This window comes from Macaca fascicularis, chromosome 3 (genome assembly GCF_037993035.2).
Source record: "Macaca fascicularis isolate 582-1 chromosome 3, T2T-MFA8v1.1".
Lineage (NCBI taxonomy): Eukaryota > Metazoa > Chordata > Mammalia > Primates > Cercopithecidae > Macaca > Macaca fascicularis.
The window spans coordinates 190,721,560-190,850,379 of NC_088377.1; the positions used below are offsets into that span (position 1 = coordinate 190,721,560).

Sequence of the window (128,820 nt, forward strand, 5' to 3'; positions counted from 1 at the left end):
ATCATGTGATCAGTTAACTTTCCAATATACAGATCATACCCTTCTCATCTCTAAAGCCCCTGTGGCAGGCTTTAGGATGCAGGCCAAATCTAACGTAGTATTCAAGGCTGTCCATGAGCTCGCCTAACACAGGTTATTTCCTGCCATTTTCCCCCAAAGAATCCTATGATCTAGCCAGAAAAGATGACAGGCCAGCCTTGAATGCACTCCATTTTCACCACCCCTTGTCTTTTCTCAAACCCTCTTGAAATGCCCTCTCCCATCTCCTTAATTTTTTTCTTTCTCTTTTTAAATCATTTAAGGCCTAGAGCAACTGACTTTTCCTTAGCGAAACCTACACAGGAAGAATTAATTGCTCCGTCCTTTGTATAAGAAATTCACAGTACTTCCCAAATTCTGAATTCCACAGAATTCCAGTTCTAAAGGGTGTGGCTACCAAATATTTGTAAAAAGTGTTCTCGGCCAGGTGCAATGGCTCATGCCTGTGATCCCAGCACTTTGGGAGGCCAAGGTGGACAGATCACCTGAGGTCAGGAATTCGAGAACAGCCTGACCAACATGGTGAAACCCTGTCTCTACTAAAAATACAAAAATTAGGCCAGGAGCAGTAGCTCACGCCTGTAATCCCAGTACTTTGGGAGGCCGAGGGGGTCATATTGTCTGAGCTCAAGAGTTCGAGACCAGCCTGGGCAACATGGTGAAACTCCATCTCTACTTAAAAATACAAAGAATTAGCCAGGCATGGCGGTGTGCACCTGTAGTCCCAGCTACTTGGGACGCTGAAGCAGGAGAATTGCTTGAACCTAGGAGGCGGAGGTTGTAATGAGCCTAGATTGTGCCACTGCACTCCAGCCTGGGCGACAGACTGAGACTCAATCTGTCATACACACACACACACACACACACACACACAATATATATACATATATATACATATATATACATATATATACATATATACACATATATATACATATATATACATACACACACACACACACACATATATATATAAATAAAAATACAGGCCGGGCGCAATGGCTCATGCCTATAACCCCAGCACTTCGGGAGGCCAAGGTGGGTGGATCACCTGAGGTCAGGTGTTCGAAACGAGCCTGACCAACATGAAGAAACCCCATCTCTACTAAAAAAATACAAAATTAGAGAGGTGTGGTGGCACGTGCCTGTAATTCCAGCTTCTTAGGAGGCTGAGCAGGAGAATCACTTGAACCCGGCAGGCAGAGGTTGCAGTGAGCCGAGATCGTGCCATTGCACTCCAGCCTGGGCAACAAGAGTGAAACTGTCTCAAAAAACAAAACAAAACAAACAAACAAAACAAAAATTAGCCGGGCATGGTAGCAGGTGCCTGTAATCCCAGGTACTCAGAAGGCTGAGCACAAGAATCACTTGAATGTGGGAGGCCAGAGTTGCAGTGAGCCAAGATTGCCCCATTGCGCTCCCGCCTGGGCAACAAGAGCGAACCTCCGTCAAAAAAAAAAAAAAAAAAAAGGGGTCAGGGGCGGGGGGCGGTTCTCAGATGAAATAAACTTGGGAAATGACAGATTAAACAAAGCTTAACAGGTTTATTTATTGCAGGGCCTCTCTAAGCCTTTAAAAATGCTGACAGCATGGCCAGGCACAGTGGCTCAGGTACGTAATCCCAGCACTTTGGGAGGCCAAGGTAGGAGGATCATCGGAGGTCAGGAGTTTGAGACCATCCTGGTCAATATGGTGAAATCCCATCTCTACTAAAAATACAAAATTAGCTGGGCCTGGTGGCATGCACCTGTAATCCCAGCTACTCGAGAGGCTGAGGCAGGAGAATCACTTGAATCCAGGAGATGGAAGTTTCAGTGAGCCGAGATTGTGCCACTGCACTCCAGCCTGGGCAACAAGAGTGAAACTCTGCCTAAAAAAAAAAAAAATGCTAAGGGCAATTGTAAATCTGCCTTTTCTGGAGAACACCCTTGGGAACATGAAGTAAAATTGGGGCTACTGGCAGCTATCATCCTCAGCATATGAAAGAAACCTATGCAGTTGGAGAAAATAAGGTCAACACAGACGGAAGCAAAACTAAGAAGAAAGAACACTAAAGCACCCTGAACCGCAGTGTGAGCCCCTGCACCCAGCCAGCTGTAAAGATAATCCGACTACTGGGCTTCCTATTACATGAACCTATAAGCTACTTTTTATTTTTCCTTTAGGTACTTTGAGCTGAGTTTCTGTCATCTGCAAGCAAAAGTGCCCTCATCATAATACATATATATATATATTTTTTGAGATGGAGTCTCACTCTGTCACCTAGGCTGCAGTGTGGTGGCACGATCTCTGCTCCCTGCAACCTCTGCATCCTGGGTTCAACCAATTAATTCTCCTTCCTCAGCCTCCCCAGTAGCTGGGATTACAGGTGCCCACAACCATGCCTGGCTAGTTTTTGTAATTTTAGTAGAGACTGGGTTTCACTATTGGCCAGGCTGGTCTTGAACTCCTGACCTCAGGTGATCTGCCCGCCTCGGCCTCCCAAAGTCCTGGGATTACAAGTGTGAGCCACTGCACCCGGCCCATATGTCTCTCTTAGTGGGCTATTTGCTCCATGAAGGCAGGGACTACATTTTATTTATCTTTCTACTTACCCCAGAATCTGATACATAGGAAGTATGCAATAAGTGTTTATTGATTTCTCCTGAATTAAATAAAGGAATGAAAATTCTGGAAAGATGAGCATTGATTTAACTGGCACATACACTTCTGGATGTTTTGTGGGTTGGGTTCTAAGACAATAAAGCCAAAATGCAGAGACCCTAAGAAATTGGTGGAGACAAAGCATTTGATTAAGGTATTATAAGGCAAAGAGGATACTTTGAAGACATGAACTAGGCATAATATCATGGAAATAATTTTTCTCAGGAGATCCTACTGATAAGTAGGTTGCTGTCTCATTAAAGGCCAACCAAGCAGCAAACAGAAAGAACAGGTACCCTGCGGAGACTTGCTTAGTCTCTTATTTCATGAATTACTCTCAAATTTTCAACAAAAACCCATCCTGCCTAGAGAGATCAGAGTCTCACAGATACTTCTCATCCCCTGCTTGTAAAGTTCCTTCTGATATCCATCCAGATTCTCCTACTCCTGTATTGAAAAACAGGTGGCCATGTCGTCAAGGTCATTGCCACTTGGAACCACAAACACACTTCCTTTTGTCTCAGGGTGGCTTCACACCTGTCCTCATCAGTAATGTTTAAAAGCCCTTCTACCTTTGTTATATTGGGGAAGGAGTTAGGACACAAATCTTGAGAAGACAGAATATTCATCATGTGAAATGACTTAAGCTTTAGTTACATAATTCCAGGAATAGACTTGTGTGATGATTTTACTGTTCCTCTTTTCAAAAGTTAACCAGTGCTGCAAACAAAGCAGATTTATACCCTGACAGAGTGGAATATTGACTACATAGGCCCTTGTTTCACAGAAATAGTTTGGGGAGACTCATAGATAAGTAAATCTCTTGGAACTTCTACAGACACTTATTTCTTTTCTTTTTTTTTTTTTTTTTTTGAGACGGAGTCTCGCTCTGTCACCCAGGCTGGGGTGCAGTGGCCGGATCTCAGCTCACTGCAAGCTCTGCCTCCCGGGTTTACGCCATTCTCCTGCCTCAGCCTCCCGAGTAGCTGGGACTACAGGGGCCCGCCACCTCACCTGGCTAGTTTATTGTATTTTTTTAGTAGAGACGGGGTTTCATTATGTTCACCAGGATGATCTCGATCTCCTGACCTTGTGATCCGCCTGTCTCGGCCTCCCAAAGTGTTGGGATTACAGGCTTGAGCCACCGCGCCCGGCCACAGACACTTATTTCTAACTGGAGAAACACAATCTGAAATAAATAATTTGATTTAATTAAATGAACATTTGAGCAATTACCATAGGACATAGTTCTGTAAGCACCTAGCCTACTATACAGTCATGTAATGTGATAGTACTGTGTGATAGAGTACACATTGAACTGTCTTCAACATTTTGAGATGTTAAAAACATCTGTGTTTATAAGCAAAAAATAGCTACATCTGCAAAGACTTCCATACTTGGTACCATTTCACCAAAATAAATTTTTTTTTTTTTTTTTTTTTGAGACGGAGTCTTGCTCTGTCACCCAGGCTGGAGTGCAGTGGCCGGATCTCAGCTCACTGCAAGCTCCACCTCCCGGGTTTACGCCATTCTCCTGCCTCAGCCTCCCGAGTAGCTGGGACTACAAGCACCCGCCACTTCGCCCAGCTAGTTTTTTGTATTTTTTAGTAGAGAAGGGGTTTCACCGTGTTAGCCAGGATGGTCTCGATCTCCTGACCTCGTGATCCACCCGTCTCGGCCTCCCAAAGTGCTGGGATTACAGGCTTGAGCCACCGCGCCCAGCCACCAAAATAAAATTTAAACTGACAGTTTGCTCCAATACAACTATGATAAATTATCTTCTTCAAAACTTTTTGCATCAGAAAAGCAAAACATCACTTTCCCTAGAAGGTGACAAAGCAGAATAAGGAAAATGCCCTTTAACTAGGAATAATTGGAAAACAGAATAGAAGCTTGACTAGGCAGTCACTACCCCAGAGACGCAACACACCATTAACATTAATAATATCACACCTGTAATCCCAGCACTTTGGGAGGCCAAGGCAGGCGGGCACGAGGTTAGGAGTCTGAGACCAGTCTGGCCAATATGGTGAAACTCCATCTCTACTAAAAATACAAAACTTAGCCGGACATGGTGGTGCGCGCCTGTAGTCCCAGCTACTCAGGAGGCTGAGGCAGGAGAATCACTTGAACCTGAGAAGCGGAGGTTGCAGTGAGCCGAGATTGGGTCACTGCACTCCAGCGTGGGCAACTGAGTGATACTCCATCTCTGTCTCTCTCACACACACACGCTAGCAGGGCGTGGTAGCGCACGCCTGTAATCCCAGCTGTACACACACACACACACACACACACACACACACACACACAAACTAGCCGGGCGTGGTGGTGCACGCCTGTAATCCCAGCTGCTCCGGAAGCTGTGGCACCAGAATCCCTTGAACCCGGGAGGTGGAGCTTGCAGTGAGCCGAGATGGCACCACTGCACTCCAGCGTGGATGACAGAGCGAGACTCCGTCTTAAATAAATAAATAGATAGATAGAAAATGGAAGTGCCCAATATTACAATTTAGCATTGTACTTTCACATGTGTCCTTTATGGGAATCCTTTCCTTTTCACACCTGTAATTCTTCCCAATCTGCACTTCACCCAGCAGAGTCTCCGCCCACAAGCTGCGTTTAGGGAAGCAGGCACTCACCAAAAACTCTGGACTGAGTAAAATCAAGGGGTGCGGGCGGGACTCCTCCACTGATTAATTCATTTATTCCACAGCACCCACGGGGGCCCCACACTAGGCGGGAAACGAAGATGAAAAATCGCAGTCTCTGTTCCAAGGACCGCAGAGCCGAGGGCTGCGTTTTCTTCACCGCCCTTTGTTTCTTTCACTGCCCCAGGCCCCGCAGATTTTACTAGGTCAGGGCAGCCTCGGGGAGGCGCCTCCTCCCGGCCGGAACCGCCCGACTCTGCTTCGTCCTCTGGGGCCCACGGACCACTCCCCACTGCCCCGGCCCCAACACCTGCGGATCCTGCGAGCCCGAGCCCTCCCACGACCGCCCAGAGAGGGTCTGAGACCCGAGGAGGAACCCCAGGGACTAGTCCTGCCGTAGCCTGAGCTCTGGTCTCGCGGAGGAAAAGCAGGGGCGGCCCCCGTAGGCTGGCTCTTCGCCCTTCAGCCCCAGCCCCACCCCGCGTGACCCCGGGATCCCGCTGGACGGCGGCCGTTGCCCAGGGGACAGGCAGGGCATGCTGAGAACGCTGCCTTTCCTGTGCCTGGACACAGCTCCGACTGGGATCCCACAGCGCCGCCTTCTGGCAGGAGGCGTCCCCGCGGCGCTGTGCATTCTGGGCTCCTTGGATCTCTACGTGAACTGGAGCTGCTCCAGTCACTCCAGAGGTCTGACCCCTTTCTCCTTTAGGGTTACATGAGAATGCATCTGAAATTGATCGGTATGTATATTAGGGACTTGGGGATTTGGAGAATGTGTAACGTCGCCATTTTCTGTCTCAATTTTTGCTACTTCAAGCCGCCTGTCTTCAAAATGAAAGTGTGTTATCGGCCAGGCGCGGTGGCTCACGCCTATAATCCCAGCACTTTGAGAGGCCAAGGCGGGCAAATCACCTGAGGTCAGGAGTTCGAGACCAGCCTGGCCAACATAGTGAAATCCCGTCTCTACTAAAAGTACAAAAATTAGCCGGGCGTAGTGGCACGCCCCTGTAGTCCCAGCTACTCCGGAGGCTGAGGCGGGAGAATCGCCTGAACCCAGGAGGCGGAGGTTGTAGTGAGCCGAGATCATGCCACTGCACTCTAGCCTGAGCAACAGAGCAACATTCCGTCTCGAAAAGAAAAGAAAAGAAAGTGTTATTAAATAATAGGAGGCCATGGTTTGGACTCAGCTCCAGCACTAGGCTCCAACAGACCACACCAAAATGGAGTTACTCATGCAAAAGTACTACATCAGTAAGGCAGAGATGTTTATCTGACAAAACAGGCCAGCATGATAAGGAAGACCTCTCTGGTTTTTGTTTGTTTTTGTTTTTGTTTTTTTGAGACAGTCTCGTTCTGTCAGCCAGGCTGGAGTGCAGTGACAGGCTGGAGTGCAGTGACACGATCTCCGCTCACTGCAACCTCTGCCTCCCGGGCTCAAGCAATTCTCTTGCCTCAGCCTCCGGAATAGCTGGGATTACAGGGGTGTGCCACCACGCCTGGCTAATTTTTGTATTTTTAGTAGACACGGGGTTTCACCATGTTGGCCAGGCTGGTCTTGAACCCCTGATCTCAATCTACCCGCCTCGGCCTCCCAAAGTGCTGGGATTACAGACGTCAGCCACCATGCCTGGGCGGAAGACCCCCCGCCCCGGTTTAACCTTTAGAAGAAAAAAGTGCGTTTCAACCAACCAACCCACCTTTAGTTTTCTGTTTCTGCTTTCCACCAGCTTTTCCTGTCTATAAAACCAACTGCCGGCCTGGCGCAGTGGCTCACTCCTATAATCCCAGCACTTTGGGAGGCCAAGGCGGGCGGATCACGAGATCAGGAGATCGAGACCAGCCTGGCCAGCATGGTGAAACCCTGTCTCTACTAAAACTACAAAAAATTAGGCAGGCACGGTGGCGGGCACCTGTATTCCCAGCTACTCAGTAGGCTGAGGCAGGAGAATTGCTTGAATCCAGGAGGCGGAGGTTGCAGTGAGCCAAGATGGCGCAAAAATAAATGAATAAATAACCAAACCAAACAAACAAACACGCCTGGGCTGGCTCATTGAAACCCTTATTCTTTTTTTTTTTTTTTTTTGAGATGGGCTTTCGCTCATTGCCCAGGCTGGAGCGCAATGGCGCCATCTCGGCTCACTGCAACCTCCGCCTCCCGGGTTCAAGTGATTGTCCTGCCTCAGCCTCCAGAGTAGCTGGGATTACAGGCACGCACCACCACGCCCAGCTAATTTTTTGTATTTTTAGTAGAGACCGGGTTTCACCATGGCCAGGCTGGTCTTGAACTTCTGACCTCAAGTGATCCACCCGCCTCCGCCTCCCAGCGCTCTAGGATTACAGGCATGAGCCACCACGCCCGACCACTTATTCTGTTTTATGGGATGAAGTGTTGCCCAATTCTAGAATACCAAATAAGCCAATTAAGATTTTTAAACTGTAATTTTGTCTTGTGACAGTACCGTTGTACAGGTGATTCACTACTCCACCTCTCCACCACTCACCTACTCACAATGATGGTTTTCAACATTTCAGGAAAGGTTTCTACCTTGGGCTTAGAGCAATTCCTCCTTCTCCCTCATGAGGAATTGGAGGGGGTGGTGATAAAATTCTTCATCTGGTTGTGAAGTGGTATTTGACACAACTCCTTAATAAATGTTGGAGGTGATACTGGATACAGGAAAACTTACAATAATCAGATTGTTACAGGTAGTATAGGCATGAACAGGGCAGCAGAGGGCTCTCCCCTGACCCACTAGAAATGTTGGGTGGTGGTTCGGCAATTAACGAATTGCCTCTCTAAGAATGAGAATTCAGCAGCCGGAGAGAGACAAGCTCCTCACGGTCAACACCTGTTAACATTAAAAGTGTTACTTGAGTGCAGCTCCCTAAGAAGCAGCAGCTTCTTGGGCACCCGTGTTAAGAGACAAATGGCAAAGTATAGGCCGGGCAAGGTGGCTCACACCTGCAATCCCAGCACTTTGGGAGGCCGAGGTGGTTGGATCACCTGAGGTCAGGAGTTCAAGACCAGCCTGGCCAACATTTTGTATTTTTAGTCTCTACTAAAAATACAAAAATTAGTCAGGCGTGGTGGCATGTGATGGCACACACCTGTAGTCCCAGCTACTCGGGAGGTTGAGACAAAAGGATCACTTGAGCTTGGGAGGTGGAGGCTGCAGTGAGTTATGATCATGGCACTGTACTCCAGGCTGGGTGACAGAGACCCTGTCTCTTTCAAAAAAAAAAAAAAGGAATTTATAATTATAAATTATTCCATATCTTTATATATTAATTATATATTCTATATATTTTTTGAGATGGAGTCTTGCTCTGTCGCCCAAGTTGGAGTGCAGTGGTGCAATGCCAGCTCACTGCAACCTCCACCTCCAGGGTTCAAGCAATTCTCCTGCCTCAGCCTCCCCAGTAGCTGAGACTACAGGTGCATGCCACCATGCCTGGCTAATTTTTGTGCTTTTTGTTAGAGATGGTGTTTCACCATGTTGGCCAGACTGGTCTTGAACTTCTGACCTCAAGTGATCCTCCTTCCTTGACCTCCCAAAATAATGGGACTATAGGTGTGAGCCACCATGCCAGGCTATATTCTATAAATCCTAAAGAGAATGAAAAAGACTTACCGCTGGGCACGGTGGCTCAAGCCTATAATCCCAGCACTTTGGGAGGCCGAGACGGGCGGATCATGAGGTCAGGAGATCGAGACCATCCTGGCAAACACGGTGAAACCCCGTCTCTACTAAAAAAATACAAAAAACTAGCTGGGCAAGGTGGCGGGTGCCTGTAGTCCCAGCTACTCAGGAGGCTGAGGCAGGAGACTGGCATAAACCCGGGAGGCGGAGCTTGCAGTGAGCTGAGATCCGGCCACTGCACTCCAGCCTGGGTGACAGAGCAAGACTCCGTCTCAAAAAAAAAAAAGAAAAAAAAAAAAGAAAAAAAAAAAAAGAAAAAGACTTACCAAGCTTCCTCTGGGAGATACTAAATTTGTTTTTTTTTTTTTTTGAGATGGTGTCATGCTATGTCATCCATGCTGGAGTGCAGTGGCACCGTCATTGCTCACTGCAGCCTCAACCTCTCCGGGCTCAGGCGATCCTCCCACCTAAGCTTCCCGAGTAGCTGGGACTACAGGTGTGTACCACCATGCCTGGCTAATTTTTGTATTTTTAGTATTTTAGTAATTTTTGCCATTCTATAGAATATATCATTAAATGTTTGCCATGTTGCCCAAGCTGGTCTCAAACTCCTTGGCTCGTGATCCTCCTGCCTCGGCCTCCCAAAGTGCTGGGATTACAGGCATGAGCCACTGTGCCTGACCTAAATTTACTTTTATAACAATCACTTTTTAAAATGTCAGAACTTAGGCCGGGGACGGCGGCTCAAGCCTGTAATCCCAGCACTTTGGGAGGCCGAGACGGGCGGATCACAAGGTCAGGAGATCCAGACCATCCTGGCTAACACGGTGAAACCCTGTCTCCACTAAAAAACACAAAAAACTAGCCGGGCGAGGTGGCGGGAGCCTGTAGTCCCAGCTACTTGGGAGGCTGAGGCAGGAGAATGGCGTAAACCAGGGAGACGGAGCTTGCAGTGAGCTGAGATCTGGCCACTGCACTCCAGCCTGGGCGACAGAGCCAGACTCCGTCTCAAAAATAAATAAATAAAAATAAAAATAAAAAAATAAAATGTCAGAACTTCTTTGTAATTACACAGATATATTTTTATATAAATACAAAAAGGTAATCACATGCTATCTGGATTTCTGTGTGCACTTTTTCTTAAAAATTTTTTAGCAATCACATATAACCTCGTAGAAATTCTTTTTGTTTGCAGATGCCGTGCTTTTCATATTATTATGTCCTTGTTTTATAATGCTGTCTTTTCCAATATAGCCGAGATCACGCCACTGCACTCCAGTCTGGGTGACAGAGCAAGACTCCGTCTTGGAAAAAAAAAAGAAATATAATTGGTAATGTTTCCGAAGAGAAAATCCTTTGTGGTTCCTCATATTCCTAACTTGTATGACACTCTTGCTCAAAGAAGGACACCTGCTCCTAAAACCCATCTACCAGCAGGTCTGGCTACTGTTGCGGTGGATTCCCGGGCAATACCACTCCTGCTCAACGCTTTGGATGTCCCACTCTGCCTCAACTCCAGTCGGCCTCTATCATTGCAAACAGTTGGCTGAGCCTTTTCTTAATGTCCAGTTCATTTGGAGCAGGACAGGATTTTGTGTGTACTCTGATGTGCTCTGCAAGCTTAGACTTGTAAATGAAGCCCTTCCCACAGTCGCCACAGGCAAAGGGCCTCTCGGGCCTGTGGATGCGCTGGTGCCTCAGCATGTGTCCCCTTTCCCGGAAGTTCTTGCCACAGTCAGGGCAGTGGAAAGGCCTCTCCCCTGTGTGCAGGCCCTGATGGCTGAGCAACTGCGCCTTCAGGCGGAAACTCTTGTCACACTTGGGACACTGAAAAGGCTTCTCTCCCGTGTGCGTCCTGATGTGCTCGATGAGCTTCGAGTGTTTCACAAAGCCCTTGCCGCACTCACAGGAGAAAGGCATCTCCCCGCTGTGCAGCAGCTGGTGGGCCTTCATGTCGGCCTTCACGCGATAGCGCTTGTCACACTCCGGACACTGGAAGGGCCTCTCTCCGGTGTGCAGGCGCTGGTGGCTGAGCAGCTGCCCCTTCAGGCGGAAGCTCCTGTTGCACTCTGGGCACTGGAAGGGTCTCTCCCCGCTGTGCACGCGCAAGTGCTCCGTGAGCTTGGACTGTCTGGTGAAGCCCTTACCACACTCCCCACACGAGAACGGCCTCTCCTTGCTGTGCGTGTGCTGGTGGGCCTTCAGGATGCCCTTCAGGCGGAAGCGCTTGTCGCACTCCAGGCACTGGAAAGGCCTCTCCCCGCTGTGCACCCTCAGGTGCTCACGGAGCTTGCACTGGTGGGTGAAGCCTCTGCCACACTCGCTACAGGAGAACGGCCTCTCCCCGCCGTGCCGGAGCCGGTGGGCTCTCAGCATGCTCTCCAGGCGGAAGCTCAGCCCACACTCTGGGCACTGAAAGGGCTTCTCGTCCGTGTGCAGCCGCTGGTGCCGCAGCAGCTGTCCCCTCTGACGGAAGTTCCTGCCACACTTGGCACACCAGAAAGGCTTCTCTCCGCTGTGGACTCGAATGTGCTCCGTGAGTTTACACTGCTTGGCGAAGCCCTTGCCACATTTCCTGCAGGAGAACGGTCTCTCCCCACCGTGCGCGTGCTGGTGGACCTGCAGCAGGCGGCGCAGGCAGAAACGCTTGTTGCAATGGGGACACTGGAAGGGCTTTTCTCCAGTATGCGCCCTACAGTGGCAGGCGAGGGTGCTCGTAGGGGAGCGCTCCCCACACTCCGAGCAAGAGCAGGGCGCCGGTGCGAGGTGCTGCTGAGCCTCTGTGTCCCCCTGTTGGTGGCCGCTCTCCTCTTGCGCCAGGCGCGAGCCTGCCTTCTCTCCCGAGTGCACACTGCTGGAGGCCCCGCGGCTTTCTCTCCAAGAGGCCGGCCCCTCCCGGCTCTGCTGGCACCGGCGAGCCTGCGTGCTGTCCACCGGGAGGGAGCGCATGCCGCACGGGGTACATTGGGCAGGCTTCTCCCCCTGATGCGGGAGGCGGTGGCTGGGATGGGCCTGCTCATGTCGGAAGCACATTTCACCGTCAGCGCTCTGGAAGGGAACCTTCGCAGCGTGGGCCGCCAGATGGCTCAGCAGACACAGCTTCCTGCGGAAGCTCTTGGCGCACACGCGACACCGGAAGTGCCTCTGTACCCGAGGGCTGCTCCGCGGCATCTGCGTGTCCGCCCTCTTGTTGAATTTCTCCCAGGCCCTATGTGGTCGGTCCTTTGACTGGCCCCTCTGGTGCATTACTAAATGGTTGTTCGCCCAACAGCTTTCCCCGGAGACAGGATAAGGGTGCTGGGTGCTCTCCCAGGCAGGGACGTCCCGCAAACCAGGAAGATCCAGATTTCTGGGACTTGGGAGTTCTTTTAGGGTAGATTCACTGGGGCCGCGGGCTAGTGGCGGAGGAGTCCTGGCCTTGTGCCTCTGTGGGCTCCTGAGGGTGATGCCTCGGTCAGACCTCAAGGAAACAAAGGATCCAAAGGAACACTGGCTCTCAAGAAGATCTAATTGGAAATGGCTTTTAGTTTTTCTTGAATTCACAGCCTGCTGGCTTCCTGCAATTGAAAACAAAAATTCAGTCGGTATTCCTGTCTGCAGCACTACTAACGATTCTCACAGTCAAGTGACCCATAAGAGTGCCTTGTGGAGGCCTGGGAACTCAGTTTCTTCCACTGAGCTACCCAACCATGCAGTGTGGTCTGTCTCATGGCCCCAAGTGAGTTTGTTGAGTCTGCTGAAACTAAACTGAAGAGACGTATCTTTGGATAACATTGAAGAAAGGAAAATATAGGTTGCAAATATAGAGTGTAAGCTCTGGAATCGGACTACCTGGTTTTGAATCCTATCTGTCCACTGTGTAACCTTTGTCAAGCTAATCTCTTTTGGCTCCAGCTCCTTTGTAAAAACATGGAAACAAAAGTACATAAGATTACTGTGAGAATTAAATGAGCTAGTGTGCATGAGGAGCTTAGCATGGTGCCTGGCACAGGGCATGTACTCTGTAAGTGTTGACTGCTCTCATGACTTCAGGAACGCCAGTGTATCCCATTCTGATGTACAGACACACCTGGAGTCCCGAGCTGGAGCCCTAATACCACAGTTGTATGTGATCCTTGAGCCATCCTGTCTCGGGCAGCAAGGCTTGGGCTTATTCCTCCGTCCCTGCTCCCATTTCTGCCAATGTTTCAAGAAGGTTTCTTGGAATAATTAATAGATGGTAGAAGTTAAGTAATTTGTGGGGGAAAACCTTCACTTTCAAAAGAAGCACCTAAAAACTAAAACTATTTGACAAGATTTCTTGAAATGATGCTCCTGTTTGACTTTTTCATTCTGTATTTTAAGAATCCAGAAGTTGGCCGGGCGCGGTGGCTCAAGCCTGTAATCCCAGCACTTTGGGAGGCCGAGACGGGCGGATCACGAAGTCAGGAGATCGAGACCATCCTGGCTAACCCAGTGAAACCCCCTCGCTACTAAAAAATACAAAAACCTAGCCGGGCGGGGTGGCGGTCGCCTGTAGTCCCAGCTACTCGGGAGGCTGAGGCAGGAGAATGGCGTAAACCCAGGAGGTGGAGCTTGCAGTGAGCTGAGATCCAGCCACTGCACTCCAGCCTGGACAACAGAGCCAGACTCCGTCTCAAAAAAAAAAAAAGAAAGAAAAAAAGAATCCAGAAGTCTCTGACTCTTTCATCATGACAAGAAATGAAAGAGAAGAGCTCAGATTGAAGTATTCAAGTAGATAACAGTCTCTAGTTGGGAAGGAAGCCATATTAGTCACGAAGATCTGGATAACCATGGGCCAGGCATGGTGGCTTATACCTATAATCCCAGCACTTTGGGAGGCTGAGGTGGGAGCACTGCTTGAGGCCAGGACTGCTTGAGGCCAGAAGTTCAAGACTGCAGTGAGCTATGGTCATGCCACTGTGCTCCAGCCTGGGTGACAGAGCAAGATCCTGTGTCTTTAAAAAAAAAAAAAAATCTGGATAACCAGTTTCTGCTGAGTTCTTACTATATAAACTCTCTCTCAATATATATGTATACATATATACGTACACACATATACATGTATATACACATATATACATATACATATATACACACATGTGTGTGTGTATATATACATTTTTTTTTTGAGACTGAGACGTGCTCTGTCGCCAAGGCTGGAGTGCAGTTGTGTAATCTCAGCTCACTCACTGCAAGCTCTGCCTCCCAGGTTCAAGCAATTTTTCTGCCTCAGCCTCCTGAGTAGCGGGATAACAGGCACCTGCCAGCATGCCCGGCTAATTTTTTTGTATTTTTAGTAGAGAAAGGGTTTCACCATGTTGGCCAGGCTGGTCTGGAACTTCTGACCTCAAGTGATCCGCCTGCCTCGGCCACCCAAAGTGCTGGGATTACAGGCCTGAACCACCACGCCTGGCCTAACACTATATGTATTAACCAATTCAATCCTGTAACATGGGTACTTTCATTTTATAGATCAGGCATTAAACTACCCAAAGGTACAATAATTTGCCCAAGGTCACCAAGAAAAAGCAAGATCCAGACATAGAGACTCCAGAACCCACATTCCTAACTGTTACGCTTTACTGCCTTTATCTAGCAGATAAGAGTCATCAAACTTCAGCTCGCCCAAACAGGATGACAAGATCAGAGAAGGGAAACAAATCTGAACACGATGTCTTAAGGTCGGGGCCCTGATTTCTTAATACTCACCCCAAAACAGCTGTTCCTGAAAACCTGGATCAAAATGCAAATCACCAGAGGAGCAAATTATGTTTCCTGATTTCTGTGATTCTCTCCAGTTCCTGAAGGGCTCTCCCCCGTGTTCAATCCAGGATATCAGTTCTGGTTTTGGAAGTCCATCATCTGCACAGAGAAGTCAGACAAGGTAGTTTGGCTTCCTGAATTGAAAGCACACTAAGTTTCTAAATTTCTCAACATTCACTCCTGGGACAAAGTATGAGAACAACATGTCCAAAAAAAAACAAAACAAAAACAGGTTTACACAAAGATGAAAAAACTGCCTACACATCCTACAAATGCTTCTGTCCAGGCATGTTAGATCAGGTATGTTGTTTTAATTTTGTCATGGTCCCCACACATTTAGCAATGCTGTATTTTGTCCAAAAACAAAATGGCTAATGCTATATGTATTTTTTTTAATTAATTAATTTTTTTTTTGAGATGGGGTCTCACACCAGTTGCCAAGGCTGGAGTGCAGTGGTGCAATCATGGCTCACTGTGGCCTCAGCTTCCTGGGCTCAGGTGATTCTTCACCCTCAGTCTGGGACTACAGGCACACACCACCAGGCCAAGCTAATGTTTGCATTTTTAGTGGAGAGGGGTTTCGCCGCGCTGGTTTCAAATTCCTGTGCTCAAGTAGTCTGCCTGCCTTGGCCTCCCAAAGTGCTGGGATTATAGGCGTGAGCCACTGCGCCCAGCCTTCAATATTCTTTTTTTTTTTTTTTTTTTTTTTTTTTGAGACAGAGTCTTGCTCTGTCGCCCAGGCTGGGGTGCAGTGGCCGGATCTCAGCTCACTGCAAGCTCCGCCTCCCGGGTTTAGACCATTCTCCTGCCTCAGCCTCCCGAGTAGCTGGGACTACAGGCGCCCGCCACCTCGCCCGGCTAGTTTTTTGTATTTTTTAGTAGAGACGGGGTTTCACCGTGTTAGCCAGGATGGTCTCGATCTCCTGACCTCGTGATCCGCCGGTCTCGGCCTCCCAAAATGCTGGGATTACAGGCTTGAGCCACCGCGCCCGGCCAATATTCTTTTTTTTTTTTTAGATGGAGTCTGGCTCAGTCGCTCGGGCTGGAGTGCAGTGGCGCGATCTCGGCTCACTGCAAGCTCCACCTCCCGAGTTCACGCCATTCTCCTGTCTCAGCCTGCCGAGTAGCTGGGACTAGAAGCGTCCGCTACCACGCCCAACTAATTTTTTAGATTTTTAGTACAGACGGGGTTTCACCATGTTAGCCAGTATGGTCTGGATCTCCTGACCTCGTGATCCGCTTACCTCGGCCTCCCAAAGTGCTGGGATTACAGGCGTGAGCCACCGTGCCCGGCCTCAATATTCTTAATAGTGATTTAATAAAAGCCAAATCATAGAGTCCAATTTTAAAGCAAGTTGGTTACGGCAAAAACGTGGTCAAAAGGCGTTAAAATAATGCTTTAAGCTATTATTACCATTATTTTAGATACGGTCTCACTCTGTCTCAGGCTGGAGTGCAGTGGCCATGACCACAGCTTACTGCAGCCTCAACCTCCTGGGCTCCAGTGATCTGCCCACCTCAGCCTCCTGAGTAGCTGGGACTACAGGCAAGAGCTACCACACTGGCTATTTTATTATTATTATTATTGTTAGTTTTTAAAATGCAGTCTCACTATGTTACCCAGGCTAACCTCAAACTCTTGGGCTCAAGTAGCCCTACCCGACCCTGGCATCTCAAAGTGCTGCAAGTATAGGCATGAGCCACCGCATCTGGCCAGTGGTTTAACTTATTAAAAATATTTCTGGCACATGGAGAAGGAGAAAAATATACAAAAACCTGGATGCCATCTAATTTTGTCAAATCCTAGCATGCTGACACACTTCAGGTTTTTTGTTTTTTTGTTTCTGATAGGGTCTCGCTATGTCTCCCAGGCTGAAGTGCAGTGGTGCAGTCACAGCCCACTGCAGCCTTAACCTCCTGGGCTCAAGCAATCCTCCCCCCTCAGCCTCCTGATAGATAGGACTACAGGCGAGAGCCACTGTGCTCAGCTAATTTTTAAATTTTTTGTAGAGACAGGGTCTCCCTAGGTTGTCCAGGCTGATCTCAAACTCCTAAGCCCAAGATATCCTCCTACCTTGGCCTCCCAAAGTGCTGGGATTGTAGGGATGAGCCACCATGCCCAGTTTACTTCAGGTTTTTTAAAGATATGAGACATTATACAGTTTAAGCCCCTGTATATCCCTCTCCAGAGGGAAGCACTACTCTGGATCTGAATCTGGTATATATTATTCCTATGTATGTTCTTATTTTAAAATATATATGTATAAATAAAATATTGCTGGGTTTTTGTTTTGTTGTGTTTTTTTGACAAAGTTTCGCTCTTGTTGCCCAACCTGGAGTGCAATGGTGCGATCTCAGCTCATCGCAATCTCTGCCTCCTGGGTTCAAGTGATTCTCCTGCCTGTCTCCTGAGTAGCTGGGATTACAGGCATGCGCCACCACGCCTGGCTAATTTTTGTATTTTTAGTAGAGATGGGGTTTCTCCATGTTGGTGAGGCTGGTCTCGAACTCCTGACCTCAGGTGATCCAGCTGCCTCAGCCTCCCAAAGTGCTGGGATTACAAGCATAAGCCACCGTGCCCAGCCTATATTGCTGGTTTTAAACTTTACACAGACCAGGCCGGACATGGTGGCTCATGCCTGTAATCCCAGCACTTTGGGAGGCCGAGGCAGGAGGAAGATGAGGTCAGGAGTTCGAGACCAGCCTGGCCAATATGGTGAAACCTTGTCTAATACAAAAGTTAGCCCGGCGTGTTGGTGCGTGCCTGTAGTCCCAGCTACTTGGGAGGCTGAGGCAGGAGACTCGCTAAACCTGGGAGGTGGAGGTTGCGGTGAGCCGAGATTGCGCCATTGCATTCCAGCCTGGGCAACAAAGCGAGACTCCATATTGAAAAAAAAAAAGAAAACTTTACATAGACCATACCACATCGTACTGCAACTTGCTCTTCTCTCCTCAAATTGTATTTTTAAAATTTCTCCATTTTGGAACACTTGGCTTCATTTGTTTGATAGTCTTTGATTATATGAATATATCACAGTCTGTCTTTTTCTTCTGCTCCCTGGCATGCCTCTATGAATACACACATAAGCACTGACAGTTCTTGAAGTGAATTGCTGTATCATAGGATAAGTATGTCTTCAACTTTACTGTATGTTACCAAATTGCTCTCCAAAGTGGCTGTGCTGACTGACAATCTCAAGAGAGTAGGAATGTTCACTTTGCTTCACATCTTGACAACACACGATGCTATCAGATGTTTTACTATCTCTGACATAGTACCACATAATAAGTCTTGCTATCTGATTAAGACGATCAGTCACCTTCCATCTTGTTCCATAAGACTGTCTTCATTATTCTTGTCTTGGTTCTCCCATGTTCTTTAGGATCAGCTTATCAAATTCCACAGAAAGCACTATTGGGATTCTGACTGGACTTGCTTTGAATCTACAGATTGATTTGGGGAGAGAATTGACAAAAGGCAGAAAGATCCATGTGACTGACTATTAGATTAAAAAATGGGTGTTCTCCTAGCCGGCCACAGTGGCTCACAACTGTAATCCCAGAACTTGGGGAGGCCAAGGCAGGTGGATCACTTGACCTCAGGAATTCGAGACCAGCCTGGGCAACATGATGATGATGATGATGGATAATCACAAGGATATGATGAAAGCATGAGAAACAGTCGTGGCCCAACAATGAAACAAATTAAAATGTAGCATAATTTTTTTTTTTTTTTTTTTTGAGATGGAATCTCACTGTTGCCCAGGTTGGAGTGCAGTGGCGCGATCTCGGCTCACTGTAGCTCCACCTCCTGGGTTCAAGCAATTCTCCTCCCTCAGCCTCCCAAGTAGCTGGGATTACAGGCATGCACAACCATGCCCAGCTATTTTTTGTATTTCATTTTTTTTGAGACGGAGTCTCGCTGTGTCACCCAGGCTGGAGTGCAGTGGCGCTATCTCGGCTCACTGCAAGCTCCGCCTCCCAGGTTCACGCCATTCTCCTGCCTCAGCCTCCCAAGTAGCTGGGACTACAGGCGCCTGCCGCCACGCCTGGCTAATTTTTTGCATTTTTAGTAGAGACAGGGTTTCATCATGTTAGCCAGGCTGGTGTCAAACTCCTGACCTCAAGTGATCCACCCACCTCAGTCTTCCAAAGTGCTGGGATTACAGGTGTGAGCCACCACACCCGGCCAAAATGTAGCATAATTTTGAACAACTGATAAGAATGAAAAAAAGAGAATCCATTTGATCTTAATGCTTGGAACATTCTTATTAGGCTGGCACAGGGTTAATGGCATAGAATTATATTTTTGTCACCATAGATTCATTTACTGTAACTGATTCTTGAGTAATAATGAAAATAATGTAATGTTTTCAGTTATATGTTTTAGAAACAATCCATACATACAGCCTGCAAAAGTTCACTATGGTAACAGAACAGAATATAAATACTAGACGCTTCACAGTATAAAGGGAGTGGTATGGCTGTCATCAACTGGCAGAAGAGATGAAGGGAAGTAATAGAGAACTAATTATCTTATCTTTATATAATGAAGGAGTCAAGAGATGAAACTGATGGAATACAATCTAGAATCTTAAACATATTATTTTAAATTATAAAGCTGACCAACAGAGGCTCAAAAACTGGGGAGAAGATAGAAGAGGGATTGTATAAGTGAACTAACACCTAATTTTTCATAGTAATTAATGAATGCTGTCTAAACTCGATAAATCGAGTGTTACTGTACGCATAGATTGGAGGAAGCCACTTTAAAAACTAAAACAAAAATGATTAAAAGTGGTTGCCTTCACGTGGTTAACTGAATGTGGAGATAAGAATGAAACAGGGACCAGGTGTGGTGACATTTTTTTTTGGGGGGGACGGAGTCTCACTCTTTGCCAGGCTGGAGTGCAGTGGCACAATCTCGGCTCACTGCAACCCCCGCCTCCCGGGTTCAAGTGATTCTCCTGCCTCAGCCTCTTAAGTAGCTGGGACTACAGGCACCCACCACTACGCCCAGCTAATTTTTGTATTTCTGGTAGAGACAGGGTTTCACTGTGTTGGCCAGGATGGTCTTGATCTCTTGACCTCGTGATCCACCCGCCTCGGCCTCCCAAAGTCCTGGGATTACAGGCATGAGCCACCACACCCAGCAGAGACAGCTACTCTTAAAACACTTCAGGCCCGGCGCTGTGGTTCACCCTTGTAATCCCAGCACTTTGGGAAGCCAAGGTGGGCAGATCGTGAGGTCAGGAGGTTAAGACCATCCTGGCCAACATGGTGAAACCCCGTCTCTACTAAAAATACAAAGATTAGCCAGGCGTGGCAGCACGCACCTGTAGTCCCAGTTACTCAGGAGGCTGAGGCAGGAGAATTGCTTGAACCCAGAAGGCAGAGGTTGCAGTCAGCCAAGATTGCATCATTGCACTCCAGCCTGGGTGACAGAGTGAGACTACATCTCAAAAAAACAAACACTTCATTGTATACCCTTCAAAAATAGCTTTTCTGAAGTATTCAGACCCCACTGTAAAAGTTGTGAGGTAGGGATATCTTAGGTTAAAGATATACAGAACACTTCATAAATGTGCGCTAGGTATGCTCCTATTTGGACAATCATGGCATCCTGACAGTAAGTCATGACTAAAGGCCCCTCATAAATAATATTTAGTCACCCGGACCATCTTACATTGCTCAAATATTCTCATGCAACAATGTCTACCCTTGAGTAAGGATTAACAATGTTGACCAAAGTATTAACAATAGATTGCAGGGTAAAAATACCTTTCTGAGTTAATTTCTGAGAAATCTTGCTACCTGAGAAACAGGAGCATCAGGTGACTGTGACCCCTTACACTGTCCAGTTCCATGACCTACCCACAAAGGTGAACAGGTCTTACCTAGAGAGACGAGAGTCTCATAATTGCTTCTCATCACATGCTTGTAAAGCTCCTTCTGCCATGCCTCTAGATCCTGCCATTCTTGCTCCGAGAAATAAATGGCAACATCCTCAAAAGTCAGAGGTAGCTGAAATTGTAGACATAAGACACATGCATTCATGATTGCTTCAAAATAACTCCAGCTCCTTCTCCTTGTTAATTTAAAAGACTTTTGCAGTGGACACGTTTCTGGTTGTTCAGCAACTTCTTCCTGGAGAACTACTCCTTCCCCTACTCCAATTACATCGTTCTGCTGTTAACCACTACATCCCCCGCTCCACATTTCATTATGCTTGTTCAAAGTATATATACATATGTAGAGTATGGAATTATTTTCTTTACAAAATGGGAACAAATCACTTTGTAACTTCATTCACTTAATATGTCACAGAGCTCTTTCCAGGTCAATAATATACATTGAGGCAAACTCATGTTTTTGGTAAACTCGCACTTACATTTCATGAGTAGATATACCCCACTGATGGGACATATATTGTTTCCATTTCCCTTATAAATTACAGTATTCAGCTGGGCACGGTGGGTCATGCCTGTAATCCCAGCACTTTGGGAGGCCGAGGCAGGCAGATCACGAGGTCAGGAGTTCGAGATCAGCCTGACCAACATGGTGAAACCCCGTCTCTACTAAGAATACAAAAATTAGCCAGGTGTGGTGGCGTGCGCCTGTAATCCCACCTACTCGGGAGGCTGAGGCAGGATAATTGCTTGAACCTGGGAGGCAGAGGTTGCAGTGAGCAGAGATCACGCCACTGCACTCCAGCCTGGGTGACAGAGCGAGACTCAGTCTCAAAAAAAAAAAAAAAAAAATTACAGTATTCTCATATGCTTCCTATGTATTAGTGCTTTTACTTCTGCAGGATAAAATCTAAAAAGGAGAACTATTAAATCAAAGAGGATACACATCTTCAGTTTTAATAGATAACATCAGATTGCCTTGCAAAAAGAATCCAGCACATTTACCCTTGCTATTAACATGAGACTTCTTGGTTCTTTACACCTTTGCCAGCACAAGATGTTCTCAAACCTTATTTTTTGCCAATGTGGGGTGGCAAATTGTATTTCAGTATTTTAATTTACATTAATTTGTAAGGCTGGAAGTCCTAGCCAGAGCAGTCAGGCAAGAGAAAGAAATCAAGGGCATCCAAATTGGAAAGCTATCTCTGTTTGCCAATGATATGATCCTCTACCTAGAAAACCCTAGACTCCTCCAAAAGACCCCTAGATTTGACAAATGAATTCAGCAAAGTCTCAGGTAACAAAATTAATGTATATAAATCAGTAGCACTGCTATACACCAACAGCGACCAAGCTGAGAAATCAAGAACTCAGTACCTTTTACAATGGCTGAAAAAAACAATAAAATGCCTAGGCATACACTTGATATGGTTTGGCTGTGTCCCCACCCAAATCTGTTGAATTGTAATCCCCAGGGTTGGAGGAGGGGCCTGGTGGGAAGTGACCTTATCATGGGGGCGGACTTCCCTTGCTGTTCTCATGATAGTGAGTTTTCACCAGATCTGGTTGTTTAAAAGTGTGTAGCACTTCCCCCTTCGCTGCCTCTCTCCTGTTCCAGCCATGAGAAGACCGTATGATTGTAAGTCTTCTGAGGCCTCCCCAGAAGCAGAAGACTAAGAGTTACCAGCAATTGGTTTTGAATTTTATTGCTTTTCTAAAAACTGCATTAGAAAAAATGCAATGTATGCAAATGTTTAGTATTGTTTAATATTTGTGTTTATTATGGTTGACGGGATAAATGGATACTTCCTGAGGCTCACAACTAGGAGTACGTAAATTATATATTTGTTAGTTTAAAACACTCTAATTACATAAGCATACATTCCACCTTTTATTGAACTACCATTGTTATTGCCATATATCCTTATTTTCTATGGGTATTAAAGTGTATCTTGTTTCAACTTTATTATTTTTTTTTATTTTTTGAGACGGCATCTCTCTTTGTTGCCAGGCTGGAGTGCAGTGGCGTGATCTTAGCTCATTGCATCCTCCACTTCCCAGATTCAAGCAATTCTCCTGCCTCAGCTTCCTGCGTAGCTGGGACTACGTGTGCACCACCACACCTGGCTAATTTTTTTGCATTTTTAGTAGAGACGGGGTTTCACCATGTTGGTCAGGCTGGTCTCCAACTCCTGACCTCAAGTGATCCACCGACCCTGGCCTCCCAAAGTGCTGGGATTACAGGCATGAGCCACCGTGCTCAGCCTATTCATCTTTTATTTTTATTTATTTTGAGATGGACTCTCACTGTGTTGCCTAGGCTGGAGTGCAGTGGTACGATCTCAGCTCACTGCAACCTCCACCACCCTGGTTCAAGCGATTCCCCTGCCTCAGCCTCCGGAGTAGCTGCGATTACAGGCACATGCCACCACACCGGGCTAATTTTTTTGTATTTTTAGTAGAGACGGGGTTTCACCATGTTGGCCAGGCTGGTCTCGAGCTCCTACCTCAGGCAATCTGCCCACCTCAGACTACCAAAGCACTGGGATTACAGGCGTCAGCCACAACGCCCAGCCAGTCTAGTCATATATATATTTTTTTTGAGACGGAGTTTTGCTGTTTTGCCCAGGCTGCAGTGAAGTGGCACGATCTCAGCTCACTGCAACCTCTGCTCCCCGGGGTTCACGCGGCTCTCCTGCCTCAGCCTCCTGAGTAGCTGGGATTATAGGTGCCAGCCACCAAGCCCAGCTAATTTTTTCATCTTTAGTAGAGACGGGGTTTCGCCACATTAGCCAGGCTGGTCTCGAAATTCTGACCTCAGGTGATCCACCCACCTTGGCCTCCCAGTGCTAGGATTTACAGGCATGATCCACTGCGCCTGGCCAAAGTTTTTTTTGTTTTGTTTTGTTTTTTTTAAATTTTAGTTTCAGGCCTATATGTGCAGGTTTGCTATATAGGTAAATTGCGTGTTGTGAGGGTTTGGTGTGCAGACTGTTTCATCACTCAGGTAATAAGCATAATACCCGGTAAGTAATTTTTCAGTCCTCATTCTCCTCCCACCCTCCACCTTCAAGTAGGCCCCAGTGTCTGTTATTCCCTGCTTTGTATCCATATATACTCAGTGTTCAGCTCACCCTTATAAGCGAGAACGGCACTTTGTTTTCTACTCCTGTGTTATCTCACTTAAGATAATGGCCTCCAGCTCCATCTATCTTTCTGCAAAAGATATGATTTTCTCTTATGGCTGCATAGTATTCCATGGTGCATATGTACATTTTCTTTATCCAGTCTGCCATTGATGGGCATTTAGGTTGATTCCACATCTTTGCTATTGTGAATAGTGCTGCAACGAACATATGCAAACATGTGTCTTTATGCAAAACAATTTATATTCCTTTGGGTATATATTCAATAATGGGATTGCAGGGTCAAATGGTAATTTTGGCTGGGCGCGGTGGCTCACGCCTGTAATACCAGCACTTTGGGAAGCCGTGGTGGGCAGATCACCTGAGGTCAGGAGTTCGAGACCAGCCTGGCCAACATGGAGAAACCCTGTCTCTACTAAAAGTACAAAAAATTAGCTGGGTGTGGTGGCACGTGCTTGTAATCCCAGCTACTCAGGAGGCTAAAGCAGGAGAATCGCTTGAACCCCGGAGGCAGAGGTTGCAGTGAGCCGAGATGGCACCAGCCTGGGCAACAGAGCAAAAGTCCATCTCAAAAAAAAACAAAAAAAGGTAATTCTGCTTTCAGTTCTTTGAGAAATCACCAAACTGCTTTCCACAATGGCTGAACTAATTTACATTACCATCAGCAGTGTATAAGTGTTCTCTTTTCTCTGTAACTTTATTTTTTTTACTTTTTTTTTTTTTTTTGAGACGGAGTCTCGCTCTGTCACCCAGGGTGGAGTGCAGTGGCCGGATCTCAGCTCACTGCAAGCTCCTCCTCCTGGGTTCACGCCATTCTCCTGCCTCAGCCTCCCAAGTAGCTGGGACTACAGGCGCCCGCCACCTCACCCGGCTAGTTTTTTTTGTATTTTTTTTTAGGAGAGACGGGGTTTCACTGTGTTAGCCAGGATGGTCTCGATCTCCTGACCTCGTGATCCGCCCATCTCGGCCTCCCAAAGTGCTGGGATTACAGGCTTGAGCCACCGCGCCCGGCTTTTTTTTACTTTTTAATAGCTACTCTGATACAGTTTTTTTTTTTTTTTTGGTTGTTTTTTGAGACGGAGTCTTGCTCTGTTGCCCAGGCTGGAGTGCAGTGGCACGATCTCGGCTCACCGCAACCTCCGCCTCCCGGGTTCACACCATTCTCCTGTCTCAGGCTCCCAAGTAGCTGGGACTACAGGCGCCACCACCACGCCGGGCTAGTTTTTTGTATTTTTAGTAGAGACAGGGTTTCACTGTGTTAGCCAGGATGGTCTCGATCTCCTGACCTCGTGATCCACCCGCCGCGGCCTCCCAAAGTGCTGGGATTACAGGTATGAGCCAACGTGCCCGGCCCTGATACAGTTTTGATTTGCATTTCTCAAATGATTAGTGATGCTGAGCATTTTTTCATGAGCTTGTTGGCCATGTGTATGTCTTCTTTTGAGAAGTGTCTGTTCATGTCCTTTGCCCATTTTTTAATGCAGTTGTTTTTTGCTTGTAAATTTAAGTTCCCCGTAGATTCTGGATATTAGGCCTTTATCAGCTGCATAGTTTGCAAATATCCCATTCTGTAGAGTGTCTGTTTACTCTGCTGATAGCTTCTTTTGCTGTGTAGAAGCTCTTTAGTTTAATTAGGTCCCATTTGTCAATTTTTGTTTTTGTTGCAGTTGCTTTTGGAGTCTTCATCACAAAATCTTTGCCAGGGCCTATGTCCAGAATGCTATTTCCTAGGTTATCTTCCAGGGTTTTTATAGTTTTAGGTTTTACATTTAAGTCTTTAATCCACATTGAGTTGAGTGTAAGGTGTAAGGAAGGGGTGCAGTGTCAGTCTTTTGCATATGGCTAACCAGTTATCCCAGCACCATTTATTAAATAGCGAGTCTTTTTCCCACTGCTTGTTTTTGTTGACTTTGTAGAAGATGAGACGATCGTAGGTGTGAGATGATCGTAGGTGTGTGGCATTATTTCTGGGCTCTCTATTCTGTTCCATTGGTCTATATGTCTGTTTTCTTACCAGTATCATGCTGTTTTGGTTACTGTAGCCTTGTATAGTTTGAAGTCAGGTAGTGTGGTGATGTCTCCAGCTTTGTTCATTTTGCCTAGGACTCCCTTGGCTGTCTGGGCTCTTTTTTGGTTACATATGAATTTTAAAATAGTTTTTTCAGCCAGACACTGGCTCATACCTGTAATCCCAATAATTTGGGAGGCCAAGGTGAATGAATTGCTTGAGCCCAGGAATTTGAGAACAGTCTGGGCCACATAGCTAAACCCCGTCTCTACCAAAACAGTAACAAAATCCACAAAAACTAGCAGGGCATGGCACATGCCTGTAGTCCTAGCTACCTGAGAGGCTGAGGTGGGAGAACTGCTTGAGTCCGGGGTTTCTATATTGGCCAGGCTGGTCTTGAACTCCTGACCTCATGATTTGCCCGTCTTGGCCTCCCGAAGCGGGATTACAGGCGTGAGCCACCACTCCCAGCAACGTAGTTTTTTTTCTAATTGTCATTAGTAGTTAGATAGGAATAGCAATGAATCTGGAAACTGCTTTGGGTAGTATGGTCATTTTAACAATATTGATTCTTCCTATCCATGAGCATTAAATGTTTTTCCCTCTGTGTTATCTCTGATCTCTTTGAGTAGTATTTTGTCATTCTTGTTGTAAAGATCTTTCACCTCCTTGGTTAGCTGTATTCCTAGGCATTTTTGACTAGATGTGAATGGGACTGTATTCTTGATTTGGCTTTTAGCTTGGATGTTGTTGGTGTATAGGAATGCTACTGATTTTTGTACACAGATGTTTGTATTCTCAGACTCTGCTGAAGTTGTTTATCAGATCAAGGAGCATTTGGGCACGCTATGGGGTTTTCTACTTATAGAATCATACAGTCTGCAAACAGGGATAGCCTGACTTCTTCTATTTCTGTTTTGGTGACTTTTATTTCTTTCTCTTGCTGGACTGCTCTGGGTAGGACCTCCCAACTTTTTGTTATATTCATTATGAAATTTAGAGTTGGCCGGGCGCGGTGGCTCACGCCTGTAATCCCAGCACTTTGGGAGGCCGAGACGGGCGGATCACAAGGTCAGGAGATCCAGACCATCCTGGCTGACATGGTGAAACCCCGTCTCTACTAAAAGTACAAAAAAACCAGCCGGGCGAGGTGGCGGGCGCCTGTAGTCCCAGCTACTTGGGAGGCTGAGGCAGGAGAATGGCGTGAACCCAGGAGGCGGAGCTTGTAGTGAGCCGAGTTGACGCCACTGCACTCCAGCCTGGGCGACAGACTCCGTCTCAAAAAAAAAAAAGAAATTTAGAGTTGAGTTTTAAAAATTCTAATGACTCCTTTAAATTTGTCTTAGTCTGTTTAGTATTGCTGTAAAGGAACACCAAGGTGGGGTAATTTTTTTTTTTTTTTTTGAGACAGAGTCTCACTCTGTTGCCCAGGCTGGAGTGCAGTGGCGCAATCTCGGTTCACTGCAAGCTCCACCTCCCAGATTCACGCCATTCTCCTGCCTCAGCCTCCAGAGTAGCTGGGACTACAGGCGCCCGCCACCTCGCCCGGCTAATTTTTTGTATTTTTAGTAGAGATGGGGTTTCACCTTGTTAGCCAGGATGGTCTTCATCTGCTGACCTCGTGATCCACCTGCCTCAGCCTCCCAAAGTGCTGGGATTACAGGTGTGAGCCACCGCGCCCGGCCAGGTGGGGTAATTTTTAAAGACAAGAGGTTTATTTGGTTCACAGTTCTGCAGGCTGTATAAGAAGCCCAGCACCAGCATCTGCTTCTGGTGAAGGCCTCAGACAGCTTATGTTCATAGTGGAAGGTGAAGGGGGCTGGGCACCGTGGTTCACACCTGTAATCCCAGCACTTTGGGAGGCCAAGGTAGGGCAGACCACCTGAGGTCAGAAGTTCAAGACCAGCTTTGCCAATATGGTTAAACCCTGTCTCTACCAAAAATACAAAAATTAGCTGGGCGTGGTGGCAGGGGCCTGTAATCCCGGCTACTTGGGAGGCTGAGGCAGGAGAATTGCTTGAACCCAGGAGGCAGAGGTTGCAGTGAGCCGACATCATACCATTGCACTCCAGCGTGGGTGACAGACCCAGACTCCATCTCACACAAAAAAAAGGTGAGCTGGCATGTGCAGAGATCACATGGCAAGGGCAAGAAGAAGCAAGACAGAAAGGGGGATGTGTTGGGCTCTTTTTAACCAGCTCCCTCAGGAACTAATAGAGGACAGCACCAAGACAATTCATGAGGGATCCACCCCCCATGACCTAAACACCTCCCATTAGAGCCCACTTCCAACACTGCAGATCCAATTTTTTTTTTTTTTTTCGAGATGCAGTCTTGCTCCATCACCCAGGCTGAAGTACAGTGGCGCAATCTCAGCTCACTGCAACCTCCACCTCCCAGGTCCAAGCAATTCTGTCTTGGCCTCCCGAGTAGATGGCGCCTGCTACCATGCTCGGCTAATTTTTGTATTTTTAGTAGAGACGGGGTTTCACCTTGTTGGTCAGGCTGATTTTGAACTCCTGACCTCAGGTGATCCACCTGTCTCAGCCTCCCAAAGTGCTGGGATTACAGGCGTGAGCCACTGTGCCCAGCTGCAAGTCCAATTTTGACATGAGGTTTAGGGACAAATATCCAAACTGCAGATGTAGCAACATTTAAATCAGAAATTCATTATTTTAAGTTTAAGGAAATATAGTCATTTCTGCTATAATGCTTGTTTTGAAACGTGAATTTATTCCAACATGATTGATATATGAGGAGACAATATATTACAAAATATTTGTAATATATATTTGCACATAAGCATTGCTTATTCTGTCTATAAGAAACACTAGATTAGTGGTTCTCAATCAGAACAATTTTGTCCCCTGGAGACATTTTTTATTGTTATAATATGGGGAAGCGGGGCGGCCTACTGGCATCTAGTGCGCAGCAGCCAAGAATAGTGATAAACAACCTACGATGTGCAGGACAGCCCGCAAAACAGAAAATTATCCAGCACAGGATGTTAGTAGAGGCAAGGGTGAGAAACTGTACTATGTGAACAAATAGAACTAAGCTGCATAGACATACACAAAATGCACACGTGCAACACACTTCAAACATCAGATTACCCTGTGTTATAACCCCTACCTATTCACCTCTGGGGTCACAACTTTCTTTTTTTTTTTTTTTTTTTGAGACGGAGTCTCGCTCTGTCGCCCAGGCTGAAGTGCAGTGGCCGGATCTCAGCTCACTGCAAGCTCCGCCTCCCGGGTTCACGCCATTCTCCTGCCTCAGCCTCCCGAGTAGCTGGGACTACAGGCGCCCGCCACTTCGCCCGGCTAGTTTTTTGTATTTTTTAGTAGAGATGGGGTTTCACCGTGTTAGCCAGGATGGTCTCGATCTCCTGACCTCGTGATTCGCCCGTCTCGGCCTCCCAAAGTGCTGGGATTACAGGCTTGAGCCACCGTGCCCGGCCAACAACTTTCCATCTCATTTCAGATAACCTTCCTTTCACCACTTCACAATAGCTCACAAACTGCAATCCTTGCTATGTCTACTTCCACTATCACATTTCAGGTAGTTCTTTTAGGGTTTTTTTTTTTTTTTTTTTTTTTTTTCCTGAAACAAGGTCTCACTCTGTTGCCCAGGCCAGAGTGCAGTGGTGCCAACACAGCTTACCATAGCTTTGATCTCCTGGGTTCAAGTGATTCTCTTGCCTTAGCCTCCCGAGTAGCTGGGACCACGGGGATATGCCACCACACCTGGCTAATTTTTTTTAGAGAGGGGTCTCACCATGTCGCCCAGGCTTTTTTTTGTCTTTCTTGCTTTTGCGACCGAGTCTCGCTCTGTCACCCAGGCTGGAGTGCAGTGGCGCCATCTCTGCCCACTGCAAGCTCTGCCTCCCGGGTTGAAGCAATTCTCTCACCTCAGCCTCCTGAGGAGCTGGGATTACAGGCGCCTGCCACCACACTCAGCTAATTTTTGTATTTTTTAGTAAAGACGGGTTTTCGCCGAATTGGCCAGGCTGGTCTTGAACTCCTGACCTCAAGTGATCTGCCCACCTTGGCCTCTCAAAGTGCTGGGATTACAGGCGTGAGCCACCGTGCCTGGCCTGAATGTCGCAAGTTTTAAAATCCATTCTTTTATTCATTAATCATTTTCTTTATTTTTTTTTTTTGAGACGGAGTCTTGCTCTGTCGCCCAGGCTGGAGTGCAGTGGCGCAATCTCGGCTCACTGCAAGCTCCGCCTCCTGGGTTCACGCCATTCTCCTGCCTCAGCCTCCCGAGCAGCTGGGACTACAGGCGCCCGCCACTGCGCCCGGCTAATTTTTTCTATTTTTAGTAGAGACGGGGTTTCACCATGGTCTCGATCTCCTGACCTTGTGATCCGCCCGCCTCGGCCTCCCAAAGTGCTGGGATTACAGGCGTGAGCCACCGCGCCCGGCCTTATTCATTAATCATTTTCTTTTCAGGTCTGTGATTTGGCTATTTATATCCTTTCCCCAAATATATAGATAGGTATGTATTTTTGAAGACAGAGTTTCGCTCTTGCTGCCCAGGCTGGAGTGCAATGGCACAATCTCGGCTCACTGCAACCTCCGTCTCCCGGGTTCAAACAATTCTCCTGCCTGAGCCTCCCGAGTAGCTGGGGTTACAGGCACCCGCCATCATGCCCAGCTAGTTTTTTTTATTTTTAGTAGAGATGGGCTTTCACCATGTTGGCCAGGCTGGTCTCGAACTCCTGATCTTAGGTGATCCACCTGCCTCGGCCTCCCAAAGTGGTGGGATTACAGGCGTGAGCCACAGCGCCCGGTCTAATTCATTTAACAATCAGCAAAAATCCTCAACAGAAAAGTTTACAAGATAAAATACCCTCTAAACCTCGATTTTAGGAAACCACTAACTTCATCTTTTGTATCCTCTACTCCTCCCAACGTATCATCTTATACTCAACACAAACCACGCTAGAATATAAATTCTGACACTGAAGCCCCCGCCAAACACCATTTCAACCATTCGGAATCTTAAATCTTTTGGAACAGTTGTTCTGATTTCTGTGACTATGGTGTGAAACTGGTTGACCTGTAACATCCACCTCTGGCCCCAAACCTTTCTATCCTTTCCGCCGTCCGCTCCCCGCCCGCCAGGCATCCTCGCCCAGGCTCCGCCCCGCTCCTAGGTCGGTCTCGGTCCACGCCTGGCTTTGTCCAGGTGTTTAGCTACGGACAAGCCGCAGGAGCAGAGGCCATCGGCTCACCGGAGGGCCCTGAATCTACACCCCCAGCCGAAGCGGCCTGCAGACTCCGTCCAACCCGTGCACCGCGGGCACCCACGGCGACCCTAGGACGCGGGGTAGCCCGGAACCCAAGGACCCACCACGACCCCAAAACCGGGCGTCCATGCAGGCCAGCCTGCTTACCCGAGGCGGCTCCGCCATGGCCCCTGCCGTCCCGCCCCGCCCTGGCAACGCCGACCGTCTCCTACGGCTCCGCGGGAACCGGCCCTGCAGCGCACGGACTCCCCTCCGCTCCGCCCCAACCCGACTCCCAGGCATAACTCGGGTGGCAGCCAAACGCAGCGCCGGTCGGGCGCAGTGCATGCTGGGATCCGGCGCCTGGCCGCGGCTGACGCTCCGCCCCACAGCGCCCCCTGCGGGCGTGAGAAGCGGCGCCGCCCGAGGGTCGGTCCTCAGAGGAGGGACCCAGGGGCCTGGGCGCCCTCAGTGCAGGCCGCAGCACGCCGGTCTTTGAGGGATCCTGGGACTCCCGGGATCTGGGGAGGGAGGCAGTCAGAGACAAGCTGAGGAGCTGACCGGAGTGGAAACGGAGGGACAGGTGGACATGGAGAGATCAGGCACAGGGACAGGGAGACGCGCTCCACAGAAACCCAGACTGAGAGGCAGCGAGAGGGGAGTGTCCGGTGCGGTTCCTCCCAAAGCCGTCCCCGAGTCAGGCTTTGTCTGTGAGGGGGTCCCGGGAATCCAGCGAGGCCGGAAAGTGGGTGGGGGACGCGCGGTGGCCCGGGGCGTCCATCCCGTCGGGGACGCGGAGGCCGTCGGGGCCCCGTGCTTGTCCCGTGGGGGACGCAGAGGGAGGTCCGCCCACCAGGTCCGGTCCCCGTGGGTCTACAGCCCTTCTGGGCTCCCCGGACGGCCACGCTACTGCCTTGGCAGAGAACGGCCTTGGGCAGAGACCCCGTGCGGAAGCCACCCCGGCCTCAGGGCGGCCTGCAGGGACTCAGGGTGGTCCAAGGATGCGGCCGGGCACTCCAGGCCGGGCGGGAGACAGAGACAGAGCGGGAGAAGACGAAGGAGGCCATGACACAGGGCGTGAGAAACACGAGAACGTAAGAGCAGTGGAGGGACGTGAAGACGCAGAAGGGGAAACCAGGGAGAGACAGAAAAGAGAGAGCGCGAGGAAGAGGGTGGCGATTGTCCCCAGAAAATAAGCCTCGCATTCTCTCCTCGTCATGTCTTAGGTGTCAGGCTAAAGTAGCAAAGGAAAAGTATGCAGTTGGGAGAGGATGTCCATGAGAAATAAAATAGTCCCTGCATAGGCTGAGGAGCATGTGCCTATCTGTATTTGTCCCGGAATTGTGAAATGTACATGTACATTACCATTTAATGTTTTTTATTTTTCCAAATGTTACACAGTACAATTTTTTTTTCTTTTTGAGACAGAGTCTCGCTCTGTCACCCAGGCTGGAGTGTTGAGGCGCAATCTTGGCTCACTGCAACCTCCACCTCCCGGATTCAAGCAATTCTCCTGCCTCAGCCTCCGGAGTAGCTGGAATTACAGGTGCACGCCACCACGCCCGGCTAATTTTTGTATTTTTAGTAGAGACGGGGTTTCACCATGTTGAACAGGCTGGTCTCAAACTCCTGACCATGTGATCCACCTGCCTCGGCCTCCCAAAGTTCTGGGATTACAGGCATGAGCCACCGCGCCAGGCCTTTTCTTTCTTTCTTTCTTTCTTTTTTTTTTTTTTTTTTTGAGACGGAGTCTTGCTCTGTCACCAGGCTGGAGTGCAGTGGCAGGATGTTGGCTCACTGCAACCTCCTCCTCCCGGGTTCCAGCGATTCTCCTGCCTCAGCCTCGCGAGTAGCTGGGACTACAGGTGCTCGCCACCATGCCCAGCTAATTTTTTGTATTTTAGTAGAGACAGGGTTTCACCGTGTTGGTCAGGCTGGTCTCAAAATCCCAGCCTCCGGTGATCCGCCCGCCTCGGCCTCCCAAAGTGTATACAGTACAATTTTTTAAATGCATACTGCTATGATTTTTGTTTTGTTTTGTTTTGTTTTTTTGAGACGAAGTCTCGCTCTTGTTGCCCAGGCTGGAGTGCAATGGCGCGATCCTGGCTCACTGCAACCTGCGTCTCCTGGGTTCAAGCAATCCTCCTGCTTCAACCTCCGGAGTAGCTGAGATTACAGGCGCTGGCCACCACGCCTGGCTAATTTTTTGTATTTTTAGTAGAGACGGGGTTTAACCGTGGTAGCCAGGATGGTTTTGATATCCTGACCTGGTGATCCGCCCGCCTCGGCCTCCCAAAGTGCTGGGATTACAGGCATGAGCCACCGCGCCCAGCTATGAACTTTTAACTATTAACTCTTTTTTAATAAATTTAAGTTATATAGAAGTATAGCTTCTATACTACTACATAGAACTCCAAATTTTAGCATATGTATAAACATGTAACGGACATCATAATCAGGCTGTTGTAGAACCCCAAAATCAGGCTTGTGTACCTCATGGGCAGATGAGGCCAAACACTGAGACACCGGTGCTTGGAGATGGAGAAAGGTTTAACAGATTTGGCCAAAGAGAGAAGGCAGCAGAGCAAATCTCTAAAATCTGTCTTAACAAAAAGAAGCATGGAGTTTTTATGAGGCTAGAGAGTAAGGGAGGGGGAGTTTCAGGGAACCAAGGGGGAAAGTCTGTGTTTCTTCAGTCTCTGATAACACCTTGAGCAATCAGGCTTCTGGGCATCAGGGGCTGGACTCAACGACCCTGAAGGCATTAATTCCCCCTGCAACAGTTTTTCATGACCCTGAAGTTATCTCCTCCTCATTGACAATGAAACAGTACATCAGCAGTATGTAATTACAGTGTGAGAACAAGGAATACTGGGCAAAAAGCAAGTGGTTAAAACATGCAAACAGGTAAAGGCCTGATCAGAATTTTTGTTTATTCAGTCCTTAAGAACTGTAAGATGCTGAACTCTCAAGGGGCCCAGTTACAAGGCTATTGGAAGTTTCATCACCCTCTAAAATGCCCTTGGAATAGCCTTTTTTTTTTCTTTTTTAAAAAATTGTTGGTCGAGTGCGGTGGCTCACGCCTGTAATCCCAGCACTTTGGGAGGCTGAGGCAGGCAGATCACCTGAAGTCAGGAGTTCGAGACCAGCCTGGCCAACATGGTGCAACCCTTGTCTCTACTAAAAATACAAAAATTAGCCGGGCGTGGTGGCACGTAACTGTAATCCCAGCTACTCAGGAGGCTGAGGCAGAAGAATCGCTTGAATCCTGGAGGTGGAGATTGCAGTGAGCCGAGATTGCACCCCTGCACTCCAGCCTGGACAACAGAGCAAGACTCCATCTCCAAAAAAAAAAAAAAAAAAACTAGCCAGGCATAATGGCGGGTGCCTGTAATCCCAACTACTCAGAAGGTTGAGGCAGAAGAATCACTTGAACCTGGGAAGTAGAGGTTGCATTGAGCCAAGATCACGCCATTGCACTCCAGCCTGTGTGACAGAGCAAGACTCTGCCTCAAAAAAAAAAAAAAAAAAAAGGTATAGAGACAGGGTCTTGCTATGTTGCCCAGGCTGGTCTAAAAATCCTGGCCTCAAGCGATCCTCTACCTGGACCTCTCAAAGTGCTGCGATTACAGGTGACAGCCACCGTGCCCAGCCAGCTTGTAATATCTTTTGATTCACCTCCCTTCCTAGATCTGTAACCCTTAGCAAGGGCTGATTTATTTCTGTCTCCCTCCCTCCCTCCCTCCCTCCCTCCCTCCCTTCCCTTCCTTCCTTCCTTCCTTCCCTCCTTCCCTCCTTCCCTCCCTCCCTCCCTTTCAGACGGAGTCTCACTCTGTCGCCCAGGGTGGAGTGCAGTGGCACAATCTCGCCTCACTGCAAGCTCTGCCTTCCGGGTTCACGCCATTCTCCTGCCTCAGCCTCCTGAGTAGCTGGGACTACAGGTGCCCACCACAATGCCTGGCTAATTTTGTATTTTGTTTTTGTATTTTTAGTAGAGACAGGGTTTCACCGTGTTAGCCAGGATGGTCTCGATCTCCTGACCTCGTGATCCACCGCCTAGGCCTCCCAAAGTGCTGGGATTACAGGCGTGAGCCACCACACCCAGCCCATAGTTTTACCTTTAAAGAATGTCACATAAATGGAATTATACAGTATGTAACCTTTTGAGACTTATAAAAGTTTACAACATACTTCAACTCAGTATACCTTTGAGAGTCATCTACACTGTTATCTGTATCAATGTTATTGAGGAACACCGGCTGTAGTGGCTCTCACCTGTAGGTCCCCTCAAGGGATCTTGAGGTGGGGATGATCCCTTAAGCCCAGGAGTTCAAGGCCAGCCTGGGCAATATAGTGAGACCCCTGTCTCTAAAAAGAAAAATAAATGCAGGCCAGGCACTGTGGCTCACGCCTGTAATCCTAGCACTTTGGGAGGCCAAGGTGGGCACATCACTTGAGGTCAGGAGTTTCAGACCAGCCTGGCCAACATGGCAAAAACTTGTCTCTACTAAAAATACAAAAATTAGCTGGGTGTGGTAACAACTGCCTATAGTCCCAGCTGCTCGTGAGACTGAGGTAGGAGAATTGCTTGAACCCGGGAAGCAGAGATTGTAGTGAGTGGAGATCACACCACTGCACTCTAGATGAAGCAAGACTTTGTTTCAAAAGACAAGAAAAAAATGCATTAGTACTATGGATGTATTACAGTTTGTATAGCCACCATCCATCAGAGGACATTTGGGTTGTTCCAATTTTTTTTTTTTTTTTGAGACAGAGTCTCACTCTGTCACCCAGGCTGGAGTGCAGTGGCACAATCTCGGCTCACTGCAAGCTCCGCCTCCCGGGTTCATGCCATTCTCCTGCCTCAGCCTCCCGAGTAGCTGGGACTACAGGTGCCTGCCACAACGCCCGGCTAATTTTGTTTTTGTATTTTTAGTAGAGACGGGGTTTCACCGTGTTAGCCAGGATGGTCTCGATCTCCTGACCTTGTGGTCTACCTGCCTCAGCCTCCCAAAGTGCTGGGATTATAGGCGTGAGCCACCACGCCCAGCCTAGGGTCATTCCAAATTTTAGCAATTATGAATGGAGCTGCTGCAAACATTCATGTACATGTTTTTGTGTGAACAGAGGTTTTCATTTGTCTAGGATAAATACCCAAGAGTGGGATTGCTGGTCATTCAGTAAGTACACATTTATAAGAAACAAACCATTTTCTAGAATTGTATGATGCTGTTTTGCATTCCCATCAGCAATGTGTGAGAACTCTAGTTGCTCCATATTCTTCATAGTGGCTGGTATTGTCAGATGTTTTAAGGTGTAGAAAGCCTACAGTGGGCTATGCCTCATGTCTCACCTCTGTTTTTTGTTTTTGTTTTTGTTTCGAGATGGAGTTTCACTCTTATTGCCCAGGCTGGAGTGCAACGGCTCGATCTCGACTCACCGCAACCTCCGCCTCCTGGGTTCAAGTGATTATCCTGCCTCAGCCTCCCAAGTAGCTGGGATTACAGGCATGCGCCACCACGCCTGGCTAATTTTGTATTTTTAGTAGAGACGGGGTTTCACCATGTTTGGCCAGGCTGGTCTTGAACTCCTGACCTCAGATGATCCGCCCACCTCAGCGTCCCAAAGTGCTGGGATTACAGGCGTGAGCCACTGTGCCTGGCTGTGTCTCATCTGTTTAATCCCAGCATTTTAGGAGGCCAAGGCAACAGAAGATAACTTGAGGCCAGGAGTTCAAGACTAGCCTAGGCAACATAGCAAGACCCTGTCTCTATTTAAAAAAGAAAAAAGAGGCCAGGTGTGGTGGCTCACGCCTGTAATCCCAGCACTTTGGGGAGCTGAGGTGGATGGATCACGAGATCAGGAGTTCAATACCAGCCTGGCCGACATGGTAAAACCCGGTCTCTACTAAAAATACAAAAAAAAAAAAAAAAAAAAAAATAGCCGGGCGCAGTGGCACAAGCCTGTAATCCCAGCACTTTGGGAGGCAGAGAGGGGCAGATCACGAGGTCAGGAGATCGAGACCATCCTGGCTAACACGGTGAAACCTCGTCTCTACTAAAAAGTACAAAAAACTAGCCGGGCGAGGTAGCGGGCGCCTGTAGTCCCAGCTACTCAGGAGGCTGAGGCAGGAGAATGGCGTAAACCTGGGAGGTGGAGCTTGCAGCTGGCTGAGATCCGGCCACTGCACTCCAGCCTGGGCGACAGAGCGAGACTCCGTCTTGAAAAAAAACAAAAAAGAAAAAAAAATTAGCCGAGCGTGGTGGCAGGCGCCTGTAATCCCAGCTACTCGGGAGGCTGAGGCAGGAGAATCGCTTGAACTCGGAGAGCGGAGGTTGCAGTGAGCTGAGATCGCGCCACTGCACTCCAGTCTGCACAACAGAGTGAGACTCCGACTCAAAAAATAAAAAATTAAAAAAGAAAAAAGAAAGCCTACAGCGCAGAGCACTGATAACTGAACATATCAAATAGGAAGCTTTGAAACACCCCACCCTGCAAAAATCCTAAGTAGGAAATAGTCTTTAGTTTTAGGAAGAAGACATAAAATTTTAACTGTAGGCCTGGCATGGTGGCACATGCCTGTAATCCCAGCACTTTGGGAGGCCGAGGTGGGCAGATCACCTGAGGTCAGGAATTCAAGACCAGCCTGGCCAACATAGTGAAACCTTGTCTCTACTAAAAATATAAAAAGTAGCTGGGCATGGTGTGCACACCTGTAGTCCCAGCTGCTCGGGAGGCTGAGGCAGGAGAATGGCTTGAACCTGGGAGGCAGAGATTGCAATGAGCCAAGATTGCACCACTGCACTCCAGCTTGGGTGACACCACACTGACAGCTTGGGTGACACTGCACTCCTACTTGGGTGACAGCTGCACAAGATTGAGCCACTGCACTCTAGCTTGGGTGACAGCCATCTCAATTAAAAAAAAAAAAAAAGAAAGAAAAAATTTTTTGAGTGGTTTTTCTCAAATTCACTATTTGGAAAAAAATGGGAGGGGAAGAGTAATGATATAAAATTAGCATGTCAGAATCACCTATGATAGCTCTGAAATGTACATGCATTCTTTTCCCATATAGTGGGACCGAGAGACATTATTTCAAGAATGATTTCTCCCTCCTGATGTGCCCCAGTCACCAAACCCTGCTTAATCTTCTTTACATTTTTTTCATATCCATCCTTTCTATCCTCAGTACCCAAAAACCCAATTCATCGTTCCTTCTGACCATTCAGGAAGAATTTCTATAATGTCTTGTTTTTCTTCCTTTTAGAAATGGGCTCTTGCTGTGTCCTCCAGGTTGGCCTCAAACTCCTGAGCTCAAGCAACCCTCCCACCTCAGCCTCTCAAGTAACTGGGTGTGCCACCACGCCTAGCCCTAGAAGGTCTTCTAAGTCAGATGTGTGTTAGGTGGAGAAAATGCAAAAACAAGAGCATACAGATGCCCTCCAGGGGTTCAGGCTATGAGGGGAAGCAGACAGAGTTTCAGTGAGGAGTGCTTTAGAGGAAGGAATTTAGAGGTGCTGGGAGAAGAGACCAGCATATAACTAAACTGTTCCTGGTCTCTGGACTGAATCATGGAATGTGAGGGAGGTGAGGTGAGGGAGGGAAGGCATTCCGGGCAGAGGGAGAGTCATGAGAGAATATAATGCACTTGAGAAGGACACATGCTGTGCGATGAGGCTGAGGCTCACATTGTGAAGGTCAAACTGCAGCAGCAGGTCACAGTCAGCTCACCGATTCTTCTAGGTCTTATTAAAGAATGCATTTACAATAAAATGGGAAACTTCTTTTTCCTTTTTTTTTTTTTTTTTTTTTCCTGAGACAGAGTCTTGCTCTGTTGCCCAGGCTGGAGTGCAATGGCGTGATCTCGGCTGACTGCAACCTCCGCCACCCAGGTTGAAGCAATTCTCCCACGGCGGCCTCCCGAGCATGGTAAATAAAAAATTACTATGCCGGCTGGGCGCGGTGGCTCAAGCCTGTAATCCCAGCACTTTGGGAGGCTGAGACGGGCGGATCACGAGGTCAGGAGATCGAGACCATCCTGGCTAACACGGTGAAACCCCGTCTCTACTAAAAAATACAAAAAACTAGCCGGGCGCGGTGGCAGGCGCCTGTAGTCCCAACTACTCGGGAGGCTGAGGCAGGAGAATGGCGTGAACCCGGGAGGCGGAGCTTGCAGTGAGCTGAGATCCGGCCACTGCACTCCAGCCTGGGCGGCAGAGCGAGACTCCGTCTCAAAAAAAAAAAAAAAAAAATTACTATGCCTGGCAAATTTTTGTGTTTTTAGTAAAGACGGGGTTTCACCACGTTGGCCAGACTGCTCTCAAACTCCTAACCTCGAGTGATCCGCCCGTCTCACCCTCCCAAAGTGCTGGGATTACAGGCATGAGCCACCACACCCAGCCAAAATGGGAAATTTCTAAGTATTTCTTGAAGGGAGCAACGTTAGAATTGCATTTTAGAAGAACCCATCTGGCAGATGGATGATGAATGCACTGCAGGAGAAAAGCCAGAAGCAAGGAAACCTGTCAAGGAAAACATTATTAAATAAATAAATAAATAAAGTGGGCCGGGTGCGGTGGCTTACGCCTGTAATCCCAGCACTTTAGGAGACTGAGGTGGGTGGATCACAAGGTCAGGAGATCGAGACCATCCTGGCTAACATGGTGAAACCCCATCTCTACTAAAAAATACAAAAAAAATAGCCTGGTGTGGTGGCGAGTGCCTGTAGTCCCAGCTACCCGGGAGGCTGAGGCAGGAGAATGGCATGAGCCTGGAAGGCAGAGCTTGCAGTGAGCCAAGATCACACCACTGCACTCCAGATTGGGTGACAGAGCAAGACTCTGTCTCAATAAATAAATAAATAAATAAAGTGAACTTAAAGTAGTAACAATAGAGATAGTGAGAAATGATCTTGTTTGGGAAGAATCAGGAGCTAGATGCTAGATTGGGTTTAAGAAAATCTAGGTGCGGCCGGGCGCAGTGGCTCAAGCCTGTAATCCCAGCACTTTGGGAGGCCGAGGCGGGTGGATCACGAGGTCAGGAGATCAAGACTATCCTGGCTAACATGGTGAAACCCCGTCTCTACTAAAAATACAAAAAACTAGCCGGGCGTGGTGGCGGGCGCCTGTAGTCTCAGCTACTTGGGAGGCTGAGGCGGGAGAATGGCGTGAACCCGGGAGGCGGAGCTTGCAGTGAGCCGAGATCACGCCACTGCACTCCAGCCTGGGAGACACAGCAAGACTCCGTCTCAAAAAAAAAAAAAAAAAAAAAAAAAAAAAGAAAATCTAGGTGCATCATCAGATTTATAACTTTGGAGATGAGGTAGATCTAGTATACAGAGGTAGAAAATACAGGACAGTGTAATAAAGAGGGGTAGAGGCTGGGCACGGTGGCTCATGCCTGTAATTCCAGCACTTTGGGAAGCTGACGCTGGCGGATCATTTGAGGTCAGGAGTTCGAGACCAGCCTGACATGGGGAAACCCTGCCTCTACTAAAAATACAAAAAAAAAAAAAAAAAAAAAAAAATTAGCTGTGCCTGGTGACGGGTGCCTGTAGTCTCAGCTACTCGGGAGACTGAGGCAGGAGAATTGCCCGGGAGACAGAGGTTGCAGTGAGTCAATATCGCGCCACTGTACTCCAGCCTGGCTGACAGAGCAACACTCTGTCTCAAAACAACAACAATAACAACAAAGAGAGAGAGACTGAGGGTTGATACAGGTGACAAGTCTTACTTGGGGCATTTTGTGTTTGAGATGTTCATGGCACAAATTGAAAATACAGATTTATAGATTTGAAAGTCATTAGCACATATGTGGTAACAGAAGAGATGGCTGTACCAGATGCAGCTCGGAACAGCCAAATATTCACGCACACAGACGGACACAGCTTGCTGCTCTGCTGCTGGTTTTGGAGGTGGGAGCGCTTCTCCCTCATTTTTGGAGTTCCTTTCCACTGATGGGGAGCTCCGTGGAGCACAGCACTTGCAGCCTCTGCCTCCCCATCCACTTTGCTCAGGTCCATGCGCATGCTGGGCTCTCACGTGTTAGTTTTATGACTAGTAAAGGTGTCATGTTGATCTTACAGTCACACTGGGGGTTAGGGATTCAACCTGTGAATTTGGAAAGGGGAGGGGACATGATTCCGTTCATAATACGGAGTTACGTCTTACTGAACGCCTACTCTTTTTTTTTGAGTCAGGGTCTTGCTGTGTCAGGCTGGAGTGCAGTGGCATGATCTTGGCTCACTGTGACCTCTGTCTCCTGGGCTCAAGTGATTCTCCCACTTTAGCATCTCGAGTAGCTGGGACTACAGGTGCATGCAACGACGCCTGGATAATTTTTGTACTTTTAATAGAGACAGGGCTTTGCCATGTTGGTCAGGCTGGTCTTGACCTCCTGCCCTCAAATGAACCGCCCATCTCGGCCTCCCAAAGTGCTGGGATTATAGGCATGAACCACCGTGCCCAGCCCTGAACGCCTACTCTTGACTAGACACTATGTATTTCACATTCATAATCTCCTGTTCATCCTCATATTATAGTGAGCCCATTGTTAACTTGGCCTTTATTTCCAGAATCTGAGTACTGGTCACGAAACAATTTATACTCCCTTACTTAGGTGACCAGATTTGGGGACAAAGACAGCTTAGATAGAAACTTCTGCTTGACTCCTGAAAAGCATGAGCATATGGAAAGCTCCAGGTGACGCTTACCAGAGTTCCTTTCTCCTTTCTTGTTTTTTTGTTTGTTTTGTTTTTGTTTTTGTTTGAGACGCAATTTCACTCTTGCTGCCCTGGCTGGAGTGCAATGGCGCGATCTCGGCTCACTGCAGCCTCCGCCTCCTGGGTTCAAGCGTTCAAGCAATGCCTTAGCCTCCCAAGTAGCTGGGATTACAGGCATCTGCCACCACACCCAGCTGATTTTTTGTATTTTTAATAGAGACAGGGTTTTGCCATGTTGGCCAGGCTGGTCTCAAACTCCTGACCTCAGGTGATCCACCTGCCTCGGCCTCCCAAAGTGCTGGGATTACAGGCAGGAGCCACCACGCCCCACCCTTTCTCCTTTCTTTTTTTTCTTTTCTTTTCTTTTTTTTTTTTTTTTTTTTTGAGACAGAGTCTCGCTGTGTCACCAGGCTGGAGTACAGTGGTGCGATCTCAGCTCACGGCAACCTCTGCCTCCCGAGTTCAAGCAATTCTCCTGCCTCAGCCTCCCGAGTAACTGGGACTACAGGTGCGTGCCACCACGCCCAGCTAATTTTTAGTAGAGACGGGGTTACACCATATTGGCCAGGATGGGCTCCATCTCTTGACCTCGTGATCTGCCTGCCTTGACCTCCCAAAGTGTTGGGATTGCAGGCATGAGCCACGGTACCTGGCCCCTCCTTTCTTAAAGCTACCCTTCCTCGTTCTCAGCTCCTCCCCATTCTCTACCTGCACTTGCTCACTTTTTGCTCCTAATTCCTGCCTCGGTTTGACCTCAGAAGCACTCCTTATTGCTGCTTCTGTGCCAGTCCCCCATGTATGGACTGGGAGTGATTCTGTAGGCCACTCCATGTACTGCAATCCATCACCTAGCTCATACTAGAGAATGCCTGTGTTACCAGTATAGCTGAAAAACAGCATTTTTTTTTTTTTTTGTAGATGTGGCTGATTTTCATAAAGGTACCCTCCCCTCACCATTATATTAAATGGAGAAAGTAAAACTTACAGAGCTCTAGTGTCTTGCCCAAGGCCAGAGCCAGGGTCTGTTATATTTTGTGGGTTTTAGTCTAAGCCCAGTGCTTTCTGAACTATGTAACAGAACTATCCCTTCTCTTCTGTCTTCTACTCAGCCCCATGCTTTTGCTTCAGCCACTCAAGGTAATATCTCTCAATGACATTTATAATCCTTTTCTTCTTCGACCTCTTTCTGTAGCATGTGGTACCGTTAGGTACTCATTATCTTTTTTTTTTTTTTTTTTCATTTGTTGAGAGACGGGATCTCACTCTGTCACCCAGGCTGGAGTGCAGTGGTGCGAACATGGCTCACTGCAGCCTTAACCAGCCTGGGCTCAAGCGATCCTCCCACCTCAGCCCCCAAGCAGCTGGGACTGCAGGCACACACCACCATGCCCTGCTAATTCTTCTATTTTTTGTAGAGATGGGCTTTCGCCATGTTGGCCAGGCTGGTCTCGAATTCCTGACCTGACCTCAGGTGATCCACTCACCTTGGCCTCCCAAAGTGCTCAGATTACAGGTGTAATGTCTTTATTTTCACATTGTTTTATTTTTAGTTCTGAATCTACCTGTTAAACTGTTGGCATTTCATTTATCTGATCACTGGCACTTTTTGTTTTTTGAGGTGTACCACATAAATAGCAGCCTATTCCCTACCCACAGAACTGTCCCAACTACAGGTGGCACCTTTTTCCTCTTCGTATACATGCTGTGATTCTTGTAATGACTTTGATCCCAGCAGATTCTGACTTCGGTAACTGGGGACCACGTTTTGTGCAACACACAAGATTTATGAAGGCACTCAAACTTTAAGGAAGACTGTAAGTTCTCTTAAGAGTAATGTCAAAGGCTGGGCGCAGTGGCTCATACCTGTAATCCCAGCATTTTGGGAGGCCGAGGTGGGCGGATCATGATATCAGGAGATGGAGACCATCCTGGCTAACGTGGTGAAACCCCGCCTCTATTAAAAATACAAAACATTAGCCAGACGTGGTGGCAGACGCCTGTAGTCCCTGACACTCGGGAGGCTGAGGCAAGAGAATCGCTTGAACCCAGAAGGCAGAGTTTGCAGTGAGCCAGATGGCACCCCTGCACTCCAGCCTTGGTGACAGAGCAAGATTCCATCTCAAGGAAAAAAAACAAGAGTAATGTCAAAGATCGACAGTCTGGGAGACAGATGAGGGTTTGCCAGAATAGCCTGGAAAATTATCTTATAATGTTAGATTGGGCCACAGGGCAAAAAAAATAGAGTGATACCACGGACTGACAGTATTTTTTCCTTTGGTATTTTCCTCAGAGACCCTGTTAAGTACAGTTCTTTGAGAACTGACGTAACACTGTCAAAAATGTAGGGGGGTTAGATAAATAACACTGCCTGTTACTCACAATGGTGGATTTTTAGGTGATTTAAGTAAAATTCAGAAGGAAAAAACACATGGGTAATCGTTTTAACAAACGAGATAGTGGAAGACATTTATTGTTAGCATTATGGAAACATTCCAAGAAGCAGATGCCCTCTCACCATCTGAGAGAAAATGAAAATCCACTATGAGAGAAAACTGAAGGCTTTAATACAGATTTAAGTAAAATGGCGTGGTAATGGAAAAGCTGACTGAGGAGTATGTTCCTGCCTGTAACATTTCTTCACTCAGGCTGTGGTTTCTGAATTTAATGAAGGGATTATTGGATGACACTGAAGAGATCTGTCGGACTAGCAGATCAGTATAAATGTTTCCTCCATGACTGGCAGGTCTTTCCGATGAGGATTATTGAGGGAGATGTCTCTTTGACTGTCTTTGACCGGATTATTTGCAACTTTTGTCAAGGAGCTATCGGGTTCTGCAGACCACACATCCAGCCAGTGTGTCTATAGCCAGTATTTTGTGATTTTTTTTTTTTTTTTTTTTTGTGAGACAAGGTCTTGCTGTGTCACCCAGGCTACAGTGCAGTGGTGTGAGCATGGCTCACTGCAGCCTCTACCTCCTGGGCTCAAGCGATCCTCCTGCCTCAGCCTCCCAAAGTAGCTGGGACCACAAGCATGCACCATAACACCTGGCTGACTTTCGTATTTTTTGTAGAGAGGGAATCTTGCAATGTTGCCCAGGCTGGTCTCAAACTCCTGGGCTCAAGCGATCCTCCCCCCTGGGCCTCCCAAAGTGCTGGGATTACAGGCGGGAGCCACTGTGCCCCATCTTACCCTGTGAATCCTTCAACCTGCCTCAACTCAAGCCAACAGAGCTGCTGGCACCACCTGAAAGCTGTGGTTGCCTGACTACCGCATGGCCTGACCTAGAGGCTGGAGGGCTTCTCCTTGGCATGCACCGCAATGTGGGTCTTGAGCGCCCCCACGTACGTGAAGCTCCTTCCACACTCATCACAAGAAAAAGGCCTCTCCCCACTGTGAAGGCACAGATGGGCCTTCAGGCTTCTCTTCTGGAGGAAGCCTTTGCCACACTCAGGACACTGGAAGGGCCTCTCTCCACTGTGCGTATACAAGTGGACCTTCAAGCTGCCCCTGATGCAGTAGCTCTTGTCACACTCCGGACACTGGAAGGGCTTCTCCCCGCTGTGGACTCGAATGTGTTCTGTGAGCCGGTACTGTTGAGTGAAACTTTTGCCACACATCACACAAGAGAACGGCTTTTGACCACTGTGCTGCAGCAGGTGGCTTTTCAGATTTCCCTTGAGGCGGAAAGTCTTCTGGCATTCAGGACACTGGTAGGGCTTCTCGCCGCTGTGCAGCCTCAGGTGCTCGGTGAGCTGAGACTGATGCGTGTAGGTCTTGCCGCACTCACTGCACGCGAAGGGCTTCTCGTCCCTGTGCATCCGCTGGTGGAACTTCATGGAGGCCTTCCAGGAGAAGCTCTTGTCGCACTCGGGACACTGGAAGGGCTCCTCGCCGCTATGAAGCCTCGTGTGCTCTGTGAGATGCGCGCGCCGGCGGAAACTGCGGCCGCACTCGGCGCAGGAGAACGGCTTTTCCGTGTTGTGGACCTTCAGGTGCTGCGTGAGCCGCGACTGCTGAGAAAAGGTCTTTTTGCACTCACCACAGGGAAACTCCTTCTGCCTGTCGTGGACTCTGGTGTGGCAGGCGAGCTTGGAGGGCCGCGTGAAGCGCTTGCCGCACTCGGCGCAGGGGAAGGGCTTCTGCTCGCTGTGCAGGCGCTGGTGGGCGCGCATGGCGTTCCTCCAGAAGAAGCCCCTGCTGCACTCCGGGCACTGGAAAGGCCTCTTCCCGCTGTGCTGCAGCCCGTGGGCTTTCAGGCTTCTCTTGAGGCGGAAACTTTTGTTACACTCGGGACACGAAAAGGGCTTCTCTCCCGTGTGAACTCTGATGTGCTCGTCCAGCTTAATCTTGTAGATGAATTTCCTGCCGCACTCATCACAAGAAAACGGCTTTTCCTCGCTGTGCGTCCTCTGGTGGGTCTTCAGGGCAGCCTTCCGGGAGAAGCTCCGGCCACACTCGGGACAGTGGAAGGGCCTCTTCCCGCTGTGCTGGGACAGATGGACCTTCATGCCCCTCTTCAGGCGGAAGCACCGGTCACACTGCGGACACTGGAAGGGCTTCTCTCCGCTGTGCAGCCGCAGGTGCTCCGTGAGCTCGCACTGCTGCACGAAGGCCCGGCCGCACTCCCCGCAGCAGAACGGCCGCTCCCCGCGGTGCAGACACAGGTGCTTCTTCAGGTTGGCCCTGTACCGGAAGGTCTTGTCGCACTCAGGGCACGGGTAGGGCCGCTGGCCGGTGTGGACAACCTGATGAGTGACGAGGCTGCCCTTCAGGAAGTAGCTCTTCTCACACTCACTGCACTGGAACCGCTTCTTCTGACACAGGTGCCTCTGCGTCCGCCTGAGTTCGGACTTCCCTCTGGACGTGTTTCTGTACTTAGGATATCTGCGGAGCTGGCTCTTGGAGTGGCTCCGTTTGTGCTTTAGCAAATCCCTCCTTACTTGGAAGACTTTCCTACAGACATAGCAGGAGTAGCATCTTGGCCCTGTGGGAATTTCTAAGCGCCCTGGGGTCTCCCGAGGCTTGTGCCGCAGGTCTTTCTTGTCTGGATCAGATGCTGTGATGCTGACTTTTTTATTTGGAATCTCTGTTTCTTGGAGACTTGGAGACTGGAAGGTGTCTCTTCGAGCTGATAAAATCTTTCTCTCCTTCCCTGGTAAGGCAGCACCCAAGTCCTGTTTTTGAGGACCATTTAAACGGCAATCCTCTTCTTTTGTCCTGAGAGTTCCTTCGTGATCTGGAGCGGAAAGAAGTATCACTCTCATCAGTGATATGTCTACCCTATAATTGGGTTTTAGGGCTGCCTTTTAAACTTTTTTTTATTATTTTATTTTATTATTATTTGTGATAGAGTGTCGCTCTGTTGCCCAGGCTGGAGTGCAGTGGCGCGATCTTGGCTCACTGCAACCTCCACCTCCCGGGTTCAAGCAGTTCTCCTGCCTCAGCCTTCCGAGTAGCTGGAATCATAAGCGTGTGCCGCCATGCACGGCTAATTTTTTTTTTTTTTTTTTGAGACGGAGTCTCGCTCTGTCGCCCGGGCTGCAGTGCAGTGACGCGATCTCAGCTCGCTGCAAGCTCCGCCTCCCGGGTTCACGCCATTCTCCTGCCTCAGCCTCCCAAGTGGCTGGAACTACAGGCGCCCGCCACAGCGCCTGGCTAATTTTTTGTATTTTTAGTAGAGATGGGGTTTCACCGTGTTAGCCAGGCTGGTCTCGATCTCTTGACCTCGTGATCCACTCGCCTCAGCCTCCCAAAGTGCTGGGATTACAGGCATGAGCCACGGCACCGGCCTAGTCTTCTCTGTTTTCTAAATGTGATGGATTTGTTCCTACCTTTGAGCTTCAGTTTATGTATGACCCCTACTGATTCTTTTTTTCTAACCAAATCTGCCCATTTTTTGCTATTTATATCCTAATTCCTTTTAGAGTCCTCCTGGGATATTGCTGTCTTTCCCCTGCTCCTCTCCTCTAAATCTCTATAGCACTGAAGTAGGGATTACTTACTATTTTATTAACTCATATGCAACTTTTTTTTTTTTTGAGACGGAGTCTCACTCTATCGCCCAGGCTGGAGTGCAGTGGCGCGATCTTGGCTCACTGCAAGCTCCGCCTCCCAGGTTCACACCATTCTCCTGCCTCAGCCTCCCGAGTAGCTGGGACTACAGGCACCTGTCACCACGCCCGGCTAATTTTTTTTGTATTTTAGTAGAGACGGGGTCTCACCGTGTTAGCCAGGATGGTCTTGATCTCCTGACCTCGTGATCTGCCCATCTTGGCCTCCCAAAGTGCTGGGATTACAGGCCTGAGCCACTGCATCCGGCCGCAATCTCATTTTATAGTTGACTAATTCAACTATGTATAGTTCAATATAATTGGCTAACTTAATTGCCATGTCAGTAAGATGATCAACATCTAGAGTATAACAATTGTTTTATTCATATGTATACATACACATACATTATATAAAGATTTTGCCCTCGCCTAAAGTAATATTAACGTACTCCTATGACTGTGGTAGGCACTCAATATTGGTTAGATGAATGAATGGACGGTGGCAGTGAAATGAAACTCTTGAGAATTCTTTATTTACTTTTTTTTTTTGAGACGGAGTCTCACTCTGTCACCCAGGCTGGAGTGCAATGGCACCATCGTGGCTCACTGCAACCTCCGCCTCCAGGGCTCAACCAATTCTCCTGCCTCAGCCTCCTGAGTAGCTGGAATAACGTGCCTGCCACCACGCATAACTAATTTTTGTATTTTCAGTAGAAATGGGTTTCACAATGTTGTCCAGGCTGGTCTCAAACTCCTGACCTCATGTGATCTGCCCTCAGCCTCCCAAAGTTCTGGGATTATAAGTGTGAGTCACCGTGCCTGAACAGAGAATTCTTTTATCCTGTTGTTGGGGCTTGGACACACTTCCTGGGCTCAAAGTCTCCTTCTTCAGAGGACTCCTTGACTCCCAAGAACTTAGAAAAGCATTCACGCAGCTGGGCCCAGTGGCTCATGTCTGTAATCCCAGCACTTTGGGAGGCCGAGGTGGATGGATCACCTGAGGTCAGAAATTCAAGACCAGCCTGGCCAACATGGTGAAACCCTGCCTCTACTAAAAATGTAAAAACCAGCCAGGCGTGGTTGTGGGCGCCTGTAATCCCAGCTACTCACGAGGCTGAGGCAGGAAAATTGCTTGAACCCAGGAGATGGAGGTTGCAGTGAGCCCACACGGTGCCACTGCACTCCAGCCTGGGTGACAGCGTGAGACTCCGTCTCAAAAAGTGAAATACTGGCTGGATGCAGTGGCTCACGCCTGTAATCCCAGCACTTTGGGAGGCTGAGGCGGGTGGATCACGAGATCAGGAGATCAAGACCATCCTGGCTAACACGGTGAAATCCCGTCTCTACCAAAAATACAAAAAAATTAGCCGGGCGTGGTGGCACATGCCTGTAGTCCCAGCTACTTGGGAGGCTGAGGCAGGAGAATGGCATTAACCCGGGAGGCAGAGCTTGCAGTGAGCTGAGATCCGGCCACTGCACTCCAGCCTGGGCGACACAGCGAGACTCCGTCTCAAAAAAAAAAAAAAAAAAGTGAAATATTCCCTTATGTTACAAGGAATTCAAAAGGAGTTGTTTTTTTTGTTTGTTTTTGTTTTTGTTTTTTGAGATGGAGTCTCACTCTGCCGCCCAGGCTGGAGGTGCAGTGGTGCAATCTTGGCTCACTGCAAACTCTGCCTCCCGGGTTAATGCCATTCTCCTGCCTCAGCCTCCCGAGTAGCTGGGACTACAGGAGCCTGCCACCAAGCCTGGCTAATTTTTTGTATTTTTTTAGTAGAGACAGGGTTTCACCATGTTAGCCAGGATGGTCTCGATCTCCTGACCTCGTGATCCGCCCGCCTCGGCCTCCCAAAGTGCTGGGATTACAGGCGTGAGCCACTGCACCTGGCCTCAAAAGGAGTTTTAACCCAAGTTTTAAAGTTCTGTACAATAAAAAAATATTTTGTAGAAAATTAGAGGGTTTTTCATTTCTGTATATTCAAATGGACATGGCAGTGTGACAAGGAGGTGGTTTTTCCTCTCAGGGTTTTGACAAATGGATCCCTTGCTCTTTTCTTTTTTTTTTTCGAGACAGAGTCTCACTCTGTCACCCAGGCTGGAGTGCAGTGGTGCAATCTGGGCTCACTGCAAACTCCGCCTCCTGCATTCCAGCAATTCTCCTGCCTCAGCCTCCCAAGTAGCTGGGATTACAGGCATGCGCCACCACCCCCAGCTAATTTTTGTATTTTTAGTAGAGAGGGGGTTTCACCATGTTGGCCGGACTGATCTCGAACCCCTGACCTCAGGTGATCCACCTGCTTTGACCTCCCAAGGTGCCAGGATTACAAGCATGAGCCATCACACCCAGCCATCCCTTACTTTTACAGGAATTCTCATCTTCTTCCCAGGATTTGTTTTTTTTTTAAATAACATATATCACCATACCAGGCATGGTGGCTCACGTCTATAATCCCAGCACTTTGGAAGAGCAAATGGGTGGATCACTTGAGGTCGGGAGTTCGAGATCAGCCTGGCCAATATAGTGAAACACCATCTCTAGTATCAAAAAATTAGCTGGGTATCGGGCGCGGTGGCTCACGTCTGTAATCCCAGCACTTTGGGAGGCCGAATTGGATGGATCACAAGGTCAGGAGTTCGAGACCAGCCTGGCCAATATGGTGAAACTCCTTCTCTACTTAAAACACAAAAAAATTAGCCAGGTGTGGTGGCAGACACCTGTAGTCCCAGCTAGTCTGGAAGCTAAGGCAGGAGAATCCCTGGAACCCGGGAGGCAGAGGTTGCAGTGAACTGAGATTGCACTGTTGGGCTCTACCCTGAGTGACAGAGCAAGACTCTGTCTAAAAAAAAAAAAAAAAAAAATTATATATATGTGTATATAAAACTTCTTTCTGTATGAAAGTAATACGTAATAAAGTCTCACATTTGCTACCCTCTTTTTTCTTTTTTTTCTTTTTTCTTTTTTTTTTTTTTTTTGAGATGGAGGCTCGCTCTGTCACCCAGCCTGTAGTACAATGGCACGACCTTGGCTCACCACAACCTCCTCCTCCCAGGTTCAAGCGATTCTCCTGCCTCAGCCCCCAGAGTAGCTGGGATTACAGATGCCCACCACCACACCCGGCTAATTTTTTTGTATTTTTGGTAGAGATGGGGTTTTACCATGTTGGCCAAGCTGGTCTGGAACTCCTGACCTCAGGTGATCCATCCTCTCAGCCTCCCAAAGTGCTGAGATTACAGGCATGAGCCACCGTGCCTGGCCACATTTGCTACCCTCTTGAGTGAAGAAAACTAACACTTTCCATCAAAACAACTTTTCTTATTGACTAGATCTAGCCAGGTATCCGAAAAGAAAGATTCAAGAAACAAGGCTAGGAAAATTAAATAATTCATGACTTTAAATCCATCTTACTCACCAAAACATGGCAACTTTCCAGTATCCTTCATGTCCAACTGTTCATCAGTAGGAGGGCTAGTTGTCCTTCTTGTTTTATCTAAGCATCCCTGTTCGCTGATGAATAGCATTCTCCCTTGTTCCATCCATGTGATCAAATCTGGCTTGGAAAAAGCATACCCTGCAAATAGAGTCCACACAGACTTTAAGTTTACTGCATACTTAAATAATTTTTTTGGCCAGGCGTGGTGGCTCATGCCTGTAATCCCAGCACTTTGGGAGGCCAAGGCAGGCAGATCTCTTGAGGTCAGGAGTTAGAGACCAGCCTGGCCAACATGGCAAACTACGTCTCTACTAAAAATACAAAAATTAGCTGGGTGTGGTAGCACATGCCTGTAAAACCAGCTACTCGGGAGACTGAAGTGCGAGAATCACCTGAACCTGGGAGATGGAGGCTGCAGTGAGTAGAGATCGTGCCTCTGCACCACAGCCTGGGCAACAGACCGAGATTCCGTCTCAAAAAAAATTATTTTAAAAAATTATTATTTTTTTATTTTTTATTTTTTTATTTTTTTTGAGACGGAGTCTTGCTCTGTCGTCCAGGCTGGAGTGCAGTGGCCAGATCTCAGCTCACTGCAAGCTCCGCCTCCCGGGTCTACGCCATTCTCCTGCCTCAGCCTCTGGAGTAGCTGGGACTACAGGCGCCCGCCACCTCGCCTGGCTAGTTTTTTGTATTTTTTTGGTAGAGACGGGGTTTCACCATGTTAGCCAGGCTGGTCTCGATCTCCTGACCTTGTGATCCGCCGGTCTCGGCCTCCCAAAGTGCTGGGATTACAGGCTTGAGCCACCGCGCCCGGCCTTTAAAAAATTATTATCATTATTATTTTGTTTTTGAGATAGGGTCTCACTCTGTCACCCATGCTGGAGTGCAGTGGCACAATCTTGGCTCATTGCAACCTCTGCCTCCCAGGGATCAACTGATCCTCCCACCTCAGCCTCCTGAGTGAGTAGCTGGGACTATAGGCAAGTGCCACCATGTCCTGCTAATTTTTTATTTTTATAGAGATAGAGTTTTGCCATGTTGCCCAGGCTGGTCTCAAACTCCTGGGCACAAGCGGTCTGCCTGCCTCAGCCTCCCAAAGTGCTGGGATTACAGGGGTGAGCCACCGTACACAGCCCTGTGACCCTTTTTTTTTTTTTTTTGAGACGGAGTATCACTCTGTCTGTCGCCCAGGTGGGAATGCAGTGGTGGGATCTCGGCTCACTGCAGCCTCCACCTCCCAGGTTCAACCAATTCTCCTGCCTCAGCCTCCCGAGTAGCTGGGATTACAGGTGCACGCCACCATGCCTGGCTAATTTTCATAATTTTAGTAGACAGGGTTTCACCATGTTGGCCAGGATGGTCTCAAACTCCTGACCTCAAGTGATCCGCCCACCTCAGCCTCCCAAAGTGCTAGAATTACAGGCATGAGCCACCATGCCTGGCCTCTGTCTCTCTCTTTTACCATTACCCACAATAAAAATCATTTTCGTAGTTGACTTTGATTCCTAGAGACATGAAATCAAAATTAAGTCAAAAAAATGAAAGCCGTTGAAATTACATGAATGACAATAGAATACAGCCTTACCAAGACTGTTTAGTTCAGGCCAGGCGCAGTGGCTCCTGCCTGTATACCCAGAGCTTTGGGAGGCTGAGGTGGGAGGACTGCTTGAGCCCAGGAGTTTGAGACCAGAATGGGCACCACAGGGAGACCCCATCCCTACAAAAATTTTTAAAATTAGCCAGGTGTGGTGGCATATGCTTGTGGTCCCAGCTACTCAGCAGGCAGAGTTGGGAGGATCACTTGAGCCCATGAGTTTGAGGCTGCAGTGAGCCGTGATTGTGCCACTACACCCAGCCTTGGAGATAGAGACTCTGTCTAAAAAAAAAAAAAAAAAAAAAAAAAAAAAAAAAAAAAAGACTGTTCAGTTTAAATATCCTCTGCAATATTTTTTTGAGACAGAGTCTCACTCTGTTTCCCATACTGGAATGCAGTGGTATGATCTTGGCTCACTGAAACCTCTGCCTCCTAGGTTCAAGTGATTCTCCTGTCTCAGCCTCCCGAGTAGCTGAGATTACAAGTGCGTGCCACCACGCCTGGCTAATTTTTGTATTTTTAGTAGAGTTGGGGTTCGCCATGTTGGCCAGGCTGGTCTCGAACTCCTGACCTCAGGCAATCCTACTGCCTCGGTCTCCCAAAGTGCTGGGATTACAGGTGTGAACCACTGTGCCTGGCCCAATATTTCATAAAATTAAAGGAAGCAGACAAATTAAGGATGATGAGGATTTTAAAAAGTAATCATTATGAGAACACTGTGAGTAAAAAGAAAGAAAAGAGAAGAAAAGAAAACTTATAGGGAGTTAAGGAGGGAACTTCAATCACTAAACTTTTCTGATTAGATGGCTCACATCCAATCCTCACTACTGAGGTACCAAAATTCTTTTTTTCTTTTCTTTTTTTTGAGACAGAGTCTCACTCTGTCACCCAGGCTAGAGAGCAGTGTTGTGATCTCGGCTCACTGCAACCTCCAACTCCCAGGTTCAGGCAATCCTCCCACCTCAGCCTCCTGAGTAGCTAGGATTACAGGTATGTGCCACCACGCTGGCTAATTTTTTTTTTTTTTTTTTGAGACGCAATCTTGCTCTGTTGCCCAGGCTGGAGTGCTGTGGCACGATCTCGGCTCACTGCAAGCTCCGCCTCCCGGGTTCACGCCATTCTCCTGCCTCAGCCTCCCAAGTAGCTGGGACTACAGGCACCTGCCACCACGCCTGACTAATTTTTTGTATTTTTAGTACAGATGGGGTTTCACTATGTTGGCCAGGCTGGTCTCAAACTCCTTACCTCAAGTCATCTGTCCGCCTCAGCCTCCCAAATTATTGGGATTATAGGCGTGAGCCACCACACCTGGTGAATATCGAGGTACCAACATTTTTGATCAGTGAAGTGATAGAAACAGGAGGTTGTTAAATAACAGTGATTAAGAGGTAGAGAGTAATGCAGTCTAGTGGTGTAAGCCTAAAAGAAGGGGTTTTGCCAGGTGCGGTGGCTCACGCTTGTAAACTCAGCACTTTGGGAGGCCGAGGCGGGCAGATCACCTGAGGTCAGGAGTTCAAGACCACCCTGGCCAACATGGTGAAAACCTGTCTCTACTAAAAATATAAAAATTAGCTGGGTGTGGTGGCATGTGCCTGTAATCTCAGCTACTCAGGAGGCTGAGGCAGAATAGCTTGAACCTGGGAGACTGAGGTTACAGTGAGCCGAGATCATGCCGTTGCACTACAGCCTGGGTGACAGAGCGAGACTCCGTCAAAAAAAAAAAAAAGGGTTTTCATAGATCAGTAGAGGGTCTTCAGAGTAGGCAGCAGGAAGCCTCTTCCTCTGAGCTTTTCGTGGTGTCTGCTACAGCTCAGCCCTCACATCAAGGCTTCTTCTCCGAAGTGGGTACCACTACCATTAGCAGCACCTCAAATACTTGTGAAAAATGTAGATCCCTGGGCCTGAGCTCGAATCTGCTAAATCCTAAGATCTGGGGCCTGGATCTGGATGTTCTATACAGAAAATCATTGGCAGGTAATACCATTTGATTTTTTTTTTTTTTTTTTTGAGACAGAGTCTGGCTCTGCCGCCCAGGCTGGAGTGCAGTGGCCGGATCTCAGCTCACTGCAAGCTCCGCCTCCCGGGTTCACGCCATTCTCCTGCCTCAGCGCCCGGCTAGTTTTTTGTATTTTTTAGCAGAGACGGGGTTTCACCGTGTTAGCCAGGATGGTCTCGATCTCCTGACCTCGTGATCCGCCCGTCTCGGCCTCCCAAAGTGCTGGGATTACAGGCTTGAGCCACCGCGCCCGGCCATTGATTTTTGAAATTTGGAAAAATCAGACTAAATTTTCCAAGTTCAAGGACCCTAATTGTGATACCTCAAAACAACACTGGATCAGCACACAGCTCTCATCTGTCCCACCCTGCTGGCTACTGGGCCTCAGTGTCCTCAGGTTAGCCTCTAAATGAGGGCCTGTCCCAGGTCTCTTTCTGTTCTGTCTATGCATTCTCCCTAGATGATCCCAAACCAGCCCCATAGTTTAAAATACCATCACTATAACGTCTTCCAATTCTGTAAATCCAGTCCTGACCTTAACATGGAATTCCAGTTTCACATACTTTATGTTTCCATGGAAATGTCTATGAGCATCTCAGATGTAATGTGGCCCAAATGTGCGACCTCCCGACCCTTCCTGCTGTTGGTGAACAAAGCCACTCGCCATCAGGATACTCAAACCAAAAATCGAGGAGTTGATTCTTTTTTCCACATCCAATCCATCAGCAAAATCTGGGATTCTGCCTCCAAAGCCTATCTGGAGACCACCTTCTTCTGTCTTAATTACTACCTACCTGGTTCAGCTGCCATGAAATCGCACCAGAACGGCCAACACTCTTGGCTAGTCTCTCTCCTTTCATTGCTATCCACTATGATTCATTCTCCACATGGCAACCCAAGTAATCATTTTAAAAGTAAATTACTCCCCTCTGTTTAAATCCCCCCATAATCTTCCCCTTGTGTTGAGAATAAAATCCAACTCCTTATCTTGTCCTATGGGGCCCTTCCTGCCTCGGCATCACTTTCTCACCAGCCCTCTGTGCATGTCCTACCACAGGCTCAGTGTGGGTCCCAACAAACTGAGCCCAGGCACTCCTGTCCTGGGGCCTTTGCCCTAGTTTTTCTCTGCTTAAAATTCTCTTCCCCCTAATTTCACATGGTTGACTCTTGTCATTCATATCTCACACAACAAACAGGGAATGAGTCCTTCAGGCTAGACTGAGATCACTTATTATAGCGATACCAGCAGAAATGGTTTTAATGAGGCCAGGTTTAAGATGAGAAATTCGTCTTATTCAGGCAACACAATAAGGAAGCATGAAAATATTAAAGAAATAAAAGAATACACTTTTTTAAAAAACAGGGGCAATTAGATTACTAATTCTAATTGTGGGAGAAATGGGGGAGGGTTAAGGTGGGAGACAGAGAATTCAGAATATTAATAATACTGAAGGCAAATATACCACCGGATAAAAAGGAATTTCATATTTCCAGGCCATTATAGGAAAGGGAAGAGACATTATGAATGTAAACTGGGCCCAGTATCATTTTCAACCAGCCCACGGCTCATACAGGGAAGGAAGCCTGGCACTATTAGGTTGGTTCCTAAAACATGATTCCTTAGAAGCCCATCTTACCCAGGGAATCAAGGGTCTGGTAATTGGTCTTCATCTCTTGCTTATACATTTGCTTCTGCCATTTCTCCAGGATCTCCCACTCTTGTTCCGAAAAATATAAGGCCACATCATCAAATGTCACAGTTACCTGGAATCACAAATAGTATACACATACATTTTTACTTTACGGCTACTTTGTTTTTCAATGTCCATTACTTTATTGAGATACAGAAAGAAAACATGTTAATTATTTCTGGATGGTGCCATATTATATAATAAACAACAAAGGGGTCACAAATGTCTATTGAAGCCACGTAAAATGAATGAACGGGCCGGGCGTGGTCGCTCGCTCCTGTAATCCCAGCACTTTGAGAAGCCAAAGTGAGTGGATCACCTAAGGTCAGGAGTTCAAGAGATCAGCCTGGCCAACATGGCAAAACCTCATCTCTACTAAAAATAAAAAAATTAGCTGGGCATGGTGGCACATTCCTGTAGTCCCAGCTACTCGGGAGGCTGAGGCAGGAGAATTGTTTGAACCTGGAAGGCAGAGGTTGCAGTGAGTCGAGATCCTGCCACTGCACTCCAGCCTGTGCTACAGAGTGAGACTGTCTCAAAAATAATAAAAATAAACGAAAATGAATGAATGGGCCGGGCGCGGTGGCTCAAGCCTGTAATCCCAGCACTTTGGGAGGCCGAGACGGGTGGATCACGAGGTCAGGAGATCGAGACCATCCTGGCTAACACGGTGAAACCCCGTCTCTACTAAAAAATACAAAAAACTAGCCGGGCGAGGCGGCGGGCGCCTGTAGTCCCAGCTACTTGGGAGGCTGAGGCAGGAGAATGACGTAAACCCGGGAGGCGGAGCTTGCAGTGAGCTGAGATCTGGCCACTGCACTCCAGCCTGGGTGACAGAGCGAGACTCCGTCTCAAAAGAAAAAAAAAAAAGAAAAAAAAAAAGAAAATGAATGAATGAATGAATAGCAGGTCTTTGAACACAAAGACCATCTAAAGAGGGATGCTTTACTTAGCAGCAACCAGTTATTGCTGTGGAAGACTGGGTCCAGTATGGTTGGATGTGTCAGTTTTTGAAAAATGTTTTACTTTGAAATAATTACGTAGATTCACAAGATGTTGCAAAAACAGCACAGAAGGCTTCCCTGTAAGTGTGCCTATAGTCCCAGCTACTTGGGAGGCTGAGGCAGGAGGACTGCTTAAGTTCAGGAGTTCAAAACCAGCCTGGGTTTTTTTTTTTTTTTTTTTTTTTTTTGAGATAGAGTCTCACTCTGACGCCCAGGCTGCAGTGCAGTGGCACAATCTTGGCTCACTGCAAGGTCTGACTCCCAGGTTCAACTGATTCTCCTATCCCAGCCTCCCAAGTAGCAGGGATTACAGGGTGTGCCACCATGCCTGGTTCGAGAGACCAATCTGGCCAACATGGCAAAATCTCATCTTTACTAAAAATACAAAAATTAGCAGGGCGTGGTGGCACGCCTGGATTATAGGCGTGAGCCACTGCACCTGGCCAAAAAATTATTTTTAAAAAGGTTCCACGTACCCTTCACCCAGTTTACCCTAAAGGTCATATTGTACATTATAGTACTATATCAAAACAAGGAAAAAAACTGACATTGGTACAATGTGTGCGTATAATTCTGTTATTTCATCACATGTGCTCACTCATGTAACCACCACTGCAATCAAAAAACACAACTACAGTCAGCCTTTGTATTCGCAGGTTCCACATTCACAAATTCGACCAACCTTGGATCAAAACTGCTTTACAAATAAAAGCCAGGTATGGTAATCCCGGCACTTTGGTAGGCTGAGGTGGGAAGAGTGCTTGAGCTCAAGTTTGAGACCAGCCTGAGCAACATAGCAAGACCTCTTCTCTATTAAAAAATAAAATAAAAATTTAAATAATGTATTTTAAAACGCAATAATAAAATATACTACAAAATTTTTTAAATCCAGCGTAACTATTTACATAGCATTTATGTTGTATTAGGTATTATAAGCAATTGAGAGATAATTTATATACAAGAAAATGTGCACAGGGTATATGTAAATTCTACCATTTTATATAAGGCACTTGAGCGTCCATGGATTTTGGTATCTGTGAGGGGTCCTGGAACCAATTCCTTGAGGATACTGAGAGACAACTGCATCCCATCACCACAAACAGCTCCCTTGTTCCAACCCTTTATAATCACACCCACAAATCTATTATCCATCACAATTCTGCCATTTCAGGAATGTTGGCTGGGTGCAGTGGCTCACATCTGTAATCCCAGTACTTTGGGAGACCAAGGCAGGCAGGAGTTTGAGACCAGCCTGGCCAACATGGTGAAACTCCGTCTCTACTAAAAATACAAAAGTTAGCTGGGCATGATGGCACATGCCTGTAGTACCAGCTACTCAGGAGGCTGAGGCAGGAGAATTGCTTGAACCTGGGAGGCGTAGATGGCAGTGAGCCATGATTGTGCCACTGCACTCCAGCCTGGGAGACAGAGTGACACTCTGTCTCAAAAAAACAAACAAAAAAAGTTATATAAATGGAATCACATGGTATGCGACCTTCTGAAATTGACTTTTTTCTCTCAGCATAATGTCCTTGAGATCCATCCAAGTTGTCATGTTTACCAATATAGTCATGTGCCACATGATGCTTCAGTGAGAGACCACATATAAAACAGTGGTCCTATAAGGTTATAATATTGCATGTTTACTGTACGTTTATGTTTAGATACACAAATACTTATCATTGTGTTACAACTGCCTATAGTATTCAGTACAGTAACATGCTGTACAAGTTTGTAGCCTAGGAGAAATAAGCTACACCATATACCCTAGGTGCGTAGTAAGCTATACCATCTGTTTTTGGAAGCACACTCTGTTTGCACAACCACAAAATTGCCTAACAATGTGTTTCTCACAACGCATTCTTGTCGTTGAGCAACCCATGACTGTATTTCATTTCTTTTTTATTGCTGAGTAGTATTCCATGGTATGGATGCACCAGTTTGATTAACCATTCACCTACTGAGAAATATTTTGGTTTTAACTTTTTGGATATTAACAAAAGAGCTGTTATGGACAATCATGTACAGGATTTGGGGTGGGCATGTTTTTATTTTTCTGGGATAAATGCCCAGGACTACAACTGCTGTGTCATATGATAAGTATATGTTTAGTTTTTAAAGAAAATGCCAAACTATATTCTAGCGTGGCTGGGCCATTTTACATTCCTTTTTTTTTTTTTTTTTTTTTTGAGAGGGAGTACCGCTCTGTTGCCCAGGCTGGAGTGCAGTGGCGCGATCTCAGCTTACCACAACCCCCACCTCCTGGAATCAAGTGATTGTCCAGCCTCAGCCTCCCGAGCAGCTGGGACTGCAGGTGTGCCACCATGCGCAGCTAATTTTTGTATTTTTAGTAAAAACGGGGTTTCACTATGTTGGTCAGGCTGGTCTCGAACTCCTGACCTTGTGACCTGCCCACCTCGACCTCCCAAAGTGCTGGGATTACAGGCCTGAGCCACTGTGCCTCGTCACCATTTCACATTCTTACCAGCAATCTGTAAGACAGCATTTCTTAGCACCCTCACCAGCATTTGGCAATGTCACTACTTTTAACAGTTCTAATAGGTGTATAGTGATATCTAACTGTGGCTTTATTTTGGTTTTCCTAATGAGTAATGATGTTAAACATGTTTTTTTTTTTTTTTTTTTTTTTTTTTGAGACAGAGTCTCGCTCTGTCGCCCAGGCTGGAGTGCAGTGGCCGGATCTCAGCTCACTGCAAGCTCCGCCTCTCGGGTTCACGCCATTCTCCAGCCTCAGCCTCCCAAGTAGCTGGGACTACAGGCGCCCGCCACCTCGCCCGGCTAGTTTTTTGTATTTCTTAATAGAGACGGGGTTTCACCGTGTTAGCCAGATGGTCTCGATCTCCTGACCTCGTGATCCGCCCGTCTCGGCCTCCCAAAGTGCTGGGATTACAGGCTTGAGCCACCGCGCCCGGCCTAAACATCTTTTTTTTTTTTTGAGACAGAGTCTTGCTCTGTCGCCCAGGCTAGAGTGCAGTGGTGCGATCTCAGCTCACTGCAAGCTCCGCCTCCCGGGTTCACGCCATTCTCCTGCCTCAGCCTCCCGAGTAGCTGGGGCCACAGGTGCACGCTGCCACGCCCGGCTAATTTTTTGTATTTTTAGTAGAGACGGGGTTTCACCGTGTTAGCCAGGATGGTCTCGATCTCCTGATCTTGTGATCCGCCGGCCTCGGCCTCCCAAAGTGCTGGGATTACAGGTGTGAGCCACCATGCCCGGCCAAACATCTTTTTATGTGTTTTTTCCCATGCATATATTCTCTTTGGCGAAATGTCGCTTTATATTTTTTGCCCATTTTCTAATTGGATCTTTTTTAACTGTCCAAGGAAGATTCTTAATTTTTAAAATAGAGATGGTGTCTTGCTATGTCACGCAGACTAATCTGAAACTCCGGGGCTCAAGCAGTCCTCCTACCTCAGGCTCTGAAAGTGCTGGGATTATAGGCGTGAGCCATCTTGCCTAGCTGAGCTCTTTATGTAGTCTAGATAGGAGTCCTTTGTCAGATAGGTGGTTTGCAAATTTTGACCCCAGTCCGTATCTTTTCACCCTCTTAACAGGATCCTTCAGAAAGCCAAAGTTTTCAGTTTTGATTATGTCCAATTTATCCCTTTTTTCCCTTTATTGATTGTGCTTGTGGTGCAACATCTAGGAACTTCCCACCATGCCCTAGGTTCTAAAGATTTTCTCCAGTGTCATCTTCTACAGGGTTTGTAGCTTTGTTTTACACTGAGACGTGTTTTTTGTTTGTTTTTTTTGTAGACATGTGATAGCCTACCTTGTTTTAACCTGATTCTCTCTTAGCTGAGGGAGCCAGACAGACTCCATTTTAGTTCCTTCACTTACAGCCCCTTTACCTCCCTCCCTTAAGGGCATAACTAGTGGAAACTGACTCAAAGCACGTCCAGGAATGCACTTACTGATAAGATATGAGGCAAGCTGCACCAGCAGCTCCTGGGGACGCGCTCGGTGGATGGCACCCAAAGCCCCTGCATTTATCTCTTTGTGATAGTTTAAGCCCCCGCACCTGGAACTGTTTATTTTTTGTTATAGCTTTTGTAACCAATCAATTTTTTTTAACTTTTTGCCAGTTCTGCTTCTGTAAAAATTGCTTCAGCTAAACTCCCCCCTCCCCCATTTAGACCACAGTATGAAAATAAAACTAGCCCCTTCCTCAGGGCCGAGAGAATTTTGAGTGCTGTCTCTCGGTCACTGGCTAATAAAGGACTCCATAATTTGTCTCAAAGTGTGGCGTTTCTCTATAACTCGCTTAGTTACAACAGATGGAGTCTCATTCTGTCACTCAGGCTGGAGTGCAATGGTGCAATCTCGGCTCACTATAACCTCTGCCTCCCGTGTTCAAGCAATCCTCCTGCCTCTGCCTCCTGGTGGTAGCTGGAATTGCAGGCATGTGCAACCACGCCCGGCTAATTTCAGTATTTTTAGTAGAGACAGGGTTTCACCATGTTGGCCAGGCTGGTCTTGAACTCCTGACCTCAGGTGATCCACCCACCTCGGCCTCCCAAAGTGCTGGGACTACAGGCGTGAGACACCACACCCGGCCTGGGATGTGTCTTTTTTTTTTTTTTTTTTTGAGACGGAGTCTTGCTCTGTGGCCCAGGCTGGAGTGCAGTGGCCGGATCTCAGCTCACTGCAAGCTCCGCCTCCCGGGTTTACACCATTCTCCTGCCTCAGCCTCCTGAGTAGCTGGGACTACAGGCGCCCGCCGCCTCGCCCGGCAATTTTTTTTTTGTATTTTTCAGTAGAGACGGGGGTTTCACCGAGTTAGCCAGGATGGTCTCGATCTCCTGACCTCGTGATCCGCCCGTCTCAGCCTCCCAAAGTGCTGGGATTACAGGCTTGAGCCACCACGCCCAGCCATGTCATTTTCTTAAAAGACAAACTGGAAACATAGATCATTTTATGTGAACTCATGTTGGCAACTAAAATTCACAAATTTAACAGGGGTGTTTCAAACAAAATGTCTGCAAGCCATGATTGGCTCGTGGACCATTAATCTACAATCTCTAGTATGGACTGAACTAACCAGGGCTGCTCTTCCTGGGTGTTTGAGGACAGATCCGCTGTGGCAATACGGAAGCAACAGAACATGTGTTAACTTTTGAAAATTCCATTTTCACTCCTTTCAGATTCTGTGCTATAAATATACATGACAGCCTACAAGAAAAGCACTGGACATTTTGAAAGATGGCTGAGGCTCTTCCCAAGTGTCTAGAAAATGTTGGTCAGGAGCACAATTCTCCCAATAAGGGAATCTAGGAGACCTGACATTTGACACTTAGGATTTTGGAGATAAAAGTTTTAAAGCTAAAATTCTATCATCAAAACTATCATGGCCGGGCGCGGTGGCTCAAGCCTGTAATCCCAGCACTTTGGGAGGCCGAGACGGGCGGATCACGAGGTCAGGAGATCGAGACCATCCTGGCTAACACAATGAAACCCCGTCTCCACTAAAAATACAAAAAAATTAGCCGGGCGTGGTGGCGGCGCCTGGCCTTGTTATTCTTATAATGCGACTTAAACCAAAATCCTCTACAGTTTTCTTGTACCTCACCCATGTGTTTTTGTTGTTGTTGTTTTGTTTTGTTTTTGAGACGGTGAGACGGAGTTTCGCTCTTGTTGTCCAGGCTGGAGTGCAATGGCACGATGTCGGCTCACTGCAACCTCTACCTCCTGGGTTCAAGTGATTCTCCTGCCTCAGCGTTCCCAGTAGCTGGGATTACAGGCATGCACCACCATGCCTGGCTAATTTTGTATTTTTAGTAGAGACGGGCTTTCTCCATGTTGGTCAGGTTGGTCTCGAACTCCCGACCTCAGGTGATCCGCCCGCCTTGGCCTCCCAAAGTGCTGGGATTACAGGCATGAGCCACGACGCCCAGCCACCCATGTGTTTTCCACCTATAAAATTCCCATTTATGACCATATTTACAATTAGCATTAAACTGCTACAGTGGAAAGGAAAATCAAAAAAAGATTTCTCCTTGCCTATCCCAAATAATACATTAGCCAAGAAACTGTTATCACATTTTCTATGAACTCAAATGTACAGTCAAAGAAGAGCTACCACAAACTTTCCCAGAGAGGAATATTCCAGGAGGTTCCCAATCATTTAAAGAGGAGAGAAAAAAAGAAAGCCTGGCTGTAGAAACACAGCTTGAAGAAATCAGAAAAAGAATCTGTACTTGCCAAGGGAGGCTGGGGAAAAGGAGTGGGAGGCAAAAGGGAAGAATCAAATATAAATAAGGAGCATTACATTCGTAAGATTATAAAATTTCATTGGGGGCACAAGAAAAACTTGCACATATAAGAAGGTTATACTTAACTGAATGTAACAGAGTTTCCTGGATTAAGCCTCAGGATATGCCTTTCAAACTCTAAAACCGGTGCTCAAATTTTCCATTACAATACTACAGCATTTACGGTAAATTCGATTTCCGCTAACCACCCAATTCATTTTAAGTTTTCTGTCCTTTCCTAGAGGGAGCAGTCTCCAATTTCTCTCAATTCCAGTTCTCCTTCTCCTTTTTCTCATCTGCTTAACACAGATGTGCTTCTCTGAAACTACCTTCAGCAGGAGAGCACGGGCCCCAGAGACACCCCGAGGTTCAGAGTCCCGACACTGAAGGCAGGGACAGCGTTGTTGATCTGAGCCGACAACAAGCCGCGAAACAGATCTTTCCCACCCGGATTCTTTCTCCCAAACCGACTTTTATTTATTGATTAAACAGACGGGGTCTGGCTGTTGCCCAGGCTGGACGGCAGTGGCTATTCACAGGCGCGATCCCACTAACGATCAGCACGGGAGTTTTGCTCTGCTTGGCTTCCGAGCTGGGCCGGTTCCCCCTCCCTGGGGAACCTGGTGGTCCCCGCTCCCGAGGTCACCACACAGATGCAGAACTCGGAGGCACCGCGCGATGGACACAGCGCATATACAGCGCAGAGCTCCCGGGCTCAAGCACTGTTCCCGCCTCAGCCTTCCGAGTGGCCGGGGCCACAGACTCGCGCTGCCAAGCCCGGCCAGACCAGCTTTTCCCCAGGTCAATTCCAGAACAGCACACGCAGCAAGACTGCGCCTTCTCCAGCCCGGCCCGGAGCTCAGTCCGTGGGCCACTGCCAACCCCCAGACCCAGGCCCCCGCCGCCCCACTCCCTGGACGCGGACCCCACTCCAGCTGCAACAGGGACCCGAGTTTCGACAGTCCTGCATCCTCCATTGGCCCCTCTTACCGAAGCCGGCTCGGCCATGGCGGTTCCGCACGAACCGGCCCCGCCTGGCACGGCCTCCCCTCCGCTCCGCCCCAACCCGACTCCCAGGCACAGCCTGGGTTGCCCCACAACGCAGCGCCGACCGGGCGCGGTGCATGCTGGGACTCGGCGCCCGGCAAAGGCTGGGGCCGCTCCGCCCCATAGCGACCCCTGCGGGCTGGAGGAGCTGCGCCGCCCGGGGGGTCGGTCCTCAGAGGAGGGGCCCGGGAACCCTCCGTGCAGGCCGCAGCACGCCGATGTTTGAGGGAGCCTCGGGCTCCCGGGATCTGCAAGCGAGGGAGGCGGTCGGAGACCAGATGAGGGAGCTGACGGGAGGGGAAATGGAGGGGCAGGTGAACATGGAGAGAGCAGGAACAGAGAGAGAGAGAGAGTAGGGACAGCGACTGGGAGACGCGCTCCACAGAAACCCAGACTGAGAGGCAGCAAGAGGGGAGCGTCCGGTGCGGTTCCTTCCAAAGCCGCCCCCGAGTCAGGGATGAGCTCGAGGGCTTCGTCCGTGAGGAGGTCCCGGGAATCCAGCGAGGCCGGATAGGTGGTGGGAGGCGCGCGGTGGCCTGAGGGTGTCTGTTCCGTCGGGGGCGCGGAGGCCGTGGGGGCCCTGGGTTTGTCCCTTCGGGGACGCGGAGGAGGGGTCCGCCCACCACGTCCGGTCCCCGTGGGTCCAGGGGCCTTCTGGGCTCCCCGAGCGGCCACGCTCCCTCCTTGGCAGAGAACGGCCCCGGGCAGAGACCCCATGCGGAAGCCACCCCGGTCTCGGGGCCGCCTGCGGGGACTCAGGGTCACCCAGGGATGCGGGCCGGGCACCCTCGGCCCCCGGCGGGAGACTGTTACAGAGCGAGAGGAGACAGACGGAGACCATGATACAGGGCGTGAGAAACACGGGGATGCAAAAACAAGGGAGAGGTGGGAAGGCAGTAGGGGAAACCAGGGAGAGACAGAAAGGAGAGAGAGGGCAAGGAAGAGGGTGGCGATTGTTCCCAGAAAATCAACCTCGCATTCTGTCCCAGTCATGTTTAAGGTGTCAGGCTAAATAAAGTAACAAATGAAAATGACTGGTTCTGTCAGGAAAGGCGGGACAACTCCAAGCGGTGCTAACAGGTTATAGGAGGATTCAGCGATTTTCTGATTGGCAATTGGTTATCGGAAGACCAGGTTCATAGAAAGGAGTGTCTGGGTTAAGATAAGGAGTTGTGGAGACCAAGGTTCTTAGGATGTCTCATAGTGACCGGCTTTAGATGGCAAAAATGTCCTATTTAGACCTTTAAAAGGTGCTAGATTCTCTGGCCGGGTGCCGTGGCCCAAGTCTGTAATCCCAGCACTTCGGGAGGCTTAGGCAGGAGGATTGCCTGAGCCCAGGAGTTGAAGACCAGCCTGGGCCACATGGCGAAACCCCATCTCTACAAAAAATACAAAACTTTGCCGGCACAGTGGCAAAGACGTTAATCTCAGCTATTTGGGAGGCAGACGTGGGAGGATTACTTGACCCTGGGAAGCGAAGGTTGCAGTGAGCCTAGATTGTGCTATGACACTATAGCCTGGGTGACAGAGGAAGACAGAGGGAGACTCTCTCAAAAAAATTAAATAAATAAATAAAATAAAAAATATATAGTTTGTTTGTTTTTTGGGTTTTTTTCGAGATGGACTCTTGCTCTGTTGCCCCGGCTGGAGTGCAGTGGTGTGATTTCGGCTCACTGCAACCTCTGCCTCCCAGGTTCAAGCGATTCTCCTGCCTCAGCCTCCCAAGTAGTTGGAATTACAGGCATGTGCCACCACGCCGGGCTAATTTTTGTATTCTTAGTAGAGATGGGATTCTGGGATTCACCATGTTGGCCAGGCTGGTCTTAAACTCTTGACGTCATGATCCACCTGCCTCGGCCTCCCAAAATGCTGGGATTACAGGCATGAGCCACCGCACCCGGCCCTATATTTTTATATAAATATATAATATATATGGCAAAGAAGGCTATTTGGTGATAAAATATTTTGATTTCCTTCTTTGTCATGCAATGTTATGCTACAGTCAGGTTGGAAACTAAGCTGGTATATAGGGTTAAATAAAACCCTTCTGGTGAGATTTTTATGGTTTGTAGGGCGTGACTCCCTAGGTCTCTTAGTTAGAAATTTGGACAAGAAAGGAAAAAAGGTCACAATTTAGTTGGTATCCATATCATTGTATGTGAAAAGTTTATTTATTTTTTATTTTTATTTTTTTTGAGACAGAGTCTTGCTGTGTTGCCCAGGCTAGAGTGCAGCAGCTCGATCTTGGCTCACTGCAACCTCCACCTGCCAGGTTCAAATGATTCTCCTGTCTCAGCCTCCCGAGTAGCTGGGACTACAGGTGCATCCCACCATGCCTGGCTAATTTTTATATTTTTAGTAGAGACAGGGTTTCACCATATTGGTCAGGCTGTTCTCCGACTCCTGACCTCAGGTGATTCACCCACCTCGGCCTCCCAAAGATTACAGGCATGAGCTACTACACCTGGCCTACAACAGTTTTATTTTAATTGCTGATAGTATTCCATGGTGTGAATATACTGAAGAGTATTTACCCATTGAAGGATATTTGTATTTTTGCCCGTTTCTTATTTTTTTATTTTTTTATTTTTGAGATGGAGTGTTGCTCTGTCACCCAGGCTGGAGTGCAGTGGCGCAATCTCAGCTCACCACAAGCTCCGCCTCCCGGGTTCACACCATTCTCCTGCCTCAGCCTCCCGAGTAGCAGGGACTACAGGCACCTGCCACCACGCCCGGTTAATTTTTTGTATTTTTAGTAGAGATGGGGTTTCACCACGTTAGCCAGGATGATCGCGATCTCCTGACCTCATGATCCGCCCGCCTTGGCCTCCCAGAGTGCTGGGATTACAGGCGTGAGCCACCACGCCCGGCTGCGTTTTGTTTGTTTTATATTTATTTGTTTGTCTATTTATTTATTTTTTTAGATAGAGTTTCGCTCTCGTTGCCCAGGCTGGCATGCAATGGCTCAATCTCGGCTCACCGCAATCTCTACCTCCCAGGTTCAAGCAATCCTCCTGCCTCAGCCTCCCTAGTAGCTGGGATTACAGGCATATGCCACCATGCCCAGCTATTTTGTATTTTTAGTAGAGAAGGAGTTTCTCCATGTTGGTCAGGCTGGTCTCAAACTCCTGACCTCAGGTGATCTGCCTGCCTCGGCCTCCCAAAGTGCTGGGATTACAGGCATGAGCCACCATGCCCGGCCTATTTATTTATTTTTGAGATGAAGTCTCACTCTGTTGCCCAGGCTGGAGTGCAGTGGCAAGATCTTGGCTCAGTGCAACCTCCGCCTCTGGAGTTCAAGTGATTCCCCTGCCTCAGCCTCCCGAGTAGGTGGGATTATAGGTGCACACCACCACACCTGGCTAATTTTTGTATTTTTAGTAGAGAAGGGGTTTCACCATGTTGGCCAGGCTGGTTTCAAACTCCTAACCTCAAGTGATCCTCCTGCCTTGGCCTCCCAAAGTGCTGGGATGACAGGAATGAGCAACCGTGCCCGGCCTTTTCCAAGTTTTGGAATTCTGAATAGAACCGCTATAAATGTTTGTGTACAGGTTTTGCGTGAAGATAAATTTTTATTTCTTTAAGGTAGATACCCAGGAGTGGGACTGCTGAGTCATGGTAAATATGTATATTTAATTGTACAAGGAACCAGCAAACCATTTTTAAGAGTCACTGTGCTGTTATGTGTTCCCCTTATGAACTTATGAGAGTTCAGTTGGTCCACGTTCTTTATTTGGTATTTTTAGCATTTTAAAAAACTGTTAGACATTCTAATCAATGGTGTTGTTACTGAAACACCAGGGTTTGGGTCTAGGTGCTGCTGTTTGTGGCTTAGAAAGCCAATCAGGGAGACAGTAAGTGTTACCAAGGAAGAAGGCTTTAATTGGGTGTTACTGCTGAGGAGATGGGAGATGGGAGATCAGTCTCAAATCCATCTCCCTGACAGACTAAAATCAGTGGCTTATATTGCTGGGAAGAAATGTAACCATATGTGGAAAAACATGAATTGGTGAGGGGTAAGGAAGAGGGGTTGGTGAACAGGAAGTAGGTGGTGGGTTATGCAATCATGATAGGTGAGGGGTCTGACTTTCATTGTCCAAATGCAGTGATCTTGTGAGTTTCAACTGGTTCATACTATCTGGGAGGCCTGATGGTTTCCTGAGAAAGGAACTCAGATAAGACAAATGTAACTGTCTCAAGTTTTTTTTTTTTTTTTTTTTTTTTTTGAGGCGGAGTTTCGCTCTGTCTCCCAGGCTGGAGTGCAGTGGCCGGATCTCAGCTCACTGCAAGCTCCGCCTCCCGGGTTTACGCCATTCTCCTGCCTCAGCCTCCCGAGTAGCTGGGACTACAGGCGCCCGCCACCTCGCCCGGCTAGTTTTTTTTGTATTTTTTAGTAGAGACGGGGTTTCACCATGTTAGCCAGGATGGTCTCGATCTCCTGACCTCGTGATCCGCCCGTCTCGGCCTCCCAAAGTGCTGGGATTACAGGCTTGAGACACCGCGCCCAGCTGTCTCAAGTTTTAAAAGGATCAGTTACTGTGTTTATTCAAAGAAACCATATAGATCAGCTCTATAGGGCAATTGGATCTGTTTCAGTATAGGGGTATCTCGATGTAGTTTTTATTTGCATTTCCCTAGTTGCTAATGATATAAAAAAATATTATGTGCTAAATTGCCAACTTTTAGTTAAGTTTTTGTTCTTGTTCCTTGCCCATTTTTAAATTGTATTTTTCTCAGGTTGATAAATATGGACTTTTTATTAAGGAAAGATTTTATTATAGGCAATTCTTTTAACGTATTTAGAACAGGCTGGGCGTGGTGGCTCACACCTGTAATCCCAGCACTTTGGGAGACCAAGGCTGGTGGATCACGAAATCAGGAGATTTCCTGGCCAATACGGTGAAACCCTGTCTCTACTACAAATACAGAAATTAGCTGGGTGTGGTGGTACACGCCTGTAGTCCCAGCTGCTGGAGAGGCTGAGACAGGAAAATCGCTTAAACCTGGGAGGCGTAGGTTGCAGTGAGCCAAGATTGGGCCACTGCACTCCAGCCTGGCGACAGAGTGAGACTCCGCCTCAGAAACAAAACAAACAAAAAACATATGCAGAACAATATAATAAGCCCCAGCCATAATCCAGCTTTGGAAACATTTAAAAATATATATTTTATTTAGCATTTCTATTGAATTTGAAGTAGGGGGGAGGGTTTCGTGTTTTAGCTTAGTCTATTATCCTAGTGGAAAATTATTTGCTTTTGACACTTTTAAACAGTTTTAGACATTTTAAGTATGTTCACACCTTTAATAGCTATGCAGCATACCAATTTACCACAACTTATTCATCCAGTCCTCTACTAGACATTTTGTTTATAGTCAAGTTTTAGTTTATAGTCAAAAAGCATCAAATACTGCTTTCGATGAGTCTTACATTTGCAAATATATTTATGGAATATATTACTAGAAAAGTAATTGTTTGATCAAAAGGTCTACTTATTTATAATTGACACACTACTAAGTTGCTCAGAAGAGGTTATATCAATTTATAGCTCCACCAACTTCCTTATATTCTCTCTCTCTCTCTCTCTTTTTTTTTTTTTGAGACAGTCTTTCTCTGTTGCCCAGGCTGTAGTGCAGTGCCACGATCTTGGCTCACTGCAACTTTCACCTCCTGAGTTCAACTGATTCTCCTGCCTCAGCCTCCCAAGTAGCTGAGATTACAGGCATGCGCCACCACGCCTGGCTAATTTTGTGTTTTTAGTAGAGAGGGGGTTTCTCCATGTTTGTCAGGCTGGTCTCGAACTCCCAACCTCATGTGATCTGCCCGCCTTGGCCTCCCAAAGCGCTGGGAATACAGGCATGAGCCACCCCGCCTGGCCCAGAGAACCAACTTTCTCTCTTTCGAGACAGAGGGGCACCCGAATGGGACCTCCAGACCTCAGTGGAGTGCACCGGATTTTGTAGGCAGGCTTGAGGAGACAGTGTCTGATTTACCAGGGGCCCAAAGATGGGTTGGACCAGGTGTGACATCTACATAGCATGAGAGGAAGCTGGCCACCCACCCTAATCTTCTTAATGCAGATGGGCTTGCCACTGGGCCAGTGCCTTGTTGTCTGCTCCCCACTGCACAAGTGGTTGGAAAGAAAAAGAGAAGATGGAGTTGCCATTTTGAACATGCCTAGTCTCTGGTAGCCTTTTCTGATTGGCACAACTGCCGGCATTCACCCGTGCAAGCTTCCACTTGCTTATGTATGTCTGCAGCTCAACTTTACAGGCTCCTTGTTAGAAATAAAATTTGGGGGCTGCTTTTTATTAAAAGGAAACCCTTACTGAGGACTTTCTTACCCTCACTATCTGCCTAAATAATTTCTTTTTAACTCTTATATCAGCAGTGAGGACAACCAGAGGTCACTTTGATAGCCATGTTGGTTTTGGTAGGTTTTAGGCTGGCTTCTTTAGTGCAACCTGTTTTATCAGTAAGGTTTTTTTTTTTTTTTTTTTTTTTTTTTTCTGATAGAGTTTTGCTCTGTTTCCCAGGTTGGAGTGCAGTGGCACAATCTTGGATCACTGCAACCTCTCTGATGGGTTCAGTCGATTCTCCTGCCTTAGCCTCCCGAGTAGTTGGGATTACAGGCCTGCCACCACACATGGCTAACTTTTGTATTTGTATTTTAGTAGAGATGGGGTTTCACCATGTTGGCTAGGTTGGTCTCGAACTCCAGGGCTCAAGTGATCTGCCCACCCCAGCCTCCCAAAATGCTGGGATTATAGGCATGAGCCACTGTGCCAGCATGGTCTTTATGACCTGTATATTGTGAGGACTTCCTATCTCATCCTGTGATTTAGAATGCCTTAACCATCCGGGAATGCAGATCAGCCTCATTTTACCTAGCCCCTATTCAAGATGGAGGTGCTCCAGTTCAAAGGCTTCTGACAAAGTGATCTGCCTGCCCCAGCTTTCCAAAGTTCTGGGATTACAGGCGTGAGTCACTGCACCTGGCTTTTTGGTTATTTTTGTGTTTTTTAAATATATGTATATTTTTGTTTTTTGTGACCTTCAGTTTTTTTTTTTTTTTTTTTTTTTTTTTTTGAGACAGAGTTTTGCCCTTGTTGTGCAGGCTGGAGTACAATGGTGTGATCTTGGCTCACCACAACCTCCACCTCCCGGGTTCAAGTGATTCTCCTGCCTCAGCCTCCCGAGTAGCTGGGATTACAGGCATGCACCACTGTGTCCGGCTAATTTTGTATTTTTAGTAGAGACGGGGTTTCTCCACGTTGGTCAGGCTGGTCTCCAACTTCTGACCTCAGGTGATCTGCCCACCTTGGCTTCCCAAAATGCTGGGATTACAGTCGTGAGCCACCACGCCCAGCTGTGCTGTTTTTGTCTTTTTTTTTTTTTTTTTTTCTGAGACGGAATTTTGCTCTTGTTGCCCAGGCTGCAGTGCAATGGCGCAATCTCGGCTCACTGCAACCTTTGCCTCTCAGGTTCAAGCAATTCTCCTGCCTCAGCCTCCCAAGTAGCTGGGATTACAGGCGCCTGCCCCCACGCCCAGCTAATTTTTTTTTTTTTTTTTTTTTTTTTTGTATTTTTAGTAGAGACGGGGTTTCACCATGTTGGCCAGGCTGGTCTTGAACTCCTGACATCAGGTAATCCACCTGCCTTGGCCTCCCAAAGTGCTGGGATTACAGGTGTGAGCCACCGTGCCTAGCCCATTTTTGTCTTTTTGATATGAGATCTCATTCTTTTGCCCAGGCTGGAGTGCAATGGTGTGATCATAGCTCACTGCAGCCTACACCCTCTGGGCTCAAGATCCTTCCGCCTCAGCCTTCCAAAGTTTGGATCTTTGGGGACTACACGTGTGAGCCACAGCATCCCATCCATTATATTCTTAATGATCTTTCTGTACAACCTAAATTTTATTTTTTCAACTCTGAGTACTTCTAAAGATATATTAACTAGACATTAGGTAATAGGTAAAAGAGTAACACCTAATCATGTATTATTTATTTACTTATTTATTTAGAGATGGAGTCTCACTCTGTTGCCCAGGCTGGTTTTTTTTTCCTTCAGCACTTTTATTTTTATGTTTTTGGACAGAGTCTGGCTCTGTCGCCCAGGCGGGAATGTGTGGCGCAATCTCGGCTCACTGCAACCTCTGCCTCCCTGGTTCAAGCAATTCTCATGCCTCAGCCTCCTGAGCAGCTGGGACTACAGGCACACACCACCACGCGCAGCTAATTTTTGTATTTTTAGTAGAAAAGGGTTTCACCATGTTGGCTAGGCTGGTCTGGAATCCCTGGCCTCAAATGACCTGCCCAGCTCGGCCTCCCAAAGTGCTGGGATTACCACCTGACCTCATTTATTATGTTAAAGACTCTTAGAGATAATGCTGATTGCAATAACCACATTAACAAAGCCTAGTTGAAGAAGGCAGGCATTTGAAAGTAGTTTATTTTCTTATTGTTCAGTTTTGACAGTTCTTAATTTATTCTGAATGTAAGTCCTTTGTTGGATATATGATCAATAAGTATTTTATCCTGGCCAACACGGTGAAACCCTGTCTCTACTAAAAATACAAAAAAAAAATTAGCCGGGCATGGTGGTGGGCACCTGTAGTCCCAGCCACCCAGTAGGCTGAGGCAGGAGAATGGCGTGAACTCGGGAGGCGGAGCTTGCAGTGAGCTGAGATCGAGCCACTGCACTCTAGCCTGGGTGACAGAGCGAGACTCTGTCTCAAAAAAAACGAAAACAAAAACAAAAAAACAACAAAGAAAGCTTTAATTTTAAGTGGGAGCTAAGCTATGAGGACACAAAGTCGTAAGAATGCTATAATGGACTATGGGGACTTCGGAAGAGTGGGAGCGGGAGTGAGGGATAGAAGACTACACATTGGATGCAGCATACACTGCTCCAGTGATGAATGCACCAAATCCCAGAAATCACACCTGGAGAACTTACCCATGTCACTAAACACTACCTGTTCCCCCCAAAACTATTAGAATAATAATAGTCCCGGTGCGGTAGCTCAGGCCTGTAGTCCCAGCACTTTGGGAGGCTGAAGGAGATAGATCACTTGAGGTAAGCAGTAGTTGACGATCAGCCTGGCCAATATGGTGAATCCAGGTCTCCACTAAAAATTCAAAGATTAGCTGGGTGTGGTGGTGCGCACCTGTGGTCCCAGCTACTCAGGAGACTGAGCATGAGAATCACTTGACCCCGGGAGGTGGAGGTTGCAGTGAGCCAAGGTCATTGCACTCCAGCCTGGGAGACAGAGGGGGGACTACGTCTCAAAAAAAAAAAAAAAAAAAAAAAAAAAAAAAAAAAAATAATAATAATAATAATAATGAAGTTTTAATTTTGATGAAGTCCAATTTGTACTTTGTAGCTTTTTGTGGATTGGGCTTTTGGTGTCGTGTAAGAACTCTGCCTAACTCAAGGTCATAAAGATTTATTTTTTTTTCTAGAAGTTTCCTAGTTTTATGTTTTAAATTTATTTACGTGTATGTTTATATTCCCGTATTTAAAACTTTAAATTTAAAAGTAAAATTTATTGTCAAAAATGCAAACTTGGGGAGGGCATAAAGATCACACACAAGGCTGCCACTTCAGATTTAGAGGGTTGCACAGCGGCCAGGCAAAGGCGCTCCTCACTTCCCAGACGGTGGGGCGGCCCAGCAGAGGCACTCCTCACTTTTTAGACAGTGCGTCTAGCAGGCAGAGGTGCGCCTCACTTTCCAGTTTAAATTTATATCTATGATCTGGTTTTTTTTTTTTTTTTGAGGCGGAGTCTTGCTCTGTCACCCGGGCTGGAGTGCAGTGGCCGGATCTCGGCTCACTGCAAGCTCCGCCTCCCGGGTTCCTGCCATTGTCCTGCCTCAGCTCCCCCAGCAGCTGGGACAACAGGCGCACGCCGCCATGCCCGGTTAATTTTTTCGTATTTGTAGTAGAGACAGTTTTTCAGTGTTAGCCAGGATGGTCTCTATCTCCTGACCTCTTGATCCGCCCGCGTCGGCCTCCCAAAGTGCTGGGATTACAGGCGTGAGCCACCGCGCCCGGCCATGATCTGTTTTTATTTACTTTGCGTAAAAAGTGTGAGAGTTGGGTTGAGGTTCATTTATTTTGCATATAGAAGTCCAACAGTTGAGATACAATTTGTTGAAAAACTTATTCTGTCTTCATGTAAGTGCTTTTTTTTATTTTTTAATTTTTTTGAGACGGAGTCTCGCACTGTCACCCAGGTTGGAGTGCAGTGGCATGATCTAGGCTCACTGCAACCTCTGTCTCTTGGGTTCAAGGGATTCTCCTGTCTCAGCCTCCCATGTAGCTGGGATTACTGGCGCCCGCCACCACACCCAGCTAATTTTTTTTTTTTTTGAGGCGGAGTCTCGCTCTCTTGCCCAGGCTGGAGTGCAGTGGCCGGATCTCAGCTCACTGCAAGCTCCGCCTCCTGGGTTCACGCCATTCTCCTGCCTCAGCCTCCCGAGTAGCTGGGACTACAGGCGCCCGCCACCTCGCCCGGCTAGTTTTTTTTTGTATTTTTTAGTAGAAACGGGGTTTCAATGTGTTCGCCAGGATGGTCTCGATCTCCTGACCTCGTGATCCGCCCGTCTTGGCCTCCCAAAGTGCTGGGATTACAGGCTTGAGCCACAGTGCCCGGCCCCCAGCTAATTTTTTTATATTTTTAGTAGAGACGGGATTTCACTATGTTGGCCAGGCTGGTCTCGAACTCCTGACCTCGTGATCTGCCTACCTTGGTCTCCCAAAGTGCTGGGATTACAGGTGCCCACGAGCATGCCTGGCTAATTTTTGTATTTTTAATAGAGACGGGGTTTCACCATGTTAGCCAAGCTGTTCTCGAACTCCTGACCTCAGGTGATCCTCCCGCCTCAGCCTCCCAAAGTGCTGGGATTACAGGTGTGAGCCACCATGCGTGGCCCACTGAATTGCTCTTACACCTCTGTAAAAAGTCAGTTGTCCAAATTTATGTGGGTTTATTTTTGGATTCTTGTTTTATTGATCCATGTGTCTATCCCTTCCCCAGTATGACATGCTGGTGATTACTGTAGCTTTGGAGGAGTATTGAGAGTAGACATCCTTGCCTTTCTCAGTCTGAGGGGAAGCCATTTAGTCTTTCACTATTGAGTATGACGTTAATTGCAGGTTTTTGTACATACTTTTAAGACAGAGTCTTACTCTTTCCCCTAGGCTGGAGTGCAGTGGCGTGATCTCCCTCATTACGACCTCTGCCTCCCGGGTTCAAGCAATTCTGCTTCAGCCTCCTGAGTAGCTGGGATAACATGCGCATGCCACCATGTCTGGCTAATTTTTGTATTTTTAGTAGAGATGGGGTTCCACCATATTGGGCAGGGTGGTCTCGAACTCCTGACCTCATGATCCACCTGCCTTAGCCTCCCAAAGTGCTGGGATTACAGGTGTGAGCCACCCCACCTGGCGTGTAGATACTTTTTAGCATGTTGTGCTAATTCCCTTTCATCGCTAGTTTTGTGAGTTTTTATTGTGAGTAAATGTGAGTATTTGTTTTGTCAAATTATTTTTCTGCATTTATGGGCAAGCATAATCACATCTATTTAATTGTGAAAAACTGGAACCTAATCATGTAAATAAGTCGGAAGCACCCATAAGATGAAATATGTAGACATTAAATTTATGTTTTCGAAAAATATTTGGCCGGGTGCAGTGGCTCACGCCTGTAATCCCAGCACGTCAGGAGGCCGAGGCGGGCAGATCACCTGAGGTCAGGAGTTCAAGACCACCCTGACCAACATGGAGAAACCCCATCTCTACTAAAAATACAAAATTAGCTGGGCATGGTGGCACACGCCTGTGATCCCAGCTACTCGGGAGGCTGAGGCAGGAAAATAGCTTGAACCCGGGAGGCAGAGGTTGTGATGAGCTGAGATCAGGCCATTGCACTCCAGCCTAGGCAACAAGAGCGAACCTCTGTCTCAAAAAAAAAGGAAAAAAAAAGAAAAATATTTAATGCTATGGAAGATATTCAAGTATATTAAATAACAAAGGCAGGTTTCAAAACAGTATTTATGGCTGGGTGCAGTGGCTTACGCCTGTAATTCCAACACTTTGGGCGGCCGAGGTGGGTGGATCACCTGAGGTTAGGAGTTTGAGACCAGCCTGGACAACATGGCGAAGCACCATCTCTACTAAAAATACAAAAATTATCCGGGCATCGTGGTACACGCCTGCATCCAGCTACTCTCAGGAAGCTAAGGCATGAGAATTGCTACAATCCGGGAGGCAGAGGTTGCAGCGAGCCGAGATCGTGCCACTGCACTTCAGCCTGAGTGACAGAGTGAAACTCCATCTCAAAAACAAAACAAAACAAATCAAAAAACAGTATTTACGGTTTCAACTGGATTAAGAAAATAAATAAATAAATAAATATTTTGTGTGTGTGTGTGTGTGTATTTATATAAAATAAGCTCAGAAAGATAAGAAACAAAATGCTTTGAGTGATTATCTCTGGATTGTATGATTATATGTGGCCTTTGTCTTTATACATCCCTGTATATTTCAAATATTCTGCAAAGCACAGAAAAATAATAATAAATGTGCTCACTGCAGCTTCAACGTCTGGGGTTCAATTGATCCTCTCATCTCAGCCTCCTGAGTAGCTGGGACTACAGGTGCATGCCACCATGCCCAGCTAATTTTTTTTTTTTTTTTTGAGACGGAGTCTCGCTCTGTTACCAGGCTGGAGTGCAGTGGCGCATCTTGGCTCACTGCAACCTCTGCCTCCCGGGTTCAAGCAATTTTCCTGCCTTAGCCTCCAGAGTAGCTGGGACTACAGGAGCACACCACCACGCCCAGCTAATTTTTGGATTTTTAGTAGAGACGGGGTTTCACCATGTTGACCAGGATGGTCTTGATTTCTTGACCTCCTCATGATCCACCCGCCTCGGCCTCCCAAAGTGCTGGGATTATAGGCACGAACCACTGCGCCCGGCCATTTTTTTTTTTTTTTTTTAAGTTTTAATTTTTTTTTTGTAAAGATGGGGTCTCACAATGTTGCTAAACTGGTCTCAGACTCCTAGGCTCAAGTGATTCTCTCATCTGGGCCTCCCAAAGTGCTGGGATTATAGGCGCAAACCAGTGTACCTGGCCTATCGTTACTGTGTGAATACCTGCTTTTAAATTTAGGTATTCTAAATTCCAAATGTAACTTGAAGTATAAAATCTAATGATGTGCCGGGCATGGTGGCTCACACCTGTAATCCCAGCACTTTGGGAGGCTGAGGCGGGCAGATCATGAGGTCAGGAGTTTGAAACCATCCTGGCCAACATGGTGAAACCCCGTCTCTACTAAAAATACAAAAATTAGCTGGGCGTGGTGGCACATGCCTGTAGTCCTAGCTACTTGGGAGGCTGTGGCAGGAGAATCACTTGAACCTGGGAGGCGGAGGTTGCAGTGAGCGAGATCACACCACTGCACTCCAGCCTGGTGACAGAGAGAGACTCTGTCTCAAAATAAATAAATAAATAAAAATTAAAAAATAATAAAAATCTGATGATGTGCTTTAATGTTCAAATCCTGGCAGTCAGTAGAATTATATATGAATATATATTTAATACTACAAAAGTAAAATACTATAATAATTATTAAGGATTATGAAAGATGTTATTTTATGTAATAAACAGGAACTTTCAAATAGTTACACTGACAGTATGATATTAAGAGTGTGTTATCTAGATAACTTTAGAAAGAACATTATGTTCTTTTTGAGCCTACAGATATTTATAAAAATACAATCGTACCATGGGGAAAAAGAATGAACATTCGATACAATAATTCTAGTTACTATGGAATTATTTTGCACAGTTGCATTCATAACAGTACATAAAATACTTATTTTTTTTTGAGACAGAGTCTCGCTCTGTTCCCCAGGCTGGAGTGTAGTGGTGTGATCTCGCTCACTGCAACCTCCGCCTCCCGGGTTCAAGTGATTCTCCTGCCACAGCCTCCCAAGTAGCTAGGACTACAGGCATGTGCCACCACGCCCAGCTAATTTTTGTATTTTTAATAGAGACGGGATTTCACCATGTTGGCCAGGATGGTTTCAAACTCCCAAACTCAGGTGATCCACCCGACTTGGCCTCCCAAAGTGTTGGGATTACAGGCGTGAGCCACCAAGCCAGGCCCATAAAACACTTTTTAGAAACAAATGTTTAACAGTTTTGTTCCATTCCCTCCCCTCAAAAAAAAAAAAAAAAAATCCCTGGCTGTGCATGGTAGCTCACACCAGGAATCCCAGCACTTTGGGAAGTCAAGGCAGGAGCATCCCTTGAGCCCAAGAGTTGGAGACCAGCTTGGGCAACATAGCAAGACCTCCTCTCTACTAAAAATTTAAAAGTTAGCCAGGTGTAGCAGGGTGGGTCTGTAGTCTCAGCTACTTGGGAGGCTGAGATGGGAGAATTGCTTGAGCCAAGGAGGTCAAGGATGCAGTGAGTCACGCTTGTGCCACTGCACTCCAGCCTAGGCGACAGAGAGAACCTGTCTCAAAAAAAAAAAAAAAAAAAAAATTCCTATTTGGTAATTTTTCACACATTAGGGAGAAAAAAGCACAGTGTCAACTTGGTCACCTCAAAATTTCACAAGGAGGGAGAATCTCATGTACAACACATATATGATAAATCATCTTTGAGACATGATTAAAAAATTTTTTTACAGAGCGTATGAAGAAAAGGATAAAGTTTAGATTAAAATGGGGCACTCCAAATACAATTGTTCTCTCTAATCCACAGACTTTTCTTTTTTTTGAGACGGAGTTTCATTCTTGTCACCCAGGCTGGAGTGCAATGGCACGATCTTGGCTCACTGCAACCTCCGCCTCCCAGGTTCAAGCGATTCTTCCGCCTCAGCCTCCCGAGTAGCTGGGATTACAGGCATCGCCATCATGCCCAGCAAATTTTTGTATTTTTGTAGAGATTGGGTTTCATCATGTTGGCCAGGCTGGTCGTGAACTCCTGACCTCAAGTGATCCGCCTGCCTCGGCCTCCCAAAGTGCTGGGATTACAGGCATGAGCCATGGCACCCGGCCCTAATCCACAGACTTTATAAGCATGCTTTTAGTAAGACAGGTTATCATAGGTTGGCATCCATGAAGGCTGCTTTTGTTTGAGACAGGGTCTCGTTTTGTCACTCAGGCTGGAATGCGATGGTGCAGTCATGGCTCCATACAGCCCCCAACTCCTGGGTTCAAGCAGTCCTCCCACCTCGACCTCCCAAAGTGTTGAGATTACAGAGGTGAGTCACCGTGCCTGGACTAATGATTTTAGAGCTTGTAGAGATAACTGCTATAGACTGGTAACCATTTTCAGTTGCGATTTCCCCAATACCTTAATTCTAAATATTATTTTAGGAAACATTCCTAAAATATTTTTCCTGATTCATTTTCTGCTGTGCACAAAAAGGTTAATGAAACTTAATTATGCTGCAACAATATTAAAAATGTCTTATATACCAGATATATACAGTATATAATTGTATATATACCAGATACTGTATATATCTGGTATATATTTGGATATGAAGAATGAAGCTTAATTTTTTATGTTTGACCCCACAGCGACCAATTATTAATTCAACTGTTTCCATTTTCCCTACTTTATGAAAAATTCCTAGGTCTCAGTGAATCTGACTTTGAGAAAAATTTATGGAATGTAAACTCAGTAAACAGAAATGCATGAAAGTCTAATTTCCCATGGAAAAATACAGTAAAGGCTACGAGCACAAGCACACTATAGTTTGTTCCCATCTTCAGTTTTATATTCACAAAATAGGTATAGCTTAATGTATGTTATTTTATTGATTGATTGATTGATTGGTGTAGTGGCATGATCTCGGCTCCCTGCAGACTCAACCTCCCAGGCTCAGGTGATTCTCCCACCTCTACCTTAATGTATTAATGATGTAATACAAAATTACTGGCCAGGTGCGGTGGCCAGAGTGAGACTCCATCTCAAAAAAGAAAAGAAAAGAAAATTACTGGCAGCAAGCAGAAACATTGTAGATTTTTTTTTTTTTTTTTTTTTTTTTGAGACGTAGTCTCGCTCTGTCGCCCAGGCTGGAGTACAGTGGCGCGATCTCAGCTCACTGCAAGCTCCGCCTCCCGGGTTCACGCCATTCTCCTGCCTCAGCCTCCCGAGTAGCTGAGACCACAGGCGCCTGCCACCTCGCCCGGCTAGTTTTTTGTATTTTTTAGTAGAGACGGGGTTTCACCGTGTTCGCCAGGATGGTCTCGATCTCCTGACCTCATGATCCGCCCGTCTCGGCCTCCCAAAGTGCTGGGATTACAGGCTTGAGCCACCGCGCCCCGCGAAACATTGTAGATTTTGAAATTGTCTCGTTTTACAAGATACTTAAGCAAGGTGGAGCAGTTATTATGTCTTTCTAAAGCTGATCGGATAAAGGCTTTAATTTTGTAATTTTCAGAGAATATTACCAATGTAGCAAGATTTACCAATAACCAATGGTTGCTTGCAGACAAAAGAGTTTGTTGGAACTTGCTGAATAAATTTATGTGCCATGAGGGTACTTTTTACAGGATATACGCTGAAAAAAATCTGTCCTTGATTCTATGCAAGGGAAGATGCTGAAATTGGTGTGCATATACAGGGAAAGTCAAGATGCAGATGGAAACTGTGATTATTTTGTTTTTTTTTTTTTTTTGAGACGGAGTCTCGCTCTGTCGCCCAGGCTGGAGTGCAGTGGCCGGATCTCAGCTCACTGCAAGCTCCGCCTCCCGGGTTCACGCCATTCTCCGGCCTCAGCCTCCCGAGTAGCTGGGACTACAGGCGCCCGCCACCTCGCCCGGCTAGTTTTTTGTATTTCTTAATAGAGACGGGGTTTCACCGTGTTATCCAGGATGGTTTCGATGTCCTGACCTCGTGATCCGCCCGTCTCGGCCTCCCAAAGGGCTGGGATTACAGGCTTGAGCCACCGCGCCCGGCCGGAAACTGTCATTATTTTGTTAACTCAAAAACCAATTGGCAGGGCGTGGTGGCTCATGCCTGTAATCCCAGCACTTTGGGAGGCCAAAGTGGGCGGATCACCTGAGATCAGGAGTTGGAGACCAGCCTGACCAACATGTTGAAACCCTGTCTCTACTAAAAATACAAAACTTATTTGGGCATGGTGGCGCACATCTGTGGTCCCAGCTACTTGGGAGGCTGAGGCAGGAGACTTGCATGAACCTGGTAGGTGGAGGTTGCAGTGAGAAGAGATCATGCTATTACACTCTAGCTTCGGTGTCAGAGACAGACTCTGTCTCAAAAAAAAAAAAAAAAAAAAAAAAAAAAACCCAACCCCAAAACAAACCAATTAAGGCTGGGTATGGTGACTCATGCCTGTAATCCCAGCACTCTGGGAGGCCAAGGTGGGCAGATCACCTGAGGTCAGTAGTTCAAGACCAGCCTGGCCAACATGGTGGTACCTCGTCTCTACTTAAAATACAAAATTAGCCTCCATGGTGGTGCACGCCTGTAATCCCAGCTACTTGGGAGGCTGAGGCAGGAGAATCACTTGAACCTGGGAGGCGGAGGTTCCAGTGAGCAGAGATTGCGCCATTGCACTCCAGTCCGGGCAACAAGAGTGAAACTCCATCTCAAAAAACAAAGAAACAAACAACCCCTAAAAAAGCCAATTAAATTGTTTCATAGTCACATTTCTAGATCCAAACTTTTAGGACAATTTTTTCTCTAGTGATTATGTATAGCAGCAAGAGCAGACAAAAATATTATAAATTAAAAATAAGTTAGTACAACAACCTTAAATCTGCTTCTGAAAATACTGTGCATCTTCTTTAAATAGTACACAAGAAGCTTCAGTCAGTGAAATTGCTTAATGAAATGCCAGTACCCTCCAAAGAATTTTTAAGGCCAAGAATTAAATAGGAAGAATTTCTTGTCTTAGTAAATTCCTATTAAGGAAGGAACATTTAATAAATTGGTGGTAATATTACCATATTAAAGCAGAGAGGTAGCCTTGCTTTCCATGGAGCTCAGTTGAAGGTGTCTTATTTAGTAATACAAATGTCCCTGTGAAATGGCCATAGGAGCATCTGACAGAAATTGTTCTTACGTTATAACATCAAACTTGAAAACTTTACTACGTTTTTTTTTTTGGAGATGGGATGTCAGTCTGTCGTCCAGACTGGAGTGCACGGGTGTGATTACAGCTCACTGCAGCTTCAACCTCCCTGGCTCAAGTGATCGTACCTCAGCCTCGCGAGTAACTGGGTCGACAGGTATACATTACCATTCCTGGCTAATTTTTGTGTTTTTTGTACAGACAGGGTCCCACCAGGTTTGCCTGACTGGTCTCAAATTCTTGGGTTCCTGCCTCGGCCTCCCACTGTGCTCGACTACTACTTTTTTTTTGAGATGGAGTTTCATTCTTATTGCCCAGGGTGGAGTGCAATGGTGCAATCTTGGCTCACTGCAACCTCTTCCTCCTGGGTTCAAGTGATTCTCCTGCCTCAGCCTCCTGAGTAGCTAGGATTACAGGCACCTGCCACCATGCCCAGCTAGTTTTTCTATTTTTAGTAGAGACGGGGTTTCACCACGTTGGTCAGGCTGGTCTCAAACTCCTGACCTTAGGCGACCCACCCACCTCAGCCTCCCAAAGTGCTGGGATTATAGGCGGGAGCCGCCGTGCCCAGCGTCTCGGCTGCTACATTTTAAATAATAAAATTACACAACAGAATTTTCCTTCCAAGAAAATTCAGATTATTATTTTTTTGTAACCTGGTCATATTGTGATTCAAAGAATGGTAATTTTCATTATTAAACATTCACCATCTGACCAATATGTATATTCAGGTAAATCCCAAATTACAGACTGCATATGTAGCCCCAGGCTAAAAGTAACTTAGTCTGCTCAAGAGTAGTTGCCCCAACAGGATAGTTCTCATACTTTTGTGATTTACAGATAGTTATACTGTTATGGGCATTGACTCATTCATGTGTTGAAATACAGGTTTGGCAGGGTTTGATTCATCCACGTTTGAAACGAAGACTTACTGGAAAACCAGGGGCCTGCGCTTATCCTATCAAGACACACATGAAACTGCCCCTACAGGGTTGACAAAAACTGCATGCAGGTTCTGGACAGAAATATAGTTATAATTAAGCATTAATCAGGCTGCACTTTGGCCTACTTCCTTGTTGCTAATAGTCACAAGGCACTAGATACTGACATTTGCATGTCTATTGTTCCTATAGATAGGATTTCAGACTTCAGACTAAGCATTGATTTGCATCCCTGTTGTTCCTGTAGACAGGATCTCTGACATTAGAATCATAAGGCTTTTGTTTAAGGATCGCTTAAGATGTTTTTCAGACCACGAATTCCAGTGAAACAGTTGATTTCAAGCAGTTTGAAGACCCCCCACAGAGGAATGGCAAGAGCATGAGAATGTAGTTTCCTCATCTCCTTGTACCATCATTTCACCCAGCACTCTCCCACCAATCCGTCATCTCCATTACCCTTACAAACCCCAACCCCAAATTCCTAGGGGAGATAGATGTGAGGCTTCTTCCTGTCTCCTCCTTAGGTAGCCGTATGATTCGACCTCTTTCTCTGCTGCAACCTGGTGTCTCAGCATATAGACTTGCTATGTGCATTGGGCAAGGAACCTATTGCAGTTACACACACTCTGTTGACTTAAAACACAACCTCCCCAGGTAACACTTTGTTCTCGCAGGTCCTTTTTTTTTTTTTTTTTTTTTTTGAGATAGAGTCTAGCTCTGTCACCTAGGCTGGAGTGCAGCGCTGCCATCTCTGCTCACTGCAACCTCCGCCTCCTGGGTTCCAGCAATTCTCTTGCCTCAGCCTCCGGAGTAGCTGGGATTACAGGTGCACGCCACCACGCCCGGCTAATTTTTGTATTTTTTAGTAGAGACGGGGTTTCACCATGTTGGCCAGGCTGGTCTGGAACTCAGGTGATCTGCCCGCCTCGACCTCCCAAAGTGCTGGAATTACAGGCGTGAGCCACCACGCCCGGCCTGTTCTCGCAGGTCCTTTAGCTCAGACGCAGCAAACCGTAACCCCAAGCTCGATCTCTGCTGCTCTCAGGAATTCCACTTCCTCCAGCTTGGGCAACATAGCGAGACCCTGTCTCTACAGAAAAATAAATAAATAAATAAATACAAATAAATTAAACATTAGCCGGGCTTGGTAGCTGCGCCTGTAGTCCAACCTGCTCGGGAAGGGTGAGGGGAAGGATCGTTTGAGCCGAGGAGTTTAAGGCTGCAGTGAGCCTTGTTTGTGCCACATGCACTCCAGCCTGGACGAGAGAGGGAGACTGTCTCTAAATAAATAAATCAATAAATAAGGCCGGGCGCTATGGCTCACGCTTGAAATCCCAGCACTTTGGGAGGCCAAGGCGGGTGGATCATTTGACGTCAGGAGCTCCAGACCAGCCTGGCCAGCATGGTGAAACCCCGTCTCCACTAAAAATCAAAAAAAAAAAAAAAAAAAAAAAAAAAAAATTAGCTAGGCATGGTGGTCCGTGCCTGTAATCCCAGCTACTTGGGAGGCAAAGGCAGGAGAATCACTTGAACCCGGAAGGCAGTTGCAGTGAGCCGAGATCCCGCCACTGCACTCCAGCCTGGGCGACAGAGTGAGACTCCTTCTCTAAATAAATACATAAACAAAAATTAAGAATCCCATTTCCAGACAGGCCCCGGAGAGTCAATAATCCGAGATGTGAAAGAAACCTTAGAATATTATTTGATCCCAACACGGGCCGCATGGGACGTGAACCGCCTCACCTCGGCAACCACGTTTGTAATTTCCGCAAATGATCTATATCTTCTTCATCCCAAAATTGTGCCTCCCCGTCACTCATTCCACCCACAGGCTCCCTTCAGCCCTGTCCCCCTTACTCTCACCCTGCACATTTCCGCTGTTTTAAATACCGCTGCACTTCAGCAGAAGCCGTTCCCTGCACAGGGCGCCTGCGTATCGAGCCTCGGTGAAGAAAATCACTCCCCAGAATGAACCCGGCTTTGCGGCTGGGTCCTAAACTGCGGTCAGCTGAACCTTCTCGTGGGAATATGAGAAAGCGGAACACTAGTGGGCCCCAAATAACAATCCTCCCCACACCGAAGCCCACAAGCCGGAGGAGGGGGGGTGGAGGTGACGCGGGCGGCGCTGGCCGCGGGGGCCGGCAGGGGGCGCGCTGGCCGCGGCTGGCGGGCAGCGCGAGCCTGCGGCGCGTCTAGGCCCGCGCGGTTCCCGGTGCACTCGCTGCCCACAAAGCGCCAGCTGAGGGGCCGCTGCGGGAGGAGTGCGGCGGAGCCTGCCTCGCGACCGCAGCTTGACCCGCCGCCTGCCGCCCCGCGTCTCCGCCGCGTTCCTGCGCGTCCCGAGCCCCGACGGCCGCGTGAGTCCCGTCCGTGCGGGGAAGGCAGGGCCGGGTCGGCGCCGCCTGTGGAGAGAACCCGGCGGCCAGGCCTGCGTGGGGCCGAGCGCGGCGGCAGTGGCGGCGGCGGAGACTTCCGAGGCCCGGGCCAGACATCGCAGGGCCATGGCTGAGGCGGCCCCGGCCCCGGTAAGAGAGGCCGCGCGCGAGTGTTGTGAGCCCCCGAGACCCAGACCCCGAGGGAGGAAGGCGGGAGGGTAGGGAGCTGGCAGGCACAGGCGCCGTTCTCAGGTCCCACGGGCCACGTCGCCCGGGCTTGGCGGCTGCAGCCTCGCGTGAAGGGACTTAGCGGGTGGGTGTGAAACCGCCCACCCGGGGACACCAGGCTGGGGCGCGGGTCTGAGGGGAACTCGCAGGCAGCTGTGAGACCCGGGGCCCTGCAGTTGGGTTGAAGCCGAGGGGTTGCCCGCTGCGTGTCAGCCCCACTCCTACCCGCCAGACGCTGGCAGCGGAGTTGGGCTGGGGAGCCGTCAGCCATTCTCGCGGCCACGGGAGCGGTCGTCATCCGCAATCTGAGCGGTGGCGCGGGCGGCATTTAGTGTGCGGAGGCGCCTTCCCGCCGCGCTGCGTGGCGCCCGGCACCGGACACGGGACACGGGGGAGGCCCTCTCGAAATATCTGCCGAATGAATGGTGCGGACCCGGAGGCTGGAGTGGCCGGCCTTGCGTGCGTGGCGGTTCATTCGCGGGTGTTTGCCAAGGCCTGCGGGGGCCGGCAGCGGCCAGTTGCCAGGGCGACCGAGGAGACCTGGCCGCGCCTGCACGCAGCCCCGTAGAATGAGAAGGGGACGGTCAGGCCGCGGGGAAAGCACTGATCGCATTTGCCCCCCAAGAGGCCTTTGGTCACCTCTAGGATAGCCATTGTACTGGGTCAGGAGCCACACTGGCACTTGAGGGGTGACTGGGAAAAGGAGGAAGAGCAGCGATGGGTGGGGGATAGAGCAGAGGGAAGTGCTACCTCCACTCTTGGACCTGTTTTTCTTTTTTCCAACCTTTTTTGTGTGTGTGTGTATAGGTGGGATGGTAGAGATGATCCTGTCTCTGTGCCAGCCCTGGCTAATAGAAATATAAGGGAAGCCACATACAAAACTCTAAATCAAACTTGTCCAACCCGCAGCCCCCAGGCCGCGTGCGGACTAGGACTACTTTAAATGCGGCCCAACGCAAATTCGTAAACTTTCTTAGAACATTATGAGATTTATGCACGGACCTTTTTCTTTTTCTTTCTTTTTTTTTTTTTTAAAGCTCATCAGCTATCATCATCAATATTTTATGTGTGACCCAAGACAGTTCTTCCAATGTGGCCCAGGGAAGCCAAAAGATTGGACACCCCTGCTTAAATTCTCTAGGCGTCACTTTTAAAAAGTAAAAAGCCAGGCGCTGTGTTGTGCGCGCCTGTAGTCCCAGGTAGGCTGGGGGTTGAGGCGGAAGAATCACTTGAGGCCAGTAGTTCGAGGCAGTCCACACCGTGTTTCTAAAATAAAAAAATTTTTTTGAAAAAAAATAAGGATAGGCCGGGCGCGGTGGCTCAAGCCTGTAATCCCAGCACTTTGGGAGGCCGAGACGGGCGGATCACGAGGTCAGAAGATCGAGACCATCCTGGCTAACACGGTGAAACCCCGTCTCTACTAAAAAATACAAAAAACTAGCCGGGCGAGAGTGGCGGGCGCCTGTAGTCCCAGCTACTCGGGAGGCTGAGGCAGGAGAATGGCGTGAACCCGGGAGGCGGAGCTTGCAGTGAGCTGAGCTCCGGCCACTGCACTCCAGCCTGGGCGACAGAGCAAGACTCCGTCTCAAAAAAAAAAAAAAATAAGGATAAATAGATGAAATTAATTTTAATGATATATTTATTTAACTCAATATATGCAAAATATTATTTCAACATGTAATCAATTTACTTTTTTATTTTTTTGAGGTGGAGTCTCACTCTGTCGCCCAGGCTGGAGTGCAGTGGCGCCATCTCGGCTCACTGCAACCTCTGCCTTCCCAGTTCAGGCGATTCTCCTGCCTTAGCCTCCTGTAGCTGGAACTACAGGTGCGTGCCACCACGCCCGGCTCCTTTTGTATTTTTAGTAGAGATGGGGTTTCACCGTGTTTGCCAGGATGGTCTCAATCTCCTGACTTTGTGATCCGCCCGCCTTGGCCTCCCAAAGTACTGTGATTACAGGCGTGAGACACCGCGCCCGGCCTCATGTAATCAATTTAAAACATTAATGGCCGGGTGTGGTGACTCAAGCCTGTTATCCCCAGCACTTCAGGAGGCAGTTGTGGGAAGATGGCTTCAGCCCAGGAGTTGAAGACCAGCCTGGGCAACACAGGGAGACTCCATCTCTACAAAACAAAAAAAAAAAGTTGTTTTTTTTTTTTTTAATTAGCCAGGCGTGGTGGCATGCACCTGTACTCCCAGCTACCCAGGAGGCTTAGGTGGGAGGTGTTTGAGCCAGGGAGGTGGAGGCTGCAGTGAGCTGTGATCCTGCCACTGCCCTCCAACCTGGCAACAAAGCGAAACCCTGTCTCAAGCAAACAAACAAATATTTTTTTCATACTAAGTCTTCAAAATCTCGTGTATTTTATACTTATAGCACATCTCAATTTAACTAACCACATTTCAGGTGCTCAGTGGCCACATGTGGGTAGTGGCTACTGTATTGAACAGTGCCAGTCTACCTTATGGAGAAGAATCAGGAGACAGATTGACACTAAGAAAGGAACAACCTCCCCAAAAAAGTGGAAGGGGTTGGCATAAGTGAAGCTAATGTGGAGAGTTAAGATTTAAATAGGATGCAACTTCCTTACTAAGTAAAGAAGAAAACTTAGATTCAGTTACTGATAAGTTTGAAGCGAGGAGTATAAAGAGAGTTGAATGAATTTAGGTCTGATTAATTTTTGTCTCAAAGTAAGAGGACATGTCATCTTCTGAGAGTGGGGGACTGCAGCAGACAAGTCTTACTACTCAGTGTCAGCATTACCTGGGAGTTTGTTAAAAATACAGAATCTCGGCCGGGCGCGGTGGCTCAAGCCTGTAATCCCAGCACTTTGGGAGGCCGAGACGGGCGGATCACGAGGTCAGGAGATCAAGACCATCCTGGCTAACGCAGTGAAACCCCGTCTCTACTAAAAAATACAAAAAAATAGCCGGGCGAGGTGGCGGGCGCCTGTAGTCCCAGCTACTCGGGAGGCTGAGGCAGGAGAATGGCGCAAACCCGGGAGGCGGAGCTTGCAGTGAGCTGAGATCCGGCCACTGCACTCCAGCCTGAGCGACAGCGCGAGACTCCGTCTCAAAAAAAAAAAAAAAAAAAAAATACAGAATCTCAGGCCATGTACCGTGGCCCATGCCTGTAATCCAGCGCTTTGGGAGGCTGAGGCAGGCGAATCACTTGAGCTGAGGAGTTTGAACCAGCCTAGGCAACATGGTGAAACCCTGTCTCTACCAAAAATACAAAAATTAGCGGGGCATGGTGGTGTGTGCCTGTGGTTCCAGATACACGGGAGGCTGAGGTGGGAGAATCGCTTGAGCCCATGAGATGGAGGTTGCAGTGAGCTGAGGTTGCACCACTGCACTCCAGCCTGGGTGACAGTGAGACCCCATCCCAAAAAAACGAAAACAAAACCCAACAGAATCTCAGTTTTCCTCACAGACCTACTGAATCAAAATCTGTGCTTTGACAATATCTCCAGGTGATTCTCCCCAGGCCCCCCCACCCCGCCCACACTGTCTCACTCTGTCCCAGGCTGGAGTACAGTGGCACAATCTCAGCTCACTGCAACTTCCGCCTCCCGGGTTCAAGTGATTCTCTAGCCTCAGCCTCCCGAGTAGCTGGAATTACATCGCTTGCCACCACACCCAGCTAATTTTTGTGTTTTTAAGTAGAGATGGGGTTTCACCATGCTGGTCAGGCTCATCTCCAACTCCTGACCTCAGGTGATCCACCTGCCTTGGCCTCCCAAAGTGCTGGGATTACAGGCGTGAGCCACCATGCCCAGCCGGCCCCTCCAGGTGATTCTTATTCATGTTAGTTTGAGGACAACTGTACTAAAAGCTGAAGGACTGTGCTGAGGCTTTATAGTAGCCACTTTATGGAATGGGACAAGCAGCATGGAGGGCACGAGTCAATGTTGAGGTCCCCACAAAGCTTAGAAACCATTGGTGTGTGGTGACAGCAGTTTACCTGGTGGTTTCCTCTAGGCGTGCTTACTAATCTGCTTACAGGAATGGGAGAAAGAATGATTGGACTGATTCAAGGCTAGAGGTTAGCTGAGCAGGTGAGGCAGAAAGACATGAGAGAAGGGGGTTTGGAAGTGACTGACATGATCAACTAGAGAAAAAAACAAAGCCAGGAATAGGCAGATAAACTAGGAGCAAATGGAATGGTCAAAGAACTAGGTGAAATGAGAATAAGGTAATGGGCAAGCTGGAAAGATGGCTGGAAAGATGAAGAGAGTGGCTTATCAGTTTCATAGAGTTAGAAGGCTTTGTATACGTCATCCTAGTCCAACTTATTTGTTGTGGAAATTTTTTCCTTTTATACTACTCTTTGTTTCAAAGCAAATTATTTCGGAGCAGCCTTTTATTTTCTTGGAAAGATCAATAACCCAGGAGTTATAGGATGCAATGAGCTATTGTCATGCCACTGTACTCCAACCTGGGTGACCCTGTCTCTAAAAATAAAAAATAATAAAATAAAATTGAGCTATAGAAGACACTCTGAGGCAGCTGGTTTGCATGCTAGCCTGTTTATTTATTCACTCATTCAACAAAAATTTTTTTTATTTTTTTTATTTTTGAGACTGAGTCTCATTCTGTCGTATAGGCTGGAGTACAGTGGCACAGTCTTGGCTAACTGTAACCTCCACCTCCTGGGTTCAAGCGATAAGTGGATAACATTTAAACTATCCATCTTAGACTTTAAAATCATATAAAATAACGTGGCCCGACGCGGTGGCTCACGCCCGTAATCCCAGCACTTTGGGAGGCCGAGGAGGGTGGATCACGGGGTCAGGAGATCAAGACCATCCTGGCGAACACAGTGAAACCCCGTCTCTGCTGAAAATACAAAAAATTAGCTGGGCCTGGTGGCACCCTCCTGTAATTCCAGCTACTTGGGAGGCTTAGGCAGGAGAATCCCTTGAACCCGGGCAGCAGAGGTTGCAGTGAGCTGAGATGGCACCACTGCACTCCAGCCTGGGTGACAGTGTGAGACTCTGTCTCAAGAAGTAAATAAATAAATAATAAATAAATAATGTGATTTCCCTTAAAGACTTTTTTTTTTTTTTTTTTTTTTTTTGGTGAGACGGAATCTCTCTCTGTCACCCAGAGTGGTGCGATGTCGCTCACTGCAAGCTCCACCTCCTGGGTTCACGCCGTTCTGCTGCCTCAGCCTCCCAAGTAGCTCGGACTACAGGCGGCTGCCACCATGCCTGGCTAATTTTTTGTAGTTTTAGTAGAGACAGGGTTTCACCATGTTAGCCAGGATGGTCTTGATCTCCTGACCTTCTGATCCACCTGCCTCGGCCTCCCAAAGTGCTGCGATTACAGACATGAGCCACTGCGCCCGGCCTAGATTTCTTTTTTTTCTTTTTTTTTTTTTTTTTTTGAGTTTTGCTGTTGTTGCCCAGGCTGGAATGAAATGGTGCGATCTCAGCTCACCGAAACCTCTGCCTCCTGGGTTCAAGCGATTCTCCTGCCTCAGCCTCCCGTGTAGCTAGGATTACAGGCATGCGCCAACATGGTTGGCTAATTTTGTATTTTTAGTAGAGACAGGATTTCTCCATGTTGGTCAGGTGGGTCTTGAACTCCCGACCTCAGGTGATCAGCCTCTCAAAGTACTGGGATTACAGGTGTGAGCCACCCACCACACCTGGCCTCTTTTTTTTTTTTATTTTAAGAGACAGAGTCTCCCTCTGTTGCCCATGCTGTAGTGCAGTGGCATAATCTTGGCTCACTGCAACCTCCAGTTCTCAGGTTAAAGTGATTCTCCTACCTGGGCCCCCCGAGTAGCTGGTGTTACAGACGTGCACCATCACCTGGCTAATTTTTGTATTTTTAGTAAAGATGGGGTTTCACCATGTTCGCCAGGCTGGTCTCGCACTCCCAAACTCAGGTGATCTGCCCACCTCGGCCTCACAAAGTGCTGGGATTACAGGCATGAGCCACCACGCCAGCCAGAATTTCTTTTTTTGAATAGTTCAATAATTATTTATTAGTGGGTCACAAAGGCACACACCTGTAGCCCCAGCTACTTGGGAGGTTGAGGCAGGAGGGTTGCTTGAGTGAGCCAGCCTGGGCAACATAATGAGACCCCCAAGACCTTGTCTCTAAAAAGAAACAAAAAATGTATTTATTGTAGGCCAAAGTTTGCCTGTCTGAACATTTCGTTATGTTGGTTTTAGTTCTGCCCTCTGGAGTAACATAGTGTAAGATGAAATAAGTCTATTCTGCCTTCTGTTTTGTAACCCTCATTATTTGAAAACAGCTCTCATGTTTTCTTCAGATTCAAGATTCTTAGCTTATTCAGCCATTACTGAATGGTGTGGTTGTAGTTTGTAAACAGGGTGATTGACAGGTCTAGAGCATAAGTCTATAATGGATTTATCAGAGGGCACTAGGTTCAGTGAGGCCTGGAAAGGATCCCTGTACACATTTGCCTTTTCCAGAGACAGAGGATGCTGCAGCAACCTAAGCTGGGCCTTATATTGGAGGAAATATACCAGACTAGTTCAAGAGCCAATTTCATTAATTCACTGTCTTACCCAATCTATCCCAGAACCACCACATCAGGTCTCTTGGCTGTTGTTGCCAGTGAGCTTCAGAAAGATGAGACAGTACTAAAACTATATTCAAATTAATCTCTGCTGGACAGTTAAGCAGTCCTTATCTGATTTTAGTTTGGAGTTAGGGTTCCTTCTAATGCTCAGTGTCTTGTTCCATCTTTCCACTGCATGCAGACATCTGAATGGGACTCCGAGTGCCTTACATCCCTGCAGCCCCTTCCTCTTCCTACACCCCCAGCAGCAAATGAGGCACACCTGCAGACAGCAGCTATCTCTCTGTGGACGGTGGTGGCCGCCGTGCAGGCTATAGAGAGGAAGGTGGAGGTCCACAGCCGGCGACTCCTACACCTAGAAGGTCGGACAGGGACAGCAGAGAAGAAACTAGCCAGCTGTGAAAAGACAGTTACCGAGCTTGGGAACCAGTTGGAGGGCAAGTGGGCCGTGCTGGGGACCCTGCTGCAGGAGTACGGGCTGCTGCAGAGGCGGCTGGAGAACTTGGAGAACCTGCTGCGCAACAGGAACTTCTGGATCCTGCGGCTCCCTCCAGGTATTAAGGGAGATATCCCAAAGGTAATACCTTCATTTCCAGATGTAAAGTGGTACCACTAAAACTTATACTAGTAGTAGTCTTGGTCATTCAGTTACTTAGATATTTTTATTTCCTTTTAAAGTTTCTTCAAATGTCTCAGGCTGAAAGAATCATGAAAGTGTTTCATGTTTGTCTATTTGGGAAACATTTTATATTTAATTTAGTACCCATTTAGAGTGCCAAGATTCAGATTGGAAACCTCTTTCCGGACCAAAGTTGGCTATCTGGTAGATGGATTTTTTTTCTCTTTTGGTTTATCCTACCCATTACCTATGAACCGCTTCTTTCTTCGTTAACTTGTGTGCCAGAATCTTGGGGAGGAGACTACATAAATATTCATTGAAATCAGTCAATTTGAGGCTGGGCACGGTGGCTCATCCCAGCATTTTGGGAGGCTAAGGTGGGCAGATACCTGAGGTCAGGAGTTCGAGACCAGCCTGGCCAATGTGAGGAAACCCTGTCTCTACTAAAAATACAAAAATTAGCCAGGTGTGGTGGTGCACGCCTGTAATCCCAGCCACTCGGGAGGCTGAGGCTGGAGAATAGCTTGAACCTGGGAGTTGGAGGTTGCAGTGAGCTAAGATCACGCCATTGCATGCCAGCCTAGGCAACAAGAGCAAAACCTTCTCCAAAAAAAAAAAAAAAAAAGCCTGGCGAGGTGGCTCACGCCTGTAATACCAGCACTTTGGTAGGCTGAGGCAGGTGGATCTGCTGAGGTCAGGAGTTTGAGACCAGCCTGGCCAACACAGTGAAACCCCATCTCTACTTACAATACAAAAATTGGCCAGGCATGGTGGCTCACACCTGTAAACCCAGCACTTTGGGAGGCCGAGGAAGGCAGATCACGAGGTCAGGGGTTTAAGACTGGCCTGGCCAACATGGCCAATAAGGCGAAACCCCATCTCTACTAAAAATAAAAAAAGTAGCTGGGCATGGTGGCGGGTGCCTGTAATGCCAGCTACTTGGGAGGCTGAGGCAGGAGAATTGCTTGAACCCGGGAGGTGGAGATTGTAGTGAGCCTAGATTGTGCCATTGCACTCCAGTCTGGGCGACAAGAGCAAGCCTGCATCTCAAAAAAAAAAAAAAAAAAGAGGCCAGGTGCGGTGGCTCACTCCTGTAATCCCAGCACTTTGGGAGGCCGAGACGGACAGATCACTAGGTCAGGAGATCGAGACCATCCTGGCTAACACGGTGAAACCCCGTCTCTACTAAAAAATACAAAAAACTAGCCGGGCGAGGTGGCGGGCGCCTGTAGTCCCAGCTACTCGGGAAGCTTAGGCAGGAGAATGGCGTGAACCTGGGAGGCGGAGCTTGCAGTGAGCTGAGATCCGGCCACTGCACTCCAGCCTGGGCGACAGAGCAAGCCTCCGTCTCAAAAAACAAGAAAAGAAAAGTTATCTGGGCATAGTGGCGGGCACCTGTAATCCCAGTCAGGAGGCTGAAACAGGAGAATTGCTTGAACCCAGGAGGTCTGGGTGGCCCTGTTTCTAAAAATTAAAAAATAAATAAAAATTGGCTGGATGCGGTGGCTCACACCTGTAATCCCAGCACTTTGGGAGGCCAAGGCAGGTGGATCACGAGGTCAGCAGTTTGAGATCAGCCTGGCCAACATGGTGAAACCCTGTCTCTACTAAAAATACAAAAATTAGCCTGGCGTGGTGGCGTGCATCTGTAATCCCAGCTACTCAGGAGGCTGAGGCAGGAGAATTGCTTGAACCTGGGAGGCAGAGGTTGCAGTGAGCAAAAATCATACTACTGCACTGCAGCCTGGGTGACAGAGCAAGACCCTGTCTCAAAAAAAATAAATAAATAAATAAAAGTAAGCTACAGGAGATAGCCCTGAGGAAGCTGGTTTGCATGCAAGCCTATTTATTTACTGTTTCATTCATTCAACAAAAATTTGTGTTTTTTTGTTTGTTTGTTTTTTGAGATGGAATCTCGCTCTGTTGCCCAGTCTGGAGTGCAGTGACGTGATCATAGCTCACCACAACCTCAAACCCCTGGACTCAAGCCATCCTCATACCTCAACTGAGACTATAGGCGTGTTTCACCGCACTCAGTTAGCAAATATTTTTTGAATGCTTACTATTTGCTATCTACATCCTGAGGGCATAGCAGCAAACAATTTACTTAAGCTCCTCTGGAGCTTAGATTTTTTTGAGGAAAGAAAAATAATGTAAACCCACATACACATTTAGATGCTTTGATAAAAATAAAACAAAGTGCCATCTGGTGATCTATTTTCATATTTTCAATTGGGTGTCAGAGAAGCTCTCATAAAGGAGCTAATATTTAAGCTGATTCTTAAAGGTGAGGAAGGATTCAACTGTGAGAAGATCTGAGAAAGAGCTTTCCAGGCAGAAAGAATAGCTATGCAAAATCCCTAAGGCACAAACAGATTTGGAACCCTGAGGCAAAGGAAAGATGCCAGTGAGTTGGTATGGATGAATGAGCAAGAGCATGACTGGAGAAAGGGGCAGGGGTCAGATCATTTAGGGTGGTGTTTTTCAGCCCTGGCTGTAGGTAAGAATCACCTGGGGCCAGGTGTGGTGGCTCATGCCTGTAATCCCAGTACTTTGGGAGGTTGAGGTGGGCAGATCACGAGGTCAAGAGATTGAGACCAGCCTGGCCAACGTGGTGAAACCTGTCTCTGCTGAAAATACAAAAATTAGGTAGGTGTGGTGGCAGGTTTCTGTAATCCCGGCTACTCAGGAAGCTGAGGCAGGAGAATCGCTTGAACCTGAGAGACGGAGGTTGCAGTGAGCCAAGATTGTGCCACTGCACTCCAGCCTGGGCAACAGAGTGAGACTCTGTCTCCAAAAAAAAAAAAGAAGAAGAAGAATCACCTGGTAGGCTTTTAAAATTTTGATGAGCATCACATCCAGATTCTGACCTAATAGGTCCAGGATGGAGCCTAAGCATGAATAATTTTTTTTAAAAACCTCCATAGATGATTCTAATAAATGGCTAGGGATGTGTAGGGTGTTTAAGACCAAGGAAAGGAATTTGGATTTTTAACTAAGGTGTAATGAGGAGAAATTGGAGGGTTTGAAGCAGAGGAATTATATTTGGTTTTATAATTTGAAAGAATCCCTTTGGCTGCTTTGTAGAGAATGAATCGTGGAGGCAAGAACTGAAGAAGGGAGGGAGGAAATACTAAGGCAAGGAGGGATGTAGGTGGCTTGGATGAGGGTAGCAGTTGCAGAGATGGAGAGAAGTGGACAGATACAGGATGTTTGGTGGTAGAACTGACAATAAGAGTTATTGATGGGAAGGCCAGGTGCAGTGGCCCACGACTGTAATCACACCACTTTGGGAGGCCAAGGTGGGCAGATCATGAGGTCAGGAGTTTGAGACCAGCCTGGCCAACGTGGTGAAACCCCGTCTCTACTAAAAATACAAAAAAAATTAGATGGACGTGGTGGTGGGCACCTGTAATCCCAGCTACTTGGGAGGCTGAGGCAGGAGAATCACTTGAACTTGGGACGGAGAGGTTGCAGTGAGCCGAGATCGCGCCACTGCACTCCAGCCCCGGTGACAGTGTGAGACTTCATCTCAAAAAAAAAACAAACAAAAAAAGAGGTACTGGTGGGAATTAGGAAATAAGGCGTTAGGAACAGTAATTTTAGACCAGTTGCGGTGGCTCATGCCTATAATCCCAGCACTTTGGGAGGCTGAGGCAGGTGGATCATCTGAGGTGAGGAGTTTGAGACCAGCCTGACCAACATGGATAAATCTCTACTAAGTATTCAAAAAAATTAGCTGGGCGTGGTGGTACATGCCCGTAATCCCAGCTATTTGGGAGGCTAAGGCAGGAGAATTGCTTGAACCCAGGAGGTGGAGGTTGCAGTGAGCCGAGATTGTGCCACTGAACTCCAGCCTGGGCAACAAGAGTGAAACTCCATTTCAAAAAAAAAAGAACAATAATTATAAATTTACTCTGTGATAATTTAGTTAGAATTTACTATTCTAAGTGTTCTACTTATTTTAAGGCATATGAGTCTCATAATAACCCAACTTGCCTGAGATCACATAGTTACTTAATATAAATAACAAAGTTGTGTTTTAACTAGGTTGGTTCCAGAGCAGATGCTCTTAACCACGTCAGGTTTACTGACTCAGGCTTTTGGCTTGAAGAACTGAGTAGATGGTGTTGGCGTTTCCTTGAGAGGAATAACTTGGGGAAGTGTGGCCTTGGAGGTGGGAGGAAATTAGGAGTTCACCTTTGACAATGTTAGGTTTGAAATGCCTGTGATACTTTCAGGAGAGACGTTTAGTAGACTGAGAAAGTCCGGGACCAGCCGGGCGTGGTGGCTCACGCCTGTAATACCAGCACTTTGGGAGGCCAAGGCAGGTGGATCACAAGGTCAAGAGATCAAGACCATTCTGGCCAACATGGTGAAACCCCATCTCTACTAAAAGTACAAAAATTAGCTGGGCGTGGTGGTGCTCGCCTGTAGTCACAACTACTCGGGAGGCTGAGGCAGGAGAATTGCTTGAACCCGGGAGGCAGAGGTGGCAGTGAGCAGAGATCGTGCCACTGCACTCCAGCGAGACTCTGTCTCAAAAAAAAAAAAAAAGTACAGGACCACGCTCCTGGGGTAGGAGGAGCCAGCAGAGAAGATTAAGAAGGAAAGGCTGGGCCAGCACCATGGCTCATGCCTGTAATCCCAGTACTTTGGGAGGCTCAGGTGGGCGGATCATGAGGTCAGGAGTTCGAGACCAGCCCAGCCAATATGGTGAAACCCTGTCTCTACTAAAAATACAAAAAAATTAGCCAGGCGTGGTGGCAGGCGCCTGTAGTCCCACCTACTAGGGAGGCTGAGGCAGGAGAATTGCTTGAACCCAGGAGGCGGAGGTTGCAGTGAGCTGAGATCATGCCATTGCACTGCAGCCTGGGCAACAGAGCAAGAGTCCGTCCCCCCCAAAAAATAAAAATAAAAATAAAAAAGAAGGAAAGGCTGATGAGGTAGAGGAAAAAACAAACAGGAAAGTATGTGGTGTCACGGGGCCAAGGAGAATAAAAAGCATGCCAAGTAGAGAGTTGTCATTTGTGTTAACTATGTTACTGGGAGGTTTAGAAAGATGAGGACAGTGAGTATGATTTGTCTACGTAGATGTCACTGGTGGCTTTTACAATAATTGCTTGTGTGGACTGGTAGGATAGAAGACTGAATGGAGCAGGTTTTGAAGAGTGAATGGGAAGAGAGAAAATGGAAAGATGATCAACAACTCTTTCAGATTTTTCTGTGAAATGTGGTGGAGGATGAGGAAGTACCTGGGAAGGATATTAGAGACATTTCTCATAGAGAACCTTCTCCATAGTACATTTTATTTGTGTATCTGGAGCTCCTCCAGAAGTCCTTGGGATAATTTAAATTTAGTATTCATGGCCGGGCGTGGTGGCTCACACCGGTAATCCCAGCACTTAGATTAGAGGAATGTGCCACCATGCCCAGCTAATTTTGTATTTTCAGTAGAGACAGGGTTTCACCATGTTGGTCAGGCTGGTCTCGAACTCCTGACCTCAGATGATCCGCCTGCCTCAGCCACCCAAAGTTCTGGGACTACAGGTGTGAGCCACCAGGCCCAGCCAGTGTGATACTTTGATACATTTGTATAAACTGTAATGATAAAATGAGGGTAATTAGCATATCCATCACCTGAAGCATTTATCATTTCTTTGTGTTTGGAACACCAAAAAATCTCTTCTAGACCGGGCGCGGTGGCTCACGCCTGTAATCCCAGCACTTTGGGAGGCCAAGGCGGGTGGATCATGAGGTCAGGAGATCGAGACCATCCTGGCTGACACGGGGGTCTCTACTAAAAATACAAAAAATTAGCTGGGTGTGGTGGTGGGCACCTGTAGTCCCAGCTACTTGGGAGGCTGAGGCAGGAGAATGGAGTAAACCTGGGAGGCGGAACTTGCAGTGAGCCGAGATTGCGCCTCCACACTCTAGCCTGGGCGACAGTGAGACTCCATCTAAGAAAAAACAAAAATCCTCTCTTTTAGCTATAAGTTATTGTTAACTATAGTAACCGTACAATACTATATAACACTAGAACTTACTCCTTTAATCTAGCTGTACTTTTTTGTCTGTTAACTGACCTTTTCCTATCTCCTCCACCCACTACCCTTCCCAGCCTCTAGTAACCACCATTCTACTCTCTCCTACTGAGATCAGCTTTTGCCCCGACTGGTCTCTAACTTCTGGGCTCAAGCGGTCTGCCCACCTTGGCCTCCCAAAGTGCTGGGACTGCAGGCGTGAGCCGCTGTTCCTGGCCATGGTGTTTAACTTTCTGTGCCAGGCTTATTTCATTTAACATAATGTCTTCCAGATTCATCCATGTTGCTGCGAATGACAGGATTTCATTTTTTATTATGGCTTCATAGTATACCATTGTGTGTGTGTGTGTGTGTGTGTATATACATATATTTATATATATATATATCACCTTTTTCAAGTCCATCCATTGATGGGCACTTAGGATGATTCCATCGCCTGGCTGTTGTGAATAGTGCTGCTATAAACATCGAAGTGCAAATATCTCATCAGTTACTGATTTCCCTTCCTTTGGATATATACCCAGCAGTGGGACTGTTGGAACCTAGGGTAATTCTGTTTTTAGTTTTTTGAATCTCCATACTGTTTTACATAACGGCTGTAATAATTTACATTCCCACCAATGGTGTATCAGAGTTCCCCTTTCTGTGCATCTTCACCAGCATTCATTATTCTTTGTCTTTTAGATAATTGACCATTCTAAGTGGGGTGAGATAATACCTAATTGTGGGTTGTTGTTGTTTTTTTTTAACAGAGTCTTGCTCTGTCACCCAGGCTGGGGTGCATTGGCACAATCTCAGCTCAGTGTAATATCTGCCTCCTAGGTTCAAGCATTTCTTGTGCCTGAGCCTCCCAAGTACCTGGGATTATAGGTGTGTGCCACCACGCCCAGCTAATTTTTTTTTTTTTTTTTTTTTTTTTGTATTTTTATTAGAGACAGGCTTTCACCATGTTGACCAGGCTGGTCTCGAACTCCTGACCTCAAGTGATTAGCCTGCCTTGGCCTCCCAAGTGCTGGGATTACAGTGTGAGCCCCTGCGCCTGGCCTCATTGTGGGTTTTTTTTGGTTTGTTTTGCTTTTTTAATTTTTGTATTTTCAGTAGAGACAGGGTTTCACCATGTTGACCAGGCTGGTCTTGAACTCCTGACCTCAGGTGATCCACCTGCCTTGGCTTCCCAAAGTGCTGGGATTACAGGCATGAGCCATTGCACCTGGCCGAGTACCTTAATTTTCCTAGAAAACTCTGGGATTTCTTCACAGAATAACTTTCCAGTTTTTGCCTAGGGATAAGTGCCTAGCTTTAGACCAGTCTATACTAGGAAGTGGGATTCTCTTCTGCATATGGTCATTCCCTACATGCACTCTTAACCCCAACGAGGCAGAATTCACAGTCCTCCTCTGAATGCACTCTTCAGTTTCCCTCACTTGAATGTTTTCTCCATCCCCATTAGGACTAGCCAAAGTCACATCTCTTTTAGAGTCATGCCAGCCCCATGTCTTGTCCATATCATTCATTTGCAGATAGTCAAATTCCCCTTTGGGGCAGAAACCATATTTTAATTATCTCAGTGCTTAGGGAAAACCTTGTATGTAGTGGATACTCAGAATGATTTCTCGTGTGAATTAAGTACACTTTGTGTTTGTATCTAACTCTGAGTAACTGTTTAGAAGTAATGTCCTCCACCCTCCTGAAGCTCATAGCTTTAGATTATCACCTTTCTTCTTGAAAACATTGTGAACTCCTAGAGATTGGTCTGTGTCTTATTTTTCCTGTATCCTTTCAGTACCCCATATAGTTTTTTGCAGTCAGAAAACACTTAGTAAATAGTAAAGATTTTTAGACTGAGGGGGCTGGAGTGGGGGTGGGCTGCTGGCTGAGATGGTGTCTGCTCCGCACCCCAAGCAAGCCTGTCAGGAGGGGGGCTTTCTCCAACACTGCCCTCTTCACCCTTGGAGCTTTCCCAGGATTCCTCAGATTTCCCCAGCGCCCCTTTGGCACTGTGTCTTCTCCTCTTTGCCCTGCCTCCTCCCTGTCCCACCACCACCTCCTCACCCTGTCTCTCCCTTCTCCTCTTTGCTCTGGCTCCTTGCCACCAGGATCTTTTCCCAACTTTTTTTTTCCTACTAGAGACAGTGGGCTGACAACCTGACTTCCAAAAAATATTAACTGAGGAAAGGTAAAAACTAGTTTTTAGGCCAGGTGTGGTGACTCAAGCCTGTAATTCCAGGGCTTTGGGAGGCTGAGCTCAGAGGATTGCTTGAGGCCAGGTGTAGGATACCAGTCCAGGCAGCATAGCCAGACCTATGCCCACAAAAATTGTTTCCAAAGATTGACTTGCCATAGTGGCGTGTGCCTGTCGTCCCAGCTACTTGGGAAGCTGAAATGGAAGGATCACCTGAGCTCAGGAGGTCGAGGCTATAGGGAGCCATGATCACATCACTGCACCCCAATTTGGGTGACAGAGTGAGACCCTGTCTTAAAAACAAAACAAAACACAAAAACAACTAGTTAACAGATTCTGAATGCCTAACATACAGGCATACAAGGTGGCAGGATGAGTACATAAAGATGCCAAAACTACTCAAGCACCTATTAAATGAAAAGCAAATATACCAGGAAAAACTTCAGCACCTGCTTGAAGAACTAAGAGGGGAATTAGTAGAAAAGCTAAGGACTTCGAAGAAATGAAGCTTCAGGTATTAACTCAAAAAAAAAAAGGGGAATTGTTAAAAGCCCAAATAAAACAAGAATTAGAAACTCCAGTGTTTTTGCAATTGGGATGAAGAAGTGGAAAAGTATAGAGATGAAAGCTTTGCTATAAACATAAATTTCTTCAATCAGAATCTGAAACACTAGGAAGAAGAATTTGCATGTAGTTTAGAAAAAAACCCTAAAATTTGAATTAGAGATTTATTTTTATTTTTATTTATTTATATTCTCTTCAAGACAGGGTCTTGCTTTTGCCCAAGCTGGAGTGTAGTGGTGCTATCTTGGCTAACTGCAGCCTTAAGGCTCAAATGAGCCTCTTGCCTCAGCCTTCCAAGTGGCTGGGACTACAGGTGTGCAATACCACAGCTGGCTAATTTTTTTTTTTTTTTTGGGATGGAGTCTCGCTTCATCGCCCAGGCTGGAGTGCAGTAGCACGATCTCGGCTCACCGCAAGCTCTGCCTCCCAGGTTCACGCCATTCTCCTGCCTCAGCCTCTCAAGTAGATGGGACTACAGGCGCTACTATATACACACACACACACACACACACACACACACACACACACACACACACACACAGACAGAAGCTAAAGTAGCAGATTTAGGGGCTGAAAAAGAGAATTCTGGTGCTCAGTTAGAAAATGTCCTAAGAACACAGGTGTGGCAGTTGGCTGAGATGCGGTTACAGTCAGGTCCCAGGAGGCCAAAAACGTCACCTAAACTATAAGTTAAATGCTCGGAAAAAGAGCCACAATCAAACAATGAACAAAATACCTGGTTTTTTTGTTTGTTTGTTTTTAAGATGGAGTTTTGCTCCTGTCGCCCAGGCTGGAATGCAGTGGGGTGATCTCAGCTCACTGCAACCTCCGCCTCCCAGGTTTAAGCGATTCTCCTGCCTCAGCCTCCTGAGTAGCTGGCATTACAGGCATGCACCATCATGCCCACCTAATTTTTTTTTTTTAAAACAGAGTTTTGTTCTTGTTGCCCAGGCTGGAGTGCAATGGTGTGATCTTGGCTCACTGCACCCTCCACCTTCTGGGTTCAATCAGTTCTTCTGCTTCAGCCTCCCGAGTAGCTGGGATTACAGGCATGTGCCACCATACCGCCAGCTAATTTTGTATTTTTAGTAGAGACAGGGTTTCTCCATGTTGGTCAGGCTGGTCTTGAACTCCCAACCTCAGGTGATCCACCTGCCTCGGCCTCCCAAAGTGCTGGGGTTACAGGTGTGAGCCACTGCACATGGCCACGCCCAGCTAATATTTGTATTTTTAGTAGAGACGGGGTTTCGCCATGTTGGCTAGACTGGTCTCAAACTCCTGACCTCAGGTGATCCACCTGCCTTGGCCTTCCAAAGTGCTAGGAGCCACCACGCCTGGCCAAAATACCTTTTTAATCATTAAAGATTACATAAAACTGAACAAGAAAGAAATACCCTGACCAGGCTGGGCATGGTGGCAGTGGCTCACGCCTGTAATCCCAGCAGTTTGGAAGGCTGAAGTAGGTGAATTTTTGGTTTTTGTTTTGTTTTGTTTTTTGTTTTTTTTTTTTGAGATGGAGTCTTGTTCTGTTGCCTAGGCTGGAGTGCAGTGGCGCAGTCTCAGCTCACTGCAAGCTCCGCCTCCCAGGTTCACACCATTCTCCTGCCTCAGCCTCCTGAGTCGCTGGGACTACAGGCGCCTGCCACCACGCCTGGCTAATTTTTTGTATTTTTAGTAGAGACGGTGTTTCACCGTGTTAGCCAGGATGGTCTAAATCTCCTGACCTCGTGATCTGCCCGCCTCGACCTCCCAAAGTGCTGGGATTACAGGCGTGAGCTACCACGCCCTGCAAGGTGAATCATTTGAGGTCAGGAATTCAAGACCAGCCTGACCAACATGGTGAAACCCCGTGTCTACTAAAAATACAAAAATTAGCCAGGCGTGGTGGTGTGGACCTGTAATCCCAGCTACTCGGGAGACTGAGGCAGGAGGATTGCTTGAATCCAGGAGACAGAGGTTGTAGTAAGCTGAGATAGCGTCACTGCATTCCAGCCTGGGTGACCAAGCAAGACTCAGTCTTAAAGAAAGAAATACACTGACCACTAAAGTCAAAAAACGAAACTTTCAAACATACTAGAAATAACAGCCATGAAACTAGAGGCAACAAGAGTCAGCTAGAAAGGGAAAGGAAAAAGATTCAAAGTGAACTGGATGGTTTACAGTTAGACAATGAAATTCTCAGACCAGCTATTGAACACCACAAAGTGGCCGGGCGCGGTGGCTCAAGCCTGTAATCCCAGCACTTTGGGAGGCCGAGGCGGGTGGATCACGAGGTCAGGAGATTGAGACCATCCGTGGCTAACATGGTGAAACCCCGTCTCTACTAAAAATACAAAAAACTAGCCGGGCGTGGTGGCGGGCGCCTGTAGTCCCATCTACTCGGAGGCTGAGGCAGGAGAATGGCGTGAACCCAGGAGGCAGAGCTTGCAGTGAGCCGAGATCGCGCCACTGCACCCCAGCCTGGGCGACACAGCGAGACTCCGTCTCAAAAAAAAAAAAAAGAACACCACAAAGTGCCCTCAGTAAAAAAAGATCATGTGTTAATATGTAAGGCACCAGATGCCAAGGAAGAAGGTTGTAAAAGATTTGTGGTATTACAGGAAGAAAAGCTAGAAGAATTTGAGAACAAGTTAGCAGATAGAAAATGAAAGTGGAGCACGATGTCTGGAAGCAATCTGAAAAGCATCAGTGTGAAAAGAAACTGTGGGAGGCCGGGTGCGGTGGATCACGGGTCAGGAGCTCGAGACCAGCCTGACCAACATGGTGAAACTCCATCTCTACTAAAAATACAAGAATTAGCGGTGTGTGGTGGCAGGCGCCTGTAATCCCAGCTACTTGAGAGGCTGAGGCAGGAGAATTGCTTGAACCCGAACCCGGGAGGCAGAGGTTGCAGTGAGATGAGATCGCGCCACTGCACTCCAGCCTGGGTATACAGTGACACTCTGTCTCTTAAAAAAAAAAAAAAAATGCAGAGGAAGAAAAAAATGAAAATTTTGACCTGGAATAGTAAATCAGTAGTTTTCAGATCCAAGCTACCTCACTTTCAGAGTTCAAACCAAATGCTGAAGGAAACGATGGAAACATTAAAACAGGAATGCTGAAATATAAGAAATCAAGCTGAAAAAGTCTAACTAGAAGTCAAAAAGACATTGGAAAAAGAACAGACACAGCAGTTAGAAGAAAAGCATCTCAGAGAAATGTGTAGTCAAGCTAAAGAGAAATTGCAGTGAGCTGCAGTTGCCCAGAAAAAGAGGAAATCTTCCCCTGAAAATAATTGAAGAGATGGCAGGACAAGGTGTAAATCTGGGAGGCAGGTAGAGAAGAAATGGAAACAAAATTGAGTTTTAAATAGACAAAATGTTCCATTTGAAGAATATGCAAAGCTTCAGAAAAGACTAAAGGATACACACAGAAGACATAATGAATTTTGAAGTTTAATTTTGGTTCCTAACATGCCTCCAAAGTCAATCCTGTTTGCTCTCAGTCATCAGCCATGGTATTATCCTTTCCTCCTCATGTGCAGGATGAACAGCATCAAAGGGAACTCTGTACTTGGCAAAAGACTGGAGGTAATAGAAACAACACAAAGAAAACAAATAGAGGAATTTTGGATCTCCTGGAGAGTGATGTTCTTAGAGAAAAGGCATTTTAAAAGGGGTGAAATCAAAGACTCAATAAAGCCTGAAGTTTTAACATACATGGTATTTAGATATTTTATTACTGCTTACCAGAATACTGGAATGTGCCTCAAGAAAAGGTCCCAGCTTTATTTAAGGTACTCATGCTGTATTGCATGAGTACTGGGATTTTAGGATTTACTAATGACAAGTGAAGCATTAAAAGAAACTGTTTCAGAGATATTTAGAATATTTATTGACCACCCTTTGAAAATATAAAATAAAATAAAAGGAACTAATTGGGGGAAAGAGATTTATTGAATGACTGAATTATAATGGGAGGAACTAACCCATGTGATTGTAATTTTAGGTGCCTGTGGCATTTGATGATGTCTCCATCTACTTTTCCACTCCAGAGTGGGAAAAATTAGAAGAATGGCAAAAGGAACTTTACAAGAATATCATGAAAGGCAACTATGAGTCTCTCATCTCCATGGGTGAGGCTGAGTTGACACCTTTTGAATGAAGTGACAGCAGCTCCAAGAGGGCTCAAAACAGTCCCTTTTCCTCCAGTGACCTCATTCTCACTCTGTCTTCACACACTTCGAATTCTGGTTTCAAGCCAAAAGATGACCATTTCATTCTTGCTAAATAGGAATCATAATCTCTCCTTTTACCAAATTTTAGGGCAGAGAATGAAGTTCAGGGTTATGGGTGTGACAGCTGGTGGTTTCCATGGGTATCCTTCACTTTGAAAGGAGCTTGACTTCTCCCCCTTGAGGCACACTGTCACTCTGAAAGCAGTGCTAACTTAGCACATGTGCTTTCCCCACACATTACATCTCCACTGCCTGCTTTCCTGAATAGATATCCATAGTTGAAGGTGGATAGATGGGAAGAAGTGATATGAAGTCTAAAAGAAATTGCCTGGGACTATGACCACAAAGCTTCAGCTCAGCCTTGATGGCAATTAGTTGTCTTCCTCATTTATCTTTTTGTCATACCCTCTCTTCCTTTTTCCTCTCCTAGATTATGCTATAAATCAACCTGATGTCTTATCTCAGATTCAACCAGAAGGGGAACATAATACAGAGGACCAGGCAGGGCCAGAGGAAAGTGAGATTCCCGCAGACCCCAGTGAAGGTAAGTGGGTGAAGAGATTCCTACTTCTCGTCTCCCTTTCCTGGTCAGAGATGGTGGCTCAGAACTAAACAGGGCTTAGGGGCTTCTAGAGCCATTCATTGCTAAAGCAACTAGATTTTGAATGTGTCATCAGGCATTTAAATATAAAAGGGAGCTTAGAGGTCACCTTGTCCAGTATCTTCACTTATCAGTACTACACATCTAACAGGTACTAGTTGCATTCCCTGACAGAAGTACTGACACCTCGCTGTTTAGTAAAATAAACATGTCCTTGCATGATGAAGGAGGCAGTCATGCTCATCTGGACTAAAGTGGCTTGAGCAAATGTAAGCGTGGCCCTTCATAAGTGCTGAAGGGACTAGGAGTCTGCATGGTCCCTCCAAGATGCATGGAATCAGTAGACACTGATGACATCCACCTGGGCAACATGGATTTTCTCAGGTCTGGAAAGCTGGCTATCATGAACTCTTCCTAACTTTTTGGTTGGCAGCTGCTTAATATTGTGTGGGAAAGACTGCCAACCAAAGTCCAGTTGTATTGTTTCTCTCATGCCTCACCTTTGCTGTCAGAAAATTCTCATACACTTTTTTTTTTCTTTGTTGGATAGAAGCACACAGTTCATCCTCCAGGCATCTCTGTTACATGAACTTCTCTTACAACCCACCTGCTGTCCCATACAGTTATTTTTTTCTTTTTCTTTTTTTTTTTTTTTTTTGAGACAGAGTCTTGCTCTGTCGCCAAGACTGGAGTGCAGTGGCGTGATCTTGACTCACTGCAACCTCTGCCTCCTGGGTTCAAGTGATTCTCCTGCCTCAGCCTCCCAAGTAGCTCAGATTACAGGCATGCACCACCACACCCAGCTAATTTGTGTGTGTGTGTGTGTGTGTGTGTGTATATATATATATATTTTTTGTTGTTGTTGTTGTTAGAGATGGAGTCTCACTGTCGCCCAGGCTGGAGTGCAGTGGCGCAATCTGCTGGGAATACAGGTGCCCGCCACCATGCCCGGCTAATTTTTTGTATTTTTTCAGTAGAGACAGGGTTTCACCATGGTCTCAATCTCCTGACCTTGTGATCTGCCCACCTCGGACTCCCAAAGTGCTGGCATTACAGGCGTGAGCCACCATGCCTGGCCAGATTTATTTATTTATGTATGTATGTATGTATGTATGTATGTATGTATGTATTTATTTGAGAGGGAGTCTCGCTCTGTTGCCCAGGCTGGAGTGCAGTGGCCAGATCTCAGCTCACTGCAAGCTCCACCTCCCGGGTTTACACCATTCTCCTGCCTCAGCTTCTCGAGTAGCTGGGACTACAGGCACCTGCCACCTTGCCTGGCTAGTTTTTTGTATTTTTTAGTAGAGGCGGGGTTTCACCGTGTTCGCCAGGATGGTCTCGGTCTCCTGACCTCGTGATCTGCCCGTCTCGGCCTCCCAAACATTTGGTAGTTTTTAGAGCACTAACTCATCATTCAGAATTTTTTTTTTTTTTTTTTTTTTTAAGATGGAGTCTCGCTCTGTTGCCCAGGCTAGAGTGCAGTGATGCCATCTTAGCTCACTGCAACCTCCACCTCTGGGGTTCAAGTGATTCTCCTGCCTCAGCCTCCTAAGTAGCTGGGATTATAGGCGCCCACCACCGCAGCCAGCTGATTTTTGTACTTTTAGTAGAGACGGGGTTTTACCATGTTGGGTCAGGGTGGTCTCGAACTCCTGACCTCATGACCCGCCCACCTCAGCCTCCCAAAGTGCTGGGATTACAGGCATGAGCCACTGCACCCAGCCCATTCACAAAATTTTTAAAAACAAGCAGGTAAGTGTTTTAAAAGTCAGGTTTTTTGGCTAGGCATGGTGGGTCATGCCTATAAACTCAGCACTTTGGGAGGTTGAGGCAGGTGGGTCACCTGAGCTCAGGAGTTCAAGAACAGCCTGGGGAACAGAGTGAGACCCCATCTTTACCAAAAATACAAAAAATTAGCTGTGGTCCCAGCTACTAGGGAGACTGAGGTGGGATAATCGCTTGACCCTGGGAGGCAGAGGTTGCAGTAAGCCGAGATCACGCCGCTGTAGTCCAGCCTGGGTGACAGAGTGAGACCCTGTCTCAGAAACAAACAAACAAAAGTTAGATGTTTTGAATGGAAAGTTAATCCTCTGGATATCGGTTAAGAGGTCTTCTTCCTTATATCCAGTCTTTCCCCCTCTGCCTTTTCCCTTATAGGTTTGTATGTGTATTACATCTGGAAGAGAACGAAGATAAGATTAGACTATGTTTAATACACTTCAGCTTTGCTTTTAGGTTGGAAGGCAGCTGTTGCATGTGCTAAAATCTATTTTCCAAATCTCTCCCCATAACCTGATGGTCTTTTGGGCTGTAGTCTTATCCCAGCCTCTTATTTCTGCTTTGAGAACACCTTTAGTTTTCAGTGGCATCTAACTGATTTAAAAGACATTGGGGTTAAAGTAGTGAGTTCTGTTAATTTGCTGTGAATTTAACCATATTCTGCTCACAAGGCTGTGTTTGAGAAATAACCATGGAGAGCTTCAGGGTACTCTCTGGAGCTTGACAAGCTCTCTTGTCAGCTTGACAGCTTGTCCATTTAGTCCCAAAAAAAAAAAAAAAAAAAAAGGCAATATAGGCCTAGGTTGTAATAGCTAGCACGGCTGTTTTGGTACTGATCAGATGAGGCATGTTGTGTGCAAAGCCTCTATAGGCTGTGCACTTTTTCTTTCAGAAAGAACCCCCAAGACCTGAAGGACTTGCCAATACTATATTCTTCCCCCTCCCAGCATTTAGGAAGCAATGACTTGTATCATTTAATAGACAAAGGTAACATATCTCTTAGAAAGAGCCCAGAATTGGGAATCTGAAAAGAGTGTTTCTAAGGAGTTGGATTCTGTGTCTGTACTGACCTAACTTTGTAATTCTGGAAATTGATTTGGTTTTTTGTTTGTTTGTTTGTTTGTTTTGAGATAGAGTTTTTTTGCTCTTGTTGCCCAGGCTGGAGTGCAATGGTGCGATCTTGGCTCACTGCAACCGCTGCCTCCTAGGTTCAAGCGATTTTTCTGTCTCAGCCTCCTGAGTAGCTGGGATTACCAGCGCCTGTCACCACGCCTGACTAATTTTTTGTATTTTTAGTAGAGACAGAGTTTTGCCATGTTGGCCAGCTGGTCTTGAACTCTTGACCTCAGATGATCCACTTGCCTCGGCCTCCCAAAGTTCTGGGATTATATGCGTGAGCTACCACACCCAGCCTGTATGCATTTTTTAAAAGGCTGGTTATGTGTTATTGTTATAGTTATTTGGAAATAAATATTTGGGGCCGGGCGCGGTGGCTCAAGCCTGTAATTCCAGCACTTTGGGAGGCCAAAGTGGGTGGATCATGAGGTCAGGAGATCGAGACTATCCTGGCTAACACAGTGAAACCCCGTCTCTACTAAAAAAAAAAAAGAAAAAAAACTTAGCCGGGCGTGGTGGTGGGCACCTGTAGTCCCAGCTACTCAGGAAGTGGAGGCAGGAGAATGGCATAAACCTGGGAGGCAGAGCTTGCAGTGAGAGGAGATTGCACCACTGCACTCCAGCCTGGGCGACAGAGCCAGACTCTGTCTCAAAAAAAAAAAAAAGAAAAATATTTGAGCGAAATACAGTATTCGACAAACCAACATGATTATCTCACCTTCTTATTCAAGTTCATGAAGGCCATTTTTTTTTCCCTCCCATAAATTAGAGCCTGGTATTTCAACATCAGATATTCTGTCTTGGATTAAACAAGAAGAAGAGCCTCAGGTTGGGGCCCCACCGGAGTCCAAGGAAAGTGACGTATACAAAAGCACTTATGCTGGTGAGTAAGAAATTAAAGAGGTGTTCATGTCCATATCTAGCTCATGCCAGGACTGACTGAAGAAACAGCAGGTGAAATTTGTAGAGGCAAATGTGTAGGAAAAGAATGAGGGAAAGAAACAAAGCCATGCTCAACATTATGAATGAAACCAAACAGTCACTAAAATAAATTTTAAGTGAGTGAGAAAATATACTCCTACGTGCAAAGACAAATGAGAATTGTCAGAACAAGAAAAATAAGTGCATACAGACGAACCAAAATTATGGGGATGGGGAAAGACAGAAGAACATGTGAAAATCATGTAGAAAGGGTAGAAAAAGTGGGAGTGGGGTGGGGAGACAAGCTCTGGAGACAGAAATGGCGGTGGAGAAGTGTAAATGGGAATGTTAAGTAAGGGCCCTCCCTCAGAATGTTAAGTAAGGAAAAATCAATGATGGGAGAAGAAATAGAAGTATCTTCCTTCTAAGATACTTTTGCCATTTGTATTGTAGAAGAGAATCTCAAGATCAGAAGGGTCGCAGTCATTTATACAGCTTAATGCAGTCTGTGTTTTTAGTATTTTCTGTGCTCTGTGTTCTTTTAGACTGGGAAACACAAATGAAAAATAAGACAGTTTTAGCTCTTGAAGAAACTTATACTAGGGACATACATATCAGTACTAGGCAAGCCTGTTAAGTATCAAGGATGAGTGGGGTGGATGACTTACATAAACGAATGAGAAGTTTCAGGAACATGCATCAGGTTGGGCTTGGTGACTCATGCCTGTAAGCCCAGCATTTTGGGAGGAAGTTGAGGTAGGTGGACCACTCGAACTCAGGAGTTCAAGACCAGCCTGGGTAACATAGGGGGATCCTGTCTCTAAAAAAAAAAAAGAACATGCATCAGTTTTAGTTTAGGTATTTAGATAAGACCTAAGGAAGGGCATAAAGCCACAATTGTACCTTAGAAGATTGGTATGATATGGTTGGGTATAATTTGGGAAGATGGGGAGAGAGGGGTAGCATTCTGCAAAAGGGAGGACAGAATAAGTAAAGATGCATAGCAGAAATGTGTACTCTGTTCTCAGGGGACGTAAAGAGACAGCTGACCACAGTGATGGGTTGATCTGATAGAAATAGGAATAGATGATTATGTGATTTTAGGCTTTGTCACAACAGGCAATAGAGAAAGTTCTTGAGTAGAGGTAAAATATGGTGAAAGTGACATTGGGAAGATTGATGCCAAGGATTTTCTGTTTCTTAACAGATAGCATAGAAGAGGTACAATGTTAAATTTTCTGATGAGGGCTGGGTGTGGTGGCTCATGCCTGTAATCCCAGCACTTTGAGAGGCTGAGGCAGGTGAACCACTTGACTCCAGGAGTTCAAGACCGCTGGTCAACATGTCAAAACCCCATCTCTACTAAAAATATAAAAATTATCTGAGCATGGCTGGACACGGTGGCTCATGCCTATAATCCCAGCACTTTGGGATGCCGAGGCGGGTAGATCACGAGATCAGGAGATCGAGACCATCCTGGCTAACACGGTGAAACCCTGTCTCCACTAAAAATACAAAAAATTAGCTGGGCGTGGTGGCGGGTGCCTGTAGTCCCAGCTACTCAGTAGGCTGAGGCAGGAGAATGGCGTGAACCTGGGAGGTGGAGCTTGCAGTGAGCCGAGGTTGCGCCACTGCACTCCAGCCTGGGTGACAGAGCGAGACTCTGTCTCAAAAAAAAAAATTACCTGAGCACAGTAGTGCATACCTGTAATCCCAGCTACTTGGGAGACTGAGGCAGGAGAATTGCTTGAACCCAGGAGGTGGAGGCTGCAGTGAGCCAAGGTCACGCCACTGCACTCCATCACGGGCGACAGAACGTGATTCTGTCATAAAATAAAATAAATTTAAAATTTCATTTCATTTCTCTGATGATTTGTCACAGAGACCACTGTTGTCTTGGTTATTATTGCAACCTTCTGCTGAGTTTCTGACCTGAGCTAGTTGAGAGCTTGGAGTGATCTGTTAGAGCTGGGTAGGAATGCATGAGAGTTGCTAGTGAGACAGTTATTGATAGGTATAACTCTGGAGTCTTTTCTTTCAGATGAAGAGCTTGTCATCAAAGCTGAAGGCCTTGCTAGATCCTCGTTGTGCCCTGAAGTTCCAGTCCCTTTCTCTTCTCCACCAGCAACAGCAAAGGATGCTTTTTCAGATGTGGCTTTCAAAAGCCAGCAGTCTACATCCATGACACCTTTTGGACGTCCAGCCACTGACCTGCCTGAAGCCTCTGAGGGACAAGTGACTTTTACTCAGTTGGGTAGCTATCCCCTCCCACCTCCAGTTGGCGAGCAGGTGTTCTCATGCCACCACTGTGGCAAGAGTCTCAGCCAAGACATGTTGCTGACCCACCAATGTAGCCATGCTACTGAGCACCCCTTACCCTGTGCCCAGTGCCCTAAGCACTTTACTCCACAGGTGGACCTCAGCAGCACCTCCCAGGACCATGCCAGTGAGACGCCCCCCACCTGCCCACACTGTGCCAGGACTTTTACTCACCCATCAAGACTTACCTACCATCTTCGGGTCCATAACAGCACTGAGCGTCCTTTCCCCTGTCCTGATTGCCCCAAGCGCTTTGCTGACCAAGCTCGACTCACCAGCCACCGGAGAGCTCATGCAAGCGAAAGGCCCTTCCGCTGTGCCCAGTGCGGCAGGAGCTTCAGCTTGAAAATCAGCCTCCTGCTCCACCAGCGGGGTCATGCACAAGAGCGCCCTTTCTCCTGCCCTCAGTGTGGCATTGACTTCAACGGCCACTCGGCCCTTATCCGTCACCAGATGATCCACACAGGCGAGCGTCCTTACCCCTGCACTGACTGCAGTAAGAGCTTCATGCGCAAGGAGCACCTGCTGAACCACCGGCGGCTGCACACGGGCGAGCGGCCCTTCAGTTGTCCTCACTGTGGCAAGAGCTTCATCCGCAAGCACCACCTCATGAAACACCAGCGCATCCACACCGGGGAGCGGCCCTACCCCTGCTCCTACTGTGGCAGGAGCTTCCGCTACAAGCAGACACTCAAGGACCACCTGCGTTCGGGCCACAATGGAGGCTGTGGCGGTGATAGTGACCCATCGGGTCAGCCCCCCGACCCACCAGGTCCCCTCATAACTGGGCTTGAAACTTCTGGCCTGAGTGTCAACACTGAAGGTCTAGAGGCCAACCAGTGGTATGGGGAAGGGAGTGGAGGGGGAGTTTTGTAAATCCAAATCTCTGTGGCTTCATGGTTGTATATGCTCACAGTAGGGTACAAAATCCAAGAGAAAGTCTGTGAGCCCCATCCAACACCCACAGTAATTATTACCTGGTACATCACTGAATTTGGGGTCCTATACACTTGACTAGAGACATGGTTGTGGTTTGGAATTTCACACACTTACAAGAATACCACATTTTGAAACCCAGAAAGACCTGGAAAGGGGCCCAGGACCTCCATCTTTTCAAAGATACAACAAAAGCAGAAGTTACAAGAATATTGTGGAGAGGTTGGAAAGCAGGATTTAACCTCTGGTTCTCTTGTTCTCAGAGAACAGCAGGTTGATAGTAGATTATGTCTCTAGGTAGAGACAGGTACATGGGAAGAGTCTCCAAAACTGGAAGCCCATCATGAGGCATGAGAATGTTTAACCATAAAGCCCTTTAATAGCTCCTTGATAGCTAAGATGGTTGTTGGAGAAAGTGCTTAAGCCACTGTTAATGTTGCTGCCTCCTGTCTGAAAACCAGCCAAGATCTGTTCACAAGCCTCTGTGGCTACCTTTCCCTGAAACATGGTAACTCAAGACTGCCTGCCTAGGTTTCTTAGATTAATTCTTCACATACCTTTTGTTTAATATTGGTTGAATATGAAATCTGACTTTAAAAGATTATTAAGGAATTCCTTAACTATACTGGCTTGATTTGAAACAGGCTCTTATTGCCATTTAAAGTGCTAGAAACCTTTGGCAAAGTCCTGGTTAAAAAATTGGCAACAGTTTTCTCAGTCCCAGCTTTAAAAGCTAGAGACCTCAGAGAAATAGCTGGCTTAACAATGATAAAACGGCCTAAAATTTGTGCCTACACCATGTTCTGAGAGTCGTTCACATCCGATTCTTCCTTATCTTTTCCAAGCCAGTAAGTTGGCTTCTCCATTCCTGGTGTGTGATATTCTTGACAATCATCAACAACAAAGATCACAGCACTTTCCGGAAGCATGGAGCTTCCAGAAAGTGAACTCTTCATCCTCAGTAGTGAGATGATAACAGTGTTGTAATGCAGCTTTCTTGAGTCATCAGAGAGAGTGTATGTTCACCCTATCTGGCTGTATCCCATTGACAGTGGACAGATTGAGGAACTTCCTAGATCACTGAGAACTAAGCACCATGCATAGACAACAACAGTTTGTTCTTGCCTGTATTGCTTTTAGGGGCTTTGACTACCATTCGTTCTTTTCTTGGGGTGATTTAATCACCTGGGAGCATCTGAGTCTGCTGCTAAGTGGCTTTGCAGCTGGGCCTAAGTTCTGTTTCCTTTATGGATCTCAAATTTTCATCTGCAAAATGAGGCTGTTGAAAGGAAAAAAAGTGAGCCTCTAGGAGTTACTCAAAAAAAAAATCTTGTGATACATTGCTTTTCCTGCCAAAATTCTGTCTCTGTCTTTGGCTTCTGTCCAGGCAAAGCTAAATAAGACAGCAAAATCAAAGCAGATAAATTCCTGCTGAAACTTGACTAAAATTTATTTGATTTGTTGTTTGACTCCCACTTGGAAGCCTGAGGTAGAAGACAGAATGCAGAAGTCCTACATCTTGGGCAGAAAATGTTCATTCCTATACTCTTGTTTCCTCTGCTTCTTCCTGAGGTGCCTAGAACAAGGTCTGGAAATGTTTAGTCAGGATATTTTCTTGATGAAGTGATAAGGGAAGGACCCATTTTTTGCTTATCACCTAGCCCAACCTTCACTCTCTCTAGTTATGCATAACAACACTAGGAAAAGGTGTTAGCCCAGCTAACTTGGCTTCTGGGAAGGCTATGTCTGAACATGTTGCTCTGTAGGATAATCACATTTACAAAACATCTGCTCTGTGACATTCACAATACCAGGGACCGTGGGAGACACAAGAAATGTGTGCCTGCTGTCATAACTTACAGTGGAAAAGCCCAATAACACAGAACAAGACATGATGGGCAGTACCGTAGCATATTGGGATTAAGAGCTTTCTAGCCAGAATCTGGACCTATACCATGGGAAGATTTAGGGGTTCTGGGAATCCCTAAGCCAGGGTTCTGGCTTCATTGGCAACCCACTATGAACTTGAATGTGAGATTTAGCTCTAGTTTGCACCTTGATTTCCCCAGTGAAAAGGGAGAAGAGCCAAAGTATTGTCTAGGTGCTGAGTTCCTTTTCTGAATGGATTTCAAGCATTTGCCAGGGTATGCTGGAGGAGGGACTCCTACAGTAGGTGAGATGTGGGACTAGGTAACACTTTAAATACTTTTTTACTCAAAGATTTGCCAAGAGCACAGCTTATTAATGAAAGAGACCTGTGGATTGAAGTGCTGCAGATAGATCCCACAGTCCCTTGTGAAAGGAACTCAAATACAAATGAAGCAAGAGCCCTAAAACGGAATGAAAGAGGATGTGTGAGGCCGTCTCAGAGAGATGGAAGCAGGCGTGATACTAATCCTCAGCCCAGGAATAAAGTAGAGAGTTCAACTGTTACTCTTTTCTTTCATCAGTCCCCTATCAGAACTGCAGGCCAGCTCCAAAGAGTGCTTAAGATTCAAAAGTGGATAAGTAAAATGGATCAGTGGGAAGGATAAGGTGTCCAACAGAAAGTGTGGGGGAGAAACTCTTAGCCCATCAGTGCTCCTGAGAGAAACCATGCAAATTTAACTCTTCAGTTAAAGAAATACGTGAGAACTGCTTGTCATGACCAGAGAAGATTGGAAAGGGGAAACCCCAGAAACGTGCTCTTCATCTGTCAGCCTTTTGGACCAAGAAGTTGTCACTATTACACATAAGCACCATTCCCTTAGAGTAGATCCAGGTGTTGACTATAACCAGATTTACTCTTTGCTTACTAGGTTTTTCATTGTCACCATTGGATGAACCTCTGGTTTAGCCACAGTTGTGAAAATAAATGGAAGTTGGTTGATTGTCTAGAAAGTGAAAGAAGATGGCCCTGCTCCTTTTCTGCTGACCATTTAGTATTGGAAACTCCTACTTCCCTTTTCATTAATAATAAAGTGTGCAAGGTTCCTATTGGGGGGAAGGTGTGGGGCTCTGCTGGGCTTCTCTTGAGCATATCTGAGAAATGTTCATGCCTGTCTCAACCAGGACCAGACCCTGTGACTTACTAGGTAGTAACAGTCCACAAAAGCCTCGTTGATTAAAAAAAGAGAGAGAGAGAAAGGACCTCATTCCAAATGGAATGGAAATCCCAAATTTCTGCTCAGGTTTTCTCTGAGGAGGGATAGGACACCCGCCCTTCTTCCCATGTCTTAGCTTCTTAAACTACAAAAAGCATCCTCAGTGGCTGCCTGAGGGCAGCTCAGTAGTCACAAGCAAAAGCATCTTTCCCAGACAATTTTCTTATGGACAAGGACCTCTGATGTCACTAAATACATTTTTTTTTCTTTCTTTGGGCCTTATTGATATTTCTAACCCTGTTCTCTTTAGTCTTGGTTTTTTGTTTGTTTTTGCTGAAAAATTCTTTTCAGAGAAGTCTCACTGTGTTGCCATGTTGCTCAGGCTGGTCTTGAACTCCTGGGTTCAAGTGATCCTCCTGCCAAGGCCTCCCAAAGAGCTGGGATTATAGGTGTGAGCCTCCTTGCCTGGCCTAGCTCCGGTTCTTTATCTGTAGCAAAGGAGCAGTCATTTCTCACAGGATTTATACACAGAGGCCGTTCTTTGTTTTTGGTTTTTGTTTTTGAGATGGAGTCTGGCCCTCTCACCCAGGCTGGAGTGCAGTGGTGTGATCTCAGCTCACTGCAACCTCTGCCTCCCGGGTTCAAGTGATTGTCCTGCCTCAGCTCCTGAGTAGCTGGGATTACAGGCACACACCACCACACCTGGCTGATTTTTGTATTTTTAGTAGAGATGGAGTTTCACCATGTTGGTCGGGCTGGTCTCGAACTCCTGACCTCATGATCCGCCCACCTTGGCCTCCCAAAGTGCTGGGATTACTGTGTCTGGCCCATTCTTTGTTTTAAAATGTTTCAGACTCTTAAAAGCAAAAGATGTTACTCTTTTCTTTCATCAGTCTGCTATCAGAACTGCAGGCCAGCTCCAAAGAGGGTTTGCTTAAGATTCAAAAGTGGTAAGTAAGATGGATCAGTGGGAAGGATAAGGTGTCCAACAGAAAGTGTGGAGGAGAAACTCTTAGCCCATCAAGTGCTCCTGAGAGAAACCATGCAATTTAACTCTTCAGTTAAAGAAATACGTGAGAACTGCTTGTCATGACTAGACAAGATAGATCAGATTGGTGGGGGCAGGGAGTGTGCAGAGCCTTAACAACAATACATCATGTATGTTAGTACAGCTTAATGATTATGAGCAGGGACTCTGGAGTCCTCGATTCAAGTCCTGACATCATAAGTAAGATAACTGATGTGTTATTTAACCATCCTGAGCCTTAGTTTCCTTATCTGTAAGATAGGGATAACAATACCTGTGTCTCAGAGGTGTTAAGGCTGAGGAGGGAACCTATGTAGTGTTTAAAACAGGACCCTGACAGGAGGTGTTCAGTATCAGCTATCAGGAAAGATTTTACAGGACCAACCAGATGGGGGGTCATAAAGCTGGGCTGAACTTGAAGTGAAGGTGCCAAGAACGGAGGCTGCTCTGCAGAACTATCGGGCCAGAGCATATTGTTTCTTGCAGAAAACAATATGGAAGGTTCTGTTTATGTATCTAGAAGGTTCAGTTTACGTATCCTGCAGGAGTCATTTGTCACTTTCTAGGATGTTACTCCTTCTGGCCTTGTTTTAGTTTCTTTTTAAATGAGTAACTGGCACAATCATATATGTATACACACATACACAATGATTTTGCTCAACTTGGTTAAATTGCCTCTTCAAAAAAAAAAAAAAATTTACCCTTAAGACCAACCTCCCGTCAAAGGCGGCAGATATTATAGCCCAGAGATGTCTCGAAAGCAGTGTCCTGCAGTGTTCTCAAAAATTGCCAGGTTACATTTCAAATAAAACACTTGATAAAGGCCAGGCACGGTGGCTCATGCCTGTAATCCCAGCACTTTGGGAGGCCAAGGCGGGCGGATCACCTGAGGTCAGGAGTTTGAGACCAGCCTGGCCACCCTGGCAAAACCCCATCTCTGCTAAAAATACAATTAGCCAGGCGTGGTGGCGGGTGCCTGTAATCCCAGCTACTCGGGAGTCTGAGGCAGGAGAATCACTTGAACCCTGGAGGCGGAAGTTGCAATGAGCCGAGGTTGCGCCACGGAACACCAGCCAGGGTGACAAGCGAAACTCCATCTCAAAAAAAAAAACATAAAATATTTGATAAAACCTCATTGAGCTATGCGGCTTTATGTTTATTAGCAAAACCAGTATTTACTGTAAAATCTTAGAACTGGTCTAAAACCTAAGCTACCCAAGAACAGAGGCCATGTATTATTTTGTATTCCTCATGATGCCACATGCTTTTAGGCACATGGTTGCTCAATGAATAATTGTATAGTAGGAAGGTCACCAGAAGTAGGAGTTAAAAAGTGGATGATGGTCCTTGCTTGACATTCTCTACTTGTATGGGGCAAACTACCTTTTACAAAGATCTCATTTTCCTATCTCTAATGTGAAAATAGAACAACATGGTAATATAAAGTCCTTTCTTCTGGATTAGGATTGTCAGAGTTGGGGAAAAGACCCTTCAATTCTAAAATTACAGAATTTAAGATTTTACTTTTGGGTCCTCTTTCCTTGTCTGGTTTCTTCCTAGATTCTGCCCTTTTGAGTGATTGTTCTGCACAGCAGTATAAACATCTTGGAGAGGTATGTGTTTTTACAGACTAAAGAGTCTCATTCTATCCATATTATTATAACTCCAAAGCTACACAAACTGAAAAGGTTCTAGCAAAAGTAGAAAATTTTGTTTTAAATAGAAAGTATACATTTAATTCACTTTTTCAAAACATAGGAAAACAAAGTAATTCTTTTGCTAGGGTGCTGGGTAATTCAATGATTACTTTTCCCTATAAATTTTGTGTAATGTAAAGCTCTTTGTGTAAACCTTTTTTTTTTTTTTTTTTTGAGATGGAGTTGCCTATGCTAGAGTGCAGTGGCCCAGTGTTACCTCATTGCAACCTCTGGCTCCCAGGTTTAAGCAGTTCTCCTGCCTCAGCCTCCCAAGTCACTGGGATAATAGGTGCCTGCCACCATGCCCAGCTAATTTTTGTATTTTTAGTAGAGATGGGGGTTTCACCATGTTGGCCAGGCTGGTTTCAATCTCCTGACCTCAAATAATCCACCTGCCTTGGCCTCCCAAAGTACTGGGATTAGAGCCACCACACCCAATTGTGTAAAGCTTTTTTTTTTTTGAGATGGAGTCTCACTCTGTCGCCCAGACTGGAGTGCAGTGGCGTGATCTCGGCTCACTCCTACCTCCGCCTCCCGGGTTCAAGAGATTCTCCTGCCTCAGCTTCCCAAGTAGCTGGGACTACAGGCGTGAGCCACCACACCTGACTAATTTTTTATTTTTAGTAAAGATGGGGTTTCACCATGTTGGCTAGGCTAGTCTCGAATTCCTGACCTCAGGTGATCTGCCCGCCTCGGCCTCCCAAAGTGCTGGGATTGCAGGAGTGAGCCACCGCGCCCAGCCCGCGTAAAGCATTTTTAATGTTTTTGTAAGAATAAGGATTATTGTCATGAAAAAGATCCTGGAAAGCAAGTCAGGAGACCAGAGTTTTAACCTTGCTTTCAGTTTTCTCATTCATAATGTGAGGATAATACCCAGTTTACAAAGGTGTTGTGAAGATCAAATGAGGAAAGTTTTTTTTTTTTTTTGAGATGGAGTCTTGTTCTGTCGCCTAGGCTGGAGTGCAGTGGTGTGATCTCAGCTCACTGCAACCTCTGCCTCCGGGGTTCAAGCGATTCTCCTACCTCTGATTCCTGAGTAGCTGGGATTACAGGCGCGCACAGCCCCGCCACCCCCTGGCTAATTTTTGTATTTTTAGTAGAGATGGGATTTCACCATGTTGGTCAGGCTGGTCTTGAACTCCTGACCCTGGTGATCCGCCCTCCTCGGCCTCCCAAAGTGGTGGGATTACAGGCATGAGCCACCACACCTGGCAGGAAAGATTTTGAAGTGCTTTGAAGTCTATATTTCAGGCATAAGAAGCCAGTGTTGATATAGTAGTTGCAGAAGAATTCCTTTGTTAACCAGTTAAACAATATCGGCTGGGCGCGGTGGCTCAAGCCTGTAATCCCAGCACTTTGGGAGGCCGAGATGGGTGGATCACAAGGTCAGGAGATCAAGACCATCCTGGCTAACACGGTGAAACCCCGTCTCTACTAAAAAATACAAAAAACTAGGCCGGGCGCGGTGGCTCAAGCCTATAATCCCAGCACTTTGGGAGGCCGAGACGGGCGGATCACGAGGTCAGGAGATGGAGACCATCCTGGCTAACACGGTGAAACCCCGTCTCTACTAAAAATTACAAAAAACTAGCCGGGCGAGGTGGCAGGCGCCTGTAGTCCCAGCTACTCGGGAGGCTGAGGCAGGAGAATGACGTAAACCCGGGAGGCGGAGCTTGCAGTGAGCTGAGATCCGGCCACTGCACCCCAGCCTGGGCAGCAGAGTGAGACTCCGTCTCAGAAAAAAAAAAAAAAAAAATACAAAAAACTAGCCGGGCGAGGTGGCGGGCGCCTGTAGTCCCAGCTACTCGGGAGGCTGAGGCAGGAGGATGCGTGAACCCGGGAGGCGGAGCTTGCAGTGAGCTGAGATCCGGCCACTGCACTCCAGCCTGGGCGACAGAGTGAGACTCTGTCTCAAAAAAAAAAAAAAAAAAAAAAAAAAAACCAATATCGTGGGTCATACTGACGCTTCTCTTCATTCAAGACTGGGCAGAGGCCGGTTGTGATGGCTTACTCATGTTATCCCACCACTTTGGGAGGCTGAGGCAGGAGGATCACTTGAGCCCAGGAGTTTGAGACTAGCCTGAGCAACATAGTGAGACCCCCATCTCTACCAAAAAATTTTTAAAAAGCTGGGTGTGGTGTCACATTCCTGTAATCTCAGCTACTTGGAGGCTGAGGTGGGAGAATCCTTTCAGCCCAGGAGGTTGAGGCTGCAGTGAGCCATGATTGCACCACTTCACTCCAGCCTGGGTGACAGAGTGAGACCTTGTAGGAAAAAAAAAAAAAAAGCAGTAGTTGTTTGTTTCCAGTTTGCTTTGCCTATGATGAGAAGCTAGCCCAAGATTGCAATTTGGGGAGCAATAGGAGAAGTGTAAGTATGCATGGACAGAGATGAAGAAATTTAATGCGAAAAAATTAGTTTTACATGTATAGTGTGTTTAGCTCTAGCAGCAACTTTTGTAAGATAACCACTTGTATGTATAGGAAGAATTAGAACATCAGGAAGGCAGGCACGTTACTGGAAAGAGTTGACTAAACAAGCAGGATTCAAAATTAAGGATGTACATCAATCTATGTACATCAGGTCAGTTCTTGGCCTTGAGTTTATAATTTAAAAAAATTGTATAAGACGATACCTACAAGCCACCCTCAGTGAGTAAAGAGCAGGATAAAAGCAAGAATAATTACACCAATCATATTTATGTTATTAGCTAAGAAAGTAGTCATTTAGGGTGTTTATTTGCCCAGATGGATCTTGTGGGGCTGAGACAAGGAGATGAGGAGTAGGAGGAAGATTCTGTTGCACTAGTTTGTTTTTGGCTGAACTTTAGAATAACCTGGGGAGCTTAAAAAAATATTTATGCCAAGGCCCACCATGGCATGATTTAATTGGTGTGTGATGAGGCCTGGATGTTTTGTGTTTGAGTTCCCCTAAGTGATTTTAATGTGCCTACAAGGTATAGAAGATCAGACAGAAAGTGAATTATTGGACTGGAAATGGCTACTTAGCCTGCTTTATTGGAGCAGGGAGCTGTGGATTGGAGATTAATAAAGGGTCTTTGAATCCACAATGGGAAGTCATAATTTGATTCTAGAGGCAGGACTCAGAAGGATATAAAACTATGGGAATGGTGGTTGAAAAAGTTCTGACCTCAGGCCGGGCGCGGTGGCTCAAGCCTGTAATCCCAGCACTTTGGGAGGCCGAGATGGGCGGATCACGAGGTCAGGAGATCGAGACCATCCTGGATAACACGGTGAAACCCCGTCTCTACTAAGAAATACAAAAAACTAGCCGGGCGAGGTGGCGGGCGCCTGTAGTCCCAGCTACTCGGGAGGCTGAGGCCGGAGAATGGCGTGAACCCGGGAGGCGGAGCTTGCAGTGAGCTGAGATGCGGCCACTGCACTCCAGCCTGGGCTACAGAGCGAGACTCCGTCTCAAAAAAAAAAAAAAAAAAAAAAAAAAAAGAAAAAGTTCTGACTTCAATAGTTAGGAGCTCTGGAGTCAGTGGGAAAAGCAGCATTCACTTCAGACTGCAGAGCTGTGTCCAGAGCCTCTGATTCAAAAACAGTTGGCAGGACCAGGTGAGCACAGATGAGACTGGTACCCCATACCTATGCTGTAGACCTAACTAACTTCCAGAATGGTGAGGCTAGTACCTCCTCATAAGAGCAGTTTAGTGAAGAGCAAAAAAGGACTTTAGTGACATCCTTACCAACTTGGATTTAACAATAATACTTTTGTTGTTGTTGTTGTTTGTTTTTTTGTCTTGAGACGGAGTCTTGCTCTGTGGACCAGGCTGGAGTGCAGTGGCGCGATCTTGGCTCACTGCAAGCTCCGCCTTCTGGATTTGCGCCGTTCTTCTGCCTCAGCCTCTGGAGTAGCTGCGACTACAGGCGCCTGGCAATTTTTTTTTCTTTTCTTTTTTTTTTTTTTAGTATTTTTAGTAGAGACGGGGTTTCACTGTGTTAGCCAGGATGGTCTCGATCTCCTGACCTGGTGATCCGCCCACCCGGCCTCCCAAAATGTTGCGATTATAGGCGTGAGTCCACGCCCGGCCAGCACTTGGTTTTATTACCTTATTTTTGAATTTGGAAGAACTAGAATGTTTCTTTATGAGCACTAGACTTTATTTTACATGAATTTCGGCCATTTTTAGTAATCAAATCTGCACTTAAAAGTTGAAAGGTTGCTGGGCGTGGTGGCTCATGCCTGTAATCCTAGCACTTTGAGAGGCTGAGGTGGATCACTTGAGGTCAGGAGTTCGAGACCAGCCTGGCCAACATGGAGAAACCCCGTCTCTACTAAAAATACAAAAATTAGGCCGGGCGCGGTGGCTCAAGCCTGTAATCTCAGCACTTTGGGAGGCCGAGACGGGTGGATCACAAGGTCAGGAGATCGAGACCATCCTGGCTAACACGGTGAAAACCCGTCTCTACTAAAAAGTACAAAAAACTAGCCGGGCGAGGTGGCGGGCGCCTGTAGTCCCAGCTACTCGGGAGGCTGAGGCAGGAGAATGGCATAAACCCGGGAGGCGGAGCTTGCAGTGAGCTGAGATCCGGCCACTGCACTCCAGCCTGGGCGACAGAGTGAGACTCCGTCTCAAAAAAAAAAAAAAGAAAAAATACAAAAATTAGCCAGGGGTGGCGGTGCACACCTGTAATCCCAGCTACTTGGGAAGCTGGGGCAGGAGAATCGCTTGAACCCAGGAGGCGGAAGTTGCAGTGAGAAGATCATGCCACTGTGCTCCAGCCTGGGCAATAGAGCCAGACTCTGTCTCAAAAAAAAAAAAAAAAAAAAAAGGTTTAAAGGTTGTCTACTGAGGAGATTCACGAGAACATATAGCAATTACCAACATGAAACCTGTCATCTGCATAAAGGGTTTCTAAGCCCTAGGTGTCTGTTGTGTTAGTATGTTAGTAGCATGCTCAGTTACCTGAGCAGTGGAGAGGTACCATGGAGTCACTAAGAACTGACGAGAAGCCAGTCAACTTTACTCATCTACAGTCAAAACTTGTAAAGGTAATGAAATGCTTATTTGAAGGAGACTGAGAATGAATTCAAGAGGAAAAAAGTACTTTCTCCAAACGTTGCATATGTGTAAAGGAAAAATTTTCAGAAATAAGAGAAAGAGAACGTGTATGTGTTTGGGTGTTTAAGTTTGAAATAAAATGTTGCCAAAAGGTGGGTCTGTAAAGGGCAGAAATGTTAAAAAATGTCTTTGCAAGAGCAGATTGCCCTAAAACTTTATAATACAAAATATTTGACTGTATTTCTCCCCCACCCCCACATTAATACTTTCTGCCCCTTTAAGTGGTCTGGGGCTTTGTCACCTTACTCCTAGTGCCCATCCCCTCCATAAAGCCCTGTCTCTGATTTTTTATCACACTGAGGCTGTCACTGATATTGTAACCTAATTTGTTGCACGGCCCAATGCAGTGGCTCATGCCTGTCATCCTAGCACTTTGGGAGGCCGAGGCGGGCAGATTGCCTGAGTTCAGGAGTCGAGACCAGCCTGGGCAACATGGTGAAACCCTGTCTCTACTAAAATACAAAAAAATTAGCTGAGTATGGTGGCATATGCCTGTAGTCCCAGCTACTCGGGAGGCTGAGGCAGGAGAATCACTTGAACCCGGGAGGCGGAGGTTGCAGTGACTGCCACCGCACTGCAACCTGGGTGACACAGCGAGACTCTGTCTCCAAAAAAAAAAAGAGTTGCTTTTCCTTGGAGGTTGGCATAACTAGGCACAGTGTCCTAAAATGAAGGTGGAAAACTGTGACCAGAGACATGCCAGTGGCGGAGGAAGCCTGAGAAACTGAGCTGCCTTCCTTTCCCTATCCCGGTGACCGCATTGGTACTTCATAGCCTGCTCATTAAATTAGGTATGGGGCGAAAAACCAAGATAGGAGTGCAAATTTGGTTACCCTCTTCACTTAGCTAACAGTTAGTCTAGAAGTTTTCTTCCTCGAATAAAGCTTTATTGCAGTTGTTGAAAAGACGCAGAACACCAGAAATCTTTAGGAAATAGTAGACATAAATGTTCTGGCGTTGATGCATCTCCTCTCCATTGGCCTCTCTGTGTTCTTTAGTTCAGCATCTATCACTTCAGATATCCTGTCCAGAGCAGTAACAATAAAATTTCTAGGGGTGTAGATGAAAAGCAATCAGTTCCCACCTGAGAGACTTAAGGGGCCAGGCCTGGGTCCTTCCCTAATAAGAAATGTGTATTAACTGTGATACGTGGCATTTATAATCCACTTTATTCAGTTGCTCATTCTGCTCCTCAGTACGTTAGATAACTGTCTCCTAGTCACCCAGTGATTCCTGGAAATCAGTTTTATGCCTGGACACCTCTCCCAGTGCAGGATCTCTCCCACTCTTGGGGATCTCTCTGTCTCATCCGCCGGTTGATCATGGAAGGACCTGTAATTGGGCCCACAGCCTATGCAGCTACAGCAGCTTCCTCCTCATTCCCTGCTTGTTTTCCTTCTGGGACGTTCTCCTTAATCACTCCCTTCACTACCTTCCTGCTGGTATCCACTACGGCCTTTTATGGCCTGTGGTTGCTAGGCTTGGTGGTTATAAAATAATGTTAGTGGCCAGGTGTGGTGGCTCATGCTTGTAATCCCAACACTTTGGGAGGCTGAGGTGGGTCGATCACGTGAGGTCAAGAGTTTGAGACCAGCCTGGCCAACATGGTGAAACCCCACCTCTACTAAAACTACAAAAATTAGTTGGGCATAGTGGCAAGCACCTGTAATCCCAGCTACTCAGGAGGCTGAGGCAGGAGAATTTTTTGACCTCAGGAGATGGAGGTTGCAGTGAGCCGAGATTGAGCAACTGCACTCTAGCCTGGGTGACAGAGTGAAACTTTGTCTCAAAAATAAATAAAAGAAAATAATGCAAGTACAATGAAGCCTGTGCATTTAAATTCTATTTGAGTTGAGTAGCTTTGCCCATATGTGTGTGTGTGTGTGTGTGTGTGTGTGTGTGTATATATATATATATATATATTTTTTTTTTTTTTTTTTTTGAGATGGAGTCTTGCTCTGTCTCCAGGCTGGAGTGCAGTGGCAGGATCTCAGCTCACTGCAACCTCCACCTCCTGGGCTCAAGTGATTCTTCTGCCTCAGTCTCCCGAGTAGCTGGGACTATAGGCACCCGCCACCCTGCCCGGCTAACTTTTGTATTTTTAGTAGAGATGGAGTTTCGCCATATTGGCCAGGCTGGTCTCGAACTCCTGACCTCATGATTTTTTTTTTTTTTTTTTTTTTTTTGAGACGGAGTCTGGCTCTGTCACCCAGGCTGGAGTGCAGTGGCGCGATCTCGGCTCACTGCAAGCTCCGCCTCCCGGGTTTACGCCATTCTCCTGCCTCAGCCTCCCGAGTAGCTGGGACTACAGGCGCCCGCCACCTCGCCCGGCTAGTTTTTTGTATTTTTTAGTAGAGACGGGGTTTCACCGTGTTAGCCAGGATGGTCTCGATCTCCTGACCTCGTCATCCACCCGTCTCGGCCTCCCAAAGTGCTGGGATTACAGGCTTGAGCCACCGCGCCCGGCCTTGACCTCATGATTTGTCCGCCTTGGCCTCCGAAAGTGCTGTGATTATCTTAACAATGAATGGGACCTCTAGCTCTGGGCTAAAGGGTGAAAGTGTTGATGGCTGCATGAAAGTCCACCCTCCGTGAAGGAGAAATGTGAAGTAGACACACTACAGTGATGTCTTATTGTGTAACAAGGGACATCGTTATAACTAGTTAAGTGCTTAGGAACACAAGTCATTTTAAAGGCTTTATACTGAAAAGATAGCATAAATGTTTGGGACTAACCTAGTCCTGCCTTTATCACCTCTAGGAAAGAGGAAAGATAGTTGCTACTCTGTAGTGCAGAAGATGTGTTCTGAAATGTGGCTCGCTGGTGGAAATGAATTTGCCTAGAGCTTTTCAGACTTGACTTGCCTGGTTCCTCTAATAAAAGTGGACGTGATGTTTACAGTCAGGGCCAGGAAGCAGGGAAGGAAATCACTGACTTCTGGGAGTGTGGACTTTACTAGCCTATAAGCTCCTTGAGGATAATCTTAAGTCTGTGAAGTACTCATTTCTGTGTCCTGGAAGTGTGCTTAGCAGAGAAAGTACTTGGTAACTGTTCTTCTGGATATGGCCCTCTAAGCACATGTCTCACGTAGGCCAATAATGTCCTTTGTTTTACGAAGTGCAGTGGAACTTAAAGGTACTAGCAGGTCTGCCTCCACACAGGGTGATGGGCCTTAGAGACCTCTGCCTTAACAAGACAGGGACTGGTCCTTTAGGAAAACAAAGTAAATACTATTTTGAGAATAATTACAAAAACACCTTTGGGGGGTAACTATCTTTGCAGAATGCTCACTATGTGCTAGGCACGATTCTCATCTAACTTTACAACATTAAAATAGAGTTGCCAATATTTTCTTCATTTATATATGAAGAGAGTGAGGCTCAGAGAAGTTAAATAAGTTGCTCAAAGTCATAGCTAGTGAGTGGTGATTTCGGGATTTAAACTCGGGTGTATGCAACCGCAAAGCTCACCCTCTTCCTAAACAGTACCTGGCACACAGTAGGTGTTCAATAAATACATTTGGAATGACTGAATTTTCCCCTCCTCCATCTTTGTCAGCTTACACT

At 47.0% G+C, this 128,820-nt stretch overlaps 3 protein-coding genes and 1 long non-coding RNA gene across 10 annotated transcripts; 1 reads left to right on the plus strand and 3 right to left on the minus strand.

The window, feature by feature from the left end:
* Positions 1-10,031: 10,031 nt before the first annotated feature.
* On the minus strand, positions 10,032-31,394 carry ZNF786 (zinc finger protein 786). 3 transcript variants are annotated; one of them, XM_065542723.2, is made up of 5 exons: positions 31,205-31,364; positions 20,635-20,761; positions 18,058-18,181; positions 14,684-14,836; positions 10,032-12,528 (listed from the first exon to the last, which is right to left on the minus strand). In XM_065542723.2, the coding sequence occupies exons 3-5, from the start codon at positions 18,086-18,088 to the stop codon at positions 10,481-10,483; spliced, it is 2,232 nt and encodes a 743-aa protein (XP_065398795.1). In that variant the 5' UTR covers positions 18,089-18,181; positions 20,635-20,761; positions 31,205-31,364; the 3' UTR covers positions 10,032-10,480. The 3 variants fall into 3 exon arrangements, with proteins under 3 accessions (XP_065398795.1, XP_005551153.3, XP_073892349.1); XM_005551096.5 differs by lacking the exon at positions 18,058-18,181 and having other exon boundaries at positions 31,205-31,394; XM_074036248.1 differs by lacking the exons at positions 18,058-18,181; positions 20,635-20,761.
* Positions 31,395-44,195: 12,801 nt separating this feature from the next.
* ZNF425 (zinc finger protein 425) lies at positions 44,196-87,000 on the minus strand. Of its 3 annotated transcripts, none has more exons than XM_074036247.1 (4): positions 86,729-87,000; positions 56,463-56,589; positions 51,215-51,373; positions 44,196-46,993 (listed from the first exon to the last, which is right to left on the minus strand). In XM_074036247.1, exons 2-4 carry the CDS (start codon positions 56,509-56,511, stop codon positions 45,039-45,041), a joined length of 2,163 nt encoding a protein of 720 aa, XP_073892348.1. In that variant the 5' UTR covers positions 56,512-56,589; positions 86,729-87,000; the 3' UTR covers positions 44,196-45,038. The 3 variants fall into 3 exon arrangements, with proteins under 3 accessions (XP_073892348.1, XP_045244121.2, XP_045244120.2); XM_045388186.3 differs by lacking the exon at positions 86,729-87,000 and adding an exon at positions 85,764-86,015; XM_045388185.3 differs by lacking the exon at positions 86,729-87,000 and adding an exon at positions 64,781-64,864.
* Positions 86,105-117,242, plus strand: ZNF398 (zinc finger protein 398). Of its 3 annotated transcripts, none has more exons than XM_065542724.2 (6): positions 86,105-86,425; positions 93,241-93,636; positions 106,456-106,582; positions 107,115-107,228; positions 110,950-111,063; positions 113,143-117,242. In XM_065542724.2, exons 1-6 carry the CDS (start codon positions 86,402-86,404, stop codon positions 114,294-114,296), a joined length of 1,929 nt encoding a protein of 642 aa, XP_065398796.1. In that variant the 5' UTR covers positions 86,105-86,401; the 3' UTR covers positions 114,297-117,242. The 3 variants fall into 3 exon arrangements, with proteins under 3 accessions (XP_065398796.1, XP_073892352.1, XP_073892350.1); XM_074036251.1 differs by having other exon boundaries at positions 93,241-93,613; XM_074036249.1 differs by lacking the exon at positions 93,241-93,636.
* Positions 117,243-122,130: 4,888 nt separating this feature from the next.
* LOC141409952 (uncharacterized) lies at positions 122,131-124,337 on the minus strand. Its single transcript, XR_012432988.1, has 2 exons — positions 123,643-124,337; positions 122,131-123,314 (listed from the first exon to the last, which is right to left on the minus strand). It is a non-coding gene; the product is annotated as an uncharacterized lncRNA (long non-coding RNA).
* Positions 124,338-128,820: the final 4,483 nt, after the last annotated feature.

Bases quoted from the DNA above. Each gene is read 5' to 3' on its own strand.
- ZNF786 (XM_005551096.5), bottom strand. From the start codon at position 31,384: ATGCACTGCGCCCGACCGGCGCTGCGTTTGGCTGCCACCCGAGTTATG. The intron at 20,762-31,204 runs GTAAGCAGGCTG...CTACAATTTCAG, and splicing joins CCATGGCGGAGCCGCCTCGG to CTACCTCTGACTTTTGAGGA. The intron at 14,837-20,634 runs GTAAGACCTGTT...TTCTCTGTGCAG, and splicing joins TGAGACTCTCGTCTCTCTAG to ATGATGGACTTCCAAAACCA.
- ZNF425 (XM_045388185.3), bottom strand. The intron at 51,374-56,462 runs GTAAGATGGGCT...CTCTATTTGCAG, and splicing joins CCAGACCCTTGATTCCCTGG to GGTATGCTTTTTCCAAGCCA. The intron at 46,994-51,214 runs GTGAGTAAGATG...TTTCCGCTCCAG, and splicing joins TGGAAAGTTGCCATGTTTTG to ATCACGAAGGAACTCTCAGG.
- ZNF398 (XM_065542724.2), top strand. From the start codon at position 86,402: ATGGCTGAGGCGGCCCCGGCCCCG. The intron at 106,583-107,114 runs GTGAGGCTGAGT...TTCCTCTCCTAG, and splicing joins TGAGTCTCTCATCTCCATGG to ATTATGCTATAAATCAACCT. The intron at 107,229-110,949 runs GTAAGTGGGTGA...CCCATAAATTAG, and splicing joins TCCCGCAGACCCCAGTGAAG to AGCCTGGTATTTCAACATCA.